Source organism: Pyrus communis, chromosome 14 (genome assembly GCF_963583255.1).
Source record: "Pyrus communis chromosome 14, drPyrComm1.1, whole genome shotgun sequence".
NCBI classification, from domain to species: domain Eukaryota; kingdom Viridiplantae; phylum Streptophyta; class Magnoliopsida; order Rosales; family Rosaceae; genus Pyrus; species Pyrus communis.
In genome coordinates, this window is record NC_084816.1 from 19,187,515 (window position 1) to 19,330,976 (window position 143,462).

The following is a 143,462-nucleotide window of genomic DNA, read 5'->3' on the forward strand; positions in this document are numbered from 1 at the left end:
GCTTCTCCTAGAGTAGGGTGTTTTTGGCATGGAGGAGGTTCCCCACCTCATTCATCTTTCCGACACTAGCAAGTATGTCATTAATCTTTTCCTCATAGGTGGCAAGTTTGGTCCTTTCTTCTCGTCTTCTTCCTCAAGACTGCTGGTCATCTTGCTTGATGGACTACAAACTATTAAGCAAAGATAGTTGGGCAAAAAACACAACCAAATCGCATGTGTTTCCCATAGACATTTAAAACTTTGATTGGGATATCCCCCTTTCAGCTCGTTTATGGGAAAGTGTGTCATCTACCTATGGAGCTAGAGCATAAGGCGTACCGAGCTAGCAAACAACTAAATTTTGCCTATGATTCTGCTGGTGATAAAAGTAAATTACAACTCAATAAGCTAAATGAAATTTGTAATGAGGCATATGAAATTGCGAAGATCTATAAGGAGAAAACCAAGGGGTTGCATGACAATCAAATTTAGAAAAGAGTTTCAACTAGGGCAGAAGGTGTTCTTGTTTAATTCAAGGTTGAAGTTGTTTCCAAGGAAGTTGAAATCTCGCTGGAACAAACAACACTGGGTTACTAAGGTTTATCCTCATGGGGTTGTCGACATTAATAATGAGTATAGTGGCGCAACATATTCAAGGTATTCAAAAGCTGAAACCATACATGGAGTCACCCTACGATGTCACATGCGAGTCAATGACTCTGAAGAAACCAGTGGTTTGAACATCGGACTTCTACTACGTCTAGCTATAGACTAACTAAAGCGTTTTTTAAGAAGTAGCCTAATTTTCTAACACTAGCTTGAAAAAAAAAAAACTAAAAAAATACGTTTCGCTTAGTTTTGTTTTCTTTCAATAATGCTAGTTTAAAATTTTGTATTTTAAAGTATTTTTTTTGTGTGTACAAATTGTTAGCTGTGAAAATTCTTGTTTTTAATAAAATTGTTGTTTGCTGTGTTTTTAATTTGAAAAAACATTTGTTTTGTTGGATAAAATTCTTATCTTTTCAAAGTAAATTTTTGTTTGGAGAAACTTATATAATGAAAAACTGAGTTAATAAAAACAGATTATTGATTGAAAAACTTTGGGCTTTTGCAGGTTGCAATCAAGAATTACAAAGCGGCCCTATTTCATCTAAGACGTGCAAGGCAAATAAAGAAAAAACTGGATCTTGCATCCAGCAGCAGATTCATTCATTGACATCAATCAACCATAGCAGTTCTAAGAGTATCATTTTGCAGAAAATTTAAGCAGTTCAAAGCAATCGAATTTCACTCAGAGGACAGTTAAAGCAGACAAGCAGATATGGGTTCCTAGTCTTTCATTGAATTCCTAGGTCTCTAAAATCATTCCTAATCTTGTTTGTCTAGCAGTTAACTCCTATGCATGTTTCTAAGCACAGTCACAGCAAACAACAGTTATAAAGTGAGTTTTCAGAAACCATACCAGGGCCATTCCGATGAAGCTTATGGATTTGGATATCCAGAAACAACAAATTACAATCAAAGAGAGAAGGAAAGTTAGAAAATAATTGTGAGTGATTAAAACAAAAGGCTCACTTAGCAGCTGAATGGTGATTAGAACTGCAGGGTCCGGAAAGAAATTCTTGGTGAGCTTGACTTCATCAGACGAGGCATTATGCTCTCTCTTCAAATCCTAAAGCATGAGAACAAAAGCAAAAACGTTTAGTGAATTTGTCGAAAGATTCAAAACAGAAAGAATATACAAATGCTTCCAATCACTTTCTGAGCTTTCCTCAAAGCGACGTTAACAAAATACAATGCTAGAACAAAGAATTACCTGAATTTTGGTAGTCAAATCAGTGATCTCCTGGAAAACTGGAAGGACCATCCGACATGGAGAACCTTGTTGAGTTCCGACGTGCTACTCTCACCAATCAAATCAAAATCTCACTCGACGAGTTTGGTGGCAATATCTGGAGTACATTCTGAAAATAATGATATAATCAGAGCATGACTTCAATGACACCCAACCCCCCCACAAAAAAAAAAATTCCATTTTCTTACAACTCAACTACTCAGTTGGAATTCACAATGTAACAGTTTAGTTGAAAAGTTTCCCAATTTCTTTTAGAATATTAAAGATTAAAAAACCAAGAATTGCAGAAATTATCCACCTTCGTCGCTCACGTCACTGTCCAACTGGGTTGTAATAGCTCTAGGGTTTTAGGTTTTGACTCTGCAGAAAAAGAGGGATGAAATTGAATCAGAAAATTCCTCGATTCTACATTTTCTAGTAATAATCGAATCCGAACCTCGAATTCAACATTTTCTTGTAATTCAAAAAATTTAAAATAAAACGAAAACAAGAACCTGCTTCAAAGGTCGAAGAGAGCTTGCAGTCGTGATTTGGAACGAAGTCTTTGCAGTTTTGGGGGAATATTTCCACCGTTTGACACCGCTCGCTCCACGATTTAACAAGAAATCAAATAAAAAACAAGAAATAATTGATGAGTGAGAGAGAGAGAGAGAGAGAGAGAGAGAGAGGGGACACTCAGGAGAGTACCTTCCATTGAATCGAATCACAGCAAGAATGCGAGTTGAGAATTTTAGGCGAAGATCTCAGAGAGCTAGAGAGAGAAGGAGAGAGAGACCGTTTCTATATACCGGAGGGTTTTGTGAGGGTAGTGTTTTGATTGCATTCAAGTTTGAATTGAGTGAATCTGTGCCGTCGGTTTAAATGGAAGGGAGCTCTTTCTTTCTAACGGCTATAAAGAATTTTCTCGGTGGACCACTTCGAAATGGCCCAACAGGCCCCAGTCGGTGAGAAGGCAAAACCACGCTTAGTTTTATGTCGTCCGTTTAATAGGATGCAACATTCACGTCGTTTACCAGTAGGACTAATTGCAAAGGGTAATGTTAAGAAGATCAACTTTTAAATTAAAATTTTGATGTAATTATTGATGATTATGTTATTGCTTAAGTGTTGATTAACGTACTTATTTTTTAATGGTGACACATTATATTATTTGTAAATTTAGTCTAAAAAATTGGTTTACGTAGTATTACTCAATTGCATATACAATTTGAAGTGTGATTCTACTCTCTAATAAGGCAATAAAACATTTTAATTTTCTCACATTAGTATCCTCAAATACAAAACGTAAGCTCCACGCATGCTACATAAACGATTAACGAAAGCCTATGAAATTATAAGCCCTAGTAGTTTGAATGGTTGATATTTTTAACACTTTTTCGATTAATACATAAAAACTGAAAGACCATATCCCTTTACGGAAATTATTTCTAGAACTTCCGGCGAATGTTAGCAACCTTCTCACTTTCTTTCTTATTCAACATTTTCACTTCTACTTATGTCAAGTGTATTCTACTAGCACACAAACTAAAAAGCTAATTATTTTGTTTTATTGAAAAATTAAAATTTTAATTATACTAACAAAGTAAGAAAAATTGTAGAATTTTTTATAGGGTGAACTGCCAATTTAATCCCTGAATTATCACCTCAATGAAAATTAGGTCTCTAAACTATTTTTTGAGAAAAATCAGTCTTTGAATTATAAAAATCTGCCAATTACATTCCTAATATTATATTCAAAACTATTATATTCAATTTTCTGACAATTTAAGTCATGTTACTTGCAAGTGATATCCATTGGAGAGTAAATTGGTAGGCTTTCATAAGAAATAGTGTAAGTTAACTTCGTAGGGTAAATAGACGTTTGATTTGTAATCTATATGAAATGTTAAGGGCTTATAGGCGAGAAAATAGCAGTGTTACACTCTAAAGTGTGTCAAGTGACTTAAGTTGACGAAAAATTAGATAAAATAGCTTTAAATATAATGATAGGGATGAAATTAGCAATTTTTTTTAATGAATTTAGGAACTTATTTTACCAAAAAAATAATTTAGAGACCTAATTTTCATTGAAATTATAGCTTTGGGTGCTAATAGAGCACACGTGACATTAAAAGAAATAAGAGAGTTGAAATGAAAAAATAAATGAGAAGGTTGCTAGCATTTTTCAAACCTCAGTAGTGCATTTTATAATTATTTCTAAAATGTATAAATCGCTTAAGACTCAAGTCAATCACAAAATAAATAAAAATAATATTTATCTATAAAAAATAAAATCTCTGCAACTTTTGCACAAGTAATGGTGGTGTCAGTGGGGAAGAAATCCTCTTCGGATCTCTCCTCCCAAAGCCCGCCAATCAATTAATCGGGGCCCTTGAAATTTGATCCAACAATTAAAATTATTATAACTTTTAAGGGGGCCCCCTGTTTGTAACCATTGGATCCAATTTCAAAGACCTAGATTAATTGACTGGTGGACTTTGGTAGGAGAGATCCAAAGGGGATCTCTTCCCGTGTCAATGGCCGACTTTAATGATGGCATCCTCCATATCTCCGAACTGCTTGTTTCACTTATGCTCCATTTCTTCTTATACTGCATTTTCACTCACCAAGTCTTCTTCTTCTTCAAGAATTCCTGCCAAGTTTGATAAGTTCCAAGGTCAGACTCCCCAGGAAATTCTTGAAGATGCCACACCACCATCTCTAGAAGCCCTTGAAGAAGATAGTGAACAAGAAGAAGATGACAGGTGAATTTTTTTACAAGCGATTTTCTACTTTAAACTAAGATGACAGAAAATTTCAGACCGTACTTCGTCGATCTCCACATTGGCACCCTTCCACATCATTTCTTTCTCGTCCCTGATATCGACAGCGATCTCGTCTGGCTCAACTACTCCACTTACACCTACTGCTCCAATCACAAACCTAAGAAAATGACCTATCTCGTTTTCCTAGTAACTGGGTCGCCTGTTTGGGAACAAATTCTCGTACTACCTCATGGACTACACCTTGTCCCCATCGTTGACAAGTTACCTCCAAATCTAAGGCTGTTTTCCAAGAGCCGTTGTTTCGAATTCGACACTCGGCTTTGATCTTTACTCCAACATGTTGGGGGCGGGTGAGGTCGAGTCTGCCCAGGCTGAGTTTTAAACTCGTTAGGAACTCAATGTTTTAATTCCCTTCGTTTTTATTTTATTTTTTAATTTTTAATATTCACATGAGCCTTTGGTTGACTCGTGGCACCTAGTCATTGTCCATGTGGGTGCCACATCACAAGTTAACTGCTGTTTTAACATGAAGCTTAACATATATATGAAACTATCTAACAATTATCACTTTAGGTAGCAAACTAGGATGAAAAAAACTTGATGTATGAAATGTAGAAAACCAAGAAACTTCAGAGTAGTATAAACTGAGATTTACCTAGTTTTTAATTTTTAATTTTTTTAATGTCCACGTTGCGCCAAAGCGCACATGTGGGCAATCATTATCCATGTGGGCGTCACATCATTAGTTAATGGAGGTTATAACAGAAAACTCAAGAGATGTATGAAAGTGTCACATAATTATGACTTTAGGTGTGGATGCAAATTTCTTCATCCTTGATCTTGGTCAAAATTGCACCTATAAAACAAATAACAGCTTAGGTCAAGGCCAAGAGCCTCACCCGCTCATGATGAATGGGGGAGGCTTTGGCCAAAGAACCTCCGATGCCAAAGTTAGAATTTTAAGGGAAAAATGTTTGGAGAATTTAGAGAATTTAGCAAAAGAATTGGAATTGAGTTTTGGAGAGAATTTAGCAAGAGAATTGGAATTGATTTTTGGAATTGGCCAAAAGCCTCCACTACTTGGGCTGCTCAGCTTGGCTAGAGCCAATGGCAGCTTGTGCGGCTGGGGCTACGGATTATGGCGCTGGGGCACAGTGCTAGGCAAGTCGCATGGCTCATGTCCTTTGGGCTCTTAAACCTGACGCGGGCCAGGTCGGCGATTGAGAAAAATGAGAAGGTCGCAAGCCTCATGGGTTGCTAGAATGCTGGGCATGCAAGCTTCCTGCTTCCTAGTCCGAGAGAAAAAAATGAGGGAAAAGCCAGTATGAGTTGAGCTCCCCTACTGAGTGCTGTGAATGGTGTTAGCTGCTTAGTTATCTTCGTCGAGAGAAAGGTGGGTTGCTCCTAAGAAATAAGGTAAAGAGGATCAAGGCGGATGCCTTGGCTCGTCTGATCGTTATCGTGGAGCCTACTGTAAATGAAGGTGGAAAGAATAGATCTTTCCCGCCTGCTCAAGAGATGTTAGTTGAGAAAAAACTGTAGACTTCCTCTGCCGCTCATAAGGGTCCGCTTGCTGCTGAGAGACTTGTGATTGACATGACGTTTTCCAATGGGAAAAAAAATGAGGCTGCTAGATCTGAGCATGTGGCGTCTACCATGTCGAGAATGGCTAGTATGATTGCTGATAAGATTGCTCAGTGTAAAGGTCTTGTTATATCCTTAATGCCGAAATTTGTACCAAGATGTCTGTTGGGAGCTAAGTTCGGTTCACGTTTGGATAGACTTGCTATTTGAAGAGTGATAAGGTGGACTCTATTGCTAAAATGGCGTCACCCACTCCCTTTGCTGATGTGACTGATTTGCCTACTGGGAAAGAGAAGACTGCTCATTTGGGCAGTTATGAGAAATCCACTAAGCTTGCTTCTGGGGAGGCTACTGAGATTTGTACGTTTTTGAAACCAAATCTGTTTGAAGACATAAATGCTTGAGCCAAGTTTGTCGATGGCATTAAAGAGATTGTTTGCCCAAGTTCCTTTGCGAAGCATACGGCCGAGTATAGGAAAATTGCTCTATTTGCAATGATGCATAAGACGACTATTCTGATAGTCGAGTCTATGCTCATTGACCAAGAGGATACCAAAATTGCCAAGGAGGTGGCAAAGGTTATGGCAGCTGAAGCTTATTATTCTGTCGAGAAGATCGAAAGGTTAGAATCTGAGCTCGTTGTTTTGAAGGGGTTTAATATTTCTGCCTCCATTTCTCTGCAACTTGAGAATGCTCACTAAAAGATTGTTGACTTGAATACTAGGCTTGACGCAATCCAAGTTAAGTATGAAAGTGCAAAGAAGGAGATTGGATGTTACATACCTCAGATTCAAGATCTTAAGTTTGCAGTTTCTTTGCTTCATTTTGCTGCTTATACAAAGGATAAAGAGTTTATTGCTGCTTATAATCAAGTAATCTACTTCAAAAGAATCGTTGATAGGCTTGAACCTCAAGTGTTGGAACTTCAAGGTGTACTAAAGATCAAAGAAAGTCTGAAGAAGAAAGTGGATGAGCTGCATCGTATCCATGTTTGTTTACTCAATGAGAACGAGCAGCTGAAGGATGAGAAGGCTGGGCTCGAGGTTTCGAGACCTTCTCTTTCCAGAAGACTTGCTTGCTTTTAATTTTGAGGCTTCCATTGGTGAACTAGTTGGAAAAGTTGGTGCTCAGGCAGGGGCAGCTGGGGGTGAAGCGTTGGATGATGCTGCTGCTAAGAGTGTCGCGGCTGTTGAAGGTGTGGTGACCGAGTAGTCGTGGGATGTCCAAGCTGCTGAAATGTAGTCTTCTAGGTAGCCTTTAGGATTTTCTTTGTTTTCCTTGTAGCTTTTGTTTTGCTTGAACTCATTCGACCTTTGCTAGTCGTTTATAAAAATGCTTCCTTCGTTTTTCTTCATTTTCGCTTCTTTTGTTTATACCCTAACCTTTAGACTTTATAAACCAGTGGCAGACGTGCTACTTTTCACGCAGTAGGAGATGCTCAACTGTCGGTATTGGGTCACTATAGAGTTAAATTATGGAGCAAGGGTCGGCTGGGGTCGTGTGACACGTAGCAGGAGGTAGTGTTTAACTGCCGGTACATGTTGCTCCTATGTAGAATCTTTTGGGGCGATGATGACAAAACTTGTTTCCGAGTGTGTCCTTCTGGTGTTTGTCTACCCTTAGTGAGCCTTTTGGGTCAAGTTTTTGCTTTCGTCAGAAAACTTTGCATCCACCAATATCTACGCCTTTATTGTCATGTGTTTGGATTGGGCGGAATAGTGCATCTGCATGGTGAAACTTGAGCTTCCAGGTTGCAACAATTATCGCCAAAGTTAGCTTTTGAATTTCCGGTAGCTGGTTTCCGCATTAAGGAAAGCTTTTGAACTGTGGAATACAAGTAGTTGGGCCCCCAGCTCTTCTCGTATGAGGGTAGAGCTTATTGCTGCTTCAGATACGGTTGCTCGTCCAGTCAGACCTTGAATCTCCTTCAGAGTAGTGGGGGACTTCATATTCAAGATCGCTCAGATTTACATTGAATTAGCATCAGCGAACTTTGTCCCGAAGTGCATGTTTTTTTACCAGAGCGAAAAAGTCTGCCAGAGTTAGATATTCTTTCATGATCAATTCTTCGAATAACGGGTGGTCTGTTGTGAGTCCTTTTTGGAAGACTGTTCTAGATATCGAGTCGTTGCATCCGACTAGCCTTCTTTACTTTGAACCTTTTCACATAGTCGTGAAGTGATTCATTTAGGATCTTCTTAACGTTGAACAAATGATAGGACTTTTTCTTGATCGAGCGACATGATGAATATTCTTTGGTGAAAATCAAAGAAAATTCGTTGAAACTCTAGATGGATTATGGCGGTAGGTTGCAGAACCAATCTTGCGCAGTGCCTTGTAGAGTGGTGGCGAATATCTTGCACATGAGGCTATGCCTGCTCGATCTCGTCCGTGAAGGATGACCTACTTATGTTGGTCATGTCTCATCGTAGTGCCTCGTTAGTGACCTTGTTGCGCTGGAACGTGCAATCGCTCGGTCAAGAATCTTTCTATTTCTTCTTGAATTTACCTTTGTTGGGGGTAATGGAGCTCTCGGCTGCCTCCAATCAAAACCTATTGGTCTAGGCTGCTCTTCTACGTGCTCGGCTCGTTTATGCCACGGCTGCAGTGCATGTGGTTCTTTCCTAGGAGGCAAGGGAATTCTTAGCAGGCTGCTAGTTGAACTTGAGCCGGACTAAGTGATTGCTTCTCTCCGTCCTTCATGCTGCCTATTCCGATTTGAGGTGGAAGATGCTTTTTGCGGGCCTAGTCGCGAATGAATGCTTCAATTGGAAGGCTGCTCATCTTGATTATCGAAGTGTGGCCCCAACCGTGAGTGTATGCTCATCCGTGGGCCTAGTCGAGAATGCACGCTCCTCCGCATGCTAAGATGCGAATATACATTATCTCGGGGGCTCAATCAAGAATGTACACTGCCCAAATGCTTGGTTCATAGCTGGTCGAGTGGCTGCTTACTGAGACGATGTTGGAAAGGTTCTTCGTCTACCCTTGTCCTACTTCGAAACACCTCATCTAGGGCACGTTGCATATTGGTGTGCTGCAAGAGTTGGTTCAACAAGGTCATCTGCCGTGCGAGGGCGCTCGTCAACTCTATGACTTGTCGAGACAAGTGTTGTTCTCCATTTGGGTTGAAAGAGTTTGGAAGAAATGCGTCTCCTTGAGCAGTGGAAGTGTGGTAGACTCCGAGCACGAGATTTAAGTTGGGAACTGTCAAATCCTTGGATAAATGTGGTGAAAATGCCCCCGGTTCGATCGTAAGCCTAGAAATTTGAAGCCGGGACTGTTGAACTAATCTTGGATTGATTTAAGCTGCTTAGAAGGCTATAGAAGCAGGCTGGGCCGCAAGAGCAGGTTGGGCCGCGGAACCAGGCTGAGCCACTAGAGTAAGCTGCTCGGTGTGTGGTGTATACAGGTGCGAGGCCTGGGCTCGGCTTGGCAATGCATTGGGCTCGTGTTGGGTTTGGGCGGCACGGGCTGGCTCGGCTAGGGCTTGGGCCCTTGAAGGTTAAGGTGGCACGGCTCGGGCCGTGGTTGTGGCACCATGAGCCTTTCTGTGGGTGGTTGCCATGGTGGTTGCCAATGTGGGGCTTTGTGGGGGTGCCGCTCCACTCATCGCTATGTTAAGCCTTGTAGATCGCTGCGGTCCTACTCTTTGAACGTTGGAATTTCTGTTCGCAAAGGTTTCTGAATCTCTTACTATTGTACTTTTCTTTTACGTTTTATCAAATGATTTTTAGAAATAAAAATTCTTAGGACAAGAATGTACAAAAAATTACAAATAAGCAAGGAAACGAAAAACCTTAGATGCAAGAGTCTTCTACAAGTGTGTGACTCTGCTCTCAATGAAAGCACCAATTTGTGGATGCAAATTTCTTCCTCTTTGATCTTGGACAAAATTGCACCTACAAAACAAATAACACCTTAGGTCAAGGCCAAGATCCTCACGTGCCCATGATGAATTTGGGGGGGGGGGGCTTTGGTCGAAGAACCTTCGATGCCAAAGTTAGAATTTTGAGGGAAAAATGTTTGGAGAATTTAGAGAATTTAGTAAGAGAATTGGAATTGAGTTTTGGAGAGAATGTTGGGGTTTACATAGGGGTGTGGCCGGCCCCCTTAGGAGAGGAAAGACTGGTCACTTGGATGGTTTTGTGGATTAGGTTCTTGATTTGTGGTTAAGTAGCTAATTAATGGAATAATTGATTAATTAATTAATTAATTAGCTAATTGATATAATAAAAGAGGAATGATTTAGAGGTTACCTTGTGGAGAAGATATGATGAGGAATGGATGAAATAGGTTAGAAATAAATACCTATTTGGGCACTTTTGACTTGATTGAGGGCTAATTGTCCACTGCTCGCGAGTAGGGATTTCAATGTGCCTTGAGGGTAATTTTGTTATTTTCACCTAAAAATCCACGTGTCGCCTTTTGATTATTTTTGGCTCCACGTTAGGTATCAGACTGGGACGAAAAAAACTTGATGTATGAAATGTTGAAAACTAATAAACTTTAAGGTAGTAAACTAAGATTAACCATTTCTTCTATGTACCAAAAAATGTGAGGTTTTTTCATATTTTTTTTTTCTTTGTTTGAGAAAAGATCGATGGATTCATTGCCAACAGAATGGAGAGACACAACCAAAAGCAATTACAACAAAGCTTTGATAACGATTGACAAATTGATAGAAGAGTTGTGAAGTGTAGCAACAAGCTGGAGTTTTTAACCTGAAAAAATAGGAACAAGGGATTAGACGATGCTGATCCAAATCGACAAAAAGTTTTTGTTGAAATGTGTATTTCAATGAGTTCCAACATAAAATCATTTAGTTATCAGTAGAGTAAGGGCTGGTTTGGTATTTATGTGCTTTGAAAAAAAGTTGTTTCTGATGTGCTGTGAGAATAAGCAGCTGTGAAATAAAGCAGCAGAGTGTTTGGTAAACTTTTTTGTAAAAGTGCTTTTAAAAAAAAAGCAGTATTATAGTGTTTGGTAAACTTTTATGTAAACAGATGTGAAAAAAAGCCGATTTTTCAAAGCTGGGTTTTGCAGCTTCTTGTTTTTAGCTTTTTTTCACCCAAAACTGTGAAAAAAAAGCTGAAGCTGAATGTTTACCAAACACAAAAATAGCTCTCAATTTTTTTTTATACCAGTTTTTTTCAAAATCATATCAATACCAAACCAGGCCTAAGTAACGATTTTTAAGCACTGCAAGGCTTTCATCTTCAATGTGCAAAACTCTTAACACTCCTTCACTTGTGAAGTCTACTAAATTTTAACACGTTAACATTTTATTATGTAAAATGGGAGCATGTAATTCTTAAGTACAACAGATGGATAATCGTCACTATTTATTTTGTAACGTGAAAGCACGTGGTTGTTTACTTGTTCCAACATTATATGATAATATATATACCAAACACTAAAATAATGAAAACCCAAACTTGGCTAACTCTATTGGATTGGATTTCCAAATCAAATGGATTTCGACCATAGTTATGAAGTTAAAATTCGATTATAATTAGACCAGATGAAACATACACTAAATGGAATTCAATTCCTATGGAAGACCTTATCACTTCCTAACTAGTTAGTTGCTTAAATTGTTATGCTGATAAATCAAGGGATCAAAACGTGGAAGAAAGAACAAAATTAGGAGTACCAGTACTAGCAGCAGTCAAATCTCACCCACTACGGCGTGGAGCGCTCCGTCCAATACGAATGTCTATTCCCACTTCTGTTCGAGATCAAGATATCTTATATGAATTTAAGTTAATCAGCTAGATCAATAGTCGCACTCATTTTAAACTGATCTAATTCGATTGTTTTCGATGCCATATGTTGACAATGGAACGTAAGATTGCGTTGAAGCTTACGTTTTTTGTTCAACTAATACCAAGTTGACAAATAATTAGACTTAATCAACAAGATGTGCATATGTCGCCACTCAAACATTTTGATTAATTCAACACACACACACACACACGTATAAATAAAGCAATCCCCAATTTGTTTCATAATGTATGATTTATTCAGCTTAATTATGCAGGGGAACACTCCAAGTAATCCAAAATTTATGGGACACCGAACAACGCACAAATGTCTCGTTTGGCAGCTTGGACTGTAGATAAGATAATCTATCATTAGATAATATTGACTATTTAGTCACGCGTGTTGACTATTTAGTCACGCGTGTTGACTATTTAGTCAGGAGTTTGGTGCAAAATCGAATTAAATACCAATTTTTTTTATAAAAAAATAAAAATAAAAATATTATCTATACTTTTTAAGTGTATAAACAAATTAAAGAGTATTGATTAGATTTGTTCTCAGTTGAAAAATAAAAATAAAAACTCAGTTCATCTTAGACTTGTTTTTGTTTGCATTTCTTCCTTAATAAAAGTTGTCGCTAAACAAAGAATATCATGTTGATCTACTTCCTCAAAAGAGATTGAAGAATATTTAATGGCAATGAGTTTCCAATTTAAAATCAAATTTGGTATTAGAGCCCGTCGATTTGATGGACAAAACACTAGAAACCACCACCTTTAATCCAGAAGCAGACGATGCTGCCATGAATATTTGCCACGAGTATCTGTAAATGCATGTCAACGGCCTATTCATCGATTAGCCCCAATTCCAATTTATTCCACCACCCAATCCCCATCCCTAACAACCATACACAGCCGCACCCCCAAACTCCAGTTCCTTTTCGTCGAGAGAGAAAAGATGGAATATTAGTTGAGAAGATGGATCGGGATGGTGCTAAGTAATCTACGAGAAAGGGATGGAAAAAGAGCCATCGTGATTTTATTTCCAACAATCTGACTAATAATACCAAGGATTTGGAGTGTATAAATTATCCGGGGTGCGCCATATAAAATAAATGGGACCGCATAAAAATTCGATGTTAATTTAATACGGAACGGCACCAACTACCAAATAATATTAAATAGTACTATTCGATATCTAATACGATATTGCTAAACGAGGCCTTGAGGACCATGATTGGTAAACAAGTTTTCTGGTCAATCGGTTCATTAGAATATGCAGCCGCCCAAGCATTTAGAACCCTTTTTTTTTAATTTCTTTTAATGCTTGGATAATTGGATTAGGGTTCGAGTTGGTATTTAGAGAAGAATAAACACTTGCCAACGATAAGAGACAAATATTAGTACTTTTAGTTATATGAAATTCCAGCCCGTGATTCGCTAACTTTGGCGTCGTTTATTATTGACAAGAAGCTAAATAGCCGTCCGAATAAATATGAAAAAGGCAAAAATAATGGAGATGCGGGGTATCGATCCCCGTACCTCTCGCATGCTAAGCGAGCGCTCTACCATCTGAGCTACATCCCCCTTTTTTTGTTATTTTTCCTTTTTTAATCATTATATTTCCGTACTTAAGCTCAGCGGGGAACCGGGGTACGTTGGACCGAGACGTCAGAATGACCGTGAACTTGTTTCATGTACGTCATTTTTTACAATAGGCATGGAAAAACTCTGTTGTATAAAAGTACGTCATCACATCACACAAATTTATGTCACAAGTATGTCAAAATTTAACAAGTCACAAATAGTATGTTATTGGGTTTTATTTGAAATTAATCTGCATCATTATCTTTTGCATTAGCCTCATAATCCAAGGGTTTGTTGTTGATCTTGTGAATTTTGAGTTCCAAAAGTAGGTCATTAGTGAGAGAAGCCTCTATCCTTTTGGAATCTGCATCTTGTGGGAGCTCAAGCCTCCGAACATAACCATGTTCCCACCAATTCCCACTTCTCCAATCCTTTGCGCTCTTCGAGGAGTTGGACTCTCCTCCTTGCTGCTGCTGCTTCCACTGCCCACAAATTTCCACCACCTTCCCATTTTCAGCATACACCTGAATATTATTTTTCCCTTCTCCTGTTTCACCAAATCATTAGTGTTGAGTACGTTTTCGATTTTTCTTTTCTGATACAAACGATTTCGGGTACATGAAAATAAATTTAAAAGCGTGGATGCAGAGTAAAATGCTTTTAACCATTTTAAATAAAAGTCATGTGCATCAAGTTATAGTCTCACTAGTCTCATCAATTTAGTTTCTAGTTAAAACCACTTTGGACTCTAGGCCTTATCCCTCGCTCTTCATTTATAAAACCTATGTAATACACAAGGGTGATAATCCTCTTGGGCAAGTAAGTTAGAGCAAGTTCACCAGTTTTAGGTGCGTAAGGCAGTGGAATTGCCCTTACTATCCAATTTAAACATTAATTGTCTTTGTGCAAGTTAATCTGTTATGGAAAAATAAGGCGATTACCATTCACAAATATATATATTGTCCAACACGTGTCATTATCGTCCTAAGTGTATCTAAGGAGATTAGTAGTAAAAATAAATATTGAGTTGTGGTGAGGAGAATGAAGAAGATGGTTATCTATTTCTAGAATTAAATAAAAGGTTTTTTTTTTTGGATTTTTTTCACCGTTGGATTAATCATGGCGGTTGATTTTCAAATCTTTTAAAATTAGACGCATCAGAATGTTCCACGGCAGAACCTATAATTTAAAAAACAAAAGTACCGACGAAAATCCAACAGTCCATATGAGAAGACTGTTTCAAAAGCAATGGTTGAGGCCAAGGCAGACTTCTTGGGTTTGTAGATGCAGTCTCCTTAGTTCATGAAATTTAAATCATAATTAGGAAATTAAGAAGTCTAATTTCTGAAAACAAATAAATTAAAGGTAGTTGAAAAACCTTACCTGGTAGCTCTACTTTAAGGACATAGTCTTGATCTGTTTGAAACCAATCAATAGTGTTTTGACCAGCACTTCTGAGACCAGACAGAAAGATATCTGACTCAAACTCCCACAGTGGGAAGGCATCAGAAGGATCAAAAAATTTCCCAAACAACAAAGGACTGAAAAAAGATGCACCACCAAAGACCTTCTGGATTGTTGGATTTGGACTGCCCTGAGACATGAATCTTCTGAACACGTCTTCTCTCAATAAAACACACCATTTCTGCGGAGTTTTATCGTCTCTTACGACTTCAAGCTGCTTCCGAGTAGTAGAAGTAGTAGCCATTGGAGAAGATGGGAGGAGCTTGAGAGAGCAACTTTTGAGTGGACGGTGGAGAGAGGTTAGCGTTGTTTGGTGTTTATAGTGAAGGGGAAGCACTATGGAGAAAGCTAGAGCACCAATTCCTTGGTGAGAATATTTGGAGGGCTGTAAAGCAATTTGGAATATTTTCTTTTTCTAGATTTTTGCTCATGGGTGTGAAGAAAATCAAGCTAATTAAATTTTCTATCAAGCTAGCTAGTATTTCACTTGTCTCTAACGACACAAGGTTGGTTTTTGTTTCTTTTGTATACAAGACGAGTTATGATCCATCTCTATGACAATTTTGTAACTTTAGGTGAGTGCCGATGGTTCGAAGGGAGTTAAAACGAGTATCCAACTTAAAATCAATTAATAATGTAGAGGTATGAGATTTTTCACGTGAAGTATCTTTAACATATTTTTTCTTGTGTAGCATTTCCTGTGCATAACATGTGTTTAATTTATATAAATGACGTGAAAGCGCGTGTGGCTACGACACTTAATAAATTTATAAGTTATAAACTCTAAACCCTAAACCCTAAATCCCAAAGCTAAACCTAAACACGAATTTGTTACATCAAATACATACGTCACGCAGTTCTCCATTCAAACTATACCTTATCTAAAGTGTATTTAAAGTTCCAATAAATGAGTACCTTTGCTTGTTAGATAGAAATATACCAATTAATTTGCACTCATAAAGGTTGTGGGAAAGGAATATTTGTAAAGTAAATGTGAATGTAAATGCATGCACCTCCTCTCATAAATAAATAAAAGCTTTTGCGGAGAGCAGCTTTTTACAAAAGCAGGATTAGTATCTGCTTGATTGATGCTGAATTTCAGAGTCCACAGGGAAACTCTGCAGCAACTTTGGATAGTGGGGCACAGCCACAAAGATTGGTGCAGCTTATCATGAAAGGTAAGGACTAATCATCTGCTGCAGATGCTACAATGGTTGACCCTATAGTTTGATTCATCATCTTCATCCTGACGTAGTATGCTGGAAGCGGCTAGGATATGGCAATTATTTATTTATTTATTTTTCTTTTTGGAAACTAATAAGGCAATTATTTCCAATGCTGGATAATGCAAATATATATAGTCACAAAAGGGTAGAGAATTTTATTTTTTAAAAATGGAAATTAGTTATAAACTCGCTCCATATCAAACTTCAATGATCAGAATCGTCTATTTTGTAAGTCTCAATTCATATATTATCCTTGCAAAGATTCAATTTAATCCGAAATTATTTGTCTATTTAATTATCACGATAAAATTTTATTGTTTCTTATAAAACAAAGTGTTCGTCAATTTCTTTAAACTCTCTCAAATATTTTCGATTTGACTAATATGAGGAATGAGGATCCTCTCCGTATCCTCTTTGTGAGGATCCCGGGAATCCTCTAATCGTGTCTATTCATCATACATCGTGCGATTATAAAATCATTTTATATTTTATATTTAAAATTGAATACAAATAGTATCTAACAAAAACTGGCCTACGATTTACGACAAACAGGCACAATTAAAGGATCCGAAAAGGATCCTCACCAAGAGGATCCTCCTCATTCATCTATGATGTGCAACTTGAAAAAATAGACACTTCAGCACATAAAATTCAACATTTGGATTAAAGTAATCTGTTTGTAAATTATTTTTCTTTTTGTTATTCCTCTTGCAATTGTTCTATAAAGTGAGCGGAAAATATGATAAGTGCATAGACATATCAGCACTCTTGTTAAAATCGAAGATAATAGAGGATATTGACTTACTGCCCAATTGTGAGAGCTCCTAATGAAATTAGGGAGAGGTGTTACCGTATAACATTTCCTCGCTGGCGATCTTACAAAACCGCTAGTAACAAAGAAGAAAAAACCAAGTTTCGAAACCGAAATAGCACTTGTCAATTAAAAACAATCCACCTGGTCACCACGCTCTGAGCTTCATTTCCCATCATTTGTTTGCACAAATATTATATCGATCGAGTTAGGATTGGGAGACAACTATTTTTTGACATTTATTTTAAGAAACTTTAACGAAAAGCTCCTATTACTGTTCATTTTAATGAAAAATCATATTTTTACAATAAAAAGTCAATCTTAGTACTATTCACTTTACCTTTTATTTTGTTCTTGTCGTTAAAACTTAAAGTTTTCAAACCATTTTCATTAGTTTTTCTTTTATTTTAGAGGCCTCCACTTCGTAGCTTTTTTTAAGGATTCGCATTGGTGGAATTATATCTTCTCTGGATCTCTTAATTGGGGATTCTGAAGATCAATTAATAACAAATGTTCATCTAACATCGTGCAATCACAGTTTTTTTATTTTATTTATTTATATTTTTCATACAAAATAAGGCTGTTTACTGTTGAAAATATAAAAAGAATTCAATTATGGCCGCACGATCTTTGATAAACAGTTGGTATATTGATCTCTGGGATCGCCAGTGAGGAGATCCGAAGAGGATCTAATTCCTGCATTGGTTATGTTTCAATTCATTATTTATACATCATTCTTACAAACAATTAAATAACTCCTAAACAATTAAGACATTTACTTTTAGTGAAAAAAAAATAGACGAGTATAGTTTTGTATATAAACAGTGAAATTACTATCATTTAATCTAATAATCATAAGGTTTCAAATTTTTAATAAACTTGATCTTTAAGAGAATACCTAAAAGATGAATAGTTTAAATTGTTAAAATACATTACAAAGTAATTCTATAAAACATGTGTCTCCGAACCCAATCCTTTTTTTTTTTTTTTTTTTTATAACTAAATAATGATTTCACCTATGTATAATTTCCTGTTTTGTTTTTTCGAGGCCATTCGAGTTTGGGGCCCTGTGCGTGGAGTCCAACTGCTCACTGAGTAACACAGATAGATTATTACTCATGGTAAACATGCCGACAAGATTTTGACCAATACGAACACGATTTTGACGAACCCAAACACGTCCATTGCTAGAATTTCAATAGACAATGTAGGGTTGGAATTTGTGATGAAAATTTGTCGACCAAAAACCTGAGGAAGGACATCTTTATAAGTGAGTCTATCTCAAGCCGCGCATCAAGCGCATAAACTTGTGAGGGAAATTTGTCGTACCAATCAAGCTGTGCAGAGACCTGCTCGGTTTGGTCTTATTCATGAACGTATTTGGGATGTTAACGCCTTTCGAGGATTTTACTGTCTCTTCCGTGAGCGAACTTTGTAATGACTTTTCCTAATATATACCATCCATCGTTTCCTTAAAAAAAATTAAAAAATAAAAGTGAGTCCATCTCACTTGTTAAATAAGAAATAAGAACTGATAAGACTGTTTACTGGAAACAGTTGTAACCCTTTTGAAAGGATAAGATTGAATTCAAACAGTCATAACTGTTGGTTTAAGCCATTACAAACTATGGCTCTAGTATTAGTAACATAATGATCAATTTTCAATGTTATCTTCCTATTTTTTCACTGAGATATACACATCAATTCGCTGAGAATCCAAGTTTAAGTGCAGGAACTTGAATTAGAAGTAAATGTCTAAGAACTACCACACATCAATTCGTCGCCAAGAATCCAAGTCTAAGTGCAAGAACTTGGATTAGAAGTAAATGTCCAAGAACTACCACACATGTGTGGGAACGTTTGATATAAGCCATTATAAATATAGTTGTAGTATCAGAAATGTAATCATCAATTTCCAATGTTCCCTTCCTATTCTTTCATTGAGAAACACACATCAATTCGCCAAGAATCCAAGTTCTAATGCAAGAACTTGGATTAGATAGTTGAATCCAAGAACTTGGATTAGATAGTTGAATCCAAGAACTTGGATTAGATAGTTGAATCCAAAAACTTGGATTAGACAATTTTAGCCTACACGATAGACGTCCAAGAACTGTCATATATGTGTAGGGATGTATTTCTGCATTAGGAGATTGTTGGTGCAAGCCTTTATCTTTGGAAAACCAGGTTAGTAATATTATTGTGACTCTAGTTACAACTTATGTTTAATTTTCATATTTGTGATTAAGTTATATATAGTTCAATTTGATTTCTATATAAAGTGTGTAATTGTTATACACACACACACACATATATATAAAATATCATATATATTTGGTTGGTTTTAACACTATTTCGTAATATTTTCAAATAGGATTATCTTGTGTGTCAAGAATTAACACCCCTAAATTGCAGGTCTAACTTAGAAAAGTACTTTAATTATTTTTGGATCAATCACTTGGAGAAGTATTAGAATGAAAAAAATAATAGTAGAAATGCTTTTACGAGTCTTTTCGACTCCCGTAAATTGCCATAACGAATGTATTTTAGTAACTACCAAAGAAAATGTCTTTTATATTTCATAAAATTAGGGGTGTAATTACTAATTAGTGGATAAGACAATGATAATGCACATCTCACATTTGATCTGTTGCAAATATTCCAATTAGGACACAAACACATGCATGTGGTAAAAGAATGGGAGTTTTCTACACAAAATTAAATAAAAAAAGAAAACAATTTTTCTTTTTCTTTTTTTATTTAAATTTTAAAAGGAGAAGGAAAGAGACAGGAAACATAGTCGTTCGACTCGTTCCCTTGACAGCTTTGAGACGAAACGTTGTGAAGAAAAAGAAAACTTAACCTGTTCGACATCTTCCGGTCAATACCGCCAATGCATTTTATACAAATATATAACAGCTGACATACGTTCCTTAAGCTCCTCTGGGTGGATCTGGTCAGAATCGAACACGCATTTATAAGGTTTTCACACGAGGAGCCTTTGAATTTTTGCATTCCCGGCTGCCATTTGGAAGCCATTTGGAAATTTCTTCAATTTCAGGCTTTTTCTTCAAGTGAAATCAAGGTGAATATTGAATTCTTACAGCTCCATATGAGCTATTTCTGGTCTGTTTCTTTCTGGGTTTTAAATTTTATTTGATTTGGTTCAATATTTTGGCAGCTTCGGGGAAGAAAAATTCTGGGTTTTCTATTGAATATCTTCCTATACTATTCAGAGTTCAAATTCTGATGAGAAGATATTTGGTGGGTAGGTGAAAATTTGCTTGCATTTGCTGGAAGTTGGGATATCATAGGTGTTCTCTTGAGGAAAATCGACTTGGGCCGGTGCCAAATCGCGGAAGTTTGAAACTTCGTGTGAGTTTTGCGTGATGAATGTGTTCTAGGGTTTTGGTTATTAGAGGTTTACGGATTGATGAAATGAGAAAGATATTAAACGTTTTCGGCAACAAATAGGTCTTATGAAGACAGGCTGTTTCATTGCTTTGGTTATTCTGCTATGTGCTTCAGCATCAACGAGCTCAGAGGAGAGCAGGACCACAGAGGAAGTTTTTCTCAGTCAACTGGTTGATCCAGCAACTGGAAAGATTGATGGGGACATGGTAACACACTATATAACTTGTTTTTTGTTTGTTTCAGCTTGATAACTTATCCTATGAGTGTGTTGTTTCTAGTTTCACATAGATTAATCCTATATATGATAAATTTGTTCATATGAGTGATTCCGTCATTCGATTTAAATTTTCTATAGAACGTCTTATGTATGGATTACTCTAGTAGGGGCATCATATCATATTTGGGGATCGAAAAGTAGATTTGAAAGTTACTTAAAAAGTCTAAGCTTTTGAGTACGTGGAAGTACGTTTGGAGCTTATGAAATGTTTAAGGCACAAAGCTAATTTTACTAAAATATATCTTGATTATGTTAAGTGAAGAATGTTTGGGCATAACTTATTTCGAAACCAGAAGTACTATTTGACATAACCAGTGTCTTGGTAATTTTAACGAACTTTTATATTTATTGCAGATAAACAAGGCCTTAACAGAAAACAACTTTTATTAAAAAGATACTTTGATGTGTTTGAGCTTCACTTTCACCAAGGCCTTCACCAGTGAAATTTTTATTCTTCATTAACTCTCTAATATGCTCATTTTTTTGAAAGTTGACATTAAAACTTATGAAATTCTGTGGCCTGCAGGCACAGCTATTATGGATAAGTTGCAAGGTTGATTTGTTCCGTTTGACGGAAGCTTTTGAACATCTTGACTTGTGGTTAACAGAGGAAATATATAGTGGCACAGATGAAATTATTTCAAAAACACGGTTATTGGGAAAAGAAAAGTTTCAAAAACTTATTAATGTCCTGCATCCTGAGGTGAAACGAACTCTATCAGATTGTTTAAGAAAGCATAATCTCCTATTCAGTGTCTCTGGAGAAGAGGGTGACTCTAAGATTTGGTCTGTCAAGTATATCAAGTCCCTGTTTCCCATACCTTATGTTCCAAGAAGAAATTTGGCTGATGTACCTTCTCCAGCCCCTGCACCAAGATCTTCTCCTGGTGTAGCACCTTCCACTTCTCAAATTCCTAGTCCTACGCCTGCACGCCGTTCTCCACAAGGATCATTTTTTCCTTCCATTCCCAGAAATTCGGGTCCTCAAGCTTCAGGGCCAGCTTCTGGCTCAAATATACAGGAACATAAAGGACAAGATGAACGTAAAAAAATTGTTACTGCTGTTGTTATAACTGCATCAGTGACATTTATTGTTGCAGCAGTGCTCTTTTTATGCTGTACTAAAATATGTAGAAATGGGAAAAAGGATAGACAAAATGATGACAGGCCCCTTCTTAGCCTGAGTCTAACTGATTCTGCTGGTATAATTCTGAAATATCTTGTTTTTGTTATCTGCAGTTGTTTGGAGCCCTTACATTTTGACATTTCTTTGAAATTTGTTTATGTTTCAGGTTCTTCATACAATTCTTATGCTATGGGAAGTTCAATGAAAGAAGAGAAGCTTGACCATCAATCATTAGGTAATAACTCAAGTCATCTCAGGAAGGCTTAATCTTTAATAGCATTTTTGCATTGATTCTCATGTTCTAAATGCTTCACCAAATGAAACTGCAGAATTAGGATCCCCTGGAGGTGCTTCCAAGTTTGACATATCCAACAATATCAATGGACTAGTACCACCTCCTCCTGGAATGTCTCTTCTGAAGCCTCCGCCTGGCAGAGCAAATCCTCTCCCACCTGAACCACCTTCTTCATTTAAGCCACCTCCCAGCAGGGCTAGTCCTCCTCCACCGCCTGTCCCACCTCCCGCTTTAAACCCCCCAGGGAGTGCAGGCCCTCGGCCCCCACCTCCTCCAGCCCCTCCTGGCCCTCGGCCCCCACCGCCTCCAACACCTCCTGGCCCTCGCCCCCCACCACCTCCAAAGAGCGGCGTTCCTCCTCCTCGGCCACCTCCAGCAATGGCTATTGGTTCAAAGGTAGCTCGACCTCCACCTCTTGCACCAAAACATCCATCGGATGCTGGATCGAAGGTTGATGGTGATGCTCCTAAAACGAAGCTGAAGCCCTTTTTTTGGGATAAGGTTCTAGCAAACCCTGATCATTCAATGGTTTGGCATCAGATTAAGTCAGGATCATTCCAGTAAGTCGCAATTGTTTTACCTTTTTTTCTTTGTGACCCATGAGTCATTAGATATTATAAGCCTCTGAAAACAATATGTGATTCTTAAACAGATTTGATGAAAATATGATTGAAACTCTCTTTGGGTACAACGCTGCTGATAAAAACAAAAATGAACGCAAGAAAGAGTCTTCGTTGCAAGATCCTATGCCACAGTTTATTCAAATTATTAATCCCAAAAAGGCACAAAATCTATCAATTCTTTTGCGGGCATTGAATGTGACCATAGAAGAAGTCTGTGATGCAATTCGTGAAGGTAACTTTTCTCCTTTCTTTCCATGGCATTAAATAATATGCAAGTATTGTCCTTTCCTCATTTTCCAGTATGTCGAGATGAAATGTACTAGAAGGGATATATGATTTTCCTAGAGGGAAGCCTGCAAATTAGCCATTTTATAAGGTTTGACTTATGTCAGTTCAAGTGGCAGATGCACTTAGGGATATTGTTACTCTGCAAATTCTTGGTGAAACATTTTCTTTGAGGAGTTACTTGTCCACTTATCTGCAGAGTTTTTTATTTGAGACAAAATTTCTTATTTTAATAGAAGAATAATTTGTACAGAAAACTAAAACAAAAGATGATAATGAACACAATGTTTGTGGAGGGGCAAGTGCGTTTGTTATTTTTCTGGATAGGGTGGTTAGAATGATATAAGAGAAGTTTTGAAGATTAAGGGAAGCGAAGGGCTTGTGGGAAAATGTTTGTTATTAGGATTTGATATGTTTTGATTTTCTTGATATACCTTTCTTCCACATTTACGCAGCTTGGAAGGCAGCAATCTTTAATGTAGGTGTGATTTATTGTTTTGCTGTTGTATTATCTTCAAAATTTTCTGGTGGATTTTAGCAGCCGGTAGACTAGAGATTCTGCACATCTTGATGTGTAGATAGTTTTTTCACTCTGCTTCTTATTGTTAAGCTTTTTATAACCATTTCTCCCTGAACTGTTTCCCTGCAATCAAATTGGTCACAGAAATGCATCAATATTCCTTCCAAACTCGGGGGTTATGCATCAATGTACCCCATGACGTCTGATCATTAGTTTTTCTGTTAAAAATTGTCGTGCAGCAAGCACATGATGTAATTTCAGGGGTAGAAATAGAATGATAGACCCTCAATTGAAGATTTACAAAAGAACTATCTGCCTCTTTTTCACCCTCCTCTGTATCACCCTTTCTCGCCTCTTGCTCCTCCCCCTCACACACAGTCAATGTACTCTAACGTGCTAAACAAACATTACAAAACAACCTATTTGAACTAATTAACCAGGTAATCAAATACTGTAGACTAAGAATAACATAAACTACCCAAAATGCTTACCTGCTATAGGACTTCAAATTATTGTTTTTGAAAACCATAAGTGAAAATGCCCTCAATATTTGGTAATAGAATAACATATAAAGAATTCTTACTAAAGACTGTTTCTATAATGACCCATTAACATGCGTTTACTTTTCTTAATTGGATCAGGCAATGAGCTTCCCTCAGAATTCTTACAAACTCTGTTGAAGATGGCACCAACACAAGAAGAAGAACTAAAGCTTAGAATGTTCAATGGTCCACTTTCTCAACTTGGGCCTGCTGAGCGGTTCCTAAAAGCGTTGATTGACGTCCCATTTGCTTTTAAGCGATTGGAAGCACTACTTTTTATGTGCACTCTTCAGGAGGAGGCCACCCACCTTAAAGAGTCTTTCGCGACCTTGGAGGTACTGTATATCTGAATTGCATCACTTATATGATTTTGCGTGTCATAGCTCACCTACCCATGCTTTAGTTTTCTTACATTAACTTCTATTGTTCAGAAAGTGTTAAAAAGAAAGAACTAATATAGCTACCTAAACTATGTTTATACAACCATAATAAACATAGAACACAGTGCAGATCTATGTTAAGCTAGCATCCTATGTTCTCTACCCTACACAAAGACATATCGTTGATTAAGGAGAAAACACACCCCTAGTTTGCAAACCTGAACCAATAAAGAGCCAAATGCCAATGGCAAAAGAAAAATGTACAGTTGAAATAGCATGAAATGGTCTGATGTAACCAGGGGACAAATGATGCCATGATTGCAAAGTACGCACGGGATTGGTTGCTACTATGCACATATGTTGAGAACTTAGTAGTGGCAGACCTGTGGTCGCTTTTATTTCTGGTGGGGTTTGGACCCCAACTCTTGCGTATTACTTCATCTAGAAGCCTTCAATTATACATGTCCCATGACTGCTCTTTCTCCTTAATGAGATTGCTGAAGAGATTGGAAAATGTTGGCAGATATTTTGTACATTATGCTTATGGTTTTCAAAGTTCACATCATTTCTGTGATGACTAGTTTATTCAGAATTCAATTTTATATTGCTAATGATATTCACATGTTGAAGCAGAGGACAATAGCATATCAAAACTATGTGTTAGATAGCTTTTTTAAGGCGAAACGATAGCATATCTATTAGATAGCTTCATCTTAGTCATGTCAGCAAAGCTGAAGGCTCAAATGGCCCAGACTATACTGTCCTTCGGAGTTGGACATTAGATATGTGATCTATCTGCATCTAGAGGAGATTCCTGAAGATAATCTGGCATGAGGATTTGTACAAATGTACTTGTACGACATTTATAAAAATGTCTATCAGTTCCTATTAAAACGGGGCACAGTTTTTTGTTGTTGTAACCTATCATTTTTTGTTTCCCTACCAGTATTTTTCGGTCCATATATCGAAACATTGCACTAAAAATATCTAAATTATATGGCACCTCATTTCTACGGCAGGTTGCTTGTAAGGAACTAAGAAGCAGCCGGCTTTTCCTCAAGCTTTTGGAAGCTGTTCTTAAAACTGGCAATCGCATGAATGACGGAACATTTCGTGGTGGAGCACAAGCTTTCAAACTTGACACACTCTTGAAATTGTTAGATGTAAAAGGAATAGATGGCAAGACAACGCTTTTGCACTTTGTTGTTCAGGAAATAATCCGCTCTGAGGGTGTCAGAGCTGCTCGTACAGCAAAAGAGAGCAGGAGTTTCTCTAGCATCAAAACAGATGATCTCCTTGAGGACACTTCCAATGAAACAGAAGAACATTATCGCAGTCTTGGTCTTGAGAAAGTTTCAGGTTTAAGCAATGAACTTGAAAATGTCAAAAAAGCATCTGTTTTAGATGCTGAAAGCTTAACAGGAACTGTTGCCAAACTTGGTCATGCACTGATAAAAACCCGGGACTTCCTGAACACGAACATGAAAGATTCAGGGGAAGATAGTGAATTCCATGAAACACTGAAGAGTTTCGTGCAGAATGCTGAGGTTGATATCGTGGGTCTTGTTGAAGAAGAAAAGAGAATCATGGCTCTGGTGAAGAGCACTGGTGACTACTTCCATGGGAATTCAGGGAAAGATGAGGGCTTACGATTGTTTGTTATTGTGCGAGATTTTTTAATAATCGTAGATAAGGTTTGCAGAGAGGTAAAATTGGCACCAAAAAAGTCAACAAAAGTTCAGAAAAAGGAGACACCTTCCTCTGATCCCCACCAGCCTTCTACAACATCATCTGCCTCTGATCTTCGGCTGCCTCCTCCGCCTGATCTCCATAAGCGGCTTTTCCCGGCAATCCAAGATCGACGAATGGATAACTCTAGCTCAGATGATGAAAGTTAATTGATTTTACTTGGAGAAGGTATGTTCTAACCTAGTTGAAGAAAGATAATCTCTCGTATATTTTATAGAAGTTCAATCCATGTGTGTGCGTGCGTAATTTAATTAGAAAAAAAGCAAGTCAAGGATATTTATCTTGAGTACCAAATAAGAAATTATTTTCTTGGCGTGTACTCAGGTGAACATCTCTGTAGAATCTCAACAACGACATGCCCTTTTGGTTCGTCTGAAGATGTTATCCGTAGGCAGTGATCACATAAGGATTCGTGAAAAGGGAGATAAGAGTTGAGCCTGTGGCATATACTCTTCTCTTCAAGGTGGAATTTCACTGGATTGAATCTATGCTCGCTTTCGAAGGTACCTCGGGTGATGTTTAACCCCAACTTATGGCTGGCCGTGTACATCAATGACTCACCACTGATCAGGCGGACGACAAGACTAGCGTCGCACAACGCCAGTACTATACCGAACCGGCTGAACTGTGGCTGCTCATCCTCCTTTCGAAGTGCTAACAATTTCTTGATTGACTAGCTATTGGACCTAACATCGCAATAGTAGAGTGACCTTCCTTGTAATTTGGTGTCCTGTGGAGAATGAACTTATGACAAAACAATGTTATTGTCCTCAGACAGCCGGATGTCCGCAGCAGCGATTTAGACTCGGTGATTTTTTTTCCTATTTCTTTGTTCTTCTCACCTATGATTATTTGTTTATTACTTTTGTTCATAATTTTGACCTTTTGGGAGTGAAAAAGGTGTAGCAAGGTAGTTTTGTGTTCAATAGAATTGTTTTTACTTTTTTTTTTTTTTTTCTTCCAAATATAATTGTTTTAGCTTGCTGTCGGGAGTTTCTTGAACCAAGAACAATGTTACGGGCATGAGAGGCTTCTGTGGCGAGAAAGAAGTTAAAAAAAAGTGCTGCTGGGCTTTTCTCATTTTCTTATTTTTCTCATTCTCATTTAAAAAAAAAAATGAGACAATTGTAGCAATGATTTTTTTAATTTTGATTTAATTGGAGCAATAGTCCATCAATTAAAAATTCATGATCATTGATTCTTTAACTCATTATAACGTGCAATTATGATCATTTTCGTTAACTCTATTAGAATTTTGTCAAAAGACTCATGTTGGAATGACCATTTCTACAATTAGGTTAAAGTTGAGAAACCATTGCTCCAATTGGGTTAAAGTTGAGGGATCATTGCTATAATTTTTTTTTTCATTTGATTTTCTATATTTGCCCCTTGATCAGCCTCATATACACATGTGACTCATTTTGGCTGATGTAACAAAGTTGAAGAAAATGACCATAACTACATGTTTTGAAGAGTTAAGGGACGAATGATCATGAATTTTTAGTTGAGTGGTTATTACTCCAGTTGAGTTAATGTTGATGAACCATTACTGCAATTTTCTTTTAAAAAATTAAAAAAAAAAAAAAAAAAAAAACATCCCTGCTATTTTGTCACCCACTTTGTCTCTAAAATACCCTCAACATGACAGTGTTATCCAGTGGCCCCAACCTGACCTCTCTGAATTCCAGAATCCGGTCCGATTACCACTTCCCTGCCCCCTTCTCCAGACCCCAAAGTAAAAGCATTCCCATTCCTCCTCCCTTTTTCCAATTCTTTTTTGCCTTCCTTTCCTGGATCCCACATCGAAATCAGCTCCTCCTCGAGAGATTTTTCAGTGTTCCCGTCACACGAGATGGTACACCACATGTCTCAATATAAATGGTGGGTCATATGTGTTAAAATATTAATAACTTAAAAATTAAAATTTTTCACCACTTGCATTGAGACACGTGGTGTACCATCCGTGTTCCCGTCACACCTAAAAATTTTCCCTCCTCCTCCAATTCGTTTTTCAATTTAAAGAAAAAAATAATAATAATTTCACTATTACAAAAGTTTTAAATGATTATATATAAGGAAAAATAATAAAAAAAGGTTTGAAAACTTTAGATTTTAACGATAAAGACAAAATAAAAGGTAAAGTGAATAGTACCATAATTGACTTTTTAGTATAAAAATGTGGTTTTTCATTAAAGTGAACAGTACCTGGATTTTTCATTAAAGTTCCTTATATATATGAATAAACTAGAAGAATTAAATGAACAGAAAATGAAGAAAAGATTAATCTAGGAGAGTAAATTTGTTACTAAATATTTTATTAAAATGTGGACGAATAATAAAAAACATATTGAGTGAAAAGTGAAACCTCAATTTTGTCCATTACTATTGAGAGGAAAAATAAATAAATAAATAAATAACAAGAAAAACACATCTGAACACACCCAGTAGCCGTAGGCGCCCCCCCCCCCCCCCCCAAAAAAAACCACCGCTCACTCCTCCTTAGTTGTAATCACTAATTCTTAAACCCTAGGGTTTTAGTCTGAGTGTTCCAAAGTCCAGTTCTCCATTTATGGCGTGTTTACGAAACGGGAATGAGGTAAGTGGAATCAGAATTGCATTCCTTCAAATGCATTCATGTTGTATATAGGAAATGAAAACAAAGATGGGGTCCACTCAAAATGGGAATTCAATTCCGGATTTGTCCGGAATCCGGTTACCAAGATATATGTGATAATTGAATCCGGAAGAAAGTTCCATCAGTAATCAAACTTTATTTCTTAAAGTACCCTTGTACTTCTTTTTATATCCCAATACACCTCTGCGGCTCCAACACTCTTGCTCCTTTCTTAGTGGACTCCTTGCAACTTATCCAATTTCTCTTCGTTCTTTATCCAATTTCTCTTCGTTCTGCGACTTGGGACTGGAGCTTTCAAAGTCCATCTTCCTCCTTGCCTTCAGTCATCTGTTGTTTATCCCAAACCCGATTCATGTCCCTATTCTTATATATTCTCATTTCGATTCTTCGATCTGCCGACTCCATGGTTAAAAACTCATTCACTGCCTCAACTAGGAAACTCAAAATTGGGGTAAAAAAATTAAGGTTGGGACATGGAGGGAGGGAGCATGAAAGGTTCTTCGCAAACGTGGGATGGGTTGGCAGCAAAGAAAGATATTTTAGAAAGGGGTAGGTCGGGAAAGACGGGGAAGAGAGGGAGAGACGGGGGGTCACAAAAAAAATTAGAAAAATGAAAGAATGAGAAGAAGAGTTTCTGGAAAATTGAAGTTGCAGAGTTTCTAAAAGGTTTTTGAAAGCGTGAATGAGAAGAAGAAATACTAAAAAATAAAAAAAATGAAAGATAAAAATTTAAAAATAATTAGCATAGAAAATAGATTAGTTAAACTAGGGATATTTTAATAATCACATCAGTTTTCATTCCGATTCAAATGAATTAGTAGTTTATATATATCAATACATTCTTACTCTGATTCTAGATGCTTTTAGTAAATAACTTTAACAGTAATCTAATTCTGATTCCATTTCATTTCAATTCCATCTCAATTCAATTTAATAACGTGCCCCTTGGGATTTTGATTCCATTCGGCGGAACAGTAAGGAGAGCTTTGGAATTCCATTCGGCTGCTCAGGAATCCGAACTTTTCATCGTCAAAGGTTTTGCTCGCTTTTAATTTTTATTAATGTTATTCATCTTTCCAATTGTTCAACGTTCACTTGCTAATTGCTACTCAGATTTTAGGGTTTCAATTCAATTATTGTAGGATTAGACGTGTAAAGATTTGAGCTTTTGGGACTTACCCAAGAATTAATTTCCCTAATTGTTCGACATTTTGATTTATCAAATTTGTTCGAGATGGTTATGTATATTTGGTGTATCCGCAATTCCGCAGGTTTTTTTTTGTGATACCTTCGCAGTTAATTTGTGGCGGTTGCTTTGAATTATTCAGCATGTCGTCCTTAAGGAATGCTGTTAGCCGACGGGCTCACAAGGAACGAGCTCAACCGTGAGTGACCACATTCCGTTCGCTGGTAGACTTTCGGATAATGTTGTTTTGCATCAGATGATGGGATTAATGTTTTTGTGTTTTGGGTCCAAATTTTTTATAGGGAATCGAGGAAAAAATTTGGGCTTCTTGAAAGCGTGCGGAGGAGACTTTACGGGTAAATTTATGATGGCTATGTTGCTTGTCTCCTTGGATTTCATTATCTACTAATAGCCTGGTAGTTTAACTTCCGGATATGGTATACGTCTCTCATCTGTCTTTTCACCCAACAGAGACTCAAGGAGAAAGCATTCTTCAGAAACCCAGATGAGTTCAACTTCAAGATGACCAAGACACGAACTGTTAATGGAGTCCATAAATTAGAGTAATTTAAAACTCTACTTTACTCTTCTATATCGTTTTCCTTTTTCACACTTGCTACTCAAATGGTATAGCTCACTACAGGAGTCGGGCAAACAAGTACACTCCAGAAGAGCTCCTGCTTATGAAGACCCAAGATATTGGATACATATTTCAGAAAGTGCAGAGTGAGAAAAAGGTTATAAATAAGTACATCATGAAGCTATGGGCTACCGAGTGGTTTTTCTATTATCCCCAGAGGTTGCGTGTTTCCATTGTTCTAATTGATTTTGTTATGTGTATTTTCTTACATTCATTGAATTTGTTTTGTCATCAGTAGGCACAAGTATGTAGAGTGATTTGTTAACCCCTTTTTCGAAGCAAACACACAACACAAACACGAACATATATATGGTGTACATGAACCCCAACGTTCATATGCACATATACACTACACACATTGAAAAGGAACTGTAACAAATGGGAAGATGTATACATAAAACTTGTGTGTTTCTCCTGATCCTGTTTTGGACTTATATGGAATGCTTTTCATCCTGTTTACTTGAGTATATTTACAAAAAAAATTATGGCCCCGAAAAAGGGGACATAGAAATACCATGATACTACAAGTGTGTTATTACAAATCTGCAAACTGCTTCCTTTCAGGCCCATGTACTTATAGTAATTCTGATTCTGTTGAAAGTAGATCCTCATGGCTTCGACTGGGGACACTAGGCTAATTTCTTAGTGTTGTTAATTGTTTCTTGGGAAGACATTATTATTCAATTCTTCACATGGGGTATGATCTATAATGTTATTAAATTCATGTGAGACCACTCCGTGTGAAAGAGTAGGGAAGAAAAGTAGTTTCTTAACTTCTCATCATTTATGTTCCCATTTGCCAACTATTTTATCTTGTTTTGCACATTTTTAGAAATAAGTTTTATCGTGTTAATTATTTTTTTGGCAGGAAGGAGGCTAGAGAAATTCAATCACATCCAAAAAGTGGAAAAATGCCTGTTTCTGAGGACATTCCTGATCATATAAAAAGGTACAAACAAAAGTTTCAGTGATAGGGGACATACTGAGGAGTTGGGTTTATACTGGAAGTTTTATTTAATTTTTTTTATTTTCATCAATATTAGTATCAATTATGCATTTCTATGCATCGCATTATCGTAGAAACAAATTCCCATTGATTTTGCTCATAAGATCTTGGTATGTTTTGCTATCTAAGAATAATTGTGCTGTTTGCACTTTTGCATAGTTGCATTCTAAAAGAAATAAGATTACTTTGTGATACAAATTGTCACATCCCGGCCCAGGGCGGATCACTTCCCGGGCCCGCTCCACCACCGTAGCACGATATTGTCCGCTTTGGGCTTACCATTCCCTCACGGTTTTGTTTTTGGGAACTCACGAGCAACTTCCCAGTGGGTCACCCATCATGGGATTGCTCTAGCCCTCTTCTCGCTTAACTTCGGAGTTCCTACGGAACCCGAAGCCAGTGAGCTCCCAAAAGGCCTCGTGCTAGGTAGGGATGAGAATATACATTTAAGGATCACTCCCCTGGGCGATGTGGGATGTCACAATCCACCCCCCTTAGGGGCCCGACGTCCTCGTCGGCACACTCACGACCAGGGTGAGGCTCTGATACCAAATTTGTCACATCCCGGCCTGGGCCCCCTTCTCGCTTAACTTCGGAGTTCCTACGGAACCCGAAGCCAGTGAGTTCCCAAAAGGCCTCGTGCTAGGTAAGGATGTGAATATACATTTAAGGATCACTCTCCTGGGCGATGTGGGATGTCACACAAATCCATCAACCATGAAGTGAATAGGACTGGATTGTTTCGTAATAGAGGAAAGGTTTTAAGCAAAACTAGTCTCTCAAGACCAAAGGCTGCGATTTGGCTTTTATACTGTAATGTGATTGTGATTTGTGAATATGTCAACTGACCTAAAAGAGCATAAACAAATCTTAATGGTTACAAGTATATGGCAAAAATAAAAAATCACAATAAATAAAAAATTATCTTGTAAAAGTTGTTCTGTATGCTAAATTATTAACCTGTTTGATAAACAGCTCTTTGCTGCCATGCGAACCAATGCTTGCATCTTCCTTCTTGTCTCTATTGTCAGCAAGGATTCTTGTAGCCCGATATTGTTGTTTTGTTTGTCTTGTATTGTTGTATTCAATGTGCAGGAAAACAGCTGGTTCCTACAGAGAGCTTGAAGGAAGGAGGAAGAGAGTCAATGAGTTGGAGAAAATCTATATGGACATGGCAATGCAGAAGGAATTACAGGTAGTGACATCTACATTTGTTTGGTTAGTTCTGGGTTTTTTGTTGTCCATGGAAAGTTTTGAAAACAATTCCATCTAAATTAACAGAAAAGGGGTAAAAACCGCAAAGTATGTGAAGATGAGATTGTCTCCCCAACATCCAACGCTGTATGCAAGTGGCGGGCAGAGCGGAAGCGTTAAAAGGTATGTGTTGATCCATTATTAATTTATTAGCCTTGTTTATCAGTTAAAACATTGCGTACTCCTCTGTGCAATGGAAATCACGCACTTAACTCGACATGTTTCTGTGATTTTGCAAGGAATGAGGCTGCTATAGATACCTAGGACCCTGGAAAAAAGTCTGGACCTGACGTACCATGACTTTCCATGTAACGGAAGTTTTGATCTGCATATGAACATGTCACAAGTGATATAGTCAGATATATATTTGCTCGCTTTTAGGGAAGAAGCAACTGCGTTTTTTTTTTTCTCTGGTAGTCCGACCCTAGCGGGATTTATAACAAACTGACATTCTTGTCGTTTATTAATATCATCAGTAAGTATTAAGCTCTTCAATGCGTGCAACTTGGTAGACAACTCTGGTTTTACTTTTTGTTAGGTTATGTGGTGGTGCAATTCGACTGCCCCATCTCCGACCAAATACTTTTCAAGAGTATATATGTGATGTGTGTACCTGATTTGGTATTGCTGTGTTTTGAAAAAAAAAAAACTGATTTTGATGTGTTGTGAGAATAAGCTCATTTTTGCTGCTTCACGTTTTCAGCTATTTTTCACCAAAAACTGTGAAAATAAGTTGTTTTTAAGTGTTTGCCAAATATCTTTTTTAGTTTAGCTTTTTTTTTTATACCCGTTTTTTATAAAAGCACCTCAGTACCAAACCAGTACTGCACAAACAAGGATGCAACAATTTGGAGGAAGAAAAGAGAAATATATTGTTTGCTAAAAAGCAATAATATTCATCCGATACGATTCAGAAGAGAGATTAATTTGTCGGAAAGATTAATGGGGACGAAGAAGTCGCCGGCAGCAGCTAAGAAGCGACCGACGGAGAAGCAGCTCAAAACTGTTTTCTGTTGCCCCTTCTGCTACCAAGGCAGCTGCGTTGAGTGCTTCATTGACATGAACAACTCAATTGGTGTGGTGGTTCTGTTCCGTTTGCCTTGCAAGTTACGACACAACCACCACATCGTTGACTAAACCCATCGACGTTTACAAGGAGTGCCTTGACAAACACGGCCGCACTCTTGATCAATGATATTGCTCATTGCTCACTGCTTGATGCTCTTAGCCTCAGGAAGCTGATCAATAGAATTCTTCATGTCCAAGTCTTTCTCCTTCTTGACTTGTAATTTCTGACTTTCAATAGTTTGTTTATGGATACATTAGGGTTTATATTTGGAATAATCCATCTTAGAATTCTTCCTTCTCCCTATTGTTTAATTTCTCGTTCATGTTGCATGCTCGTCATGCACGTTCATAAAACGGTCAACCTGAACACGACCCATTATAAATGAGTGAGCAGCCTCTTGACGCGCTCACAAAACACAAACTGCCATTTGTGTCCATCGCCATAACTTTTTAAAAATATGTTTACAACGGTTTCACTATCATGGAAAGTGCAACCAATTTCCGGTAAACAAATTTCAGCTTCATAATTGCTAGCAAATATTGACTATTAGATTTGATTCAACGGTCTTCAATCACTCAATTCAATTCAAACTGGTAAATCAAATTCAACGGTCAAATGTGCCACCAAGTGCTTGTAAGCGTTAACAAAAATGGTGTGAACAGAAGAGTGAAAGTTGTGAAACCATACAGCACAAGAACCATATGATTTAAAGCACTGTCATTAAGTATGTAAACCCACAAAGAACACATCCAAAAAGAGAGAAGCAAAAGAAGTTCCCACAATATCTTCTATCTGTTAAGGAGCTAGAAGAAGACAATTATATACACAAACATTACTAACCTACAACCCTAACTTTAAAACCTGACTCGATTTCCAGACACGAGAGAACCAATTACCTAATTTAACCTAACAGACAGCTAAATCTGAGATGGAACACATTAATCCCGCAACGATTGTCATTTCAGTCATCATCACCACCGACGTTCTTGGATGAGGCACCGGTCTTCTTTGGGAGCAGAAGGTTGTGAATGTTGGGCATCACACCACCATTTGCAATTGTCACATCACCAAGAAGCTTGCTGAGCTCCTCGTCATTGCGCACAGCGAGCTGAATGTGGCGAGGTACAATGCGAGTCTTCTTGTTGTCTCTTGCAGCATTACCAGCCAATTCCAGAACCTGTAAAATTGACCAAATTAAAACAACATTAGAATCAAAACCCTAATTTGAAAAAAGAAAATCAACTCAGTACCATAACTTCAGCAAAGAAAAGATCACAATTTTGAAAGTCAGACAAACACTAACTTAATTAACAACTAAATTGGAAGGGAGAGCACATTGAGGGAACAAATTCTAATTCAAATCCCCACGATAATCCACCAATCTATTTAGATCACAGTAATCCGATAACCGTATCCTCACGAAAAATTAATAAAATAAATAACCAACAAAAAGAACCCTAATTTTTAAAAATTGAACAATGCCTCAACAATATCGACCTCCGGATCATAATTCAAAGATTAACAGATGACAATTCGATTAACTTAAGCTGAAAGCCCCCTACTTTCATACGAAAAATGAAATAAAACCAAATTAATTCAGCCACCAATAAAATTATTATGAAAAATATATTAATTAATTCAAGAAAAGAAAAAACATGGATCCAGGATCCTAACATTGGTTCATCAGAAGCAGATGAAGAACAAATCATCAAAATTTCACATTTTCTCATGTTCTATATGTAATTCCTGCACAGAAAAGCTAAATCGAAACAAAATATTTCCCAATTCGAAACCCTAACCCTAGATTCACAAAAAGGGAAGAAGAAACACACACGCAGATGCAAATAAAGAGGAATAACAAGATCGAGAAAGAGAGGTTATACCTCAGCGGCAAGGTATTCAAGGACAGCGGCGAGGTAGACCGGAGCTCCGGCACCGACACGTTCGGCGTATTTTCCTGCTTTCAGGAAACGAGCAATACGACCGACAGGGAATTGCAAACCGGCCTTGCTGGACCGCGATGTGGCCTTCTTAGCGGCTCCGGATCCCAAAGCTTTGCCACGACCCGCCATTGATGGACCTCCAAGAACAATTTGAGAGAGAGAGAGAGAGAGAGAGAGAGAGAGAGAGAGAGAGGGGAGAGGACAAATAGAAGAGACGCGATCGAGAGAAACAGAGAGTTTGGTGGTACGGAGGAGGACTGCCGACGGTTTTCAGGTATTTATAGGGGTTGGGATTTGAATATGAGCCAATAGGTTGAAGTTTGCGGATCGTGAACGAAAGCCGTCGATTAGATAGCTATTGCACGGAGAGGATTCGTTGAGTGAGAGGTTTCAAACATTCTGTTCTGGTTACATTTGCTGAAGTGACGAAACTAGCCTTGTCTTCAACAATATAAAGGAAAGAGCCAACTCTCATAATTGTTTAATACCTAGAGTGTTCTTTGGAATTGACCTTGAACATTTAATTGACCTTGAACAATTCACTAGCATATTGTGCCCATAAAGGATTGTCAATTTAAAATGTACAAAATTTCGTCATGCTCAGTATTTGTAGTTCTACGAGCATATGCTATTATGCTCTATCACGAATCAACTATCTATAATTACAATCCCACCACAGGACCTCAAATACCCAAAATCTTAGTTTTGATTTATTTAAGTAATATCCAATATTGCCACTTAATACTATCGTTTTGTAGTATTCATCTTCACTTGTAAGTGAGATGTCTTAGGTTCAATTCTCGTCAAAGGCGAATTTGAACCACATTATTGTTGGCCCATTGTGAGGCTAAACCCACCTCCTCTCCCTTAGTGTAAATAATATCATTTGTAAAAAAAAAAAAAAAAAAGTAATATCCAATATTAACATAATTAAAGGTTTAGATGGTTCAAAGCCCACTACTGTGTAATTATGAAATGGACACTCTCACTACCGTATAACGTGAGTTAGATTTAATGTGTTATGGTACTAGCTTTATGAATTGGTCGTTAGGTAAATACTAATGAGCCCTAAAACTCGATTTTCAAAAGTTTTTTTATACTAGCATTCATGTTTACTTAAAAAGTTGATAAAAATGTGTTATTGTTGTCAATTTTTTTTTGTTTATGTCCAGACTTGTCCGCCACACTTAGTAATAGGTATTTTTTGTTATATATTTTAGGTGATTTGTGTAATTTTAGCAATTTATTCATCTCATGAAATTAAAATGTAGATTATTCAAATCTCCTTCCAATTCCTACCTCAACAGAAGCTAATGTGAGGTATTTATGGAGACATAATTTAACCACATCTAGTACGAATAGACCACGCATACTAGAATCTCAAGATGACGGTTTTATTTTTGAACTCGTGAGCAAACCATCTTCTCCACCTCGATGGGTCTAGCATAAATGTCCATCATGATGTATTTCCAACACATGAGTCTCTTTCTCACCTCTCTGCCAATTGGGCTCAAGCAGGTTGGGCATAGATCTTCGGAGGTCCCTTGGGTGTTTCCTCTGCTACAGCAGGCCAATTGCCAATGGGGAGAGTGAATGTGGAGTACAAGGGGTGGTACACCCCTAATAAGGCAGAAAACTAAAAAGGGATGACTGGGTACACCTCTTGTCGATATGACTGGGTACCCTTCATCAGTTTTAGTTTGCTTGGGTTTGTCATATTTGTGTTAAGATATTTAGTCGTTTGTTTTTCAATAAATTCCTATTTGTTAGGAAGCCTGTTGCTTTTACCTATTCCTTAGGAGAATCCCTGATTATTAGGAGTTGGTAGTCGTGGGATTAAATGTTGCTTTATTTTCTAGCTTTCAGTTATTTGCATTTGTACCTAATTAGACTTCAAGTCAATGAATCGGTATCGCATTCCCTTTCACTCATTCTGCAGCAAACTCAATTTTTAGTTTTACAATAATTGGTATCAGAACTCCCTGCTGAGGTCAGATTTGAAAAAACAGCAACTTTCATTCTTGCCGCAGCAAGATATTCAATGGCTTTTGAAAACAACTTTTGTGCAACCTGTGATTCCACGCTTTGATGGTCACTATGATCATTTGAGTATGTTGATGGAAAATTTTCTGCGATCCAAGAAGTACTGGACTCTCGTGGAAACCGGCATCGCTGAGCCTGCTAGTGAGACTGTTTTGACGGAAGCATAAAGAAAGACGTTGGAGGATTAGAGATTGAAGGATTTGAAGACAAAGAATTATTTGTTTCAAGCAATAGATCGTGCCATTCTTGAAACCATCCTCAATAAGGACAATACTAAAGACATCTAGGATTCGATGAAGAAGAAGTACCAAGGCACTGCACGGGTGAAACATGCACAACTCCAAGCTATTCGCAAAGAGTTTGAAATTCTTCACATGAAGGAAGGAGAGTTAGTTAATGATTTTTGCAAGAACACTGTTGATTGCGAACAAGATGCGCATTCATGGCAAAAATTTGGAAGATATTGCAGTCATTGAGAAAATCCTTCGCTCAATGACACACAAATTTGACTATGTGGTGTGCTCCATTAAAGGATTGAATGACATTGATAGTCTTTGGATTGATGTGTTGCAAAGCTCATTGTTAGTTCATGAGTAGATGATGACTATGTTTGTGGAGGAGCAAGCCTTGAAGGTCACTACTCATGAAGGAACTACTTCTCCAGGAAGAGGTAGAGGAAGTGAGGGATTTTGAGGAAGAGGCAGAGGTAGAGGACGCCAACTTTCTTACAATCAATGAGCACAATTTGACAATGAGAGTGTGGAATGTTATCACTGTCATAAGCTTGGCCACTATCAGTATGAATACCCTGACAAATAGAAGGAAACCAAGGTAAATTTCGCTGAGACTGAAGGAGAAATGCTCTTGATGGCTTACATCAACAAGAAGGAGAATTCATCAGGTGATACTTGGTATTTAGATTCGGGTTGCAGCAATCACATGTGCGGAAACAAGTCTTTGTTCTCTAATTTGGATGAAACATTCAAAGAAACTGTGAAGCTTGGGAACAACTCCTGCATTTCTGTCATGGGGAAAGGGGATATCAAATTCCATATGAAAAACAACATTGTGCAAACAATTTCTAGTGTGTTTTATATCCCAGAATTGAAAAGCAATCTCATCAGTATGGCCCAACTGCAAGAGAGGGGTTATATCATCATCATTCAACAAAACCGATGTCAAATTCATCATCTATAGAATGCCTAATAGCAGAAACAAAAATGACAGCCAATCGTATGTTCCCTTTGCACATTCAATATGATGCTCACAAGTGTGTCTCAACAAGAGTGAAAGATCCAACATGGATGTGGCATCTTCGTTATGGTCATTTTCAAAGGCTTGAAAACCCTACATGAGAAGAACATGGTGGAAGGACTGCCTAAGATTAATTGTCCCACAGAAATCTGTGAAGATTGTATTGTTAGTAAACAACATTGTGATCCTTTCCAGCAAGGAAAAGCATGGAGAGCTGAGCAAATCCTACAGTTAGTTCATTCAGACATTTGTGGACCAATCAATCCAACATCGAATGGAAACAAAAGGTATTTCATTACCTTCATTGATGATTATAGTCGAAAAACATGGGTTTATTAATTTCTTGCAAGAGAAATTTGAAACTTTTATTGTTTTTAAAAGCTTTAAGGCTCGAGTTGAAAAAGAATCTGGCAAGTGTATTCAGACCCTTCGTACATATCGTGGTGGTGAATTTAACTCACATAACTTTGCAAGTTTTTGTGAATTGCATGGAATACGGAGGCAACTTACTGCTGCATACATACCACAGCACAACGGCGTGGCAAAAAGAAAGAATCAGATGATTATGAACATGGTGCAAAGCATATTGGTAAAAAAAAAGTATTCCGAAGGCTTCCTGGCCAGAAGCAGTCAATTGGAGAGTTCAAGTACTCAACCGAAGCCGCACCCTTGCTGTAAAAAACATAACACCACAAGAAGCTTGGAGTGAAGCCAGGCCATCAGTTGACTACTTCAAAATATTCGAGTGTATAACGTATGCACATGTTCTAGACGAAAAGAGAACAAAGATTGACAATAAAAATGTGTGAAGTGTGTCTTTATTGGGGTTAGTGAGGAATCCAAGGTGTACAGGTTATATAATCCCATTACCAAGAAAATAATCATTAGTTGAGATGTTTTGTTTGATGAAGAAAGTACATGGGATTGGAGCACCAACGAACAACAACAAATTTCAATTGATTTTGAGGAAGTTGGTGGGGAAATTGAACAGCCACTGCAACCTCCTCTTGAAAGTCAGGGGCCTGAATCACAATTGCAGCTTCCTGGTCGTTCTCTTGGAGAAGTTCCACCAAGTTCCTCAGCAAGTGTTTCAATTCCAAATGAAGATCAAGCATCTAACTCAGAACCACAACGACAAAGGAAAAGACCATCTTGGATGATATATTATGTGAATGGAGATGAATTATCTGATGAGGATACTACTGCTCATTTCGCTTTATTTGCAGGCTCCGATCCTATATCATTTGCAGAAGCAATGAAAAAAGAAAAGTGGAAAAAGCCATAGATGCAGAGATTCAAGCTATGAAGAAGAATGAAACTTGGGAGCTAACCAATCTTCCTGAAGGGCAGAAAACCGTTAGTGTAAAGTGGGTTTATAGGATGAAGCTGAATCAAAAGGGAGAAATTGAAAAGTTCAAAGCAAGGCTGGTTGTGAAAGGCTACAATCAAGAGCATGGAGTTGATTATCAAGAGGTGTTTGCTCCTATTGCAAGACAGGATACAATTTGGCTGGTGGTTTCATTAATAGCACAAAACTCATGGCCCGTTTTCCAAATTAATGTGAAATCGGCCTTCCTTGATGGTGAACTACTTGAGCAAGTCTACATTAAGCAGCCTCCTGGTTATGTGATAAAAGGTGACGAACATAAGGTTTATAGACTGAAGAAGGCTTTATATGGACTGAAACAGGCACCTCGAGCTAGTTACAATTGTATAGAAGCATACTTTGAAGAGGCAGGTTTCAATAAATGTCCATATGAGCACACTCTATTCATCTAGTCTGGAGAATGAGGTAAAATTCTGATAGTTTGCTTATATGTTGATGATCTTATTTTCACGGGCAATGATGAGGCTATGTTCGTTGATTTTAAGAATTCTATGATGGCTGAATTTGACATGATTGATCTGGGAAAGATGAAATATTTTCTTGGTATAGAAGTAATACAAATAGCTACTAGATTTTTTTATTGGGCAAAATAAATATGCTCAGGAGGTTTCTGTGAGGTTTCATATGGAGAATTGTAATGCAATTAGGACTCCAATTGAATCGGGGTTGAAGCGCAGAAGTGATCTTGATGGAGAGTGAGTGTTAATATTACTTACTTCAAACAAATTGTTGGAAGTTTAATGTACTTGACAGCCACTCGGCCTGATATTATGTATGTAGTGTGTTTGATTAGCAGGTATATGGAAAGACCAACGAAGCTACATCTCAGAGCTGCTAAAGAGCATTTTGTTACTTGAAGGGAACAACAGATTTCAGTATTTTCTACAAGAAAAATGGAGGATCTATTTTGACTGGTTTCACTGACAGCGATTATGCTAGTGATTTGGATGATAGGCGAAGTACATCTGGCCATGTGTTTATGTTGGGTTCAGGTGCCATATCATGGGCATCAAAGAAGCAATAGGTTGTTACTTTGTCCACAACTAAAGCAGAGTTCATAGCTGCAACAATTTCTGCATGTCAAGCAACTTGGTTGAGAAGGATTCTTGAAGTGTTACATTTTTATCAACATGGGCTTACAATGATTCATTGTGATAATAGTTCAATTATCAAACTCTCCAGGAATCCAGTTTTACATGCAAGAAGAAGTAAACATATAGATGTGATGTATCATTTTCTTTGTGATCTTACAACTGAAAAAACCATTGATTTGGTTTATTGTCGAAGTGAAGACCAAGCTGTAGATATCCTGACCAAACCTCTAAAGCTGGAAGCATTTGAGAAACTGCGTGGATTACTTGGAGTTTGTTCAAGTTCTTTTTTAAACTGATTGCGTAGATGGCATTCAGTTTAAGAGAGGGTGTTAAGATATTTAGTCGTTTGTCTTTCAATAAATTCCTATTTGTTAGGAAGTCTGTTGCTTTTACCTATTCCTTAGGAGAATCCCAGATTATTAGCAGTTGTTAGTTTCCGTTATTTGCATTTGTATTTAATTAGACTTCAAGTCAATGAATCAGTATTGCATTCCCTTTTACTCATTCTGCAGCAAACTCAGTTTTTAGTTTTACAACAATTTGTTCATTCTGAAAGTGTAAACAATCAATGGAATGTGATCGTTGTGGTACTTCTCCACACCGTAATTTTCAAACACCATTCTTGTCACAGTTCGATCTAGTTCTGCCAGCACTTTTGCATAAAGGCCAGCACTCTCACTGGCCAGCCAACAAAGAACAAACTGTATATTAGGAGTGTAAATTGAAGTAAATGATCAATATATGTTTGTGTGTGTGTGTATATGTTGGGGAAATGCAGCAGAAATTATTATATCTTATACATACCGAAATTGATCGTTTCCATTGGGCCAAAAAAGACGTGTGAATTATTGAATATTTTGAGGGTTTGTGCCGTTAAAAATCCCCGTAGGATTATTGGCCAGAACTGGAACATGCAGCATAAAAAGGCTTTTCAGGAAAATAGTTAGAGGAATCAAACAAGGCGCCAAATGTAGAGAAGAAGGTGTTGGCAAGTTCCTTTGGAACTTTGTTGGGTAGGATTGCCTCGAAACAGCCGAGCTCTTGGGTAGGATTGCTCCAACGTATAATTTATATAGAACAAAAACTTCAAATTTTCTTTTATGATACCTATCAGCGAGTGATTAGGAATAAAATATTACTAATGAGAAACTTGCATTCGAAGACCTTGGTATTTAACTAATTAATACATCGTACAGCTGTGCAAGTTATTAATTAACAATTTGTCCCACCTCCATCTTGTGAAGAAATTTTTCATTGCAACACATGAGGTACACTACGTGTTATTATATAAGTGGAGGAAAACTTTATTTTTTAAGTTGTTAATTTTTTTAACACAAATATCTTATCAAATGCTTATGTTTTCTTATGATTTTTCTTATTTGGATACTGCAATCTTGTTCTAGGATTAGGGTTTTTTGGTTTGGGGTTTATCAGGATTTGAAACCCTAATTGCTGAATATAAAAGGTGTGGTTTTCTGGTTTGGGATTTGTTGTTTGAATAGTACTGCATATAGAATTATGAATATATATGCGTGCAGTTTTCTGGTTTCGAATCTGTTGTTTGAATGCACATATAGGATTATGAATAGGCGTGTGGTTTTTTGTCTTTTAATCTTGTGATATTTCCAAAGCAACTCGTTGGAGAGTTGTTGTGGTCGTTGTGAAATTTGGATTCCAAACCTATTTTCCCATCTTCTGGAGAGTTGTATTACTTCTTACATCTTCTGCAGAGTTGTTTTGGTAGTGAGACATTGGATGGATTGAGGGTGTAACTTGGGAGTGAAACATTCATTGTTTGTTATCTAACGAAGGGAAGGCAGTCGGTGCATGTCACGTCAGGAGCTATGATTTTCGGCCATTTCGATTGTAGTCCCATGTGCATTTGCTCAGTTTAATGATTTTTGTAATTGTTATCTCTAGGTTGTTTTTCTTTTTATTTCATTATTGTTTGACCGGTCTTTTATTCAATTTGTTTGTTTTGAAATTTTATGCGTGTAGGAAATGTATGACTAATAAAAGAATTATAATGTATTAGTAAGATTATAAATAGGAGATTCACAACAAGAAAAGGGAAAAGGAAACTATAATCAGTAGTTCGTGGAAGAGAGCAATATGCTATTACAACTACTTGTTGAAGCTGTAAAAAATGGATAGTGACATGCTACTATCAGCAAGTGATTAGGAATAAAATATTACTAATAAGAAACTTGCATTCGAAGACTAGTATTTAATTAATTAATACATCATACAGCTGTGCAAGTTCTGAATTGACAATTCGTCCCACCTCCACCTTGTGGAGAAATTTTTCATTGCTACACATGAGGTATACCATGTGTTATTATATAAATGGAGGAAAGCTTTATTTTTTAACACAAAAATCTCACCAAATGCTTATGTTTTGTTATGATTTTTCTTATTTGGATACTGCAATCTTGTTCTAGGATTAGGGCTTTTTGGTTTGGGGTTTATCAGGATTTGAAACCCTAATTGCTGAATATAAAAGCGTGTGGTTTTCTGGTTTGGGATTTGTTGTTTGAATAGTACTGCATATAGAATTATGAATATATATGCTTGTAGTTTTCTGGTTTCGAATCTGTTGTTTGAATGCACATATAGGATTATGAATAGGCGTGTGGTTTTTTGTCTTCTAATTTTGTGATTTTTCCAAAGCAACTCGTTGGAGAGTTGTTGTGGTTGTTGTGAAATTTGGATTCCAAACCTATTTTCCCGTCTTCTGGAGACTTGTATTACTTCTTACATCTTCTGGAGAGTTGTTTTGGTAGTGAGACATTGGGTGGATTGAGGGTGTAACATGGGAGTGAAACATTCATTGTTTGGTATCTAACGAAGGGAAGGCAGTCGGTGCATGTCACGTCAGGAGCTATGATTTTCAGCCATTTCGATTGTAGTCCCATGTGCATTTGCTCAGTTTAATGATTTTTGTAATTGTTATCTCTATGTACATTGCTTTTTATTTGATTATTGTTTGGCTGATTAATAAAAGAATTATAATATAATGTATTAGTAAGATTATAAATGGGAGATTCACAAAAAGGAAACTATAATTAGTAGTCCATGGAAGAGAACAACATGCTATTACAACTACTTGTTGAGGCCGTAAAAAATGGATGGCAACATGCTAGCGGCATAATAAGCAAGCAAACTATAGAAGCCAAAATTGTTCCCGTCCTCAATGAAAAACTTGGGTGTCAAACAAGTCAAGATCACGTTAAGAATCGTGTGAAAACAGTGAGTGTTTAGAGTTTTTTGTATATATAGCGAAAAGTTTACCAAAATTTGATGAAGATGAAGGTATTTAGAGAAGGAGGTGGCTGACCATAGTGTTAGGGAGTAGCCCTACACATGGCGACATCTTATTGACCAAGGTATGTCATTCGCTGGATGAATGAGGAAATGAAGCACCTATATTAAAACGCCCTTTTGTTTATAGTATAGCTAATATGATGTTGTTACCCTATTTATATCTTGCTAATGCAGAATAATAGTTTGATATCGATATATTCTTTTTTGGGGTAAAGGTAAAATATATCACAAACAAAACAAACTTACAAGAAAGAGTTCCAAAAAAACAATATGCAAACAAAAGAGAAATGGACCCCTACAGAACAGTGAAAAAGCACAACAGAAATTGATATATTCTTGGATCGGAACGCTATGGCCACCTCAGCCGTCCAACCCTCCTCAAAAGAAAAAAGAACCCCTCGTACCCCACATTCTCTCCCCCTTGAGATTTCTGCCTTATTATAGGAGTGCCCATGCACAAGAATATCTCCTTAAATATTTCAATTCAACATGTACCCATAACTCGTAAGCAGCATGCTTATTAATTTGGAGAAACAAAAAGTAAAAGAAGAAAATAGATGAAAGGAAAAAGAAAGAGAAACCGAAGAGGGATTTGGACCAAAGGATACCAAATGGGACAATATGCCTTTGCGGCATACTCAGTTGCACCTGCACCAGCATTTCTCGGCGCTCTAAGGAAGTCGAAATGGTTTAAAGGCTTGTACAGTAAAGGGCGGTCTTTGTCCACGAGCTCATTTGGTACGTGTATCACCCCTTTATTCAATGCGAAGACATCATACATATATCTTACATCATTTTCCTTCAAGATCACTTTATGTATACAAGGTCATATTCTGTTGTTGCTCCAAATCTAGCTAAAAAAAAACACGCACATATCCTAGTTGAGATACAATAATGTTAACTAATACGAAATATGAGCCAGTTAATTAAACTCCATGAGAAATACAAAGATATATTCAAAAGTAGAGTACATAAGTATTATGCGATAATATACTTAAAATGCGTCAGTTGCTAAGAATATGACCGACGAAGGTGGAGGATAAAAAAGTACCCAGTCATCACCCTTTGTATTTATTTCCAGACCGCTAACATGGTTTTGATGGAGTATGGTGGAAAATGTCCTGTCGGTATGACTGGGTAGCCCTACATCAGTTTCAGTTTTCTTGGGTTCGTCTTATTTGACCATTCTGAAAGAGTAAACAGTCGATTGAATGAGATCCTCGTGGTACTTCTTCACACCGTAATTTTCAAACACCATTCTTGTCACAATTTGATCTAGTTCTGCCAGCACTTTTGCATAAAGGTCAGCACTCTCACTGCCCAGCCAATGAAGAACAAACTATTAGCAGTGTAAATTGAAGTAAATGATCAATATATCTTTGTGTGTGTGTATATGTTAGGAAATGCAGCAGAATTTATTATATCTTATATATACCGAAATAGACCGTTTCCATTGGGCCAAAAAAGACGTGTGAATTGTTGAACATTTTGAGGGTCTGTGCCGTTCAAAATCTCGTAGGATTTATGCCCATAACTGGAATATGCAGTACAAAAAGGCTTTTCGGGAATATCATTTGAGGGATCAAACAAGTCACCAAATGTAGAGAAGAAGGTGTTGGCCAGTTCCCTTGGAACTTTGTTGGGTAGGATTGCCGTGAAACAGCCGAGCTCTTGGAGTGCATGGCAAACGTCATTGCGTGCCGAGATCCAACAACTTGTTCCTGGCTTCAAGCAGTCCTCTTTCGAGAAATCTACCACTGGAATTTTCGCCATTGTTTGCTATTAATTAGCTAGGCAGCTGTGAGATACAAATTCTCAGAATGGCAACGCTAACTTTGCTCCAAGGTATAACTTATATATAGATAAAACTGCGAATTTTCTTGAGTAATGCTACTCATACCATGTTTTTGTACCACATTTTCATACCACCTTAGGTGGCATTTGATGTGAACATGCACATCATTTGAATTAATTAGATTTTTAAATTTAGTTCATTATTTATTCTTGTTCTATTATTGTTCTTGTTCTATCTGCTCATTATTCTTTTCCATTCTCGATGATATCAAATGAACATCATGAACGTATTAAACTTAAAGTTGCCTGGAATTAACGCATTAAACTTGATTAGTTGACTTTGAGAATGAACGTCATGCCCATGAGTTAGCAATATTATATTGTATATTTTTCATTGAATAAGATTTATTTTTTAATTAGTTTTAATTTTCTTGATTATTGGGTTGTTGTTTTATTCTTGTTCTATCTGCTCATTATTCTTTTCCATTTTGGGTTGTGATTTTTTTGGGTTTCTTTTTCACTCTTAATCACTATTTGCAGCGTAGGTTGCATTAGTATTCGAATCCATCTAAGGGCAATTTTAGATCTGACCTACAAAGCATCTGGTAATATCAATGTTTAAACTATTCATGAAATTGTCGATATTTTTGTTGAAATATCCAAAAAATCAAGGATCGATATAGAAACAGTGAGTGAAATGCAAACTTCACCCTATATCGGCAAGATATAGGAAAATCAATGAATATCGATGATATTTACCGATCAACTACAGAAATTTGTCGGAACTCATTGCAGATTTTGAACTTTTAAATTTATTTTGAAAAAAATTTCTCTCATTTTGATTAACCCTGAATTAGTTGATATACTCATCCTATTGCAAATTCCTGTAATTCTTGTGTAAAGCAATTGACATCGATATATTCATCGATATTTCAATAAGTTTGCATATTGATATTTACACCTGTATCAATATCTTACACACTGATAATATAGATTAAGTATTGTATTCAATCCCTTCAAGTTGATGCAATTGTAAATTTGCCGATCAAAAATAAAAATAAGAGAAAATGATCCCAAAAAATAAAAAGCAAGATAATGTTTGAAGAAAGAAAAAGAAGAACCGATTGAATCGATGTACACAAAACAAACAAATAAATGGACTACAAATATTACTGGAAAAAAAAATACAAAATTATTAAGAATGTTACATAACTCAAAGATACTACGTCTGACTAGACTTGTATCAACTGAGTTACAATACACGCTATTTATAAAGAACTAATCATAATCTTAATAGGCAAGAATCCAACCCTTATTCTATAGTAAAATTCTAAAGCATGAAATACAAAAATTGCATTTTCCTAGCATTTTAGTTAAGAACATTGTTTACTTTTGAATATTTTTAAAAATAATATTAAAATTGGTGAAGGGGTAATAGCCCACTTATTTGTGTGTACCGCACAATGTGATGCTGAATTTTTTTTTTTTTTTTTTTAAGAAGAACATGTGATGCTGAAATTTGGCCCAATAAAATGTCGAGGATATGTCGATGTTCAAGTTGTTTGGTTCTCCAAGTTGCTATAAATAGGCTTCTAAAGGACTGGGCTACTAAATTGGTTGAAGCCCTTCCCCAACACAAGTGTGAATTGTAGAGAATAGAGATTTACAAATAGGGTGATACTATCTACACACTCCTTTTAATTATCAGCCATCAGATTGAATGCATTAAAGAAGGTTAATGGACAAAAATTAGCAAAAGTGTGTGAGAATATTTGGGTAACTGGACTTGTTCTTAGTATTTCAAAAGAATTACGTTATAATTTAAATTCATACAAATGTGAGATAAAAGTCATATAAAAACAAGCGCATGAGGAGTGTCAATAATAACAGTCTTAAGTAAAATGTAAATCATAATTGATCGTTTAGGTCAGTGACCCTTTGTACTTAATTTGTTAATTTGTTGAAGGAGATTCTATGCCAAATTCTAAGAAAAAGGGTTATTTTTTTATTGAAAAGGATAAATTTAAATGACCTTTCTTGCTGCAACAAAGGGAAAAATTGGGCTAAAGATTAGCATCCAAAACAACTTGTAAGTTTGTGCTCATGGTCTCATTTTGCCGAGAACAATTTACATAGCAAGAATACATTGTCGCATGAAGTTCTGTGTAAATAAAATAAGGACACAGAAATTTACATATACTATTATTTTGTTGACATAAAACGTCAATACCATCGTATCCGTTCCATGTAAGTCTCACTACAAAAAAAATGAGCACTGCACACAAAAAATTATATGTGCCTTTTGAGGCCAAAAAGCACCAACATTTGTGCTCATAGACCAATAGCAACAGTGCAGCAACTAAGTTTGTATCTGTGCCCTCTATGGGCGTCACCATTGCTAAAAGGGCACAATAATATATGTTGTGCTGAAAAGTGTGAGCACCAATAAAGGTCCTTTTGTGCCTAGTTCTGACAAAATTGTCAGATGGCTGCAGGCGCCCATGTTAACACATTATTGTTATTGTGCCCAATATGTCAACTATTTAAAAAAAGAAAATTTAAAACCGAAATCACCTACAAATTGAGATTGAGGCTAAACAAAAAATTATTTTTTCATAAAATTAAAACATCCCACAACCACAAGCATCTATAATATTACAATTTACAAAGATATTCACAACCATTATATATAAAAACAACTAGAATTTTACATGTTCTATCCCCAACTAAAATAAAATTAAAATTATAAAGGTTTGAAGTGAATATCGGTTCTCTTAGGAATAAGAACATCAAATATTAAGGTTTTAAGTGAACCCGCACAGTTCTTTTCTAATGTTCGAGTCGGCAACCTGGTCAGGGTGGCTTTGGTGGTTGATGGGTTTCGATGTGGCCATCGCGTATAGAGAACGGAAAAAAATGATTGCCTGATTGCCTGCTTCTGAACAACTGGGTTGTTTTGAATGGCCCCGCCAAGTACCCCAAGCATCCATTTTTCTTGTACCTGCATCACCATGATCAAGCTCTCCTATAACCGCAGCAACTCCCCCATTCAAATTTGACCCTAAATCATAAAAAAATAAATAAATAAAATTCAACATAAAAAGAAATGGTCATTACGTATGATTCCAGTTCACACTGCTCAGGGTCACCGACGCTGTTAAGTTTATCCATCATTGCTCGATCACTCTTGTTAATTTTCTTTTTCGTTTCGTTTTGTTTCAGCTTTTCTTTAACAGTGTAGGCAGTCAAAACCAATCAAATTCATTCACCTACGTAAGCCACAAAAGCATGAATATTTTGTTTCAAATTTCAATCCCAAAAAACAGAACCAATCAAATTCATTCACCAATTGATGCACACAGCACACAACTTTGTAACTCAATCCCTATTATTGCACATAAATTCTTGACTTTTAACACAAAGCCCAACTCCAATTCCACATAGCAAAAGCTGGGCAATCAATAATTTCAATCCTAACTAAAACTTTAACACAATTATAACCGAAACAACTCTAATCACTTTACCAAAAAAAAAAAAAAAAAAACGAAAAACAAGATGGATAGAAAGTGGATGTACCTGTAATACGAAACTGGCTGAAGTGAAGAACACAAAGATTTGTGCTTTGCTGCTCAAATTTGTTGAGTGAGAGAAGTACCCAGAACCAAAATCATATTAAGGTTGAGAAATTGGAATTTATTAGAATTAGGGATTCATTAATACAACTATGCCTCAGCCCAATTCTATTTTTTTTCATTTGGCCTAAAATAGAAAGAACCAAAAACTTCAAGTTAAAAAATTAGAGAAATAAATCTGAAATTTTAGAGAGACAAAGTGAGGAGAGAGAAATAGGCGGAGGACCTTGGGCGAGGAGTCCATTGACGGCTTCGTTGGGGAGGACCTGAGCGCAGTTTTTCACAATCTCCTTTAAGCTTTGCACCAAAAATTAAAAGCAACATATCATGATTGAAGAACACAGCAGCTGAAGAGCACTGCCGCAATTCCATCAAGTAACACGACCAGTACAGCAAAGCAAGAGGGAAATATGGAGTCCTCAACTCAGGCTCGTGTGAAGAAACAGAGATGGAGGACGCCGCCGCAGTTCGAGGTGGAGGTGGACGGGTTCAACTGCTCTAAGACTCTCGTGTCTCGTTTAGTACAGCAAGTTAAGGTAGGTGGAAAAAGGATAAGAATGGCGACGAAGGCGAGAGAAGGGAGTCGGCAGCGAGATGAGGATAGGACGGAGGCGAGACCGTTTGTGTCGTGTGTCACCGAGAGAAACGATCGGCTTCATCACCAGCTCGGGCCTCATCACCCATCGACGCCACTGCTACTTCTCTCTTCGCCGTCCCGCACGCCGCTCTCATACCTGCAAAACACACAAAACCCGAACAAAATCATATGTTTCTTAGATCTGAAATTGAAGAAACTTGGCTATGAATTTGTAGAAACTAACTTGAGGATCGGAAAGATGATGGGAAGAGGATTATGAAGGTATAATTTGACGGTCTGTGGTGACAAGTGGAAGGCGGCGCTGTTGCCTGAAATATATGGACAGGAAGGATACGGGAAGGAGAGTGAAGGGGAAGGAAGAGACAGGATGAAGGGATGAGAGAGAAGACTAATAACCTTTTTTCATCTTCAAGTTTTTCATATTTTTTTCATTGTTATTTTGCACAATTATTTTTATACGTGCCGTTTGAAATCTAAAAAGTATATAGGGCAAATAATTCGAAATGTACATTTGAGGGTGGTATTCTTATTTTATTTAAAACAAAGGGCACGAAAATATTATTGTGTCAATTTGAAATTAATAAACAATCTTATTATTGTGGAATAGGAAAAAGTAAATATGTAGAGGGCACAAAAATCATACTTTTTATTTAAATATATTAAATTAGAGGGCACGAAAACTGCTATCGTGTCTTTGTAAATTGATATTAAATTTTCATTTCTGATATTAAAAGGACACATGAAAATTGGATGGACATTTGGGCACAAAAGTCTCGATTTTCGTGCCCAATAATGTGTTTGTGTCAACTTTTTTTACATTTGGGCACAATACTTGGTGCCCTTTATAAAATGTGCACTGTTCCACCCTTTTAGTGTTCAAGGGGACACAAACTCCTCATCCGTGTCCTCAATTTTGTATCCATAGCCCATTTTTCTTGTAGTGTCTTTCACTTCACCTCCTTTTAGATTAGTGGTCAAGGCTAATCAGGATCATTGTCTTTGCGAAACCCCAAGTTGTTTTTGAGGTACTTTCGCCAAGAAAAACACTTCGTTTGTTGTTTGTATTCTTTTATTTTTAAGTCTGGTTTCACTAATCGAAGTATCAAGTTTAGGTTCCAATTTATCCAGAAAAATAAAAAATGAAAAGAAAAAGGGTTTGGATGCATTTGGCCGATTATTTCTTTCAGCATCAGCACCACAACGCACCAATTCGGTAGCCTTCATTTGTCTCTTCTCTTTGTGCTGTTTGTTTCTGTGAATTCCCGCAGGAAAACATTGGTTTCTTCTGTGTAAATATAGAGAATGAGAATGCTGATTCTCTTTACACCATATATATAGACACACACTAGCCTCCATGCACGTGCTCACGCGTGTGCATAAGGCATTTTTTGAATCACGATGTGCTATACGTGACTTACACATTTTAAATGTATATATATGTGTGTAAATTGACAAAAGGAAAGTCAAATATTTGAAGTAAATGAATAATCTTAGATGATGCTAGAAGAAACCCCTCATAAACCAATTCAAGCAGTTGAATTCACATAATAAAACCGGTCTCTATAGAATTTACATAAAGAATAGAGAAAATAATATTTACTAAACAATTGATTGAATCACATTATTGCTAACTCATTATGAGGCTAAGCCTACCCCCTTCCCCTTAGTGTAGATAATATCGTTTGTTAAAAAAATAATAATAATCATTTAACAACTAATTTAATCATATTATTATCCGCGTGCCAAAGACTTTTTTTATAACCGGCATTACACGCCTCTTAAGATGTTTTGAACGTGTTTAAAATAGAGAAAATAATATTTAATAAACAACTGATTGAATCACATTATTGTTAGCCCATTGTAAGACTAAACCTATCTCCCTCCCCCTTAGTATAGATAATATCGTTTGTGACAAAAAAAAAACCAATCATTTGACAACTAATTTAATCACGTTATTATCTGCATGTAAATGATCTTTTTTATAACCGGCATTACACATCTCTTAAGATGTTTTGAACGTGTTTAGAAATAGATAAATTGAATCAAATTATTGCCAGCCTATTATGAGGTACTAATTAAAAAAAACAAAAAAAAACCACCAAATAATTTAATTATTAAAAAAATACTATTAAAATAACGAAAATACCCCTACCTTATTTGATGCATTATTTTGGAATGCCTTTGAAGTTTTTTGTTTTGGGGGCATTTTTGTCCAATTCTTTTTGTTGAAACTTGGTGACACCAAAACACTATTTACATTTTCTTCTCGCTTTATATATAATAGATATGAGGATTGTTACGAGCCTATTTGATAATAATTTCAAATTTTCAGTTTTCATGTAAAATAAAATAGTTATTCAACTGCTTTTTAATTTTGTTCTTCGAATATTCATGCTTACATGCAAATGAAAGTAACATTTTATTCATTTTCATTTGTAAGTAATCATTATATATAATTTAGTGAACTACGTCAACGCCTAGACATTAACGCCGAAACTATTCAAAACTCAAAACCACATTGTTTTAGACATGAACACGATATAATCACCAAAACAGAAGTAGATAATCATATATTATGTGACAATCACAACTTAGTGTTCAAACATTAGTGCATCCCATATATTAGTTTGTGATATAAAATCATTGTTCTACCCATTTAGTGCCGCCTAGGCCCCCCTAAGCCCTAGACGGCTAGTTAAGCCCCGATTAATGCCTAGGCTTTTGAAAATTAAGAAATGACGCCTAGACCTGCCTAGGCACCCGCTTAAATCACGACTTACTTAGACAGAAAATACATAACTTTCATTTTGCATTTTTTGTTTTTTTGTTTTTAATAAATTATAAAAGACTTATTGCATACTTAAATGAATGCACATTATATGTTTGTTCTTCATGTTTTCATTATGTTCTAGTACTTTATAATATATATATGTCATTCTATTTTGTAGTTTATGATGAAATTATATATATTTTAAGTATAAACAAACACTTATTTAAATATAATATAATATATTTATTTAAATTAGCCTGATCCGCCTAGGAGATAGGCTTCAATCCGTCGCCCGATTAGCATCTATCGTCTTTTATAACCTCGTTAAAATACCAATTCTTTTTAGCAATAATCTAACTTTACCAATTATCATCCTTTTTAGTTTTGCAAATATATTCAAAACTCACCATTTTTACGAAAGTGCAAGGATCCATAGGAAAGTACGAAAATGTACTGAATCGTTGAATGAGACTCCTCACTAGTCACTATTCACATAGGTCTTCAATTTTACCGCGCGAATGGGCAAACGCGGGGACAGAAATTGGACTTTGAGCTTTGGACTCCATGGTTCAAAACTTTTAAGAGAAATTAATGAAAAATGTTTGAAAATTTTGAGTTTTAACGATAATAATAAAATAAAAGGTAAAGTGAATAGTATCATAATTGACTTTTTAGTGTAAAAATGTGGTTTTTCGTTAAAGTAAACAGTACGGCGAACTTTTCGTTAAAACTTCCAAATTTTTTCCTTCTAATTTTGTGTGGTGGTACAACAATGAAAATGGTTTAGCCATGTAGTACTACGGTCTAGTAGTATTTCTTTTATTTGTAAGTGATAGGTTTCAATTCTCGTCAAAGATGAATTTGAACCATATTATAGTTAACTTATTGTAAAACTTAGCCTACCATCGTTTCATTAATGTAAATACTAAATAATATCATTTGTTAAAAATAAATAAGCAATACAAATGGTTTCAGATTCGGACCAAGTATTCGAGAGAGACTGAGAGAGTAAGGTTAAATTTAATAAAAAAACAAAGATATGAAACCAGATTCATAAGAATCCATGTAATTAATGCCAATTCAGATTTCGGGTTTAGTGTCTCTTTCTTTCATGTGTGCCCTCCTCAGTAACGATGCCCCATTTATTACTGTTACTGACTTAGGTTTTGGTGAATTAATAGCTCCAAGATTTGTTTGAATTTTTGTGAATAACTGTTTCATGCACATGTTTACTGTGAGCGACGTCTTAATTGAATATAAAGTATTGCTATGTGAAAAAAAAAAAAAAAAAATTTGCATATAAGACATAGCAATACATAATTAACGTTATATGACAGTAAATAAATGTCAATAAGTTCTTCTCGATTTTGAGACCACATGTCTATTTTGGAAAAACTTCCAAGATGCTTCATTTGAAAGAGAGCCTATAAAAAAAAACATTACCTACAATATTTTGAGTGTTTATATATTCAATTTTAAATAATATCTGTGGGTGTTTCATGAAAGTTTTGGGTTAGCTTTTTGAACATTCTTGGACTGATGGCTGGTTTGGAAATGGGAAAGAGTTAAAGTTTGAGTGAAAGGGAGTCGTGTGCCCAAATAGAAGTTGCAGTCCAAGAGAAGGTGATTGGCATCCCAGCTTGCATTTTCCAGCTTTTAATGGCAGTGGAGAGTGATGACTTGCTTTTCAAAACAATGGAGAAAACTTGAAGAAAAAAGTGGAAAGGTTTGAAAAGTGCTTTTGGAGGAAGCAGAAAAAGGGGTATTATCAAATTAATCCAAAAATGCCAACAGTGTGGTTTTCTCTGAAGAAATCTCTTCACTGCAAATCGGAGCCATCAGATGTTCATGATCCAAGGGGCAGGAAGCAACTGAGCACAATCTCGACTAGAAAAGCAGGAGGAGGAAGATCAGGGTGCTCAAGATCCATAGCAAATCTCAAGGATGTGATTCACGGGAGCAAGAGGCATATGGAAAGGCCACCAAGTAATTGCAGCCCAAGATCCATTGGAAGCAGTGAGTTTCTCAACCCGATAACACATGAAGTAATTTTGAGCAACTCAAGGTGTGAGCTGAAAATCACCACCAGCCTTGGTGGCTTCCAGGACGGAGTTGGGGGTGGAAATGCCAACAATGGCAGCGGTGGTGGCAGTGTCGGTGGTGGTTCAACTTTTGTGGATACCCTAAAGCCAGGCACACCTGGTCCTGGTGGGCACCCTACAATGCACTACTTCAATCCATCTTTTAGGCCTTCCTCAACTCCTCCAAGAAAAAGCCATTTTCTGGCTTCTGCAGAGAGTACAGAAGGGTCTGCTGGCTTTAAGGGTTCTGCTATTTCTGGAAGTGCTGGTGGAATTAGACAAAGCAATAGGATTTCATTTGACACAGAAAATTCTAACGGCTCTTCTGCAATTACTTGCCACAAATGTGGAGAGCGTTTTACCAAATGGGATGCTGCTGAAGCTCACCATCTCTCTAAACATGCTGGTAAGAAATTACCCTTTTGCTGAAACTGAATGAAATTTATCATTTTTCGGGCAAAGTTTTTTGAAAATTAATATTTTTTGTAATTTATTCCAACCCTTTCTTTTTGTTGTTCTTGAGTGTTTTCTACTTCGTCTGTTTCAACTTTCCTTATCCTCTTAGGACCTATGTCTAAATTCTTCTGACCACAGAAATAGTAACATTTCCGTTTAAAGATTCTAAATATTTGCCAATGCATTTTTCTTCTGACCAAAATATTATTTTTCCTTTTCTTAGGACCAAAGTATATTTTTTATGACCACAAAAATATAGGCACTTTTTTTTCGGACTGAGGGAAGAGGACCTTTGCAAAGATTTATCCCTTGTTTATTTTTTTTATTTTTTCGAACAAACCTTTGTTTAATTAATCCAGCAGAAAAGACTGAACTTGTTTAATTAATATATCCTTACCACATATTTTAAGTTTGAAAATTAGAGCAGACAGTGTTTAATGAATCTAGCAGAAACTGGATTTTGGATTCAAGTGCATCTTTTGGTTTGGTATACCATGGGGATTGTTTTCATTTCCAAAATGGTTAATGATTCTTTATAAACTAATCTTTTGATTCATCAATTGCTTGCTTAAGTGCTTTTCACTTCAGATTTTAGGGTAGATTTCCCACTCACACTATCCCTATATATATTTGGCAGTTACTGAGCTCGTGGAAGGTGACTCATCTCGAAAAATCGTGGAGATAATATGCCGGACAAGTTGGTTAAAATCCGAGAACCACTGCGGCCGCATTGAGAGAGTGCTCAAAGTCCACAACATGCAAAGGACCCTAGCGCGATTTGAAGAGTATCGAGAGATGGTGAAGACCAAAGCCAGCAAGCTGCCCAAGAAACACCCTAGGTGCATTGCTGATGGGAATGAGCTCTTGAGGTTTTATGGCACCACTGTGGCCTGCTGTCTCGGCATAAATGGATCCTCGAGCCTTTGCGCGTTGGAGAAATGCAGCGTTTGTAGGATCATACGTAACGGGTTCTCTGCGAAAAAGGAACTCAAGGAAGGTGTTGGTGTTTTTACAACATCTACAAGTGGAAGAGCTTTTGAAGCAATTCAAATATTGGAGGAAGATGCAACTCTAAGGAAGGCTTTGATAGTGTGCAGAGTAATTGCTGGGAGAGTGCATAAGCCATTGGAAAATATTCAGGAAATTGCTGGGCAAACAGGGTTTGATTCATTGGCTGGAAAAATGGGGCTTTATTCTAACATTGAAGAGCTTTATCTGCTAAATCCTAGAGCTCTCCTTCCCTGCTTTCTGGTCATCTGCAAACCTTGAAGATTCTTTTCATCTTTTTTTCTTTTGGAGGAAGAGGAAAAAATAGCTCAGTAAATCTGTTCTCTTCAGTTGGTGTTTGGAAAGTTGGAGCATGTAAAAAAATGTGCTTTTGAGTGAAAAATTATTCCTTAGTTAATCTGTTGTTTTTTTATTCAAGCAATATTCTAATTCAATCTGAATTCTAAACTATTGGGTAGGAAAATTGAATTTAGATGCAGAAACGAGAACACATTATTCTAATCAACTTGACTATGTTCAGCCAAAAATATGAGCGTAATTTGTAGTCTTAAAAAAAACAAAAGGTTCATCATAGTCATTGAATTATTGAATAGTGTGCTTGCTCTTGCCTGCATCAAAGTTAATAACATCCAAATGAGTGATAATCTCTAACCCCAAAGTGTGAACAAATAGTTCTTGGGAATGCAGAATATGACAAAAATAATCCTGAAATAATAGACCTAGCACTATTGGTACAGTAATTAATGAAAAATTAACTAACAGATTAAAAATTAATGAAAACTTCGATTCCATCTAATTGTTAAATGGGAGGGACCATATGAGAAGGGCATCAAGTGGTCCTTGTTGGAAAGTTTATGTCAAGGTTAGTCCAAAACCAGAGGACAAAAATAAAGAAGGATTGCATTGCATGACATAAATTCACTGTCCAGCCCAAATTTGTTTTTTGTCTTTTCTATCCCTCACTCTTTGGTTGGTGCTTACTCTTGTGCATTAAGCAGCTAACATTCAAGATAAGGTCAGGGACTCGTTTCTCTCTCTCTCTCTCACCCTCTCCGTGCATATTATTGTTTGTGTCCATAATACTGTCATGTAATATTAGCGTGTAAAAGTATTCATGTTTTAGGTGAACTAGTAGCACCGTTTGGCAACATTATGATCATAACTCACACCAAAAGTCAAATTCTCTCTCTTCAATCACATCGGGTTACTAATTCATTAAAATTACAACACGTGCTAATAAAGCGTTTATGCTTTAGGTTGAACTGTCTGTCGGTGTTAACGATGTGTTTAGATGAGTTTATGCTTTAGCATCACTGAGTGAAATCTTTATGATCACGACTGACAATAAAAGTTGAATCTTCCTTCTTTAACCGCATTGTGTTACTAATTTATCAAAATTACAATTTGCTAATGAAAATGAAGCGTTTATGCTTTAGGTTGAAACTGGTAAAACTACATGTTGATGTTAACGGCCACACAAAAATTTACTCCTCCCTCTTCAATCTTCAATCACATAATGTTACAAATTTATCGTAATTACAACATACATATATACTCATGACGCATTTATACTTTAAAATGAATTGATAAAATTACGTGACGATCTTACGCCACACAAAACTATGCTCCTTTCCTTCCCCAAAATAGTAATTAGCTGTGAGCTTTAGGAGTGTGCATCTACCTTTCTATTGGGAACACCATACCCTTACTGAAACATCTGTACAGCTTTTGATGGCAATGTGGCACATGCACCTCATAAATGAATCCTTCCTACCCCTCCAGAACACTAGTCTGAAATTATGATGTGAAGAAATTGAATGAGTATCTTATTAAATGTTTTGAAAGAAGGTAGCTTTTGCTTTTGGGGTTGCATTTACATATGAACTCAAATACTTGAAATCTTTTACTGCATGCAGAGGACAATTACTCCTTTGACGGTAACTCTTCAGTTCAGCCTTCATCGAAGGCAGGCTGGGCAGCCAATGACAATGGCTGTAGCAATGCAGAGAGAGATCATGTCAAGCTTCTGAATGTTATTTAATTGGAAGCGGCAGAGAGGTTTCGGTTCTGAAATGTTGTATCATATGCAGGCACCGCTAGGACGGGGAGTTGATGACAATTTATGAGCTCTTTTCAGAAGAAATGATGTTATTTAGTGTAAACAGGTGTTAACGAGAGAGAATTTGCAGTAAGAAAAATAAATCTCACTTATCAAATGTTATATCCGAGGCAATAATAGTTAGGTACAATAACACTCTCTCTCTTTTTTTTTTTTTTTTTTTTCTTTTTTTAACGAAATATGTCATTGATGAAAAGCAACAGATATATAAGATAAAGGACCCCAAATAAATAAATTGGGGAACCCAGCAGCAAGTAAAGACCCCCAAGGAGGCAGTGGACCTAAAGGTGGATAAAGAGGACCAAGAGCGCAGCTCGGGTCACCACCCGAAAGCCATAAACCAAAGAGAGCTTTAGTGGGGGCAAGGAAGGCCATCAATGGACAAGATATGGACCAAAATGGATGATGGCCTGATAATTCAGACTTCCGGTCGCATCCCTCTTTTAAAAAGTCAAAAAATTTCTTCTCTTCAAAATGGAGTTAGAGGAATGATTTGTGGAGAACGCGTTGAAAATTACAAGAATTGCGCATCAGAATTATGAAAAATTATGTCACTTATATTGGGCGGTTCCACTCTTAATTACAATACAATATTTTATGATAAAAACTTATACACCTGTTGTGTTTTGCAAGTAATAAGATGCAAATTAATTAACAATATTAATGTGCTTAATAGTGAACTGCTAACCCGTCTCTATAGCATCTGAACTCTAACCCTGGAGTACTTTTCCAAGCCTTTAGTTAAAACTCAAACATAGGCAAATAAAGGTAAAATTTTTGCTTGTTTCATTAAAGATTCTCTCTCTCTGTCATTCTCCTCCAATTAGCAAATGAATACTTATTTGAATACATATTTGTTTCACAGATGAATCTCCACTTTATGCAGGTGGCAACCAACTTGTCTTCTCACTTGGGCTCTTTGGCCAAAACATTTGACTTGGATATTACATTTAGTTGTGGTGCAGACTAAAGGACGCCAAGCTGGCTTTTAACTTCAATTTGACAGATAGACCATTGCTTTCCGAATATAGGACACGTTTGGTATTATAATAAAAAATATTAAACGTTTTTTAAAATATTTCTTAAAATCATTTCTTTTGAATAATTTTTAATGATTCAAAAATTTGTTTAATATGAAATTCAAAATTATTTTTTAGAGTTGGGCATTTTGTAAGAAAAATCGAATGAACCGTTTGAACCGCATCGACGGTTTGGTTTGGTTTAGTTTGGATTTTTATTTTATTTTAAATTTTCGGTAGTTAAATCGAACCGCACCCACTTTAATCGGTTTGACAATCCGTTCTCAAAATTCTTCGGATGCGGTTAACCAAACCGACCTGCATATATTTATTTTTTATTTTTTTAACCATAGTTAATACTAGTATAAATGGTTAGTTATTTACGAGTTACCATGTTTTTACCACATGAAAAAAAAACTTAATTAGTCTAAGAGTCTCTTTGGAGAAGAACAGGGGGACCATTTGGAGAACGCAGTAATTGCTGCTTTGGTGCTCTCATTGGGCTCCTTCATTTGTGCTTTCCGTTGAACAATCACTCATATTGGTGCCACGTTTTATAGCTTTTGGAGTGAAATTTGTTACGTATTTTCGTCTTCACACAAACTGAGAACCAACCCAAACCAACTTGCCACCATCGGTTAACTGACTTGATCGATTTTAGACCTAACTTGGTCAGTTTCGGTTTGCAATTTTGACCCGACCAACTAGGTCAGTTTGGTTTTGGTTTTGGCCTAAAACTAACCCAAACCAACCCACACCCACCCCGATTATTTTTAAATCTAAACAATTAAAGAAATAATCCACGCCCACCCCTATTATTTTTAAATCTTAACAATTAAAGAAATAAGAAAGGAAGAGAGAATAGAGAAGATAGAATGAAAAGGAGAGAGAATCTAGAGAGAGAGACAAAGAAAGTTGAGGGACATGATTGAAGAAGGAGATGAGAGAAAGGAAGATGAGAGATGATAGAGAAAAATCATAATAGATTGGAAGAGAGAGGAGATAATGAAATGATCGGATGAGAGAGATGGGAGATAAAAAGTGGAAAGAAGGGAGAAAGATCATAACATATAACACAACGGAAGTGAGATGATAGAAGGAGAAGAGGAGAGAGAAATAGGTTTAAAAATTGACTTAAGCTAATTTTTCAAGTTAGTTTTGAGTTGACTTTTTAAAAATAGTTCTACCAAACAAGAATTATTGATTGGAGACTCAAAACCTATTTTTGAGTTAAAAAAATTAGATTCAAAATACCAAACAGGCTCTCAACATTTCAGCAATTCCTGAAAGGCTTTTTAGCCAAAATGGTCCCTAAGATTTGCATAACACATCACTTTAGTCCCTAAGATTGAAAATCAATAGAAATGGTCCCTGAGATTGTCCACTATCCATTATTTTGTTCATTTAAGTGTCCCGGAGCTATTGACTGGAAGTTTGGACAATTTTCAAAATTTCGTAACTCAATCGTTTCTTAACCAAATTCGACCCATAATATATCAAAATGAAGATAGGAAAGTGTAGAATACGACCCAATGGTTGCTGGAGATGGCCAGAAAATAGCCTGAAAAGTGATTGGTCCGCAGTGAAACTGAAAAACTCGCCTGAAACTGGGTAAGCTTTAAACGTTCATAACTTCTTCAATACTCAACGAAATAGAGTGATTCAAAAACAAAAATCATACTTCTCAACGAGAAAAAGATAATGGTACCTTTCTTGATGGATAATTCGCTATGATTTGGCCGAAAAACAGCTCGAAAGTGGCTAACTGGAGACCAAGACAGCGACTTTCGAGCTATTTTCTGGCCAAACCACAGCGATTTAGCCGGCGAGAAAGGTACCATTCTCTTTGTCTCGTCGAGAAGTATGATTTTCGTTGTAAATCACTTGATTTCGTTGAGTATTAAAGAATTTATGAACGTTTAAAGTTTACCCAGTTTCCCGCAAGTTTCCAGTTTTCCCGAGGACCAATCACCGTTCAGGCTATTTTCTGGCCATCTCTGGCAACCATTGGGCTTTCAAATAGGTATAATCTTGTTCTACACTTTCCTATCTTCATTTTGATATATTATGGGTCGAATTTGGTTAAGAAACGATTGAGTTACAAAGCTTTGAAAATTGCCCAAACTTTTGCCCAAGAGCTCCAGAACATTTAACGGAGTTTTTAACGGAATGACCAAAATAATGGATGATAGACAATCTCAGGGACCATTTATATTGATTTTCAATCTCAGGAACCAAAATGATGTGTTATGCAAATCTCATGGACCATTTTGGCTAGAAAGCCTTCATGAAATGAACCTTAAAAATGCTTCACAAAAACACTACTAGCAAAAGTACTTCTGAGGAAACGACTTCATGTAGATGCGTTCTGATACCTACAACAACTCACATGCAGTAAAATTTCCAAGCTTGTGGAGTACTAAATGGTCCTCTCTGACTTATCGATCCGCGGTTCTTGCCGGATCATACTGTAGCGTTTGAAGATGTTATTTTTTCTATGTATTGTTGTGGTTGGACAATGACCGCTTTATTTGCCCCATCGGAGTGGCTTGAAAATACAGAGGGTTGACAATGTCTGTTTTCCAACAGGCCCACATCTTTGATCGATGATAAAGAATTTAGTTTAATAAAACTTCAAACAATCTTTTTGAGTTGCGGGTAAGTGCACTTGAAGATAAAATTATCTAGATGTACCAATAATCATGACATGACCATATATTGACAACTGTAAGTTCATCATATCAACAATATGAACAACATCGACAACATGTCCTCATTTAAGAAAAATTGTAGTTAACCGCAATGTAGAAAAACTCTAAACTCTAAATGGGAGGTAGAAAGCCACAACCTAAACAACAAGAAACTGTCTGATGAAAAATATCTTCAATGCCATGCTTGTAAGTGAATCCCAAATCAGTTAGCTTCTTTGAAGAGATCTCAGAAGGTACTACATCATTTTCTTCCTCGAGAACTCTGTACCTACAAAATATGTGCAGAATAGTAAGGTTAAATATTGAAGGGGAAATATCGGAGACGCATGTAATTAGTAGTAAATCATTTGAGTTTCAACCCCGAACTGAGAAAATATATATTGAGTAGAAATAAGGTGCTAAATCCACTGAGACCAGCTCCCAAAACAAATTTAGACTTTTGGCTTTAGTTATTCGGCCAGAAACTATGTTTTTGCTCCAATTGTATGGTCTACATTTTGGGCTAAAAAGTTGTTAAATTTCGTTTTAGCCTACTATTTTTGTTTCTGATAACTTTTTGAAAAATGATATTTGTTTAGATTAACTTAGTTTAATTTTGTGAACATTTAAACCTAAAACTATATAAATTTCAAGAAAGCATGAAAAATCACACAATAGACACGTTGAAACCAGAGTTCCACATTGATTGTGTGGATGCATGAACAAATGGATGAATATTTAGGGTGATATTTGAGTCAAATTTTTTTCTCAAATTATTCAAACCATTGGATAATTTTTTACTGTTAAATTTGGTCTCATTTTATCGCAGTCATTGAATTATAAGCGAAAGTAAATAATATAAATATAAATGTTTGAAATGTAATCATTGGATCAATCAACAATCATTTGATTTCAGCCTCATGATCTGCAAAGCTGTTGATGATGACCTACTCGTAACCATTTAAATAGGAGGGAAAAAAATGAAAGAAAGATTAAAAGAGGAGAAAGTCTTTCTCCATCTTCAGAATCAGGCGCATCACTCGTCTCGCACGTCGTTATGCCGGTATTTGGTATTCATCGCGAAATCCCAGAGAGAGATAAGTCCCACTTATTTTGGTCAGGCCGAAATCTTGCTTTTTCAATTTTTCTTTTGATTGGGCCACTCTTTCGGGCACCACTGGAAGCCCAGCCAAAAGGCAAATGCCTAAAATTATAGGCCTTTAGCCAGAGTTGAAGTTGGTCTAATCAACTCTATTTTCATACTATTAGTCATTCATTTGCTCTTTTGAGAAAATGGTTATTGAAGATTTTTTTTTTTTTTTAATAAATAATATTATCTATAAGAGTTAAGTACAAAAAACTACCTCAATTATTGGCGTAATGACACTTTCATACCTCATCTTTTAAAATTGACAATGTCATACCTCATCTTTATAATTTGGTCCAATGTTATACCTCCGTTAGCTTGTCCGTGAATTGGTCTGTTAAATGCTGACATGGCATGATCCGAGGCCCAGTTCCTTGCCTAGATGGATTCCACGTGGCACCACACCCAATGTTTTCCCTCCAAATGTCATCCAGCTAGATTCCTAACACACGTGGCTTTCTCACAGGACGACACGTGGATATTCCATTAAAATTAAAATTAAAATTTTAAAAATTTTAAAAAAGTAAGGGAACGTTGTAAATTGTGCCTATTGAATTGGTTTCCTCCCCCCGATACCCAAATCTTGTCGATCTAATTCCCCATTCCCATTTCCAGATATCAAGAACCCTAACCCTAGTTCTCGCGGCTCCAAATCTCGAATAGAAATTCAACGAAAAACCCAAATCATCTTGTCGACTCGCTTCCCTGACTTCGTTGGTGTTTGAAGGGGCTTTCATCTGGGTTCCATTGGCTTCGAAGGAAAATCGAAGGATTCGCCATGGGGTGGTACGTGAGTGAAGATCCCGACGAAACGACTCATACCTATTGTAAGTTTTTTGTGCTTTTGATGATTCCCAATGTATAGTGGACTTATTTTTTGTTTATTCTTGTTTGAAAAGGTGGATTTATGCTTTGTTAATTCGAAATGGTTCCTACGGTGTGTTGGAATGGGTTGAATGTGGGTATTGTTTATTCTTCTAGCATTGTTTATTCTTGTTTGAAAATGTGGATTTATGCTTTGTTAATTCGAAATGGTTCCTATGGTGTGTTGGAATGGGTTGAATGTGGGTTTTGTTTATTCTTTTAGCATTGTTTATTCTTGTTTGAAAAGGTGGTTTATGCTTTCTTAATTCGAAATGGTTACTGAGTTGTTGGATAATGGGTTGGTTGCTTTGTTTATTGTTGTGAAGATAAGGTGGTTGGATAGTGGGTTTGTTGCTTTGTTTATTCTTGTGAAGATAAGGTGGTTTGTTGCTTGGTTTGTTGTTGTTGAGAAATGGTTAATGTGCATTGCCTGTTTGCATATAGTTGTGGTTTGTTGCAATTGCATATAGTTGCATATAAAATGTTGTGCATTGATTTCTGTTGTTGGCTTTTAAAATGCAATTAGTTGCATGTAGAATGTTGTGCATTAGTTGCATATAGAATGATTTGTTAGGTTAAAATGCAATTGCTTATGTTTGTTGTTGGCTTTTAATTAGGGTTTGTTGTTGTGAATTTCAGTTTTTCCAGAACTATTCTCTATTGAATTGCATCATGGTGGGGAGATAAGTTATGACATGTACGTTGGGGGAAAAGTGACATATATAGATAACTGTGATAAAGACCTCATGTCACTGCCGGTGATAGATGATATGGTGGAGGCAGTTGGATACATTGAGCGGTTCACGAACTATTATTTCAAGATTCCCAACATGGACCTTTCCAATGGTTTGAAGCAAATTCAAAGTGATTCCGATGTTCAGTCCATGTGCAATTTTGTTCCAAAAGATAAAGTAATTGGGATGTATATCGAATAATTGACGACAGAAGAAGCCGTAACCCAAGAGCAACAGTTTCTGAAGTCCATGGAAGTGACAGGTCCAAGTAAAGTGGTTATTGAAGAGATAAGTAGTTCAGAAGAGGATGTTGGGCCAATAACACTTAAACCAATAAGATACAAGGGCTTGCTAGCTATTGAAGGGCCAGAAGTGGATGATTGTTGCACATCTCAAGTAGTGCAAACATGTGTGACTGAGGTAGGAGAGATAAATGCTGAAGAAGGGAATGGTTAGAAAGAGAAAAATTGTGAAGGGCTAGAGAAGAGTAAGGGGAAATCTGTGGCTGAGTTAGGCGAGGGGGATGTAGGAGAGGGGGATATAGGCGAGGGGGATACTGAAGTATTCTTTGATATACCTATTAGTTTGGAGGGGAATGTTGAAGAAGAGAATGAAGAAGCTACTGAAGAAGATGATTGTGACTTTGAAGAGAGTGAATATGGGAGTGATACTGATAACCCAGTGTTTTCCAAGTTTGATGAAAAGGATTCTGAGCAAAGAAGTGCAAGGCAATCTGAGCAACGCCGGGAAACAGAAGAAGAGCAAAGGGAAGAAGAAATTGATACTGCAAATGTGGAACAAAATGTGGTTGATGATCCAGATTATAACTCTGATGCTCTTGAGAGTGTACACTCTTCAGATGATGAAGGAGGCAAAAAATATGAGCGATTTCCAGAGTTCAATGAGAAAACTAATATGAGGAATCCTATTCTTACACTCGGGCTTGTTTTCAGGGATCATGACCAATTCAAGCGAGCTGTCATCATGTACTCCCTAGTGAATGGATATGGAGAAATCCATTTTCCTAGGAATGAGAAATTGAAAGTTGTAGCAAAGTGTGCAAAGGGGTGCCCTTGGAAGTGTTGTGCTGGAAAAATGTATGGTTCGAACACCATACAAATCAAGACCATACTTGATGAAAACACATGTGGGAGAACTTGGGCAAACAAGAACATGAAGTCCCCTTTGCTGACTGATTTGTACATGGACAGGATAAAACTGAATCCCACATGGCCTGTGGATTCCTTTTTGGCAACTGTCCAATCAGAGTGAAATCACGGTTGTACAAAGAGGAAGGCTTACAGGGCTTTAGATAGGGCTTTAAAGATCATTGAGGGAAAACATGCAGAGCAGTACACAAAGTTGTGGGACTTTGCTGAGGAAGTGAAGAAGACTAACCCTGGAAGCACAGTGAAGGTGAAGTTGGATAGGGGGATGTTCCAAAGGATATATTGTGCTTGGGGGCTTGTAAAGAGGGGTTTAAGTCAAGGTGTAGACCATTGATAGGATTAGATGGGTGTCATTTAAAGAGTGTATATGGAGGTCAGCTACTTTGTGCTGTTGGCATTGACCCAAATGATGAAACATGGGTTATAGCATATGCAGTTGTAGAAATGGAGAATAAGTCCAGTTGGATTTGGTTCTTAGAGTTATTAGCCGTTGATGTTGGGATTGTCAATCAAAGGGGATGGACATTTATCAGTGATCAGCAAAAAGGGTTAATTCTGGCCCTTAAAAAAGTCATCCCTAATTCCCACCACAGATTTTGTATGAGACATCTATATACCAACTTCAGAAATCTGTTCAAATGGAAAACATTGAAGGATGCTTTGTGGTCAGTAGCCAGAACAACAACAGTTCCCTACTTCAAAAAAGCAATGGAGGATTTGAAGAAGCTCGATGAAAAGGCCTACGATTGGTTGGTGAAGTTGCCTGCACATCATTGGAGCAAGTCCCATTTTGAAACACATCCGAAGTGTGACATGTTGCTGAACAATCTCTTTGAAAGTTTCAATGTTGTCATACTTATACCGAGGCAAAAACCTATTGTCACCATGTTGCTCCTTATTCATACACTCTTGATGAAGAGAATTCAGATGAGAAGGGATATAATGGCGAACAAAGTTAGAGATCTCTTTCCTAAAATCAAGAAAAGGTTGGAGTAAGCCAAAATTCAGAGTGGCAGGTGCATTGCACAATGATCAGGGGACTCTAAATTTCAAGTTGATGCTGGATGGGGGGAGCAATATGTGGTTGACTTGGTTGAGAAGACCTGTTCTTGCAGAAAGTATGCATTGACAGGAATCTCATGCAACCATGCAATATCGCCCATAAATTTCAAGAGGGAAAAACCGGAGGACTATGTCAATGCTTATTATTCGAGGGCGCGGTACTTGGAGCTGTATTCTCAGTTAGTAATGCCGATGAATGAGATGTCTATGTGGGAGGAAACTGATAAACCACCAATATTGCCTCTTACATATACAAGGCAACCTGGAAGGCCGAGGAAGAAGAGGAACAAGGAAGCTGCTGAGAGGGACAATGAGGGTGAACAAACTCCCACAAACCCAACCAATAATCCTCAAGGTCCTCCTTAACCACTTAAGCTAGGAAGGAAAGGCCAAGGCACTTTAAAATGTACCGTATGCAAAAAGGAAGGTCATAATGCAAGAACCCATCATAGACATCTTCCTCCAAGGGACAAACAGGTAACATTTTCTACTTTATATGATTTTTTAAATCCCTTAACATCATATTACACTCTTAATCCTTTAACATCATTTTCTACTTTGTAGGCATCCACATCTGCTCAAGGACAAACTGCACCTAAAAAGAGGACAAGGAAAACAAAGGTAAAAACTTAACCATTTCCTTAGTTGTAAAACATTTGGATTTAGTTAAAAAGCTTGCTTGGTCTCTAAATGAACTTTGGATTTAGGCATTACAATCAGTAGTTGAAACACCTAGAAGCACCAAGCAGATAAATACCAAGCAATCCACTAACTGAATCATCCAAGGGCACCAAGCACAGAAATACCAACCAACCCAGCCACAGCCACGTTTTTTGCACAGATGGTTGTTTTTTGTAAAGGAATTGTAAAGTTTGAACAGGTTTTATGCTTAATTTGGTCTATTTCATATTTTTCTTGCAAATGATGAGTAGTTTGTGCTTGAATACACTTGTTTTGCTGTTGTTGTGGTTATATCCATTATTTTTGGGTGAGATTTTTTAAATTTCAGGTCAAGGATGATATAATATGTGCTTAAGGATGATAATCTGTGCTTAAAATGGTATATATCATAGGGTTTTTTTTTGGCGGGAAAATTCAAATTCAAGTTACCAAAAAAAAAAAAAACCAAATATATTTTCTGACGTGGATGACATTTGGCGGGAAACCATTGGGTGTGGTGCCACGTGGAATCCATCTAGGCAAGGAACTGGGCCTCAGATCATGCCATGTCAGCATTCAACAGACCAATTCACGGACAAGCTAACAGAGGTATAACATTGGACCAAATTATAAAGATGAGGTATGACATTGTCAATTTTAAAAGATGAGATATGAAAGTGTCATTATGCCAATAGTTGAGGTAGTTTTTTGTACTTAACCCTATCTATAATAAAGGGGAAAATGGTGGGTTTAACTTCACAATGTTTATATAGAGCGATCTGATGAGGATCTAAGTTGAGAACTTAACTCGAGGAGGAACATATTGTTTGTCTAAATACTTCAACTTGAAAGCCACCCATCGTCTAATATGATAGACCACCTAGTTTTTCAATCAATTTGGATGGCGAAGGTTGAACTCAAGATTTCATCCAATATTAAGAAGAGAAGTACCATTGAACATAATATGTGACTTAAAACGGCTATAACAGAAGAAGTATACATGTTTGAATTTGAGCAAGAATATGCCTGAGCTAGATAATTAAGCAACTTGGATATTGGATAACTTTGGACAACGCATACTTAACGACCTTCAGCTTTTGCATGTATCTTCAATGTGAACTAACGCAATTGATCCCATCCTTGCATTTACAGCAGATAATATGCCACAGAGTTCAGAGTCACCTGCATAGAAGATCATATCCACAGCTTCAATTGTCTTTACGATATCCCTACTTTCTATTTGTGGAAATTCTATAATAGCACGTTGCATTCAATGCAACATAAAATGGGTAAAATTTAAAGAAATAGATTATGTACTTTCATCTACCCCCGTGCACTTAAGGCCACATGGTATTGTAACCGCACCCCTTATTTTATTTACAAATAAAAATAAGTTTAAACTATATTATATTGAAAAAGTTAGCATAGTTTATTTGTATATTTCAAGAGAAAACTAATAAAAATGATTTGAAAATTTTGAATTTTAACAAAAATGACAAAATAAAAGGTAAAGTGAATAGTATTAGAATTGACTTTTTAGTGTAAAAATGTAGTTTTTCGTTAAAATGAACAGTACCAGAAACTTTTCAAGCATTTTAAGAAGGGAAGAAGAAGATAGATACAGCATAACCACCTGATACTGGAGAAAGAAGAACTTGAATGCTTGATGGAACTTTGGAAGTGAGAAAAGGCCCCCCAACAGTACTTGTTATGACTGATACAAGATTAATCCCTCTCTCACTTGCAAATCTGAATGCTGCTTCCTCCGTGAGAATATTCAGAAGTACATAAACCTGTCAATTAAAGAACAAATGTTTTTCATGCACAATGAAGCCTCGTTTGTTACATCAAATTATACTGACCATTTCAACTGGATAGACTCGGACCACTGACTATCTCGGACCACTAACTATTTTCTAATTGTAAGAATAAAGCAAGAGAGAGAGAAGAGGAAACATTTACCCATCCACTTGCTTTTGCAGTTAGAACTTGATCAACTGGAGTTTGGCAAGACTCATTAACAACTCTTGCATTTCCGTTGCCGTCTTTGGCAGTGATAGTACTAATAGAAGAGGTGAGTACAACCCTTTTCACCGTTCCGGAATTCACACAGGATTTGAGGAGGTCTAAGGTTCCTTTGATTGCAGGCTCAATGATATTTGATCGAACATAATTCTCTAGAGATCAAAATTTTAGATAGGAACTCATAAGGGTTTTATGTACTAATAGTGCATATGTGCAATTTTTGTCTAGTGAAAATGTAACATGCTGCATTAACAATGTTTTCTTTGACAGTAACACTCAATTCCATGGATGCTGCTACGTGACATACGCCGTCACAGCCCTTCACAGCCTCGTCGAAGCTTCATTCTTCTCCCAAATCCGCTCGGAGCAATCTCAACCGGTCAGTGTTTGTCCACAATGAAATAGGTGCAAACACTTGGAAACTCATCACCCTTACTGAAACATTCATAGAAGAGATAAATTATCATGCCTATGAGTTAAAAAGGATATCTGAAGAAACTCATCACCCTTTTGAAACAATATGACTAGTCCAGTTTTTTCGGCTGATTTGGCCTTAATTCAAAGAAAACCCAGATGTGCAAAGCAATTTTTAACTTGGGCTAGTCGTGGCTTTGGTAAAGGCGGTAGCCTCCAGATTATTTAATTATTATTATCTGGCAGCAAATAGGCTGCAGCCCTACAATTGAAGTGACAAGGAACATATGGCAGCCAGGCTTTAGCTGAAAAGCACTTTCTCATAGCAGAAATGGGTAAATAACGAAAATCAAAGAGGAGACTCACTCTTTACCGAAGGCAATCATTTGGAGAGAAGTGTACTAGAAAGGGAAAATTTGGACACTCGAGTTAAAAGTTTATAAAAGCAGCAAGAAAGGCAAGCAAAAATGACTCTCAACACTGTGAACTCAACAGCAAGAACCCTAGACAGCCTTGTTATTTTCTGTTATTTCCTTTGTATTTTCCCACTAAAAACTTTCTTTTGTCATTTTTAGAAGCTCTGCTACATGTACTTTTGTAGTATCGATTTCCTTTTGTGAAACTTTTAGTGCTATTCCATTAAAGAAACTGCTTGTTTTGTAAAACACAAGAAGAGGTGCTCAGCGAGGAGACAAACCTTTTCTGCCAAGGTTGAAACCTTGCCCAAACCTCCTTTATTTACATTTCTGTGAAGTAGATCTAGCTTTTATGTATTTTCCTTAATCTTTATCTTGATCTCCAATGCTTATTTCAAAGTTTTGACATGCTCAATCATGTTGAACTAATTGTTTTTACTTACCTTGTTGCTAATCAAAGTTGGATCTCAAGAAAGTTAGCAACTTGAATGAAAATAAACATTCCTATACCTTGATATATGATGTACAATCAAAAGTCCTTGCTTACTAGGGATGCAACTTGGGTGGGTTGGAAGGTCAACCCAATCTTAACCTAACTTTACAATTCGGGCTCGGGTTCGGATTGGGTTTCATTCGGGTTCATTTGGGCTAAGGTTTAATTGGGTTCGGATTTACTTGGGTTGGGTTCGGGTTACCCAACTCTTTCAAGTTTAATCTTGTAACAACTTAGTTTCCAAGAATTCCTAAAAAAAATTAAGCCAAGTAGCATCAAAGCTAGCTAACTTTAATTTCATAAATCAATCTACTATAAAGCTTAGGATTTAGAGACTATGAATATGGGCTGACTAATCAAAACCTCTTATTCCCTAAATGCTTAAGTAATTATTAAGGGTAATTTATTAAAAAAATATTAGAAAGGGCGTTGGTTTTTGGACTTAGCTCACTTGGGTGTAGTATGAGCATTAATTGATATGGTTTACAATCTGGTTAGATTGGGTTTGGTTAGTTGGGTTGGGTTGGGTTGAGGATGGACGGGCAAATGATCAACCCAACTCAACCTAATCAATTAACGGGTTGAAATAGGGTTGGGTTCAGACAGGTTATAACTAAAAAAAACCACTTGTTTGGGTTTAAATTCGGGTTGGACATGGATGGATTCATATTGGTCCAACTCGAGTTGCACCCCTATTGTTTACAAGGCAGAGAAAAAAACTTTTTGCGGACTTAACCAATTTGTAAACAATCCTTTTTGAACTAAGGAGTCTAAGTAACTTGTGGCGCAAGTAATCGGCTTATTTGAAACTAAAAACTCAATCTGTTTCCATGGAGCACGTGTAACATGAGGAGTATTCCAATACTTATAAGCACATGTAATGTCCCTCCTCCTATCAATGTGGGATTCATTCTCAACACACCCTTCACACGTGAAGAATTTTGAAGCCTAACACGTGAACAACATAAATGAGGTGACATGAAGTACGTGCGGGCCTTGAGCTTCACATGTGAGACAACCTCTCTGACACCAAGAAGAAGTTGAGGTTTTCCAAATAAAACTAATTGACCATATAAGAAATAACTTAAATACTTATAAGCACATATAAGGTCTTTTCTATCCCCATTGTGGGGTTCATACTCCTAACGATATCTCAACCAGAAACTAGACCTATAAATTGGGCCGGGCCAGCGGAAACTTACATTCGTAGTGTACCAATCAAAATGCCATACTTGGTTTATTCTCTAACTCTTTTTTAGAAGGGTTAATTATAGTTATAGTATGGTGCAGAAATTCCATTCATACACGCATATGTATTTTATATATATTGACATTGGGATATAATTTAAAATGCATGTAATTATTATCTAACCTTGGCAGTCACATGACTTCTAAGGCAGGCCTATTGATGATTTTTCTAGCTAAAACAAACTTTGACTAAAAAAAACTTTACCAATATCAGAATCTCAATTTTTTTTTTTAATAATACGGAAAATGACAGTCATGATTGAATTGGAAAAAAAAAATACTATTTTTGTATACTTATCAATCTAATAGATATAAAACTCAAATATTAAGTAATTCATACTATTAAAAACTTATCCCAAAAGCTAATGCCAACTCAAATATGATCCTTCTTTCAGCTACTATGCAAGTATTGATGCTTTGACCTAAAAATTATGCACATTTTAGAAAGTTAATGGTACTCATGTGAAGGACTTGAATCCAACAGGTTAATTGTCACCATGAGTTGACCATTAATATAAGATTTATGTGTAAGACTCTCCCAACATGACATTATATTAGTTGGTTAGGCTTCCCGCTGGTGGTGAAACCAGAAATTCTCTCTCCTAATTCAGAGTTCTTCTGCCATCTCTCTTTCTCCCTTTCTAGTTCAAAGATCAACCATAAAAAAGTCACAAAAACAAAAATCTAAACAAAGAAAGTTATGTTGTTCTACTTGGATGAAAATAGAAACTTGAAAAATAAAACCAGAAAACATTAATAGCTTAGTTAAAGAAATGCACAGACCACGATCACGGACTGTGGCATGAACCATGTGGCCTTCCAGGAGGCTCTTCACCAACCAAGACCCTATAAAACCAGTGGCTCCGGTAACACAGTAAGTTGCCATAGCTCCCCCTTCCTATATATATATATATATATATATATAAACACACACAGAGATATGCATATATAATCAATAGTGTTGGCTGTTGTAATCATGTAGCATATATAATATTCATATCCGAAAAATAGTATAATAAGAAACCAATAGGCGATCAACGAAGCATGTGAGGCGATAGTAATAAATCCTTTTTTTTTTTTTTTTTTTTTTAAATTTGGAAAGCAAAAATATTTCCATTTCTGGTCTACCATGTATGGAAGTTACATTAATCACAAATGTACTATTTTGGAGATATAAGATAATGAGAGTGTGTGTTGTCAATGCATGCATGTTTGCCAAATGTTAAATCATCCATTTGATTTGAGTTGTTCACGCTCTCCACATTCATACAATTGGGATAACATATTTACCCAAAAAGGCAAAAAAAAAAAACAAAAGAAAAAAAAAAGAAAAAAGTATTTACTATTGTTAAGAGGAATTTTTTACAGTGGGACTTTTTCAATAGATTATATACCACCTTATACTTTCTACACAATGTTATGTAGTATTGACGCGAAAATTAACGTTAAACTGTGAAGTGACAGAGAGTTCATGAAAGGTCCTATTTTTTAGAAAGTCCTCTTAGCATTTCTATTTCATATTAATTTGTCCATCATGTATGATGCAGAAGTGTTTGATTTACAGTATTCGAACTTGAGACTTGACATATCACTAAATTAAGAACTAGATAAATAAATATGTAATAATAATGCAAATATTAAGGGAAAAAAAAGTTTAAGGGAAACTACACCACTTTGCTTGCTAAAAAATGACTAGAGTTGTAAACGAGTGGAGGGAAAACCGAGTATCACTATGTGCTATCAAAACACACTGCGAAAAGAAAAGATCAATAACATCAGCATCTCTCTCTCCCTCTTTTATCTATCAACCTTTTTGTGTTACCAACAAAGGTTATCTCTCTAACTTTTGCCTATTTATAACATGTGAGAAAAAAAATTTATTTTTGTTTTTGAAATAGAAGGAGAGAGGAAGGAAGTGATAGAGAACGTAGGAGCGGGAAGTTTTTTTATTTTTTATTTTATAATTAGATATATGTTATGATTACATGTAGGTAACACTTTGAAGAAAAAGAAAAAAAAACAAAATTTGGTTGTGTGAAATTACATTTCTACCTCATACTTCTTATTCGTGTTTTGTTTTAATTAGATGATTAAAATGATAATTTCATAAGATTTTAGTTGACAGTAAATGTTTTATTAATTAGTAGAGATATAACACAATTTCATACATATATAGTACTTTGAGACAATCACATAAACGTCTTTTTCATTTTAGATGACTGAAATTCGGTAGGAGGCTAGATTGTCACGCAAGTAGTTTAGAAACCAAAGAAGATGGGACAGTATAATATCAATCTCCATCTGAGAAATAAAAAGTCCAAATGAAGATAGTCAATCTAAACTTAAAACAAAAGTAAACATAATCCAAACTCGCAAACATGATTTTTCATTCCAAACAAACTTCTTGAATAGTATGCAGTTCAAATTGTCTCATTACGAGCTGCCGAAGAGTTGTCCGAGCCAAATATACAAATGTTCAAGCTCGGTGTCTTTTTGAGCCGAACTTAGGCTTGGTTTGTTCCGCTCAGTAGCCAAATATGAGCTGAACTCGATGCGAGTTCGAGTTGCTTGAAGCCACTTACAACCTTAAAATTGGTGTAATCTCATTTTTCATAACTTTCTCATTTTTAGGTTTTTTGGGTGATTCGAAATCCCAAGCTGAATCAATTTTTGTGTACATGAAGATAGTAAAATTGGTTTTGCATATCACCACGAAAATCACATTATTTGAAAGTTGTGTGTTTTCAGTTCACATATTTCAACTAGTTCTTCAAATTGATTCAATCTTAGGCGAACAAGTATATGGAATAATTCTCATGCACTTTTGAGTGTCATGGAGTGGTGAGGGGAGCTTGAAATTTGAAACTAGAACTTATGAAATATTCTTGAAACTGAATAATCTAACGGTAGCTAGATATTTTAGCTTAAACATTCCATGTTACACTTTTTTTTATTTTTGAATAAACGATACAATAAGTTAATAATAACGTGATTCAAATTCATTGAGAATCGAACCTAAAACCTCTCACTTACAAATGAGGAAGAATATCACTAGGTCATAGTATTAAGTAACCCGCTCCATGTTACACTTAAATAAAATATTAATTGATAAAATAAAATACAAAAGTAATACTAAGAAGACTAAATTTGCAGACTAAATGATGTGTCACTAATAAGAATGAGCACGTTTATCAACGTCTAAATAATAAATCAAGTATCAACTACCATATCCTTTAGTTGCCAAAATTTTATCTACAAATTTAATCTCTCTAATATTACTCAAAAAATAAATAAAATAAAAACAGAGAAGAGGGTTTCACGTATCCACTCCTGCAAAACCACTAGTCCTCATCATTACATCTCAAAAAAAATCAACTTGAATGAAACAATGCAAAGAAAACCCAAAAAATCCAATTACATTAAAAACCCTAATAACTTTGCGCAACCAATTCCATTCTTTTTATTTATTTATTTATTTTTATTTATTTATCTAAATCCAGCCAATCCAGTTCTACAAATTTAATAATTTTCAATAGGCAAAAAAGTAAAATTTGACATGGAGAAAAGATTGCTGACTGGAAGGGATTCGATTACGTGCAATATGGTGATAAAAAAAATATCGTTGAGTTTCTTGCCATATTTTTTCTTACCAAAACCGGCGGCACTGCGCGGACAATTTTTCTATTTCTTATCTAGACAGCAAATAAACGAGTTGATCAAATGCAAAATCCACCGTTGATCCGAATGACCTGACCATTGACCCACTCGCCTGCATCCGCCGCTAAAAACCCCACAATCCCAGACACATCCTTGGGCTCGCCCAATCGACCCAGAGGGCAAGCATCCTCAAGCCTCTTAACCGTCTCCTCACTCTTCCCGGCAAAGAACAACTCCGTCGCCACCGGCCCCGGCGCAACGCAATTCGCAGTTATTCCGGTGCCCTTGAGCTCCTTGGCCAAAATCTTTACCATCGTCTCCACCGCCGCCTTGGAGGCCGCATAGGCTGCGTACCCAGGCGTAAGCCCCCCGACGACCGACGACGTTATCATAATAATTCTCCCGCCGCCGCCGCGCTTGACTCTATTCGCCGCTTCCCTAGAAACCAAAAACGCCCCCTTGGTGTTGACATTGAATGTGTTGTCCCAGTCCTCCACCGCCGTATTGGCCACGCTGGGATATTTGGGATCCAAAACCCCCGCGCTGTTCACGACGATGTCGAGTTGGGTCCCGAATTCTTGCTCGGCTTTGTCGAAGAGCTGCTTCACCTGATCCGGGTCCGAGACGTCTGCTCGGACCGCAATCGCTTGCGATTTTGGGGTTGTCTGGTTGAGCTCTGAGACTAATTGATCTGCTTGCGCCGAGTTTGATGAAGCGTAATTGACAACGACCTTTGCGCCAAGGGAGTGGAGGTGAGCTGCAATGGCACGGCCGATGCCTCGCGAACCGCCGGTTACGATGGCTACGCGGCCGTTGAGGGGCAGGGAAGAGGAAGAGCAGTGCTCAGCTTCGCTGGTAGTAGTTTGCGCAGCCATGACTTATGGATCTGAGATGGTGATTATGGAGATAATATACTACTATTTGGTATGCAAATCGTTGGATTTTTTAAAGGGATGATGCGTCAGCACTTACATAAGCGTCACCAAAACAAATTTTTCTGTACGCTCGAACCCCGAAACACTAAAGTTACACGTATCAAATGTTGATTTGTTTATCCACGTGACAGTGACAGAGGCGGATCACATTGGGCGGTTACGTCTTGTGCTAATTATTTAAGAATGTATAATATTAGATAGAGTGATTATCAAATTAAATTTGTAAATTTAATGATGTCAATAATAAGAAACAAGCACATTAATTAATATTTAAATAATAATATAATTATTAACAACGATATCATTTGATCTCTTTAACATCATCCTTTAAGAATATGTTAAAATTTTATTTCACGCAATACATTTTTATAATAACTCTTCATATGGTATGTCAGGTGAAATGTTGCGAATAATCATAAAATGAGATTTAGTTCACAAATTTCTACACAAAAATAGTTAGTGATCAATTCGTGAAAACTCTTAATTATGATTCCACCAGTGGCAGATTTAGAAAAAATTATTTTGAAGGTCACGTATAAAATTTGCAAATATTTCCTTAACAAATAAATAGCCTTGGAAATTAAATCATAACTCCAAAATCCATAAAATAACATTACAAATTGTAATTGTTTATCGTTGTTTCATATTTGAAATTGTATTATAACTTCATTATTAATAAAGGGGAATTGAAATTTTAAAGATCGGTGATTGATAGAAATTATGATTAAAGACATGGGTTTATCTATGTCTAGAATAGAAGGTTAAGTAAGTTTGTATTTTTTTTAAGGGGTCAAGTCTTATTGTTAAGAGAATATATAAAATGGCATGGTTTTGCTGCAGATCAGCAGTCTCAGCAGCAAAGAGACTTTGTATCAACAGCAAAGGCATTTCATTGAGCAGTTGAAAGGCATACCTCAAGGACAATTCTAAGCTTAAAAGAGGCAGCACTTAGATCTTCCATAGAGATTTGCCAAAGTTGGGAGGGTCAGCTGACCCATCCCGCCCCTTAGTAGGTCCGTCAATGCTAATTGGTAACATTATAAGGAGTGTTAACGAAATACTTCTGATATTGTTCACTTTTAACGTTAAGGATATTTTTATTCTAAAAAATCACTCTTGGTACTATTCACTTACAACACCTTTTTGTCCTTTTGGTTAAAACTCAAAGTTTTCAAACCATTTTCATTAGTTTTCCTAATATGTGTAAAGAATTAATAAAAGTTGAGATCATGTAATCAACATATAAGCCGTATTGAAAATATTATGAGAGTGAAACCCAAAATCATTTTCTCTAAAAACGCTTTCAATTGTTTAAAAGCACTAACCAAACGAGCTCTTAGATGAATGAAACTTAAATCTCCCAATCTCAATCCATCTGCTACCTTCAACTTTGCCATATTTGGAAATTACCTCCAGTTCTTTCTACAATATTGAATCTACCGAGTTATCTCCAATCCTATATAATCCTGGGCACCAAACGTGTACGGCGCATGAAGAACAATCCCTCGTGACAAATCTGCGTTCCAAATGACCAAGTCCGGCATGCTCACTCTCAATGCATTCAAAAGATAACTTGCACGTTTTGGAGGACGAGCAACATTCTAATTTCGCATTCAACCAACACAGAAACAAATTTATATCACTCAGCTGCAGTGCATCATTCAAGAGAAACCAAAATGATATTAATACATCCGGAGTTTCTAATCTACAGCCGCGTTCAGGCAAGAATTGGATCCTTACGCAGCAGTGACGGCTTCTTCAGTTTTCTTTTTCTCTTCCTTCAATTTTTTCCAGTTCTCGGCGTTATCTATTATTTCACCAGTTTTGATGAGGTAGCGAACTCGTTGTCCATTTTCCAGAATTTTATGACCCACCCTACTTGCTACATTCTTTTCTTTCGAGAAAAGCATCACGTTCGAGCTGTGTATAGCTCCTTCTACCTGGAATATGAAATTTAAAATGTTTTTTGTAATTAAATGAAACTAGTAAGCAAGGAAACAAAAGTTGACGGTTCCAAAGTTCAAGAAAGAAAAAGAACCTTAAGAATCTGTCCTGGTTCTCCCTCTTCCCTGCTCTTCATATGCTTCGTCTTCAAGTTTATTTCCTTCACTATCACGGTACTATTGTGCTTAAAAATCTTTGTTACCTCTCCAGTTTTACCCTTTTCATGTCCCGATATGACTTTCACTGTATCCCCAACCTTAACATGCATTTTGTGCAAAACTGGAAGGCTGTTTGGCTTGCATTCCTTCCGCTCCCATCTTTTGAGCTGCCAGACGACGAAAAAAGCAATACTTCAGGAGATGAACAGCCCTAATATGCTACATCATATCCCATTTACCAAAAATAGCTTTTTAAAAAGAAAAAGATACCAAATTATGCAAACCAGAAATTGAAATAACGTTTTCTTGGTTTAGCCAGCAAATCAAGATAAAAGACTCTCCACCCCAATCGTGAAATAGTTGCAATGAAATGCCTTCTTTGTGATTACTGTAAGAATATCACACTTAGTGGTGCGTGTCAGCAGATATTACAAGTCAATTTACATGCTTCAAGATTGCTTTCTTATTATCCAGCTACAAACAAGCAGAAGCATCAATTTCTAGAAGCTAGTAAGTTTGCAATTCCACTATACATGCATCAGATTCTGATTGTATAGGCAGGGAAAATAGATAGGACTCGTGATAATAACCTTCACAACGATGAGGCAAGGCTTTGCTGTTAACTTGGCCTGCGCACAAAACAAGCAGATAAATTGTTACGAATGTTTCTCTTTTTTCCACCCAGTGATCAGAGGAATTCAAACTTAAACTACAATGTGAATTGCATAAAACCAATTCCCATCACCTTGACGGCATCAAAAATTCGAAATCTTATACACAAAATCGTGTTCTTGATTTCTTATATCCATCACAAATTCGAAATATTCTACCGGAAACCTTCGTTTACCACTAAAACTGTTCAACCAATTCCTTCATCTGTTTTTATTCACTTCCAACTTAATAATTCAAGTTTGTAATAACTTGGAAAATTTTTGAACAGAGAGTCCAACAATGTCAGAACCATAATCAAAGGAGGTGCGGTTTCTTCAAACAGTACACAAACACAGTAAAATTTATCAATCTCCTTTTCACTTCACCTATTTGTAGAAATCCCCACTTTTGCATATTAATAGAGGAATTCAATTCCACAAAGAAAAGTAAAATCACATCAATTTGCAGAAACCACTGTGACAAAGAGTGTTCAGTTTAAGCAAAACCCACTTCCCTGTTACAAGCAAAGAACTTAAATGCAGCAAAATACATGTATATATAGAGGTATATATAGATATTTTATATTTGATACAATAATTGGGGGAGAAAGTCAAGCGTACCGGGACAGGGTAAAGAGTTGGGGGGAAGAAGCTTTGGCCGAGGAAGGAGTTAGGGGAGAGAGAAAGAGAGGTCATGGAGCTCTGCAGTGCAGCCATGGCTGCCATTTTCGTTGCTTGGCTATGAATGTGACTGAGAAACGGATAATACAGAGACGAGAGAGAGAGTGTAAATTTACAATAGGATTGGATTGGGATCAAACGACGGCGTAGCTGGTCTTTTGGTGGGTTTTGTGGCAAGCTGACATATGCATGGAGGGTAAAGCCCAGCCCAAATTTTAGTGGGCTGGCCGGAATAACGACTGTGACTGGATTCATAAATCTCTTTCGGCGCTTAAGATTAGATTTGAATAATTATTAATGAGGTTTCAAAAATGTACTTAAATACTTCAAAATTTTAATACTTAGAAAGAAAAATACTCTAATATGAGAAGTGTACACTTATATCTTAGAGTGTTAATAATAATTTATTTTAAAAGTAATGTGAATGATTATTTATTTTGACAAAGTCCAGCGTACCAAACTAGAGTGATTTTGTGGACACAGAGCTGTCTTCGGACACCCAAAACTTAACCATGTATATTAGAATGGGAATAATTTCCGCATTCTTTTTTCTCTATCTGATGATTTGTAGGAAAAAGAAACTATAATAAAAAAAAAGAAGTGCAGTATTATTTTGCTATTATAGCACAATCATCAGTGATGTTCCCAACTTTTTTATTTATTTTTTGGTTGGTGGAAGGTTTGCTTCCAATAAGACACAAAAATTGTAAGGGGAAATTTTATTTGAACATGTATAACCTTTTTTTACACCTAACTTACTCTTCACACCCATATTATTTTTAATTAAACTATTAATATCTTTTTAAACACAATTTTATTACCTAAACTACCCTCATAAACCTAATTCAATATGTAAATGTATCTTTACACCCATACTACTAACTTGTTGAATTTGTCTTCTTTCCTGTGAATTTGTGATAACATTTATCACATCCCGGCCTGGGGCGGATCACTTCCCGGGCCCGCTCCACCACCTTAGCACGATATTGTCCGCTTTGGGCTTACCATTCCCTCACGGTTTTGTTTTTGGGAACTCACAAGCAACTTCCCAGTGGGTCACCCATCATGGGATTGCTCTAGCCCCCTTCTCGCTTAACTTCGGAGTTCCTATGGAACCCGAAGCCAGTGAGCTCCCAAAAGGCCTCGTGCTAGGTAGAGATGTGAATATACATTTAAGGATCACTCCCCTGGGCGATGTGGGATGTTACACTTTTTCTCTTACAGAATAACCAAATCAATATGATTTAGATTCTGATTTATGCATTCTCTAATTTTGGTTTTTACTGAGTTTGATTTCGAGACTTAAAGGTCAGAGGCTACTTGCAGTTTTTCTTTATTCTTGTTATATTTTGCATTTGTTAGAGAAACATCAGTTGCAATTTTGTTTGACAGGTTTATATATACAAGTTTAGGTATGGGATTGATGTCTGCCCCAGCACCCTTTGCGGTCATATTGTTGCCAATTCCATCAGCAATTTCTCTCTTCATTGTGTCCTTTTGGGTGATTACAGCTTTTATATTGACATTCGGCTTCAAATCTTTGTTACAATGTTAAAAAAAAAAAACTTGGCCGGTGGTGATTCACACTCGATTGAATCTCTTGCACTCTCCCTTTGAGTGCAAAACACTTAAAGATGATTGTCAAAATTGCTGTTCAAAAGTTTCTGTCTTTTTTTTTTTTTTTTTTTTTTTCTTCCTTTAACTTTTTACCACCTTTTAGCAATAACCCATAATTTTTCTATAGGTGCCTATGCTCTTTTGCCATTTGAACTTAGTTTTATGAATATTGACATAAATATCATCAATCTGGTTTGTGCTTGACTAATTTTGACTAGTACATAATCTACATCTTCTGTCTCCTTTGGCTTGACGACGGAGTGATTGCCTCAATTTTCTATAGGATGGACTGGGAAGTCATATGCCTTCATGGACTAGTGATTTTTCTGTGCCCCACATTCAGTCACGAATCTTATTTTTTTCCTCACTTTCTAAGTTTCGTAGAAGAAAGATTAGATTGGTGATAGTAAGAATTTGATTATTAGATATGGGTTTATTGATAAAATTTAGTTTTATTGTTAATTACATCTCGTACTTTATAGTAATTATGTAATATGTAAAAAAGGACACTTCAAAATTAAAATTTAAGTTGGGTGTAGAAAGAATTTATATGGATTCAAATAAAATTTCTCAATTGTAAATTATGCAGACACTGAAAATAATGGGAAATAAGTTCAAAAGGGTATCAACTTTTCCTTCATTTCCATTGCAAAGTATGGTACATAAATCTAGAAATCTGTCATCTGAGCAAAACAGGGAGGAAGAAAGAGAAATGGATATGTTACAGGGTCGAATGTTGAACCGAAAACCTGTGTCACTCGACCAGAAATCTTAACTACTCGAAATCCACTAGTTCTAGCCCAAAGACTGCACATGTATCAAAAAAAGCAAACCCGAGAAACCAAGAAATAAGAAAGAAAAAAAATGAAAAAATGGGGAAGCCAGCGTCTATACTTCATAGGTATCGGCTAGGCTGTCCACAGACTCCTCTCTGTGGTGTTCGGCCATTTGGATTCTGGTTTCTGGTTGGTTCACGTCAGTTGTGCCTTCATCTGTTACAGATGACAAGGATTTCACATGATTCCTGTTGTGCCTCATTTTGAGCATCCGCGATAGCACTTGTACAATGTCTCTCATGGAAGGCCTTTTTTTGGGGGCACGACTAACACATTTATATGCCAGAGCTGCCATTTCGTTGAGCTCTTGCACATGGAAACTCCCATTAAGACGCGAATCCACAATTTCTTCCCACCCAAGTTTCCCCTCTGTATTCATCGCAGCCTATTTTTCATACAGAAATATCATTACATGTGCAAAGTAAACAGCATTATTGGATCCAAGTGGACAAGTACATCTGCTAAAAAAAAAAGGGAAATGATAGTCTACTATGATATTAGGTTATCCATATTGTCAAAGTACTTCAATCTCAGAACCTGTCAAAGGGAAATGATAGTCTACTATGATATTAGGTTATCCATACGTGCGCATGTGCAGTGCGTGAGAGAGAGAGAGAGAGAGAGAGAGATCTTACAAGTTCAACATATTCCATTAAACCCTGTTGAGGATTTCTTGCAGCTATGAGCTCAAAGAGCAAAACTCCGTAGCTGTAAACGTCACTTTTCTTGGTGAAATTCCTTGTAGATATATATTCAGGATCAAGATAACCAAAAGTTCCCCTAATATTAGCTGCATGTTTATCCACCATTTCTTCTCTTGAAAGTCCAAAATCAGCAACCTGCTTAATCCAACTTAACCCTATATAATATCTCAATTGGCAGCCTAACTCTTTATTGTTTTAAATACATATATTATGCAAAAATCCAAAATGCAAGAAATTTTTCGATATTTGGAAAGGAAGTAAATCAAATATTTCCTCTTCACACCACACGATATTATTTCGGAATCTGCAGTTGGTAATAATTATAGAAAAGTTGGAAGACATACCCTAGCTCTCATGGATTGGTCCAACAGAATATTGGATGATTTAATATCACGGTGTATTACAGGAGGAACTGCCTGAAGTAAAAAAGTGCAAAATAGACGAGTAAACACCTTTGGCATGAATAAAATCATGTGCAGGCACGCCCAGGCAGAGATGAAATTCGCTGTGTCACACAATACGATTTACTTACTCCATCATGAAGATACTCCAAGCCCCTAGCTACGTCTAGAGCTATTAGAACTCTCAAATCCCAGCTCAATGGCTCATGCTTTTCACCTACATAAAGAAAACCATGCTATTCTTAGGTAACGAACTTATATATGCATATCGAGTGGAGTTCATACTGCGTGATAAATCTAAAACATTACATTAAAACGAACATATTTGAAGTTGACAGCCATCTTACTGTATAAATGAGAGGCCAAACTGCCTTTACTCATGTAGACATATATAAGCATATGTTGGCCTTTTTCTGCACAATATCCAATTAAGTTCACGAGGTTTCGGTGATGCAACCTTCCCAATAGCTTAACCTGAAGGGGAAAGAACAGAATCAACATGAGGGACTACAACAGACAAGGTGGATAAACTTAAAAAGGAAAACTACAACATGACATTAAGCATGTTTATGATTTTTCCAAGTCTCCAAAAACAAATCTCCTGAAAATATCTGTAAGTGGATTAACTTTCTTATATTTCACCAAGCTCCCAAACATTTAAACACATTTCCGATAAATTTATACCATTAATCAATAACTGGTAATCGGGGCATAAAACTAGTAATTATCAACCATCAAATAACCACTACCTCTGTCTGGAATTCGTTCTCCCCTTGCTTAGAATCAGTTGCAAGCACTTTAACAGCGACAGTCTCACCCGTTGACATCTGAGCTTTGTACACAGGACCAAATGCACCTTGCCCTATCAATGTTGTAAAGTTATATGTTGCTTTCTGCAGATCCCTGTATGAACCCCATTAACAAAAAATTAATAAACCAAATGGGAAAGAAGATCGAGAACTTAAGTGTGCAAAATAAGCTGCATCTCGTTTAAAAAGAGTAATATATTAAGTCATTGTGAATTTCACCAAAAAAATAAAACAGGGAGTACTAAGCAGTTAAGACTTGGGAAGAAAGACACCAAAAATTTCATGATGAAGCAGGCGGATTATTTACCACTGTGTATCATCTTACGAGAATCCAATATGGTGTGGACCTATCTAGTAAATTTTGCAATTATAGATGTATGGCATTTGGTATCTCACAGAACAATTGAAGCAAATCACAGTAAATATGTAGGCATATAAAGCTTTTGTGATTGTGTCTGTGTTTTCCGTGAATATCAGATTACCATTCCTCTGATAAGAACTCAAGCTAGCCACCCTATTCACATAGATTGATCGTCTGGCGTTCAAATGTTTACAGTAAGCATGCAGACTCATTATTTAGCGATTATCGGTTACTTTATTCATATTATCACTAACATTCTAAAGATAGAATCTCGCATATTTCCCATAAACATGATCGATACATTTCCAGATCAGTCAAGAAACGGTGCTTGCCTTCAAAAGTGCCAATTCTAGGTAATTTAGGATTCGTACATGCAGAGTTCTGAATAAATCATACTGAACATTCTCGTCACATGTAAAGATAAAGAATATGATAAAAAGATAATCGTTTAAGATAAAATCAAAAAGTAAGGTAAACAAGAGGAATAGGTTTTCTGGAAACATTACTTGTAAGAATACTCGGGAATTCCAGACATTGAGACCACATTGCTCTTCTTAAATCCTTCATGCCAGAAGGATCTACCATTTTGTCCAGATCTTACAGGCGAATCCGGACCAAGTGTCGAGTCTGACAATATAGTACAAGAGTCAGCACCATTAGCACGAATAGGAATAGTTGCTGCCCTCCGAGAACTGCTATTCCCTATCTGCAAGCGCCTCCTATGGTACCTAATGCAGAAGAATCCAGAAATTGCCAAAAGCACTCCAATCACTACCCCTATAGATAATCCAACAATAAGCACAGCTGGCTCGGCCTTCATCTCCTCAACTATACTTTACTGCCTGTTCAATTATCCATCCCAGTAAAAGACCTGAAAAACGCCAATCTGATATCAAGACTAAGGAAAAACAAAAGAAGGCGCCACTCGTTTGTAGCCTACTAAAATATCAACGTCATGATCTTCAAAGTTGCGAGGTCGATTCCCAAAAATTTATTGAAATTCAAGGCCATCAAAATAATCAAATACAAACTCCAAACTGTTCAAAAAAGAACATTCCGGTATACTAGTCTAGCTTCCATTTCCAATTTAGACAGGAAACTAACATTGAATAAGCATTAACTAATTCTACTATTTATGAATTTAAAACCCTTGTAACAGTAATAAGAGAAAAATAACAGTTGGAATTAATCTTTTATCTGAATTTTTTATCTGGGGCAGGATGGAATAAAAACCCAACAGTTTTTATTCCAAATAAACGCTTAATTAAAGTGGGAAAAAGCAAAATTCAGCAGTCTATGTTTAGCAAACTATAGTGAAAAACAATTACTTGATCTGCCTACCATTTAACCAAATCAAATTAAACTGAGATCCTATATAATACCAATAGATACTACCAATAAAAATTTCCAGATAATCGACAATCTAAGAAATTGGGTCAGTCACAAACGCAATAATGCTCTGTTTGGTTGCTCAGAAAATAAGCAAAAGAAAGTACATACTTTTAGAAGAAAAAAACACCCGCAAAGCCAAATGCAAGTATATGGGACCAAGTTAGAGTTTTTCCACTTTTCTTTCCTTTTATTCAACTCAAACTAATTTTCTCAGCAACCAAACAGAGATTCAAGAGAAACCCACCAACAGATCATGACCAGGAAACCAAAAACAACAGAATTAAACATTAAAAAATCAAAACAAAAACAAAAAGAAGAAATCAAACCATAGTGTTCGACGTACAGCTTTGGGTATTACCTGTATATGCAGAGAAACCGTTACATGTTCTGCAGGAGTATGGAAAACAAGTGAAAGTGAAACCAAATGGTTTGAGATTTGAGAGAGATTCAAAGGGTGATGTGCGATGATGAAAAAATAGTTGAAGAAAAACAAGTTGGCGTGTGAAAGAAATGGAAGCAAACACAGAAAGAAGGAAAGAGTGAATAATAGTAAATGGTCTGTTTTGTTTGCTTTTTAAATTCCGTGAGTCGCCGCTGGCAATAAGGTAAAAGAAACGCGTCTCCCTACTCCCTGTAAATGTACTTCTTGGGATTTGGGGTTTTCTACAAAACAAAATAGGTAAAATATAACATTTTTTTTTTAGAGAATTGTTATTAACACGGTAAAAATTTCATTTAATACTTCAAATTTTCTATAATTAGAAGAAGAAAAAAATACAATTATGAGGAATGTATAATGAGATTTTTAGAGCGTTAATAAAAGTTCACTTCTTTAAATGAGAAGGCATTTTATTAAATAATTAAAAATGCCCCAAATACAAATAGTAAAAAGAAAGATACACCAACCCATATCACCCTTTTAATGAGAATGCATTTTATTAAGACCAAAACAAAGAAGTTTGCAAGTGGCAGTTTACTACAATGGTGGAAAGGAGCGTTGTTGTTGCACCACGACGTGTGTTTGAATCTCTTCGGCTCCCTAATCTAACAAATATATTGTTTGGAAAAATAAAAAAAAATAAAAAAATAAAAAGTAGAAGCTCAAAATACATCAAACCCTACAAGCGGTCCTTTACTATAGTGGTAGAAATGTGTTGAGCTTTTGCATGACAGCGTGGGTTCAAACCTCATCGGTTGCTAATCTAACATCTAATCTAACAAAATGTATTGTTTGACAAAAAATAAAATATATCTGTTCAGGGAAAAGGTGGATGGCCCCTTGCACAGCTTCCCTGGGAGGTTGATGGCATTTTGGGTGAATGTGTTGGTATCGACTAACTTCTTGCTGCTTGGTATGCTACAAAAAGAATATAAAGTTAGATTGAAATGTGCCTTTGTAAGGCTGAAATGTGCCTTTGTAAGGCCTTAGGTTTAGGCCTTGAGGCTCGCAATCAAAACTAACAAAGTGCTTAGGCGTGCCACTGTTATCTCAATTATAACAGATGTAGAACATATTTGGTTTAAGTCGATTACTTGTGCCCCAAGTTATTCAAACTTCTTGTTATCAAATGATTCTCAAAGAAGGGTTAAGTTTGTATTAAGTTCTTTTTCTTGCCTTGTAGACAAGGACTTTTAGTTCATAATCTTGTAAGTTCGAATGAAGGGAGTCAAGAGCCCTTTTAAACCATTTCCTCCATTCCAGGGTGTTCTTAATGAAAGTAGATCTATTAAGTTAACCAGATCCAGATGAAAATGAGACTCTTAAGTAGAAAACATATGGAAGTAACTTGAATACATGCTAAAAAGTACCTTGTCGGGCAAGGTTGAACCTCTTGCAGCCACTTCTCATTGTGTTTACAGAGGTTGTATGCCAAAATGGATGAATGGTAAATAGGTTTTACACGAGGGAGTCGATATTACAACATTAGGGAAGGTAGCAAAGCTTTTACACTAGACAAAAGATAGCTTTTTCTAAGGGAACTACCGTTAAAATGACTAAACCTAGGTTGATTTCAGCTTTCTAGATGCAAATCTGGCTTGAGAGCAGAGTTTGTATGTTGTTTGTTTGATTGGTTGAGTGTCCTTGTCTTTATTGTTCCTCATGGCTTTTATAGGCGCTTTGGCCCAACTGCTTTGGCTTCATTCTTGGCCAAGGGCTTTTGGAGGGTAGTGAGTCATCAGCTTTTTACCTGTAATGCCACTAGAAAGTGTTTTTTGGCTGATAGTTGGTTGGTCTCCATCACTTGTCACTTCAGTCATAAACATGTGACTTATGTCTTGGCTTATAAGGCTTTTAATCAGCATCAGGCTTCAAGGTTGGGCTTCGGGCAAATGCGACATGTTTTAGCGCCTTTGGGCTTTCTTTATACTAAGCCCAATATTCAAATATTAACCCAAACAGTCTTAAACCTTACATCCAAACAACTGTCGTAGTCGCAGCGACTGCAAAAAACGTTGCCATCGTTAAAACAAGTATGAAAACAAGGAAAAAAACAATCATGCCAAAATGAAGATATATTCACTCACATAATATGTTGACAAATAAGATACAATATGATCTTGGGATCCAAAATCTATTGAGGCATGATTCGACAACCCACCAAGGTGTGGTTGAGAGAGCTGAAGAAAATGAGGTACGTGGTAGAGACTAAAGATATTTGTAGCAAAGAAAAATTTTGGCATACTGGAGAGTCATTGAGCATGTGATTTGGGGCAAGGAGGAACCCTTGTACGTACTAGGGCCGGCCATAGTGTTAGGGCTTTACCTTACACATGACGACATCCTATTGGGCAAGGTTTATGGAGAAATATTCTCAAGATATTAAATAGGAAATAATATCTTGAGATAATGGAGTAATTATCCCTAATTGATTTAAATTGGGATTACTTATTTGATTGGAATCAATCTTCAATTGGGAATGTATTAAAGATAAGATTTAGGTAATTAATCTTTATCTTTAATGCTTTGACTTTTTCTTGCCAATGGCAGGTGAACTGTGGGCAGTCGTATTCAGATGCTGGGACCTTCAGGGGTGTAAGCTGTGCATGGGACTATGTGAAGAGTCTGCCCATTTATTGAGGGTAATCTTGTCTTTCTTGAGCAAAAGTACACATGTCACCTCTAGAATTTTTGGAATTATTTTTGGCTTCACAGACGGCATGGAGAATTATCTCCAATATCGTCCCTACGGTTGAAAACCTCTGTCTTCGGAGAGTCCACATTGATCCGTTGTGTGTGCTCTGTGAATCAGCCTCGGAATCGACTTATCATCTTATGCTTGAGTGCCCGTTTGTAGTTGGTATTTAGCAAGCCTCACCCTTAACATTTCGCATTTCTCACTGGAATAGATGCTCCTTAAAGGAATGGGCTTTACTTATGGTGCAGAATTTAGATTGTATCTTTATGCTATTTTGGGCGATTTGGACGGTCAGAAATAGTAAACTGTGGGGTGAGGTTCCTAATCCAGATCCTATAGCGGTAATGGGTCGAGCTATAGATTGGTGGCATGATTTCCTGCGTGTGACCTGCTCTTTTTCCCAACCGATTAGTCATGGTGTCTTTCCTCGATGGTCATGTCCTCCAACTGGCAGACTGAAACTTAATGTTGATTGGGTCTGGGATAAGGAACATTGAATAGGGGGAGTGGGGAAACTTTGTGGGTGCGGCTACCTATGTGTTCATGGAAGTGTTTTCCCCTATCCAGGTGGAAGCACTGGCCATGAGAGTTGGTCTTGAACTGGTGGTTGAAAGGGGTTTAATTAAGATTAATATTGAGAGTGATGCACTTTAGATTGTTTTGGCAGTGATGAAGTCCTCGATGAACTCGTCTCCCATGAGACCTATCATTGAAGATACCAAATTCTTGCTGGCTCTAGTTGCTGAAGCTTCGGTTACCCATATCCATCGTCAAGCAAACTCGGTAGCCCATCATCTGGCTTGTTTTGCGTCCACTCTAGAGGGAATTGTACTTGGTTCGATGAACCTCCTTTTATTATTAGTGATCTTCTTGTGGGGGATGTGTCTTTACCTTATACCAATTAGCCTTACTGGTTTTATGAAATATATGCCGTTCTTTAAAATAAAAAAAATAAAAAATAAAAAGAAAAAAAAGAGAGTAAGCGTTATTCTAATAAGACTGAAGAAAGGGAGAATGTATTGAGTAGGGCCACCTCACGTGCAACTACTTACAAAGAGTAAGCCTGAGTGGGAATCATATGTAGTAATCCTACTCAATTTTGTAACTGTATTGTTGCATGAAGCGACTCTACTCAAAATTTTCTCCACACGGGGTGGATTTTGAACATTTGGTTGGTGCAAGGTACAAGGAGTACTAATTTCATATGAAAATTGGGATCACTTTCCCCACTAAAGCATTAAAATTCCTACCCATATTATTCTCATGGAATGCAGGAATGGTCCCAAATGTAGCACATAAATTTGGGGGTCTGACCTTGTCACCTTGATTAAGGAATATGGGGGGTTTGTAGGTCTGCATTTGATCGCCTAATCAAGGGCTTATTTAAAGGGATTTAGGGATGGGATTAATTGAGGTTATGGTCAGGTGACATTGAATTTGTAGAATTTATTTCATGTATATTGGTCTTGGACTTGGTATGAATTCAAATTCTCCTCAAACCCTTTGATGTCAATTTTTAGGAAGTTGGTTTATACGGCATCAAAATTCAAGGTTTAATTGTCATTAGGCATGTAAATCATGGGTCAATTTTTGAATAATAGAAGAAGAATTGCAAGATTTTTTGCTAATGACTAGGTATAAGGGAAAGTCAAAGATCAACTTTCAGCTGCGAAGGCTACAGCTTCTCAAGAAAATGTTTTGGTGCAGCATAGAGAATTTTTTTTTCTTTTTTAATAGATACGATATCATGTACTGGAAGGAGGCTCTCTTCAGATTGTGATGGCTCTAAGTGATCCCTCTACTAACCTATCAACAATTGGGCAACTAGTTGAAGACACGAAGAGCATTCTCGCCGCAATCACTAAAGACTTATGCACCCATGTCCGCCGTCATGCCAACACAGTTGTTGACAGATTAGCTAGATTTGGTTTGAATGTTGGCTGCCAATGTGAATGGTTTGCTCATCTTCCTAGCTTTATCATTGACCTCTTTGTTGAGGACTCTATGTAATTGAACTCTGTATTTTGGCTGAGACTATTTTGGTCTCATTCCTAAATGACATCTTTATCATTTGTACTAAAAAAAGAAGAGATAAAGGAGTGGGTTAAACCTCACAATGGGCTCGCCATAATAATTTGGTTTGAAATGCTTTGATGAAAATCGAATGCAAGACCTCTCACATAAGTGAACAAGAATACTACTGAACTGTAATACTAAGTGACATTTTTCTTAGATTGTTTAAGTTTTTTTGAACAAACGATATTATCTACACTAAGGGGATGGGGGAGTGAGCTAAGCCTCAGAATGAGCTAGCAATAATGTGGTTCAACTTCACCTTTGGTGAGAATCGAACCTAAGACCTCTCATTTACAAGTGAAGAGGAATATCACTAAACTGTAGTACTAAGTGACAGATTATTTAAGTTTTTTGTCACAATCATATTTTCTTTTTATAACAAATCACTTCGAAAGAGAGTAACACAATATTCAAAGAAGTTTGTATATACGCAAATGAGAAATTTTTTATGCTACTTCTGAGTCCAGGATCCTCTAGACATTTTAATAATTATGTTTTTTAATTAAAAAAACACAAAAACTAAAATCGAACGATTTAAAATCCGACACCATGGAATTTTTGCCCAAATAATAGGGTGCAACTGTAATATCTCAAACTAATCTACAAATGTCATTTGACAAGGGGTTGTAATTTAAGTAGTTAACTTGCTCCCAAGATCCTAGATTCAATTTTCCCATGTACATTATCACTTGTACCAAAAAAACAAGAAAAAAAAATACAAACCTCATATAAAAAGTGATTTTCAAATAGCATTAATATGATATTAACATGAAACGTTACAGTAGACACATTTATTTCAAATTAGTCACTCCCTTTCAAAACTAGTTTATAAACCACATGATGAGTTTTGATTTGACAGTTCAAGTTTGTTTAAAAACATTAAAAAATAATAATAATAAAATTAATCAATATCTAATATTAAACATATCATTTTAGCTAAAATGAAATTAGCACATTTAATCGCATATTGTCTCCTTTGTTTTTAGACCAATATTTTAATTGAATAAAGTAATAAAGAAATATTCACAATTTCTATGTGAGATTCGTCTAAACGAGAATGTTATTTACAGAGCATAGAATCCATAGATGTGTTGCAGGGAGCTTGTAGCTCAACATTTTACGTCTGCACCCAAAGTCCCTTCTACCAAACCTATCACTTGTATATATATATATATATAGATAGATAGATAGATACAACAATTTTAGAAAACCGTACATTTATTTGATAAATTAGAAAGAATAAACTCATCGTATTCTAATTATAAAAATAAACAATAAACTTGAAATTTATCAAGGATTTACTACATCAATTTGATTAATCAATATAATAGATACAATAATTTTAGAAAACCGTACATTTATTTGATAAATTAGAAAGAATAAACTCATCGTATTCTAATTATAAAAATAAACAATAAACTTGAAATTTATCAGGGATTTACTACGTCAATTTGATTAATCAATATAATCAATGTAATTGGAGTTTGGATTACATGTTTACCAATACTGAATAAAGGGCGACTTTTAACCAACATGGCTTCCCACTTTGCAAACAAAGGAGCAACTTTTTGTTGCGGTAAGACTTGTCCTCATGTTTACCAATACTGAATGAAGAGTAAATATGTAGTAGAGTAATGAGTGGTGGTCTCAGCTGTTTCTGTTGATGTGTTTAGAGTATATGGAGTGGTTGTTGATCCTATAGCAGTTGGGGGTCGTGAAATATAGAGATTGGTAACTTGGCAGTAAGCAACTGTCAACCAAACACACCTAATAGAATATGAAATTGAAGGGAATAAATTAATAATAGACAGATGACCTCAATGAAAATGACTTCAGATAATCATCAGGTTTGAGATTAAGTCATGTCATGATGAAATTAAAATACAGTAATTATAATGTCTTAGACTGTCCTATTTGGTTTGCAAAACCCACCTCATGCATCTATATATATATATATATATATATACACGTGTGTATGTATGTATAAAACCAAACAGTCTTGTTTGAGCATTGAGTGTATATATAGTTTGACTTTTGAATGGCATGATGTGCTGATTACTTAAATTACATAATACGATGGTTGACGATTATGTTTCAATTTTAATGATTTAAAAAGTGAATTCAACCGTTAATCGTTACATTATATGATTTGTAAAATATAGTCTAAAATGATGATCTTTTTAACATCATTGATTATTAATATATCTCTTATGGCGATGCTAAAAAGGTCATCTACTTTTTATGTGATTTGTAAAATATAGTCTAAAATGATGGTCTTTTTAACATCATTGATTATTAACATATCTCTTATGGTGATGCTAAAAAGATCATCTACTCTTTTTTCTTGAGTACATCGATATTTTTAAACTAAGGAGAGGGAGAGTTCAGCTAAGTCACACAATGGGCAACCTAATTTGGTATCAAATTCGTCATCCATGAGATTCGAACCTAAGATCTCTCACTACTAAAGAGATCATCTACTTAAACCACATTTTCTATAACACATGATGTGGCAATTAAGGGTTAAATTTTTTCTTTAAATCACTAAATAAGGAAATTAATTATCAACCCGCCACATTACGTGGTAAAATATGGTCTCCAACATTTTTCATCTCTTAATATTGTCAACTTTTCTCAATACAATAAAATATTAAGATATTTTTTTGGTTAGTTAAACTAATATTAAGATTGACGTTGCCCTGGATGAGTAGTGTCTATAAGATTTTTAATTCCTTTTGTGATCTTGATTTTTAGGATAAAATAATCAGATAATCTCATCATGATTTTAAGGATAAAATAATTAATCAGATAATCTCATGATAGAAACTAGGGTTTTGGAGGTACTTCTAGCTGTATTTGAATGAGCTTAACCTCACAATAGGCTAGCAATAATGTAAATCAAATTCGCATTTGGTGAGAATCGAATCTAAGACCTCTCGCTTACAAATGAAGAGGAATATCATTAGATCGTAATACTAAGTGGCACTTCTAACTGTATTATCTTTGAATATTAACTAATATCTAGTAATGAAAATCTAATTGTAAAGTAAGTTAAATTTGAATATTGAGGCAAAATGAATACCATATGCTTCTATGTTACGTGCTCATGTTACGTTTATAATAAATAAAACAACATGCAGGAAGTTGATGTTCTTTGACAATATAAGAAATAGTTTACTCTTTCCAAGGACATGCAATGTCTCTTAATTTTCTAAAGTGATTCACATCCTTAAAGCATCTCCAACAATTCCTAATTACCCTTGCAATTGAGTTGAACTGCCTTGTTGCCCAAAGAAAATCGCTCCACTGGTGGAAAAAAGGAGGGCAATTGGGTGAAAGGCAGCAGCCCTTGCGGCTGCCCTGCCAACCGAAGTCGGAGCTTGCGCCCGCATGGAGATGACGACGTCTACAGCAGACAAAGCCCCCTCTCCGTGAAGCCCAACAAAGCCAAACGGCTCAAATTTGATCCATTTACAGTCGTTGGATATTTAGCGGTTTGTTGATCAGGACCGTTAGAAATCCAACAGTTAAAAATTTGAAAATGTTGTTGCTACGCTAGTGGCACTTTGTAGACCCTCTGGTTTAAAAAAAAAAAACATGAAATTTTCAACGGCCAGGATTTATCAAATTCTAAAAAATTCAAAAAAAATCATTAAAATTACTAAAAATATTACCAAATAAAAATAAAAAAAACTTACAAAGTTCCCACTTAAAAAATCTTACAAAGTTCAACACACTTGCAAATTAACATTGAAAATTAAACAAAAACCTATGGCAATACTGATATATGGAGGATAAGATGAAGAAAATATTACAAAATAAAAAATATATTTGTGAATAGTAATCGTCATTACTCTTACCCTTCCTCCTTCCAAACAGGTGAACTTGCACAAGGCAATTACTGTTTGAAGTGAATAGTAAGGGTAATTACATTGCCCTTGCCTTCTATTAACGGGTGGAGATGCTCTTAGAGTTATAATATCAAACACAAGAAAGGTACCCCAAATTGAAGACATATATATAAACACTGATCGGTCTAATCATGTAGATAATAGAAGTGTTTACAGACAATCACACAGCTAGTCTATCATGTTTATTGATCACTTTTCTTGTAGGGATGAAATTCAATTGCACATATAAGGGAGCTACATTTCGAGACTTATGAGTATACAATAAGCATAGACATACGATAGACGTTGCCTCGTACAATTTGAAAACGTGGATAAAATCATACCAACTGCTAGGCCATGCTTATTTATACGTCCAAATCACATAGAGTGCGCCTTGGTGTGGAGGTCACGACGGTGCTTAATGTGATCGAAATAAATACAACCAACAACGAATAAAACAATGCTAACTTGTACGTATTTATATACTAGAGGATACGGTATATAATGTCTGAGACAAATAGAGCTGATTTAGTAAATTGATATATTATGAAAATGATCTGTTTGTTGATATCGAAGGAATGCTTTAAAAGGAGATGCAGGTTTTGACACAAGTTTTTAATGGGCTCACTTTGTAATATATTTCAATAATCCAAAACGTTTATCATTTAGGTATTTCCTCAAAGATCATGCTTGCCAAAAATCACTCAAATCTGAAACCCTATGACGTTGAATTAAGGGTTTAGGATTTTGTAGAACCTTATTCGTTTATTTTCTTCACTACAAATGAACGTCTTTATGGTTTTGGATGTGTCTAAGTTTTTTGCATGGATGTTCTAAGAATGATGTTCTAAAAGCTAAATGGTTTGGATCATTAAAATATATTATGGTGTGGACCTTACAAAAACTTATGTCAGAAGTTGCGTAAAAAAAATAATGCCACGAATTTGTCCCCATATATATTGTCTGAGACGGTAAGTCTGATTTAGTAAATTGATATATTATGAAAGTGATCAATATAAGAATGTTCGTTGATATCGAAGGAATGCGTCAAAAAGAGACGCAGATGCTCAAAACTATGACTTTTTTGGGTTAAAGGAAAGAAAAGGGTGATATGATTAAGAGCTGAGGGGCCGAACAATGTTTATGCAATGATGGTTTCGTAGAAATAAGCAGATATTCGATCACCATAATCACTTTTATTAACTGTCAAATTATGATAGTAATCCAAGATGGGAAGTTAATTATTACCTAGACGGTCAAATAAGCTCAAACAAAGCTCAAAAAGGGAGGTAGTGCTTGTCGCTAGACCCAGTCACTGGAAAAATTTCAAAGGAGAATTTTCTGTGACTGAGAGATTTTGCACTTTTTTTTAAACTAATGCAAACTCTTGTTGATTCTGTTTGTTGATTTTTTTATTTTATTTGTTTAACTTAATTTGTAGGCAAATCATATTCTTTCCATGACGACGGTTTGGTTAAGTTGAATTATTGCTAGATGTGATTTGAGGATGATCTTACCAATTGACATTGTTTAGTTTTTAATATGAGATTGCATTAGATGATATACTAAATTCAATATTCGTTATAAATGATTGTTCTGAATTTTGTCCAAGATGAAAGTAGAAACGCAACTTATCTAAATTAATTAGTAATGAATTAAACTTATCGAACTCAACACAATTATAATTATATAACATTTTCTAGTCATGTATGTAAGTCAAATCTTATAAATGAAGAAAAATACTAATAAATTGCAGGACTAGTTAGTGTGTGCTCCCACCATATTTAACTTGGAGTTAAAGATATATGAGTTGTCCTCTTAATTCTCGCATAAGGTTGAAGCAAGCAAGCAAATGTCCTCTAGGTCGGGGTCCATGGGGCATGTGAGAAGCACATGTGATTTTGTTCTCTTCACGTTCTCCACACACACACACACACACACACACACACACACACACACATATATATATATATGTAATCTCATTCGTATAAATGATTATCTACCTCCAAACTAAGTGACTGCATGTGATTTTGTTCTCTTCACGTTCTCCACACACACACACACACACACACACACACACATACACACATATATGTAATCTCATTCGTATAAATGATTATCTAGCTCCAAACTAAGTGAGCTTACCACACAACAAATTCGTATAAACGGTCTAACTTATTCCATATGATCAAAAGCACTTTAAATACAAAAAAGCAAAAGAGTTTGTGTAAAAACTTGATTTGAGAAAAAACTCTAAACTTTCAAAATTGAAATAATGTTAGCAAATTCTTTTGGGTGTTGGATGTAATAATTGAATTTATGAGAGAATGACAAACCGAACCTGTTGGCCATGTATTCTTAGTTGAAAATCAAAAACTTTAAAAATTGTAAAGAATAGTGAGAGTCGAATTCTTAGTTTAAGTTGGAAGTGCATACTATTAAATTAGAAAAATCGGCTATGTTGAAATACGTAAGATCAGTTTTCCTCCAACAAAAGAGGGCTAATATTAGGACAAATGCTATTGAATTTTTTTTTTTTTTTGTTCTGTTTGGACAAAGAATTTTCAAGTACCGAGGAATCTAGACTATATTAGGCAATATATTAGTAAAAAGAAATGTTCAATTTATTAGAAGCAAGGATTTCAAATGACTAGATGCAACGCACATAAATGGCGGCTAGATGCATGCCCGCAAATGACTACTTAAAAATGTAAGCACCTAATCTAAAATTAATTGATAATTAAAGGTATAGATTCAGCACAATTTAAGCGATTACACAAGACTTTAATTTCCTAACATGAAATTCACATTCTCAACAAAACGAATTGTCCTTAATAGCATCAATGCCATCACCAAATTGTGCACATGAGTTATAATTTTGGTCAACGTTATTGTTTGTCTCAGTTTTCTGTAGTGCACATTTAAGTTATATATCTGAACAAAAATTGTTAAATCTCGTTAGGCTAAATAATCTAACAACTCTCATTCAGATGCATATCTTAAATATGCACATTTGATCTGCACCATAGAAAGCCTCATTGTTTGCCTTATGTTTTTAAATGCGGGCTTCGGATATGGGTTGGTAACGTGGTTGGCCATTTTGTCCAGTTAGAATATTGTACATCTTCTAATTAATTATGGGCCGAACGGATAAATTCCATACAATAACCCAACAAGAGCTCCCGTTTTCTTTTGCCCATCCCATAATCCTGATTTGAAAGAATCCGTCTCAACAATTGCGGAGTCAAAAATTTCTCGCGCGTGTGCCAATTAACTTTTACTTTTTATTAAATTATATTTTTTAGGCTGTTAATTTTAAAAATCTGATTTATTATTTTAATTATAAACCGTTCAGAAAAAGAAAAAGAAAAATGAAGCCAATGGACCATGGGTTTTCCTTTTTTAATTTTTCGTTCAACATGTATTTAATTACTAGTTAGAGAGAGGCATTTTTTGGTATTGTGAATGTTGTATATAATTAATATAGGCTTTATGTGAGGGATATTCAAATTTTTGCTAAGAGGGGTGGGCTAATTTCTATAGGATTGGTTTAAAACTAGACGTAGTGAGTTAAAGAGAAAGACCCTAACCATCAAGGCAATCCACCACTTGCACCAATATATATAATTTAGATGGTAGTTTCTTGTTTACAAGCAATATTAATAGAGAAAAGAGTCGAATTTATGGCCTCAACTGCATAAGTGAATGCTTGTAATGACTTGAGCAGCGAGGCCCTCACTACAAATGTACCACGGAAATATAAACATCTTATTTGTTAGAAGTGAATGAGGTTTAATGTATGTTTTGGATATGAACAAGTATAACATTGACACATTAGTTGGGATCCAAATTTTGGAATTGGACTACATTGTAGACCATCACAATGTTACTATTAACATGTTAATTACTTACTCCAATCATTCATTTTTCTTTTTTGCCAAGAAAGTTATTAGAAGTCTGTTAAACTTATCTCTTACTATTTGATACCTAGTTAAGCTTCAAGTAATGATAAACACACACCATGACGAAAATAAAAAAGAAATGTGAAAATCAAAACTTACATGAGAAAGTTATTCAAGATGATTGAAAATAAAAAAGAAATGTGAAAGTCAGCTTCCTTAAACTTACATGAGAAAGTTATTCAAAACGACTGAAAATAAAAAGAAAATGTTAAAAGTTAGATGTTTGAAAATTAGTTTCCCTAAACTTACATGAGAACATTATTCAAGACGACTGAAAATAAAAGTGAAAAGTTAAAAAGACATGTGAAAATCAACTTCCCTAAACTTATATGGGAAGGTTATTCAAGACATGGCTTTTTAGCCAAAAATCGTTCATGAGATTAACCTAACTCCTTACTAATGATATCCAAAAGAAATTACTGGATAGCTGCCTAAAATTGATATGACTGTTATGGATGGGCCGATATTGAATAAACGAGTATCCCCTAAGATTTAAAATAGATACAAATGATCTATGAGATAATCCACCATCAATTATTTTGATCATTTTGTGAAAAAATCTTCATTTAAATTGAAGAAACCACGACTTTAAGAGAAGGGTTGATCTGACAAAAATGTTCTTAATTTAATAGAGATTTTTCATGGAATGACCTAAATGATTAACGGTAAACAATCTCATAGATCACTCCTATCAATTTTAAATTTGAAAAACTAAAATGACGAATTATATCTCATAAACCAGTTTAGATATAAAAAACCCTCAAGACATTATCCAATAAAAAAATGCCGTTCGTGGCACGCATGAAAGATCAGCCGCTGAAACGTCCTTGTTCAACAAAAGCTGATACTTGAGGATATGGCCAAGTTTGAAAAGTGAAGGAAATTCCAGCACAATCCAGGTGGGAAACCAAAACTAAACATAAACAAATAAACACATAATCTCTAATTAACAGCCGCCTAATTCATGGATTAACTCAAAACCTCAGGAATCTTTTATTTTAGCATTTAATCTTTTTTTATAGTGTAATTTGTGGTCCAATTTGCTGGATATAGAAGTCAACAACATGATGTTCTTCCAAATCCTGGTCAAACCTCCATAAATGTGCGTTCCCGCAGGGAATGAGAAGCGCAGGTTTGACCTTTGACCTACGCCTGTCGCACTCCTGGTATTACAGGATATCCAATTCTCCAATCAATGGAGGCCACACATCACATCAGCTTTGACACACTGTTGACGTGGCATGCAAGCAGAATTACAGATAGATTTGGCACTGAATCAAGTGCGGCTTTAAGCCATTATCCTATGGGTGAGAAATGGGAACGCACCCTCCTGTTCTATAATTTCGTCTGCCTTTTCCGACTGTTTCTTTCCCGTGTGACCAACAGAATAATTGAGAAATTCTCAAGGTTGATCAAATGTGTAGTGTATATATATATTTAAAAAAAAAAATAATATTATTTATACTAAGGAGAAGAGGGGTATGCTTAACTTTATAATAGGTTAACAATAGTCTGATTCAAATTTATTTTTAGCGATAATCGAACTAAAAATCTCTCACTTACAATTAAAGATAATTATGACTAGACCGTAATATTAAGTGATAAATGTACGTTATATATAAATATATATTTATTTTTTAAATTTATGTGGAAAATGGAAAATACAATTTAAATGTGCCGACTTACACTTATAAACAGGCGGGAAGCATGTGAAAATTGGTCAGATTATCCAAAGACCAAAGTGGGGAAGGAAGAGATAAAGTGACTGGTGTCTTGGGGTGATTGAATATCTATGTCATGCAGAACCGCAGATCGATGGCCCACTAGTGGATACAAGGACAAAGGAAATTGAAGGAAATTGGAATAGGGGTTGGGACTTGGGGAAACAACAATGACTATGTTGTGCACTTGTGCTAATCAATTATTGTAGTTCATTTTCAATTTGTCACTATTTCAGTATTTCTTGTTTACTTCGGGGAGTTCCACTAAGTAAACTCAGTGTTTGAAATTTATTTGATACGGTTGATATTTTCGTGAAATATTTGAAAAATCAGAGAAAAATATGAAGGGGGTTGTGAAGTCTAATCTTCACTCTAAATCGGAGAAAATCTTAAATTTTGGCTAAAATCGATAGATTTTATCGATATTTCTGACGTATCGGTTAAAATCGAAGAAACTCTTATATTTCGTCTGAACCAGTATTTGACATTTCCTAAATTTCATTTTAAATTTTCCTTTTTTCCATCAAAAGCAACCAATATCAATGTTGAAATTGATATATCCATGGATATTTCTATACTTATCAATATTTCCACCGATACTGATATTTTAAACACTGAGTAAACCCTAATCCTAGATCTTAAACCCTAAATTCTGGTCTGTAAAATAGTTTTCGATTAGTCTATCTTAGCCATGGTTTATGATCATTCTTACTAATTAAGAGCATTATGAATTTTACACCATTAGTTGTACATAAGACATAATGGATTTGATTCGACAACTTTTGACCGCTATAGTAATTAGATAGGGATAAAATAATTTCTCGTGTCACGTTCCACAACTAACATGCTTCTTTTATAAATGAAATTTTTTTAATGTCGGCATCACGACATAATGTTATGTTACAGTTCATTTATATAATAACACGTGTTTTATTTAACAATACTTATCAACTTGGGTTTGTATCTTGAATGTGCATATATAAACTCATCGGTCACTCATATATAACACATAAAATTGTAATACCTTATTCTAATAATTTATGAATAGTTAATTCATGTCAATGACATGATATTAAATTGTAAACGTTATCAGAACTAGCCTTCATGTACGCGCATGACATTTTTTGAATCACGACGTGCTACGCACAACTTACACGTTTTAAATGTGTATTTATATGCATAAATTGACAAAAGGAAAATTAAATATTTGAAGTAAATGAATAATCTTAGATCATGCTAGAAGAAACCCCTTATAAATTAATTAAAGCAACTGAATACACATAATAAAATATGTCTCTATTGAATTTATATTAATAATAGAGAAAATAATATTTAATAAAGAATTGATTGAATTACATTATTACTAGCTCATTGTGAAGCTAAGCCAACCATCTTTTCCCCCTTAGTGTAGATAATATCATTTAAAAAAAAAATCATTTGACAACTAATTTAATCACATTATTATCTACGTGCGAAAGACATTTTTATAACCGGCATTATACGCCTCTTAAGATGTTTTGAACGTGTTTAAAAATAGAGAAGATAATATTTAATGAACAACTAATTGAATTACATTATTGCTAGCCTATTGTGAGGTACTAATTAAAAGAAAAAAAATTGTACAAAAAAAATTAATTATTAAAAAAACATTGTTAAAATGATGAAAATACCCCTGCCATATTTGATACATTATTTTCACTTGTTTTTGAAGTTTTTTGTTTGAGGGGCATTTTTGTGCAATTTTTTTTTAATGAAGCTTGTGACGCTAAAAAACACTGTTCATTGCCCTTTATCTTTATATATGAAGATGATAGATATGGTTGTGACACTTAATTATTTTAACATCCCTTAAAAGTAACTTAGATATTGAAGTGTGAATGAGGATAGTGCATGAAAATGTGAGGAAGTTGATGATCATGATTGTCCAGTCATAAGCAAAAGCAAGCACTTGAGAATTAATGCTTAATATCTATCCCTTTCTGTACTGAAAGACTAAAAGTGCTTTTGTTAACGTTCGCGAATATTCTTTAATTAGCATAAGCATGCTTTTAATTAGTCCTTAATTATAATCAACCTTATCCTTTATGACGCAAAAAGGAAAGTGCTGTAAAGTTCTGGTTCCTCATTAGTTCATGGATGTTTACAGAAAAACAGAGATGAGATCAAAAGAAAGTGAAAATAACGTGAGAGTAGAGTTTAATTTTGTCGACGATCATGCTAAAAAGGGTGGGAGTGTACGTGCTATTTGGCTATATGAGAGCGTGACAGAATCCTGACGTGATTTGTAGGTTTGGTTGAACAGAAACATGTCTGCTATTTTGGCCAAAATATGATTGAAGATTTGAAGGATAAAGACTTGGATATATATGGATGCTAGAACAGAAACATGTCTACCATAACAATATATGGATGCTAGAACATTCATTCAAATTAGTTTTTGTAAACTATATGACGTGATTGTTGATGATTGAATAATTACTGAAGTGTTGATTAACGTGTTTATCTTATATTGGTGACACATCATATTATTTACAAATTTGGTCTAAAAAATTGATATATCTAACATTATTCTAATCTGATTATTGATTAAACATGTTTCTCGTACTCCATCCGAGTTTCACATTTTCACTTTTACATATGATTTCATAAGGGAATTACGATGCAAATTACAACCGAACATCATAACATGTCATGTTAAATAATCTTAACTGCTAATTATCAACAAATAATTTTAAAAGCACCAACTTGAGAGAATTAGAAACCAAATACAAACATCTGATTTAATATATTCACAATTTGCTGGAGCATCGGCAACAAAAATTGCTGCTGAATAAATACGTTGAACTCCATGAACATTAAAATCTCTAAGAAGGGAGCACGTTGCACTCAAGTAAAGGAGTTTGTATACGAAATTGGAAGCCAAAAGAAAGTTATCAATGGACTAATAGGATAATGGCGCCAAACTCAGCCGCAATCTTTACCTACGACGAGAAAAGATTGAACTCAGTTTGTAATAAGTTAAAAATAAAATATCTATTTATTAGAAAAATCCAACCGTTTGCTTTCATGACACACACTTCGATATTATTATTTTAAGATATCTATATACATATACAAGGTCGGTCTATGACGTTTTTATCTTCTCTGCGTTAAATATGTATTGTTTACTGTTTGTGTTTGTAGTAGTTGTTGCTGATAGTTATGTAGAAGTTTATCTGATGAATTAGTTATGTAAATTCTCTCTAGATCAAAGGATTGGTTCCTAAAATATATGTACCTAATTTGGCACGTTCTTTTATTTTTTTTGTTCTTATCAATTAAATCACTCTATGGTTGCTCTTAAAAGAAAATAAAAGAAGAAGAAAGGTCTAATACTAATGTACTTAACAACTTGCAAGCAAATAGAACATAGTTGTTGTTAATTAGATTATTAATGAGTGTCAATGAATGTACATACTTTTTCTTGATAACACGTCACATAATTCATAAATTTAATCTAAAAAAGTTTGTATATCACTCGTTACCCTTATTCAAAATATAATTAGGTAAGAAAACAAATGGCGGAATGCGGGATAAAAGTAAGGACACCTTCTTGAAGTGCATGCTAAGTCATGTAAAAGAGTCAAAAGGAATAAGATTCAAATTTCCATGTGCAATGTGTGCGCTTCATTAGTGTCACTGCCAACGGGGTGGTCTTTATTCGTCGCGTTTCAGTCCACGTACCGTTGGGTTGTGTGTCGTTTATTCGAATTTTACGGTTGCAGGCTTGCAGCTGTCACCACTCACCTCACCCTAAATCCAAAATTGGATAGGAGTAAATAAATATTAATCAACGGTTTAGATTTGAGTAACATACTAATCCACGGTTCAGAATGAGCCTACAAAGGGTTATATGCCTATCGGCACATAAATATATGAAGATAAGAAAGAAAATGAATCTATTTACGAATGATTAATCCAGACAAAACAATGAAACTAAAAATAGACATTCAGACGCAAGATGTAAATCTTTTTATTAAGGGTTATTTTTTTGTATAGATTGTATTCGCCTTTGATTTTTTGTTTAATATTTTGGCGCAAGAAGTAAAAATTTTTATTCGTTTATAATAAATTATATCTTTGGGAAAAAAACAAGAAAGACATTTGGGAGGAGCAATGAGATGAATATAATTAGTTCAGCAGAAAAAGGATTTATGAAAAACAAAGTTATAAATAATTAAGTGTTTAAGTGAGAAACATGATTTATCTATCTATAATTATTATTCATTAGATGACTTAATGATTTTTACATAAATGATATTTAAAAGGTGATCTAAAAAGTAGACAGTTCAATCATAACATAGGAGAATTAGAAAGAAAGTCAAAGAAAGTTACTAGCTTTCCTCTTCTCGGTAATTAGCCACATCGATTATCAAGCAAATGTGGAAGTTTATTGAAAGTGTCGACTTTAAACAATCTGATTTAATCCTTTATATACTAATTGATGACTCCTTATTGAGGTGATATGATCAATTTACCACTTTGAATTGCAAAAATGATAAACACTATAAAAAAAAGTCATCATGCACCTCAAATTGGAAGTCAATAGGTAAATTTCCTCTAAAAAAGTCGACTAGGTCTGGATCAAACATTAAATCAAATTTAAACCTTTTTTTTCAACACACATTGAAAGTTAATAGGTAAATTTCTTCAACGGTACGTAGCACTAAGTGATACGAAAAATAACTGATATTAAAAATAAAAGATTCAACAGTTGTGCAAATCAAATTTAACAGCTAAAATACCGTAGCACCAAATGCTAGTAGCATTACAGCCACACCGGACAATAAGATCTTTCTTCTCCAAACTAATTTAAGCCACTTGGTTCCATAGCACTTCTGGATTTCCTCCTCCAATCCAGACAAGATTTTCTTTTTTTTTTTTTTTTTTTCTGGAAAAGCAACTCCAGGATCCCGGTTTATATCCTAAAATGGTGATCAATTGACTTATAATCACCTAAAAGAGACCAAAGTTATAACCTTAATTAATTTTGAAATAATTAAGCTAAATCAATAAGGTTCTATTTTTTAAATTTGTTACGAGAAGAAAAGTCTGCAAGTTTGACAAACTTTTCTCGAGTCAAACTCATGTCCACTCGTTTTTTTTTTTTTTTTTTTTGACAAAAAAGGGACCACTCGGTAGTCTTTCTGCTATAGTTCACTTTTTCAAAGGTCAGGAAGACTAACATAGAGAGACGTTTCAGCCTCTTTTTGGTTACCATTGTGCAACCCATTAACGTTAGGAATCGAACCCATAACGTATTGTATGGAATACGAACCTGAAATTCATCATCAACCATGCAGCAATCCCGTGGTGATTAAACTCATGTCCACTCGTCAACGAACTTTGGTTTCCAACCCACGATTCAAGCTAGAAAAAACAATAATTTTCCATTTGGACATGTTTTATCGCTAATCCTCATTCAAATTAAAAATACCCAATTTATCTTTTCAACATATTCATACTCTTAGATTGAACTGGAACGGTTAGGATGTGGAGATCCCTAGGATTCCTACAACAAAGTGGAGGATTATCTTCCTATGCGGTGTGACACAACTACAAATCCAATTAAAGGGATACAATAGTTTTTTATTTTCCAAAAGTTCACCAAAATTTTAGGGTACTATTATTTATACACTTATTTTACTTGTCATACATCATTCTTAATTTTTGACTGTCGAATCAAATGAATTAAAAAAGATCAACAACATAAAATTAACAAGATATGTAGAGATAAAAAGTTAGCACTATCCAAGTTTTACATCTCTCCCATGCGGTTTCTACCAATCAAAGTAGAAGAGATGTCACCAAGATCTGTACATTTGGCAACAATCCACTATATTAAAGTTATTTTGAAAGAAGAAATGAATGCCAACTTTTTAATTTTGTTCAAGTTGAACAAAAAATAATCTTACTAATTTTCACAAATATGATAAGATTAAATGAACAATTTTTCTTCGTGAATAATCTTTAAACTGGACATAATAAAAAAGTTTTCATCTATTACTTCTTTTAAAACATGTTTAATATAACGGATAATCATAGCCAAACAATTTCTCTCCATCAAATAAAACCTTTATACATGCGAGATTCTCTCGCTTTAATAATATGCATCAAATAAATGAGAATTTCAATACGCGGCCAGCCATTATTCCATAACATCTGCTAGCTGCGACATGAATTTGAATCGATAGTCTTTTTAATGTTCCGAATTTTCAATCATATCATTATCTCCCTTTTACCAACATGTCCATAGTTTCTCACTTGCCGAGAAGAAGCGCGTATTGGCATCTCCCCCGTGACTTTCGACGAACTAGGAATGTTGTGTTGTTCAAACAGTGGAACGTATGGTCGGCGCCAACACCTCACCATCTCTTTCTGCTATATATACCTTGGAAGCCTAGCATCTGCTTCTTTCGAGAACTCAGCGAATTCAGAGCTCCCACGACTTGACGAACAGGTTCTTGGACCAAACCAGAACTTACCCACTACCAAAACTTGCTGTCTAAGCCGAAGACCAAGAAGACCCAGAAGAGAAAATACAGGTATTTGTTCATAGATTTGTATATCTTTGAATTATTGGTTTTAATATCATTTGTTTGGTTGCTGAGAAAGTTGAGGTGAAAACAAAGTTGGGTGGAATCTGATTTCTTTTCAGTCTTTGTGTAGTTTGTTGATTCGGGGTTTTGGGGAAAAGGGGAAATCTAAGCTTGTGGCTCGTATTGGGCTTCATTGATTGGAGGGTGTAGGTTGATTCGTGGCGTATAGGGTGAGGAAATCTTGGGTTTTTCTTATTTTGATCTGTTTTCTTTTACTTTCTTGAGAACAAACAGATGGTGAGTGGATTTGGAGCGTTTTGTGATTTGAAGTGTTGGGTTTTGTAGAATCAGTTCAACTGGTTATGGTTTTGATGGCTTTTGAGTATTGATTTTTGATCCCAAAATGGAAAATTACTCCAAATTTATTCACATGGAAGTTAAATTTTATAAATTGTGCACCTTGACATAGTTTGTCAATCCTGAAACCATGATCTCCTGATGTCAGGTCACTGGATCTTCTATTTTTCGATTGATGAGGCCCGTTAGTCTCGCCCTGTTTGATTCAATCTCCATTTGGTTATCCTTTGTTTGGTATCTGCTCTGTGACTAACCCATTGATAGACAAACTAGTGATGCTTTAGGAAATTAGAGGCCTTTGCATTTTTTCGGGATTCTATTTGTCAAAGGGTAAGTGGTCGTGTTAGGAAAAAGTGTCCAGGATTAGGACGACTTGGAATTCTTAGTTGAGATATCACTCGCTGAAGCAATATTCTATTACATCGGTTGAATAGAGCGGCCCATATCGTTGCTTCCTATGCTTTGAAAGGGTAGCTCAAGTACTCTGTCTGTGGGATGCAGATCCTCCTGAGTCCTGAGTGGTTGCTTCCTGCTCTCTATTCTGACTAATATCCGTTTAAGATTTAAAACTTTTCTCTGTGTTTATTGATTCGATAATACATTCAGGCAAGACGGATTGTGGTTTGGTTATAATTTCTGCTTTTCAAGGTAGTATGTGCAATTTTCCCTCAGAATCTCCAGTTAATTGGCCTTTTTCTGTATCAATATTGCAGGTTTATTTTGTTATCTTGAAACTTCACAAAGGTTGCCAAGAGTGTTTTTTGGGGGAAAGCACAAAGCTTGATCCTATTCTGGTTGATAAGTTATACAATCGGATTTGTTGTCACATGGAATAGCTGATGCCAATCTCATAGCATGGACCAGCATTTTAGATTTCGTGCGACTGGTGCAGGATTGTCATATACAGCTCCGCTTCCCACTGTTCAGTCTTTACCTAAAAGGTTACTTGGGTCGTTGAAATTTGATATTAAGAACTCATCAAATACACCCTTTTCGACTCACTTTGATTCTGATACTCTTACGACACTGAGCGACAGTCAGGAGCAGCACAGCTCCCCGGAGAATCTCTCAGGAGCCACGCCCTCCGGTACATCTTCATTTGAAACAAACAGTTACGTTAATCGGTTAAGCTTAAGCCCTTCGGTGGACTGTAGTAGAGACAGTCTACAGGTCTATTCTGGTAGGACTTCTTCCTTAAAGGATGCAAATAGTAGCCAGAATATAAAACAAACTTTGCAGGAATTGGAGAGTGCTTTAATGGGGCCTGACGATGAGGAAGAAGAAGTCACCACAGCAAACACTTCTAGTGGAGAAAGTAGCAGGCGGCAGACCCAGAGGTCCATGTCATGGATCCAGGAGCACCAGGGTTCAAACCCTGTTCAACGGCAGACATCCTTTGTTTCTCGGCAAAGGCAGTTGGGTGAAGCTCAGTTTGAGAAACGTCATAAAGTGATAGATGAAGCATCTCTTAAGGGTTTGCCAGCAAGTAATCTGAAGGAATTGCTGATTGCATGTGCTGGAGCTCTCTCCAACAACTACATGGATAGTTTCGAAAAATTGATTGAAAAGGCTAGAGGAGCTGTGTCTATCGGTGGAGAACCAATCCAGCGACTTGGAGCTTACTTGGTAGAAGGGCTGGTGGCCAGGAAGGAGGCATCAGGTGCCAATATTTACCACGCCCTTAGGTGTAGAGAGCCTGAAAGCAACGACTTGTTGTCCTACATGCAGATTCTGTATGAGATCTGCCCATACTTAAAGTTTGGTTACATGGCAGCCAACGGGGCCATTGCTGAGGCATGCAGAAATGAGGACCGCATCCACATTATAGACTTCCAGATTGCTCAGGGAACCCAGTGGGTTACTCTCCTTCAAGCACTTGCAGCAAGACCCAGTGGGGCTCCCCATGTACGAATTACAGGTATCGATGATCCTGTTTCTAAGCATGCCCGTGGTGATGGGTTGGAGGCAGTAGGGAGACGGTTGAAAGCCATCTCAGACAAATTTAACATCCCAGTTGAATTTCATGGAGTCCCAGTTTTCGCACCTGATGTCACACGGGACATGCTTGATGTCAGGCCCGGAGAGGCTCTTGCTGTGAACTTCCCTCTGCAGCTTCATCACACACCAGATGAAAGCGTTGATGAGAACAATCCGAGGGATGGGCTGCTGAGAACAGTGAGGTCTCTAAATCCAAAGGTAACCACTTTGGTGGAACAAGAATCAAACACGAACACAACCCCCTTTTTCAATAGGTTCGTGGAAACTCTTGAGTACTACTTGGCGATGTTCGAGTCTATTGACGTGACCCTGCCAAGGAACAGCAAGGAAAGAATCAATGTGGAGCAGCATTGCTTGGCAAGAGATATTGTGAATGTCATTGCTTGCGAGGGGAAGGAAAGGGTGGAACGTCACGAGCTCTTTGGCAAGTGGAAATCCAGGTTGACAATGGCAGGGTTTCAGCAGTACCCGTTGAGCTCATATGTAAACTCTGTCATTGGGAGTCTGCTGAGGTGTTACTCGGAGCATTATACACTGGTTGAGAAGGACGGTGCTATGCTCTTGGGATGGAAGGACAGGAACTTAATATCAGCTTCTGCCTGGCATTGAGTATAGGAAATAAAGATACAGAGGTAGCAGTATAATTTACCAGTTTGTATTTTTCTTTTAATGCAATACACAAAGCCCCATAGTTTCTTTCTACGACGCTGTTCACTTTTGTACTTAGGATGGCCGGCATTTGTATGCCGCTGCAGAATGTGGTTCCCTACCACCGAACGTGTTACCGCTGTGTATACAAGATTCTGTTTATCTCTTCTTTGATAGAGTTATATGTAATTATAATGCAGGGTTTGTTTTACTTTTACAAAGTCTTTTACTAATAACTAAGACTAATCCGGCTCGCTTCTTCATTCCCGCCCCTCCTCAATCTCTTTTCACCCGAGTATTTCCATGAAGCAATGACGGAAAACCGTCTTGTATTTCGCCATTGTTTCATGTAACAAACTAACAATCAATACAGTACCAGAAGCGACATGCCTTCTCTCTTTCTCAAACTGCGCAAGTAGAATCCGACATTGCACAACATTACAACATTAATTGCACATATATCAAATTGGAAGATAATGTTAATGCAATAATGCTTTTTATACTTCATGTACTCACCACTTACTGCCCAACTCTCTAATACCTATGGCTCGTTAATGTATGTAGGATTCACCTCTATTTGAAGAATGACGTATTTAGCTTAAACTGGTAATGGATTTGAGGGGATCGGGGGTCAGTTTATCGGGGAGTTAGGCCTTTTTAATTGCTTGAAAAACGAAGTAGCCTACTTATGTAGTTGATGACTAAATCCCAAGTTCTTGGCTCTTTTTAAACCCCTTAAGGGTGTTAGAGAGTAAGGTGCTACTTAGTAGTCTGATGGTCAAGCCTTATGAGTAGTCTGACTCGCCTAAATAATCAACTTATGATGCACCGGTTGGCTAGCTATGGGAGGGATTGCTTGCAAGGCTCAAACCACCAATGTAATCTAAGATGTTTTATTTGAGTATAGTTTGTTAGTATAATTGTAAAGTGAGTCTCTTTTTTCTTAAACTGGGTTGAAAGCCCAAACAATTTGAGGGAAAAGTTAGAATTTGAGGGAAAAGTGTTTAGAGAAATTTGGAGAACTTTAGAAGAGAATTGGACTTAGATTTTTGGAGAAATGAAGGTGTTTATATGGGGGTGTGGCCAGCCCTCTTTGGAGAGAAAGGGTCCAGCCACTTATGGTGGTTTTTGGCTCTAATTGCAAGATATTATGTGAAAATAATATCTTTCAATCAATTGGGAATTTAATTAGAAAATTAATTAATCAATTAATTAAGGTAATTAATCCTAATTTGAATGAATAATTGAGGGTTACCTTGTGGGGAGGATTTGATGAGGATCGATGAAATAGGTTTTGAATAAATACCTATTTTGATCATTTTTGACCTTGATTGAGTCGTGATTGTCAGCTGCTTGCGCGTGGGAGTTCCGGTGTGTCTCTAGGGTAATTTTACCCAAAAATTCACGTGTCGCCTCCATATTTTTCTTGATTATTTTTGGCTCCACAAATGTCTCCACACATGTTGAGCTGCTCACAGGAAAGGGCAGCAGGTGTAGAGATATTCTTGCTTTAGGAAACATAGGATTGTTTCCTGTTTTGATGTATAATCCCTCTTTAATTGGAAATTAGATCCTTATAGGAAAGGGAAATAAATTACTTCTAAAGTCTATTTAAGTCTACCTTAAATAGATTATTAAATCAACTTTAAAGAGTAATTTATTCTACCCTACAAGAAAGAGAGCTAGAGGATATTTGTTCCCCCTCCCTTAGTAATCTTCTACACTTGCCCATGCAAAAGACCGTCTTTCGTTGCTTTCTTCGTTTTCACGCAGCTCCAAGGTAGAAAAAATTAATTTTTCCTTGACTTCGTAATTTTTGGGGGCTTCGGGGCCTGAAATTTGGCTTAACGGGGGTCGAGAAGGCATGAAAAGGTGGTTGGGAAGCCACAGTTGGGCTTAGGTTCAGGCGTTGGGGCGCCATGGTCTAGGCCATTGTGCCTAGGCTTGCACTTGGACTCTTGGGCTTGGGCCCATGTAGGAGAGGTGAGAGGAAGCGCGGGGCCGCCGACCCCCTTTTGATTGGATTAGGCCGCGAGGCCTTTGGGCTGAAAGGGAGAGAAGGGAGCTAACATGGATTGGGCTCCCTGGGTTGCTGACCTTGGGCCATGGAGCCTCATGCCTTTCCTTTTTATTTATTTATTTATTTTTTTTTGCATTTGGCTTACTTGAATGGGCTGAGAGGAGGAATATGGTCCAGGTCGTGGGGCCTAGTGCTGCTTGATGGGTCCTGCGGTCTTGGGTAAAGTGAAGAAGCAAGAAGAAGAGTGATGAACCGAGAGTTAAGCCACAAAATATTTGATGCTCGAGGGTATGCTGGAACTACATAAAAACTGACAACAAGGTGTACATAGGGAATAATCCACACCTAAAGTGCAAGTATTGCAATGCTACAGGGCATATGGAGGAAATGTGTTGGGAACTACATCCAGAATTGAAACCTAAGTTCAATAAGAACATTAGGTTGATCACTTCCAAAACATCATAGATGACTCCCTACAAAGCACAACACACTACGAATCATGTATCGAGCTCACTCAACCATGGCGTACTAGACTTCACTACAAACCCTTTGTCCCTTATCAATGAATTTGCAGCTTATCTACAAAGCAAAGGACATGGAGAAGCTGCATCAACTCCAAAGGTTGAAAGTGAGAACTACACTGCACTTCTTGGCCAGTTTGTTGGGTTCCTTACTGACCATGACCATGTTCCTCTTGATGAAGCTTCAACTATCCTTAATGTTTTCTCCACTGCATTCCAAACTAGTGTTGAACTTGATTGTTGGATAATTGACTCAGGTGCCACTAATCACATGACAAATAAAGTCTCAAACTTGCATGATTTCATCCTTTTTCAAAACCCTCTCAAGTGTCACTTGCAAATGGAAAAAGTGTCTCGGTGATGGGTAGATGTCAAATAACATTAAGTCTAGTGTTCTATATGTTCAATATTTCCCCTTTAAATTACTTTCCATAGGGCAGCTCACGCTTACTTTAAAATGCATTGCCATTTACTCACCAACTAATGTGATATTTCAGGATTGTATCACCAAGAAGATGATTGGTGAAGATTTCTTTCTAAATGGCCTGTATTATTTTTGCAAGAAGTCCCATCTACCTAAAGCTCTTCAAGCAAATTCAAGTAAACCCCAGGATCAACAAATTTGGCATAAAAAACTAGCTCATCCATCCAAATTTGTTTTGTCAAAACTATTTCCCATGTTTTGTCACCCATCTTTTATATGTGATACCTGTCAGTTTTCCAAATTTGCTAGACTACCTTTTGGCTTTTCAATGTCTAAGTCTAGCACACCATTTGAAATGGTACACAATATGTATGGGGTCCAACTTTTGAATCAATAGAGGGTTACAAGTATTTTGTCATATTTGTGGATGATTACACTCGAGTTACTTTTCTTTATCTCATGAAATCTAAAGGTGAAGTCCTAACTATTTTTCTAAAGATTTTCATAAGTTGGTTGTAACACAATTTCACTCAACTATTAAAACATTGAGATCAGACAATGGCACTGAGTTCTTGTCCAATATCATGACTCAATAATTAAGTTCATAAGGAATTATTCATCAAACAAGTTGTGTGGGAACCCCACAACAGAATGGGATAGCTGAGAGGAAGAATAGAGATCTACTTAAGAAGACTTGTGAACTCATGTTATATATGAATATACCTAAAAAGTTTTGGTATTGACACCTGTCTTACTAACTATAAGCCTTTGGAATATGTATATAGAGTATATTCCTTATGTTTACAACTTTCTCAAAGCAGGCCAACTAAAAACAGGTTTGTCTTCCTTTATTCAACAACCAGTTTGGGTTCATGTCCTACTAAATGAGGTTGTTTACCGCTTGATTTTAGTAAGGGGTGCATGGTGTAGGTATGGTTGGTTAGGTGCTTTAACGCTCGCAAACATTGAACTCAAAGATAAACACGAATCATGAAACCTTCGGTGCATAAGGAAAAGGCTTGAATGAAGGACCATACCGAAAAGGTCAACAATGCGACAACATTGAAGGGACTTAGGAGGGAAAACAGACATCCATACGGCAGGAGAACGAAGGAATAGGGGGAACGGATTTGCCTTTTCTCCAATAGAGTACTTATGCAAGGCATGACTCTATCGACATACTCGATCATAAGCAGGGGTCTTTTAATCGATCTATCTACATAAGGATAGCTCATTCAATCTCCCCCAATTTATTAGGGCATGTCTTTGGGTGAGGAAAGATCTATCTTTATTGATAGGGCTATACATGAAAGCTTAAGATCAACTCCGTCCACCGGATCAAGGATTTTAGCCATGCCCCCTAGCTCATGTGGAAAGCCCGGGCTTTATGATAAAATAGAGGATCTAGGAAACAAGCTAGGTTACCCGCTGGATCAGGGTTTCCATTAGAACTAGTGCCTTAAGCAGGAAGGAAGTTTCATTTAGTGGTATTGTATATAAGATCACGGCTGCTTTTAGGAGTGATCTTGCCCTCTTTCTTAAAGAAAGAGGTGCGAAGCATAGAGGCAATCTTTATCTTGTCCCATCGGCGAGAGTTTCACATCGAGAAGGAAGGAACACTTTCATTGAGCACAACGCTACGCCCCATTTAGTAGGGCTAACCCTTAAATCAAGACAAAAAGTCAGTATATGCTTAACACATCTCATTGGAGGTGAGATAAAGCTAATTCTGGGATCGAATGTCTCTCATTGTGGTTTCGATTTTAAGCTCGTACAGTGTACGATTCTCGGCATTCATCTTTAGCTGTAACTTTCGGGTATTCAGATATTCACCAAAAGAAAGAGCTTTTTCTTGAACAAGATACACCCGGCTAACTATCAATTGAAATAAGAAAGAAAGGATTGTAGGCTAGATTCAAGGTATGCCACTTGATTGATTCTACTCCACTTGCCTGATGGGGTTAGTGTTAAATCTATAATGACTCTCTCTTAGACTTATATAATCTAAGATAAAGTCACTCGATTCTCCTGTAACTCGATAAATCATAAGAGAAGAAAGCGGTTAATGTAGGTCGGCATTGATAAATGCTATCCGACTTGAATGATCGAGTTGATTCCATTTGAATGGAGATTGGCTTGGCATTCAGTGAAGGGGTGTAGGTTTCAGATCACTATATGAAACCCTTAAAGACAAACCTATAAACCTGTCACACTTGAAAGTATTCAGTTGCATTTGTTTTGTACATGTGCAAACTCAACATTGTGACAAATTGGATGCTAAGGCTGTGAAATGTGTGTTCGTGGGATACTCCTCTACTCCAAAGGGATATAAATATTTTAATCCTGTCACTAACAAGTGTGTTGTATCCAGAGACGTTCACTTTAAGGAAAAGATTAAGGAAGAGACTTTATTTTCCAAAAAAAATGGGTCCTACTTCATGTGAGGGGGGAGCTTCTGTGAGATTTGTTTCCATTGCCTATGTGCACTGAGCCTTTAACTGATGATGATTCTCTACAAGGCAGTAACAATCAAAAACAATAAGTCATGTTGGAAACCACAATCTTAACGGTCTATCAACCCAACTCATCAGCCTTTTCAAGAAGTTAGGAGGAACCCAACTTGAGAAAAGAAGGCATCTACCAAGTTTGTAGATTATGTTACTTATGCTTCTAGATATCCCATCTCTAAAGCAATAAGTAATCATAGTTTTTCAAATTCACATGTTGCATTCCTTACTGAGGTCTCAAATCTTGTAGAACCTACTACCCTTCAAGAAGTCAACCTTATCCTTTACTGGAGGAAAGCCATGTCTGAAGAACTTCAAGCTTTGGAGGAGAATTTCACTTAAATTGTTGTTCAATTACCTCTAGGAAAGAAGGTAGTTTGGAGTCGTTGGATTTACAAAACTAAGCTCAAAACTGATGGCTAAAAAAAAAAGACACAAAGCTAGGCTTATTGCTCGTGGGTTCACTCAAACCTTTAGGGTTGAGTACAAAGAAACTTTTGCCCTAGTGGCAAAAATGAACACAGTGCATGTGTTACTCTCTGTTGTTGTCAATTATGGTTGATCGTTATACCAGATGGATGTTAAAAATGTTTTCCTTCATGGAGAGCTTCAGGAGGAAGTATACATGCAAATTCCCCCAGGTTACTCTCAAGCAAAAGATGGCATGGTGTGCAAACTACACAAGGCAATCTATGGTTTGAAATAATCACCAAGAGCTTGGCCAAACTTAGTTTAGTGTTGGAAAATGAGGGTTTTCTCAGAAGCAATGCTAACTCTTCCTTATTTGTACGAAATGGATCCAATGGGAAGTTGGTTATCCTTATTTATGTATATGATCTAATCATCACAGGTGGCAATGCATCTGAAATGACGCCTTGAAAGCCTCCTTACATTAAACCTTTGCCATCAAGGACCTTGGGAAGTTGAAGTATTTCCTTGGCATTGAAATGGCAACCTCACAACGGGGTTTACTTTTAAACCAACGAAAATATGTCATGGATCTCATCAAGGAAGCTGAGTTCACTGATTGCAAGCCAGTCGTCACCCCAATTGACAGTAAACTCAAGCTCACCATAGATGGCGAAGCACTCAAGAATGTCACATATTATCAAAGATTGGTTGGTTAGCTAATCTATCTTACCATTACTCTTCCAAACATTACTTTTGCTGTCAGCTTGGTCAGTCAATTCATGCATGCACCCACAATACAACATCTCAATATTGTTAAAAAGATCCTATGTTATCTCAAAGGGTCCATAACTAAGGGCATCCTCATGCATAACAACCAATCCACTGAGATTCATGCATACACTGATGCTGACTCGGTAGCCAGTGCCCTTGACAGAAAATCCACCACTAGTTATTGCACATTTGTTGGAGGCAACATTGTCACTTAGAAGAGCAAGAAACAACAAGTTGCTCGCTTTAGTGCTGAAGATGAGTATCGAGCAATGGCTGCCACTGCATATGAATTAATTTGGCTCAAAGGTCTCTTGTCTGATCTAGGGTTCTCGAGTATAGCTCCCATGTCTCTTATGCATGATAATCAGGCAGCCATGCACATTGCTGCCAACCCAGTTTTTCATGAAATGACCAAGCATATTGAAGTTGACTGCCACTTCATCAGGGCTCAAGTTCAGTCACTACTCATTCAAACGATCTTCACTCACAGTCATGATCAATTGGCAGACGTGTTTACTAAGGCTCTATCGTCTGCACAATTTCAGCATCTCCTAGTCAAGGTTAGCTCGACTATTCTCCTCGATCCAGTTTGAGGGGGAGTATTGGAATTACAAATCCTAGACATATATGAAGTCAGAAATCATGACACCCTTTGTCAACTTTGGCTGCTCGGTACTTTTTGTGTCAACATCATGGCACCTTTTTGTCAACTTTGGCTGCTGACCAGTAATGTGTAGATCAATTCTTAGAATTGTTTGATGTCATCCATTAAATTAAAGGAAAATTAATGAAAATGGTTTAAAAACTTTGAGTTTTAATGATAAGGACAAAATAAAGGGTAAAGTGAATAGTACTAGGATTGACTTTTTGGTGTAAAAATATTGTTTTTCATTAAAGTAAACAGTAACATGAGTTTTTCATGAAAATTCCCAATTAATTAAGGAGTCCTTATTAGTGTAGAGCTTTATCCGGCCTCTAGGGTTTAGTCTAAGGATGGTTGGTTGTAACCTGTCCTCTTTTCCTTTATATGTGTTAATGTACATTCACACAAGACATGAAATATACCAGAAACTTAAACCAAATTTCTAGCAAATTGTTAAATAAAATATGAAATATTCCAGTACAGATGATTGTGTTGGTTTCTCCAATACTACATTAGCCCGAATATGGAATAGCAACGACTTTAAGAGGATATACTCTACGAACGCTTGCTCCAGTGGACTCAGTCATGTCTAAGTCCTCCCCTCTTGCAGCATTAGGCAGTGCCCAATCAAACTTGTGCATTAAATTTGCCAAAGCAATCTCTTGGACAGCCATGGCAAACTGGATTCCTGGGCAGCCCCGTCTGCCAGCTCCAAATGGAATGTAGTGGAAGTCATTTCCTTTATAATCTAGTGTACTATTCAAGAACCTTTCTGGTTCGTACTCTTCCGGGTTGTTGTATGACTTTGGATCTCTTCCAATCTGCCAGGCATTCACAATAACATGTGTGTTGGCTTTAATGCTGTAACCGTTTATCGTTGCATCTTGAGACGACATCCTGGGAAGTAGTAATGGTACTGGAGGATGCAGGCGAAGAGTTTCCTTGATCACGGCTTTCAAGTAGTGCATCCCAACCAAATCACCCTCTGTAATTATGTCCGTTTTGTTGCCGACAATTCCCCTTACCTCATTCTGCAGTTTTTCCATGATCTTTGGATGTCTTAAAAGCTCAGACATCGTCCATTCTATGAGTGTGAATGAGGTATCAGTGCCACCCGCAAACATGTCCTACAAGAATGTTAATGAACAAAATTTGATTAAATTAACATTTGAGCACCTAGCTACTTATGTGATTCAACAGTACTACATCTTTTCTCGAGTAAAATGTTTATATATATAGTTTCATTCAAAATATCCAATTAAGTATTTATACAAAGAGGACAATCTTTCCTCTTAGATACGAAAGGATGAAGCAATAAAACTATGTTTGTCATATTTTCATACCACATCTATAGGGTGAAACTTATGATTTTGGCAGTGGTTAAGACTTTATATGATATTTGATGAAAATTAATATATAGCTGAGTTTGAATTATCAGCTTTGTGGTATATTTCATGAAAATTGTCATTATCACTTCAAAAAGATTACTTTGCATTCCTCCGTTCTTATTTTTTACACTCTTTCCTAAATTACTAGTATTCCAAAAGAGTTATCTTACATTAGAAATGAGTGCAAGATACTCTAAAAGAGTGGAACGTGAATAAAGTGGAAATGGCATCTCCCTATTCTATTTGTTCATATTAATATACCCAAAACTTATTAACTTCTAGCAAATAAGGGAATATCAAAATTGCCACATTAGACATAAAACGATATAAAAAAAATAATAGTAAACTCTCTTCAACAGAGCCTTCAATTGCTTACGTGGAGTTGAGTCAAATTTGACAGCTGCTATCAAATTAATTCAATAATTTTGTAATAGGTGTGATGCAATTCATAATAAATGGTGTTATGTATTCTAAATATTTGATTGGTTATCTTAATAGTTGGACCCCACAAAGAGATGAAAAAAATACTTATAGAATAACATTTTTATTTAACAATTGGGTGGAGCAAAAAATTGGTCAAAATATCAAATTGTCACATAAACCATCAAATATCATTTTTGATGTTTCACATTTGACATCTCCATAGAGATACTCAAAGATATGACCACATGGCAAATTTACTATTGCATCAGCCCTTTAAAACATTGTCATTCTAGTAAAATAGATAACAATACTCTAAAAGCATCTCCAATCATGCTCTCTATTTTTTATTTAAATTTTAGCTAAAAATTTGAAAAGCTATTTTAGTAGCTCCGTATAAAATTCTACTTCATTTTACTCTTTACTTTAGAGAGTCATAATATTATGATCAATTAAAAAAATAGTAATTAATGGTAGGAGCCCTTATGAGCTCCTAGAAATTTCACTATTCTAGGAACATGTTGGTAAGTGTGATTGATAATGAAATTCTCTAAACCCCTCTTAGCTAAATTTTAGTTAGGAACTCATTTAGGGAGACAACTATGTACGCATGTAACAAAAGATTGAGAGAGTGAGAAATAATTACCAAGATAATAGCCTTTATGCTAACTCCATCAATAAGAGAATCATCCCCTCTTTCTTTCTGCAAGCAAAGCAAAATGTCCACAAGATCCTTTTGGTCCTCGTTCTTGATAAGAGCATCACCTATATGCTCTTGAACGACCATTTCAAGAAATTCATCGAACCGTTTAGCCAGATTGTCGAACTTGGCGTCCAAACCATTGAGACGGCTGACCCAAGCAAGCCATGGAATATAGTCTCCAATATGAATACGTGACATCAAGATTGACAACTCCGAAGAAAGTTCCTTAAACACCTTTCCACGTTCGCCGCGATCACTGTATTTCGCCCCCAGTGCCACTCTACACACCACATCATTAGTAAGCGTCTCAAGCATTTCGCTTAAATTCACAACTGATGATGTTGATGTTGACGACTGCCTTATCTTGGTGATCAAAGATTCGGTTTCTTCTTCTCTCACAATACGAAAAGAGCGAACCCTTTTGTTACTTAAGAGATTTAAAACACATATACTTTTTACCTGCCTCCAATACTCCCCATAAGGTGCCGTGGCCACGTCTTTGAAATTGTAGCAAACCTTCTTAAAGAACATGTTCTTGGGTCTGTTGGCGAATGTGATATCATGGGTTTTCATGATCTCGCAGGCAGCATCATCCGAAGAGACCACAAGGACCGGCACGCTTCCAAAATGGAGCAGCATGAGAGGTCCATGACGTTGAGCTAAGGAGTTCAGTGAGCGATGAATGTGCGGGCCTAGTTGGTGGAGGTTTCCAATGACAGGGAGCTTTGGTGGAGAAGGTGGTGATGAGTTTGTGGATCTGGAGAACCATCTGTATATCAGTATAAGGAAAATAGCCAAAAATACTAAATACTTGAAGGAAAAATCTTCCAACAAGCTTGACAAGGTTTTACTCAGGAGATTTAACATTTTTTTCTTCTTCTTCGTTATGCAATGTATATGACTGTTTGTTTGTGTTGTTCTGGGAAACTCCATATATGTAAGATCAGCCCGGGCCCAGGGTTTAGTGGAATTAATGATTCTATTTATTTTTTGCAGTATAGAGCTTTTATAAATTATTAAGAACTTAGGTTGTCGTTCCTAATTTTTATATGTCATTGATTGAAATCTAATTGTTTTTTTTTTTTTTTTTTATTATTATTATTATTATTATTATTATTATTATCAAAGTCTCCTTTTGATTTTGTCCACATCCTTATTTTAGATTTAAAAATTTACATATGTAAACAATTTGCTAGCCTATATTTTTTTAAATTTTTGGTTAAAGTATTTGCTTAATTTTTTTTGTAATTAATATTAATTTCTTTGTCTAGATTTTAATTGATAATTGAAATCTCATCTCTTATTAAATTTAAGGTAAATAAGCAACCAAGCAAAAACAATGAGGATTTAAAAAAGAGTCGGTGTTTAGTTTAAAAAATGATGATGGTATCAATGTTCAGTTTAAGACATAGTTATAGTATCCGTGTTTAGTTCTAGAAATAATCAGTGTCAGTTAAAGAAATTCAGTGTTCAGATTAAAAAATAGTCAGTGTTAAAGTTTACGAAATAGTGATAGTACTAGTATTCACTTTAAGAAATAGTGATAGTACCCATATTCATTTTAAGAAATAGTCAGTGTTCAATTTAAAAAATAGTGATAGTACTAGTGTTCAGTTTAAGAAATAGTCATTGTTCAGTTTTAAAAATAATCAGTGTTCAATCTAAAAATAATCAATGTTTAGTTCTAAAAATAATCAATGAACATATGACATGACATAAACTTAAAAATTTATTCAAACTAAAATTAAAATCACTATTTCAAAATTAAAATAAACACTGTTTTTAAATATAAAAAAATGAAAATCTTCTTCATTTTTGGTATTGTAATATTATTATAGCTTGTGTCACATCCCGGCTCGGGCGGCACCACTTCCCGGGCCCGCTCCACCACCATAGCACGATATTGTCTGCTTTGGGCCCCGACTACGCCCTCACGGTTTTGTATTTGGGAACTCACGAGCAACTTCCCAGTGGGTCACCCATCATGGGATTGCTCTAGCCCTTTTCTCGCTTAACTTCGGAGTTCCTACTGAACTCGAAGCCAGTGAGCTCCCAAAAGGCTTCGTGCTAGGTAAGGATTGGAATATACATTTAAGGATCACTCCCCTGGGCGGCCCGGGTGGCACCACTTCCCGGGCCCGCTCCACCACCATAGCACGATATTGTCCGCTTTGGGCCCCGACTACGCCCTCACGGTTTTGTATTTGGGAACTCACGAGCAACTTCCCAGTGGGTCACCCATCATGGGATTGCTCTAGCCCATTTCTCGCTTAACTTCGGAGTTCCTACAGAACCCGAAGCCAGTGAGCTCCCAAAAGGCCTCGTGCTAGGTAAGGATTGGAATATACATTTAAGGATCACTCCCCTGAGCGATGTGGGATGTCACAATCCACCCCCCTTAGGGGCCCGACGTCCTCGTCGGCACACCACAACCAAGGTTAGGCTCTGATACCAAATTGTCACATCCCGACCCAGGCGGCACCACTTCCCGGGCCCGCTCCACCACCATAGCACGATATTGTCCGCTTTGGGCCCCGACCACGCCCTCACGGTTTTGTTTTTGGGAACTCACGAGCAACTTCCCAGTGGGTCACCCATCATGGGATTGCTCTAGCCCCTTTCTCGCTTAACTTCGGAGTTCCTACAGAACCCAAAGCCAGTGAGCTCCCAAAAGGCCTCGTGCTAGGTAAGGATTGAAATATACATTTAAGGATCACTCCCCTGGGCGATGTGGGATGTCACAGTTTGTTCTAAGAAAGTCATGAATCAATGGTCAAATAAATTAACAAACAATAAAACAAAAAATAAAATAAAATAATATTGTTTATGGAGTGAAGGTAAAGTGATATGCGAGAAGAAATGTGAGAGGAGAGATGAGAGAGAAAGTTGATTTGGATGAGTGAGGAGAGAGGAAAGTACAGAGAGAAAATTGATGGGAATAGGTGAAAGATGAGAGAGAGAGAGAGAGAGAGAGAGAGAGAGAGAGAGAGAATGAGAGTTAAGAATTGGAAAGAAGGGAACGGGTGGAGTGAAGAAGGGAACGCGTGAGATCTGTGGGTCTGTTTTTGTATTATGTTAAATTTTTGTCATTTTCGTTAAAGTTTAAAGTTTAAATTCTTTTCATTAAAGTTTAAACTCTTTTCATAAATACAATTATTAGATAGTTTATAGTTAATAAAAGGTTTGGAGAAGTCATTTTCATTAAAGCTCTCATATATTTATGCAGTCAACTTTTTTTCTTTTGCTTATTATTGAATATTAATCTTGATTGTTCAATGTATGGTGGGTTACACTTTTATGTTTCATGGGTACAATTTTATTGTACATGTTACTTCATTCAAATATATCTGTTGGTACAATATGTTTTGTGACTACAATTTCATTATACATATTGATATAGGCACAACGTCTTTTGGAGAAAATTAGGTAAAATGATTTCGGTTGTTGAATTTTTATGTGTTCATAAGAATGCTTATAAAACAATGTGGTACATTCTTTGTATTGAGTTTTTACAGGTACCCATGAGTTTGTTCTCTTATATTTATTTTTTATGTGGGTACAATGTTAATTATAAATTTCTTGTAAATTCAGTATATGTACTCATTGGTATTTATGGATTTTGGGTACATACATTTTTTTATGTTCATTGGTACCTTTTCTGTCAAGTTCTTAGGTATATTGTTTTCGTATGTACCCATAATAAATTTAATGAGGTACATTATTTGCTTAACACTACTCGATTAAATTTGCAGAAATATGTGCCCAATTTTTATTGTAGACATTTTTTAAAATCTCATAATCCGTGAGATTTGTAAATCTATAATCCCATTAATTTTCTGATTTTTATAATTTCATAATTTTTTTAGATTTTTTTTTCAAACGATAGATTTTGTTAGATTAGATGTTAAATTAGCCATCGACGGGGTTTGAACTCAATCGTTGTGTAAGGGCTCACCATATTTCCACCATTGTGGTAAAAGGCCACTTGCATGTATAATTTTTTTTAGAAGTGACGATAGACTGAATTTCATTAGAATTTCAAATTACAATAGTTCTTGGATTTAGGGTCCCTTGAATGTTGTTAATTAGAGCAATTTTGAATTGAAAAACACAAGAAGGCAGATTTTTTTTAAGTGTTGACTTTAATCCACAATTTTAAATTTAAAAATAAAAAAATAACATAGAAATGTAATAAATACTAGGAAAAATTATACACGGAGTATACTTTTAATACTTAATTATATATTGAGACAATACTTTTTAAATATTTCAAATAGAGACAAAAGTTAATACATGTGTAAGATGACATCATTAATGTATTTTTTTACTAGAGTGTAGGTTACAAAAATACCCTTATATTTGAAAAGGTGAAGGCGCATAAACCCTAGCTAGGTGAGTGAGTGAAGGAGGGGCAAACTCAGAGAAGAGAGAGAGAAAAGACGATCCAATTCGAGAAGAGCTGCAAGAAGAGAGGCGTTAGCACCGGTCTACGTATAGGGAAGCACCGCAAAGATCCCGGAGGTCACGGTAACGCTGGAGGCATGTACCACCACCGGATCCGGGGTATTTCAACAAAGTCGGTATTACATATATACTTTAGTTGTTTTATATTTTTGTCTCTCCTTGACATGTTTAAAAACTAGAGGATTTCCTATATAGTGAGTTTTTGTCTCTATATATAATGCTCCCTTGATTTAAATATAGTTCATTGTGGCTCATATTCACAATCTAAAAATTTTACGTAAAACATTTGTTAAACAATACACGTATGACAATAGAACAATACGCTCTTAAAGGTTTTTACAAAAATGCAGACGTTTTTTAGTGTAGGGTTTAGGGTTTATTCATTTAAGTCGTTACTGTCTGAGGACGCCATCTTTGACGTTTGAATATAAAAAAGATAATCATCATGTTCCTCTCATAAAAAATGATAACCAAAGTCCAAAAAGTTGAAATCAATTAAAAATAATTAATTGGGTATTAACCAATCAAAACCAATGTGTGTTTGTATGGAGGTAGGTAGGTAGCATTGAGGTTGCACCATTCGCCCTGTCATTTTTCAGCGTTTCAATTGTTTTAATTTCTTTCAAGTCACGTTGTTTATTTGAGAGAAATGCTAGTATCAACCGTTCATCATATGTGTGGAAGATCAATAAATATATAAATGAAAGAATTGAATCCCACAATTGACAATTCCCAACTACTAACCAATTATATATGAAAAGCAAGAACAAAAGAACCAATCAAAACCAATGTGTGTTTGTATGGAGGGAGGTAGGTAGGTAGCATTGAGGTTGCACCATTCGCTCTGTCATTTTTCAGCGTTTCAATTGTTTTAATTTATTTCAAGTCACGTTGTTTATTTAAGAGAAATACTAGTATTAGTCGTTCATGCATACGTGGAAGATCAATAAATATATAAATGAAAGAATTGAATCCCACAATTGACAATTCCCAACTACTACTAACCAATTGTATATGAAAAGCAAGAACAAAAGAACCAATCAAAACCAATTTGTGTTTGTATGGAGGTAGGTAGGTAGCATTGAGGTTGCACCATTCGCTCTGTCATTTTTCAGCGTTTCAATTGTTTTAGTTTCTTTCAAGTCACATTGTTTATTTGAGAGAAATGCTAACATCAGTCGTTCATGCATATGTGGAAGATCAATAAATATATAAATGAAAGAATTGAATCCCACAATTGACAATTCCCAACTACTACTAACCAATTATATATGAAAAGCAAGAACAAAAGATCAAGATTCAAAACCCTAGTAGAAGAGAAGAGAAGAACAATGTTCTTTCTTTCTTCCCTTGCAACTTTAAAAGTAAAAGCAACAAGTAACAAGATGGATGACCAAAGTTCTGGGGCCGACCCGACCCATGGTGTGAGCCCGGCAAGAAAACAAATCAGATACATCTCACGTGCGGGTGGTGGAGGGGTGGGGAAAGTCGGAGGCTTTCACAAGGGCCCACAACCCATTGTGAGGTGACATGCCCAACTACAACGGCCGACGTTCGGCCGTCGCCATTCTCAGTTGGACGCGACGATGACATTTCACATGAAATTTGGGCCATTTTGCCAGATCTTTTTAATTAAATTAAGTTAAATTAAATGGCCGTTTGCCTCCTTTGGCCAATCATTGTTTTTCGTGTGGTGTTTTGTTGCTACACACTCGTTTTTTTTTTTTTTTTCACGTACTAAATATGATTATTTAATTTTTGTTCAAAATCCTAGATCTGAATTTTTAGTCAGACATGCTTCAATTCAATGGGAGCAAAGCTAGAAGGAGATAAGGAGAGCACCCTAGATTAGGGTTTGCTCTAGCTTAGTGCAAGTTTTCAGGAAGCTTTACCCCACTTAATAGAAATTAACCCTCAATATCAAGAAAAATTAGCTAACTCCATTCTCGTGTCTCTAAGATAATACCAGTCTGTCACTCACACATTAGAATCGTTGAAAAAAAATTCTTAATTTTGTAAAATTTCTAATTCTGTTCTTGAGAGAGTGTGTGATGCCATTGTGAATAGTGGTGGGTGCATATTGGGACCAAGGTGGTCCTCCGAGAAATATAAATGTGACAATCTTCCGAGGGTCCTCCAAATGTTTGTTATGATCCTTTTTATGCACACTAAGTATTTGACAAAATGACTCTCTCAAGTTACTTCGATAATACTCGACAAATTCTCCTAATTGCCCTCATCAAATTTCTTCGGCAGATGTTAATATCTTTTGATATGTGCGTAACTTGGTTCGGTTGATAACAGCAAGACCACCAAGTGTTCGACAAAATGTTTCAGCGAATAAATTGAAAATTTCTTTTACGCACTTTGTGCTCTATTTCTATATTAAAAAAAAAATAGACTTTTAACACTAGAACCCTCCGAAATTCGTATTCTGAATCCGTCACTGATGGTGAGTGAGCTAATTCTTATAAAAATGGCAGAGTGCAGCATGTGGTAGATATGGATGGATGAGTGTTTTGTAGGCATACGTAATATCATTTACCCTAAAAACAAATTTTGCCACTTGAAATTTTTTGATGATTGAATATTGTTATGTGAACAAAAAACTCTTTTCATTTAAATTTGTCTTTAAATGGATCGTCTACGTCAGACACACTTAGGTTTATATTTTCAAAAGAAAACTAATGAAAATGGCTTGAAAACTTTGAGTTTTAACGATAAGGACAAAATAAAGGGTAAAGTGAATAGTACCAGGTTCGAATTTTTAATGTAAAAATCTGATTTTTGGTTTAAGTGAACAATACCGTGAGTTTTACATTAAGACCCCCTATTTTCAATCAATATAGCTAGGTTTATGTTTCATGCCGTGTTGTATTTGCTCGTTTTATTTTACACATTTATATATAATCATGTAAATACAAAAAAAAAAAATATCTAAACAGATAATAAATGTGACAAATTTTATCTTCTCGCATTTTTGATAAATAATCTTATGAGTTAATAAACCGATAATTTAAATTTCTCTCTTATTGACCCTCAATCATCCTTTGGTCCATCATTGTTTGATAAATTGTCGCAAAACAAAAGGCGTGGTCTAATTTCTATATCAATATTTGACTTTCTTCTCTCTCTCATTCATCTCTCTTGTAGTCACCCTCACATGTCGTTGTTCTGTAATTGCTCCGGTACTGTGGCCTTGATCGTCAATACTAATTGATAGTTGGGTGTTCCCCTTCTGCTAGTAATGATGTACGTACTTATGCTTACTCTATTTTTGTTTCAAAAGCCTAGAAATTTCTCAAGTACACGGTTAATGATTTGTGATAAAACCACCTACATAACTCAGGGGATAACATTCGAACTTGTGTGTAAAGAGCAGGCACACTACCTTGAATGCTAACCTAATCGACATATCTTAGAGTTTGGTTTTTCCTTGGATATATTTGAAGAAAATATAAGATTTGTTTTTCTTCAGACAATAGGAGAGTCTCTTTTTTTTTTTTTTTTTTTTTTTTTAAGGAATAGGAGAGTCTTTATTGTTAGGGGCAATTAAAGTAGGCAAAATTGTACTACAAAAATTGACGGGACATGTCTACTCAATTGTATCTCGTGAATTTTTTATTTTTTTTTTGTAATTCCAGGTTAGGCAAATCAAGTGAGTAAATTTATATTTTTATTATTTTTTCCTCTATAATATACATAGTTTTTTTTAATTTTAATTTTAATTTTTTTATAGAAAGATGCGATATGTATTAATATGTTGATAAAATATGTACAAGAGGATAAAACATAAAGAAGTGAATTTTTTGAAAAAAAAAAGAAAAAAAAAAAAAAGAGGTCACTATTACAAAATAAAAGAGAAAATATGTAATCACTTAATACAACTATCCCAAATTAAGATGTCTGCTACTATATCCGATGATTCCTTGAAACAATCCATCTCATGTTGCTCTCCGATTACTACTGTTGCAAGCCTATGTGCTACCTAATTTGTTTCTCGTCTAACATGAGTAAGTTTAGGCCATCTCCAATTGAAGGGTCCAGAGGGCTAGAAGGCCAAAAATAGCTCGAAAACCGTCTCCAACTGAGGGCTAGGCCAGAGGGCTCGTGGGCCCCACAAAATCTGAAAGGGCCAAATGGCCAACCGACTGGCCCAAAGGAGCCAGCCAGCCAGCCCCGGGCTGGGCCAGGAATTTAAGAATTGATGGCGGATATAACCGACAACTTTGTTATTAATCCTGTCGGTTATATCCAACATGAATTCTTAAACAAATTTTTGAATTCAATGGCTAGCTGACGTCAGCTAGCCATTGCTAGCTAACGCCAGTTACCATTGGATTCAATTTATTTATTGTTTTTTTTTTTTTTTTTTGGTTTTTTGGGCCAATTTTTTTTTTTTAATTCTTAAAAGTTCCAATTTTTTTTCCTATAAATACCTAAACCATTCATTCACCATTCCTACACCATTTCAATTCTCATATTTTCTAACCTCTTTCAAAAATATTTCCTTCAATTATTTCAATAATTTTCAAATGGCCTCGTCTGCAATAAAAGGTAGGGCTTGAACCTGAAAAATGATGAAGCTCTTTGCAGGGCTTATAGATGGGTGTCAGAAGATAATGTGAGGGGGAGTTCTCAAACAAGTGAAGGTGTTTGGATTCGTGTATCCAAAAAATACTTAGAGTTCTACGAAGGCATCACTCCACTGAATGTCTGAAACCACGAGAGTTGTTCTTCAAGATGGAAGAAACATCTTCACCCAAGTTTGAACAAATGGCATCAAGCACTGTTAGCAGCCACAAGTAGACATTAAAACGGCGCTAACTACTACGACGAAGTAAGTGTTTTCACAATTTATTTTAAATATTTAATTATATTACATTTAATTTCATGAATTACTTTCCTTTAATTTTTGTAAATAAATTTAATTATATTACATTTAATTTCATAAATTAATTTTCTTTAATTTTTGTAATTTTATTTTCTAGGTACGCCAAACAGAGGAATTGTATATATAGGGCAGCTCGAAACCCTTTCAGTTTCAGAGTTGTTGGGAAATTTGTAAAGGGTGGGTGTTATTTGAAGATCCACCTCAACATAGAGTAGGTCCTACGCTGGTGTTCGAAACTGCATCCTCAGCTGCATATATTGATGAAGATGAATCTCCTACCATTCAACAAATAAGGGTAGAAAATCCGTCTTCGGGTGAAGGTTCCATACCTAGGGCTATGGGACGAAACAAGACACGAAGGTTGAAGGAAAAGGGCAAGACAAATGATGATTACGCTGCTCAACAGGAAGTGGCGGCCTCATTGCAATTAATGGCGGAGCAAACTGCCCTTGAGGCGGAAGAAAGGAACCGTAGGCATGAAGAACGGGCCAAACGAATACAAGAGATGGATGATAAGAATATGGAAAGGAACACTTCAAATTACACTCCACTAAGTAAGGCCTATTTTGATAGGAAAAATGAAATTACACTTCGAATTACACTTCAGTAGCTTGCAACTCCTCTACAAACATGACAACCCTTCTTGCAGCAATCAACTCAACTTGCAATAGCGATACCACATCCTCATATGGAGTATTGAATTGATTATGCAAAAATAGTTGAGAATTGGTTGAGCTTATGACATATATTAATTTTGTTGGACTTGTGAGAGTTGGGTTCTATAAGTCTTAGGGGTATAACTGGTATTTTAAAGCATGGTTTCCATGTTTTTGGGTTGTACTTTAGTTGTTTGTATATTTTTGTCTTTCCCATATTTTTGTCTCTCCTTAACATGTTTAAAAACAAGAGGAGTTTCTTGAAATATAGTGAAAGTTTTTATCTCTATATATAATGTTCCCTAAATACTAAAATGTTGAAGCGTACAAAATAAATAAAAAATAAATAAAAAAAAAACTTTGATCAATTTCAATTTAACAATTGAGTTCACCAGAGACTGCAACTAAAATAACTCTAAAATAAATATAAGCAACCCTATAGAGTTAAAGCATAAGTATGCTGCCTGCCATAATGTGAAGATTATAATATTTAAAGATCCACGGACTGCAATAATTTGTCTTAGTGAGCAGTGACATGTGAAGATTATAATATTTGTCTTAGTGAGCAGTGACATGTGAAGATTATAATATTTAAAGATCGACGGACTGCAATAATTTGTCTTAGTGACAATGCATGTTGGTGCAAAAGTCTTTTGTACACCTCATATGACATGTGCATCTCATCCGACTTCAAGAAAAATAATATTGCCACTCACTTTTATTTTTTGTGATCTTTGTTTATTTTGGTCCATTATATATTAAAAAATGCTATTTTTATTATATTTTATTATGGATAATATTAGAAATGTTAAACTAAGTTTTGTAAACTCAATAATGTAGATGTAGATGATTGAATTATTAAGTGTTGATTAACGTGTTTATTTTCTATTTGTGACACATAATTTGATTTGCAAATTTAGTTTAAAATTTTGGTTTCTCTAATATTATCTTTTTTTTTTTTATATATATATCATATTTATACCAACATTCTAATAGAGTTGTAATCCATATGTGTTGGCAGACTCTACTTTTATTTATAAGAATTTCAAATATATTTAAAATCTCACTTAATAGAAACAAATGCCGTAAAAAATCTTAAGGCAAAATCCTAGACGTAAGAAATGGTGGAGACCATGCATAAAAGAGTGAAGTAATAAGCTGCTAATCGGAACGGCGGGGACTTGTGGAAGTCATCAAGAAGACTCAAATGCCTAGTAGTAACTCAAACGAATTCGTTAAGAACCGACGGAAGAAAAAAAATATAAAAAGCGGAGCAGGGCTTGAGGAAACCGAGATTACCCTCGCTAGGTGCAATGAAGGCTCCTAACCAGAACTCAAGAAATCCATATTGGAGAGGGTTGAGTTGCAAGTGAGCAGGGGCTCCTAACAAGGCTCAGTTGATAGAATGTGTAGTTAACTCATATCATAAGCGTATAAGACTGTCAGATTTTCTTAATTTATCTCGGATAGATGTTTGAAAAATTAGCTGGAATGATGAATTTACAAATATCAAAACTAAGTTTCATCAATATTTTGTAATTTGTATATTTAGAATAGGCCAATTGACGTATAAATTGTGCCTATAGTGAGAAATAAATAATCTATTGAACACTAAACTTAAAATTACTTATTCAAGCAATTGTCTGCAAGCTAATTAAGGACAAACATTTTAACTGTAAATATCAATGAGATTCACTTGGGTAGGAATCAGCTTACGTGTGGGACCCGCACTTAAATTCCTAATTCCCGAATTGAACTCCCGAAATTCGCGGAGTGAGATTCTCTAGATTAAGCTAGTATTTGAGTTTTGGATATTGGAGGCCATCCGGAATACAACTTTTATTCCAAGATTGCCCTCCTATAATTTTGCTTAATACAAAATAATCTTCAACTTCACCACCAGCAGGCAGACACTATATCCGTCTTCTCCAATCCCATCAATTTCTATTGGAGGACTCAGGCCACCAAACCCTGTTCTCCTGGTTGCTTGCAGAACCTATTGATGAAAATAAAAATTGATTGAGGATGATAGGAGGCATCGTGAAGGTTTATGCATTTGGGCAAGTGGGAGGGCTGTTGGAAAAGAAAAACGAGAAAGACAAGTGATTAGGATGAAAGGGGAAGGCGTGGGGTCTATGCATCTGAACAAGTGAGAGAGTAGTTGGGAAAGAAAAGGTTAAGGATGCATCTGGGCAAAGAGGTGGAATGAGGATGATGAAAGATCCGGAAGAAGAATGAGTTTTTTATCAAATAACAAATGGGTGGGAATGGATGAGGATGCATTTGGGCGAAAGGGTGGGATAAGGATGGTCCAATATTTTTATTTTTTATTAAATAACTATACTTTTTATTAACACAAAATCTTACGTGATGAAATTTATTAGTATGATATAAAATTAAATCTCATTAACCAACATGAAAAAAAATTATGCAAGGGTAGTTTAGTAATCAAATTAATTTTAATTCCGATTCAGGTAAACTAGTAAACAAGTTATATGAAATCAATATTATTTTTACTCTGATTCCAGTTAGTATAGTAAACAACTTTAACTGGAATCTAATTCTGTTTCCTTCTCAATTCAATTCATCTTTAATTCAATTCATCTTCAATTCAATTCTCTTTAACCTGATTATGGATTAGTAAACGAGCTATTACAGAATTCTTCAACATAAAACATGCTATTACTTGATAGTGAAAAATATAACAGTTTTATTTTCTCTTGTCGAAAAAGATCCTCTATAGATCTTAGATTGAGTGCGACCTAGGTAATATTAGTCGGTATGTATGCTTTCAATACGTCTCCCAATCACAAAGCATGGATGCATAGTTGATAAGCTGATTCAATTGCAAAACTACACTATCACGTGCCCTCCGTAATTTTTTGGGTAGTGTAGGACGTCGAGAAGCAACACAGAGATGTGTGGTTTTACTTGGATTAACCATCTCCATCTTCGTTGGTCTATATTTGAACAAGGATGACCTCCCGTATCCTCTGTAATTTTTTGAGTAGTGTAGAGGGCGACGCTTGGCACTTGGTGCAACGTCTTTAGCCTTTGTTCCCCTCTTCACTGCTTTCTGTTTGTTTTCTTTGATTGCCTCCTGGTAGGCCTCCCTGTGTTTTTGGCTCCGGCCCTGATTGTGAACTTTTCCAGTTTCTCCAAAAAAAAAAAAAAAAAAAAAAAAAACTGCACTATCACGTGCTTCACGTTTTTTCCCATCTAAAAGCAATCCATGCTTTATTAAACTTCTTCACAAAATTCAATATGATCTCCTCTTGGCTTAATTTTTTTTTTTTTTATTTTTTTTTTTTTTATTTATTTTTTTATTTTTTATTTTGTGGTGAAATAAACGATTCATAAAAACAAAAGGACACCAAGCCAAACAACAAACAGAAAGCTTCCCCACATGCCCAGGGAGCAGAAACCAAGCTAAACAGAACATAATGCGATGCCATCACACAGGACACCAGCGTCGTCCCATCTACCCGTGCAAAAAGACTCCATACCCTTACAATGGAGGACATGAAAGACCGTCTTTGTTCAAAATACCTACAAGCGAAGATGGAGGTCTTACAACTCAGCCGAAACCGCACATCTCCGGTGATATATTCCTCGCGACGAAATCCACCGCCTTATTTGCTACTCGTGCAACCCACGACCAGGAGCATGTACATCTAACAGTTTAAAATAAGTGGACTGATGGTGTACTATTAGGTCAAAACGATCGAAAATTGTGCAGTGTCTTGAATGGGTGCATTTTTGTATTCACCGAATGAGCGTCCTTTTTGTGAGGATCTTAAGGATTCTCAAATTATATTTGTTGATCGTATATTATACAGTTAGTTTTCATCAGATAATATTTATATTTAATTTTAAATAAAAATATTTAAAATAATTTATAACCGTACGATGTACAATGAACAAATACGATTTGAAAGTTTTCAGAATCCTCACAAAGAGGATCCGGAGAGGATCCTCATTCGTATTCACCTACCAAACTATTGGATTCGACAATTGCGCACTGTCTTTAATGGGTCCATTTTGTATTCACCTGCCAATTTTTGGGTTCACTGTCAATAATATCATGGATTATGCTAGAAGAGATTGCGTTGAAGATAGGCTTCCTTTATTTTATTTTTATAAGGAACAGAGAGCCACGATTGCTTCACGTATTAAGATGATTAAATAATCTGATATGACCCACGATTGACCTTGTGTTATAGTGGCACATATTTTTATTTTTAGTAAGGAATGATTTTCACAATTTTTTTTGTTTTTACTATCTCACATTCTTGTTAATATCTCTTTTCTTTCAACTTATTCTGTTTCCGAGAACAAAAATATAATATATCTCAAAGGACTTGGATTGTCTGCCCTTCCTATTCTATGCCCTTTCCATACCTTTTTATTTTTGTGATCACGGTTAAGTCACGTCAACATTTTATATTTCCATTACTTTTGTCTTATTATTTCTATAAAAAAAATCAATATAAAATGTTAACGTGGTTTAACCATGACCACATAATATAGGAGGGCATAGAAAGATCATGGAATGGGAAGGGCAGACAATTCAATTCCTATCTCAAATCTCACTTTTAAGCCAAAATTGAAGAGGAAAATAAATAAGACACATGCTAAGTACATTTTAACTTGTTACTTCGGAATCATATAAGTCCTAAGACATCGTGTCATTCGTATAAAGCTAGATTGAGTGCGATCTAGGTGATATTTGTCGGTATGTGTATTTTTGAAGGAGTTGGATACTATCCCCTCCTATTCTCATCTCCTTTCCTCTCTTCTTTCACACTTTACTTTTTGTCTTATTATCTTTATAAAAAGATTAATATAAGATGTTAACATGGCTTAACCGTAACCATTCAAGTAGGAGGAGAGGAAATGAGAGAGAGATTAGGAGAGGAGATAATCCTCCTCTCCTCTGTGTTTGAATACATATCCAACGCAGAAATTAAGCATGGATGCATAGTTGATAAGCCTTATGATCTGTTCACCTGTCATCTCTAAGGAAGACATAAACACCAAATATATGCTCCAAATCAAATGGCCCCATGAAACGTCAGAAATAGTATAAGGACCATTTCCTTTCCTATATATAGATGAGCCTATAATCAATGATTTTCATATTTGCATAGCAAAGCTCAAATAGATAGATAAGGAAAAAAAAAAGAAGCATATCATGTTTATCCCAATTTGTGCAGGAGTCCTTTCGACAAATGCTAAGCCCGAAATTGTTCGTCCGACGGCAAATTTCCCACCAAGCATTTGGGGAGATCGGTTCATCAACTATGATTCCCAAGACATTGTAATCTCTTGCAGTTATCATGTTTAGATCATATATTCCAGATTTGCATGTTGATAGCTGCTATTAGTACTCTAAAAAAATTATTCTGCATTTTACTTGGTGAGAAAATAAAAGATAGAGCATTATGACTATTTTAAGTTGCTAATAACAATTTTAGTTTGACAAAAAAATCTATTTTCACTTATTTAGTAAATTCTTTTTGCTGTAGACAACTCATGCCCGTAATAAACAAGAAATTGATGAGCTGAAAGAAGAAGTGAGGAGTGAAGTATTCAAAACTATGGCAAGTGATTTTTCACATCAGCTGAAGTTGATCGATGCAATCCAACGCCTTGGCGTGGCGTATCACTTCGCAAGTGAAATCGAAGAAACACTAAAACGTATGCATGGCACATTTAATGACCATGAAGATGTTGGTGGTGATCTTCACATTGTTGCTCTTGGTTTTCGGCTACTAAGACAACACGGATATAATGTTTCATGTGGTAGGTTTGAATATATTCATGTACACTAGTGTAATGTGAGTGAGCTTTGCCAACTAATAATTCATTTTTTATAACAATCAAGCAGATATATTCAACAAGTTCAAAGATGCAAATGGCAAATTCAAGGAATGCTTAACTGCCGACATTCCGGGCATGCTAAGCCTTTATGAAGCAGCACATCTTGGGGTCCGGGGTGAAGATATACTTGATGAGGCTCTTGTTTTCACCACCACTCACCTTGAGCCAGCTTCAACAACAAATGTAAGCTATCAGCTAACAGAACAAATAACTCAAGCCTTAGAGAGACCTTTGCAAAAGGATCTAGAGAGGGTATGTGCCAGGCGTTACATGTCAATCTACCAAGATGAAGCTGCACATAACGAAGCTCTACTGAAACTGGCAAAGTTAGATTTCAATCTGGTTCAATCTTTACACAAAAAGGAGCTTAGTGAGATTACTAGGTAAGTCTTTGAATTAGGAAGCATATATAAAAGAGTTTCCAATTAGAGGTGGAGAATAGAGTCTCGAATATAGCAAACAAATATAGAGTTTATATGTCTGAGTTCACTACAAATATATCACTGAGACCCTTGTGATAAACCTCATAGTTAATAATAGATGGTTAAATTAAAAAAATATTGGTGATCTTGGAGGTGGGTCATGTTGATCCTAAAATGTTTATCAATTAGTACTCCGTGTGTGTGTGTGTGTATTTTTAGTTGGTAACTAATTTTCTTTGATTAGGTGGTGGAAAGATCTAGACTTTGAAAAGAAACTGCCTTTTGCAAGAGATAGGATTGTGGAGTTGTACCTTTGGATAGTGGGAGTATATTTTGAACCCCAATACGTTAGAGCAAGAAAGTTTCTTACAAAAGTGATTGCCCTGGTATCAGTGATGGATGATATCTACGACGCATATGCTACATTCGAAGAACTAGAGATCTTTACCGGGGCAATTGAGAGGTACTAATCTGAAGTAATTCAATGTATTTGCTTTTTAATAATTTAAACGTGACTTCTTGTCGCAGAGGAGTACTCCTAACTATATATATGCTTAAGATTAATGTGGTTTATGAAATTCTCAGGTGGGATATGAATTGCTTAGATGAACTCCCGGACTATATGCAAATATTTTATCTTACACTTTTGAGTGTTATCAATGAAATTGAGGAAGAGATGGTAAAGGAAGGAAGATCATACCGAATTTACTATACAAAGGAATCCGTATGTATACCAACATACACATATATAGCTTTCAACGCTTACTTTTAATTAATGGTCTAAGAAATTTTTTGAAGTGTTTGTGTGTGTGAATATATGATCAGAAATTCTCTATGCACTATGCAGCACGTTCGAAAGGATTTGTATTGACATTAATACGTCATAGGGTTTGTTGACAATGATATCGACACTTTATTAAGAGAATTTTTATTAACACTCGAAAAATCTTGTCCTATACTCTTTACAAGTATATTTTTCTTTCTAATTATAGAAAGTTTGAAGTGTAAAATGAATTTTTTTTTATTGCCAATAACAATTCCCTATATTAATACAATATTCATTGTTCAGTAAAGAACTACGCCGTTTAAGTAGAAATGATATTCACATGTGTAGATTATGTCATGATTATAGTTTTTTATTTTTTTTATTTTTATTTTTTTATGGGGTTAGTTACTATTATTTACTAACTACGTACACATGCCCCGTGTAGTTGAAAGGTATTGCTCGAGCGTACCTTGAAGAGGCTAAATGGTTAAACGAAGGATACACCCCAACTATGGAGGAGTATTTGCCGGCTGCTATTGTGTCCACTGGCTACCCAATGCTTTCAACCGTATCCTTGGTTGGTATGGGAGATATCGTAACCAAGGAGACATTTGAGTGGCTCTTCAATGACGCCAAAATTGTTAGAGCTTCAACAACCCTTTTCAGGTTCATAGATGATATGGTTACGACCAAGGTACACAGCAGCTTCTAGTACCTATTGATTGCATCCACTTTTTGACAAATGCTATGGTACCCTTTAATAACTAAAAAGTATCAGGACTATGTAATTTCAACGTTAGTAGTGTAATAAACTTACGTCCAAGTATGATATTTTGAAAATCTATGTTTTTGCAGTTTGAGAAAGAGAGAGGGCATGTTGCTTCTAGTGTTGATTGCTACATGAAGCAATATGGGGTGTCGGAGCAAGAGACGATCGAGGTTTTTAACAAACAAGTCGTGAATCTGTGGAAGGATATAAACGAGGAGTTCCACAGACCAACTGCAGTGCCAATGCCCGTCCTCATGCGTGTTCTCAATTTAACAAGGGTAGTAGATCTCCTCTACAAAGGTGAAGATGGCTACACTCATGTTGGTAAAGTGGTGAAGGATATTATTGCTGCACTTTTTATTGATCCAGTGCCAATTATATGAGTTGGCAGAATCCTTCTTTTGTTCTTCGCGAAAATAAAATGGCATTTAGGTCCGACGTTGTCCTGTTGTCGTTGGAACAAACGTTTGCTAGGAGTGTTGGATTGGTTTGTTTCAAATGTGTGTAATAGTGTTTCTACCAACAAATTATATTAAAAATAAAACAGAGGTTAATGGAATCAGAGAGCAGAACACGCACCGGAACCCTAGCTGCTATATTACCTCATGACAAACTGATGAACTAGTTGTCAGTTACCTTGCTACTGCACCGTAAAATATGGTTGTCACTTACCAGCCCTCAGGTCAGGGGGGCTAAAATACCTCGGTGGGTCTTCTCGACCTCCAGAAAGGGTGGAAAATCGTGGCTTGCCACCAATTGTCCCTTAAAAAAAAAAAAAAGGAATGAAAAGATCCCCTATATTGGCTGCAAACTTAAATCATGGTATTCGCATCCTCCCACCCAATTTAAATCTCCACATAAATACCACTTGTGACTGATGTACATGTACCTAGGCTGATTATATATAGCCCTATAAATAATATGTGGGGGATTTAACTCAAATTCAGTGAGTTAAAAATGAAGATTATTCGTCGAGATTATTCAGTTTATTTTCTTTTAATCAAATAAATTTTAGTCTATTAGTACTTGTGTTTACAATATTGGAAGATGTTCCATGTTCCATTCACCTTGCCAGTTAATCACAAGTAAAAAGTCAAATAATTATAACCGCAGTTAGTCTCCTAGAGGCTAGGACTTGCGAACAATTATATTGATTCTACTTCCATATATGCGGACCAACAAATGGAGGGCTAACAGTCAGCTCCGTTGGACTAGTTAATCCAAGTTCAACGACTCCAACCACTTTCCCTATCCCTTCACTGCTCAAAAGCCCAGCCCATCCCACCCTTTTGGCACGCTATCAGTGAAGACACATGTCTCTTTATTATAGGTTACTCTACAGTCAGGTCCGTCAAAGTTGTTACAATATTTGTGAGGCTGTTAAGTGATTTATTAGTTGGTTAGTTAATTACATGTAAGCTTGTATTGTATTCAGTATATAAGTATATAAGGAACTGCAACTCGCAAATGTAGTTAGTTAGGCATCTTTTCATAAATACAGAAGCTTCATTTCTCTCTAAACTTTTCTTCAGGTTCTTCATATTTCTTAATTCTTCATTATACTTTTACTTTAGACTTATCTATTGCTATGTTCCTTGGAACTCGATTTCAATCCCACTTTACCCCCTGAAACTCAAAAGTTGTCACTTTACTCCCTGGAACTTGATTTTGATCCCACTTTATCCCCTAGAACTCAAACGTCGCCACTTTTTCTCCCTGTAACTTGATTTTGACCACACTTCACCCCCTGAAACTCAAAAGTCAACACTTTACTCTCTGATACTTAATATTCACTCCACTTTGGGTTGTTTCTATGTATTATATTAAATAACCGTTAAATTTACTTATGTGGTATAATTAGGGCACACTTATGACTGACGTGGCACAAGAATAATGTTCACATATCCAATTAAATTGTGAGACGTAGATTGAAACAAAAGAATAAAAGAAAATTTAGTTTTCAAATATTGTAGAACATATTAAAATAAAGAAAAAGTAAGAAAAATAGAAGAAGAAAAAAAACAATTCATGAGTGTTGGATTTTTCAGGTCGACGGGTCGAGGGCCCCACTTCACCAACACTGATAATATCCCCCACTTAATAATTACTACATGCCCAATCCATCAGGTATGAAGTTTTATCACAAAAGACTTCGGTATTACTTAAAGTGGGACAATCCTATTTAAATTGATTTTTTTTCTTCTTTCCCTCTGGCAGATGTGAGATTCAACAATGAGTTTCATCTCTCTGACCTCTCTCTCCCTCTCTCTAATCATTGCCCATACATTCATCCCCCTCCCTCCATCTCCAGCCACCTTATCATTGGTTTCATTGATTTTGTTATTTGTTATGTTATTAATGGAGATGCATGGTGAAGAGAGAAAATAGTTTGTTTTGTTCTTTTTACTATTTATTTATTTCAGGAGAAATTTGGCATATCATCCATTATAAATTTTGAAGAGATTAACTTATTTAAAAAATAGAAACAAGGCAATGTAAGGCGAATTTTGAGTTTTAAAAAGTAAAGTGGCGAGTTTTGAGTTTTAGAGAGTAAAGTGGGATTAAAATCAAAATCCAGGAAGTAAAGTGGCGAATTTTGAGTTTCAGAAGACAAAGTAAGATCAAAATCAAGTTTCAAAGAGCAAAGTGGCGACTTTTGAGTTTCAAAGAGCAAAGTTGGATTGAAATCGAATTCTAGGGAGTGCAGTTTAAAATAAGCTTTATTTTACTACTAAGTATTTCTTGTCGTAAGTTTGAGCAATTTTATAAAGAGTTTGTGACTCAAATATTTAAAAGCGTTTAACTTATCCATATTCGGCTCCATCAAGATCTCTCCTATAAAATGATTTATGAAATGTCGAATCAAAATATTAAGAGTGGGGAACAAATTGTAGAGGAATCGCAGTGGGAAGCTTAAAGCAAAAACACAAGCTGGAAAAGCCCTTTCTTCTTTTCTTTCTTTCACAAGACTTCAGTGCATTTTAGCTACAGCTTCAAAGTTTCAGCGTTTGGGCTATGAACCTAATGAACCCTTTGTGCAAAAACCCTTTCTTCTTCTTTTCTTTCTTTCACAGGACTTCATTGGATTGTAGCTACAGCTTCACATTTTCAGCATTTGGGCTATGAACCTAGTGAACCCTTTGTGACCCACACCGACCCTTGTCCTTGAGGTATTGATTTTTGAAGAACAAATAAAAGTTATTACTTTCATGAAAAATGGGGTAATGCCATGGAAAGAGATCCCAAGAACATTCTTTAATCTTCACAGTCCGCCTGTAATGTCTCGTGACAAAAATATGACGATATATTTTCATGTGGCATTATATAATTGGTATGAAACGGCGAAATGATAATCTACTCTGCATCATGTAAGTATTTATCCTACAAAACCCATCTGAGTCATAAACCTTGATCCAACAAACCAACTGCTGCAATTCCCTACACGTATCAAACCAAAAGCATCACGCTCCTAGCGACAAGGAAAACACAAGCTTATATGTATAGCAATTTAGCCACCACCTCTTAAACCTTCGACATGAGAAACGCCACCACCGCCACCTCTTCAACAAGAAATTAATGAGGCCAACTTATAACATGCCGGCCAGCTCATCATATTCGTCATCTGATTCGGGAGGCATTCAGGGCCCCGAGCTCCGGTCACCTCTGCTCTCCAATGCGAATAAAGCACTGAAGTGTTTGTTACGACACAGCAAAATCAGTTTTTTTTTTTTTTTTTAAAGAATAGCAGTATCAAACCAGTAAGAAGACAAGTTGTTACAATATTTGTTGGGCTGTTAAGTGATTTGT

The 143,462-nt window shown here is 36.1% G+C and overlaps 11 protein-coding genes, 1 long non-coding RNA gene, 1 other non-coding gene and 2 pseudogenes across 17 annotated transcripts; 5 read left to right on the plus strand and 10 right to left on the minus strand.

The window, feature by feature from the left end:
- Positions 1–13,462: 13,462 nt before the first annotated feature.
- On the minus strand, positions 13,463–13,535 carry TRNAA-AGC (transfer RNA alanine (anticodon AGC)). Its single transcript has one exon. It is a non-coding gene; the product is annotated as a tRNA-Ala (tRNA).
- A 148-nt stretch (positions 13,536–13,683) lies between these two features.
- LOC137716463 (21.7 kDa class VI heat shock protein-like) lies at positions 13,684–15,465 on the minus strand. The gene is made up of 2 exons (XM_068455923.1): positions 14,919–15,465; positions 13,684–14,082 (listed from the first exon to the last, which is right to left on the minus strand). Exons 1-2 carry the CDS (start codon positions 15,241–15,243, stop codon positions 13,781–13,783), a joined length of 627 nt encoding a protein of 208 aa, XP_068312024.1. The 5' UTR covers positions 15,244–15,465; the 3' UTR covers positions 13,684–13,780.
- A 4,423-nt stretch (positions 15,466–19,888) lies between these two features.
- On the plus strand, positions 19,889–27,195 carry LOC137716253 (formin-like protein 5). Its single transcript, XM_068455680.1, has 9 exons — positions 19,889–20,121; positions 20,218–20,656; positions 21,254–21,929; positions 22,020–22,088; positions 22,183–22,708; positions 22,801–23,003; positions 24,218–24,453; positions 25,518–26,415; positions 26,572–27,195. Exons 2-8 carry the CDS (start codon positions 20,516–20,518, stop codon positions 26,394–26,396), a joined length of 2,730 nt encoding a protein of 909 aa, XP_068311781.1. The 5' UTR covers positions 19,889–20,121; positions 20,218–20,515; the 3' UTR covers positions 26,397–26,415; positions 26,572–27,195.
- A 2,585-nt stretch (positions 27,196–29,780) lies between these two features.
- Positions 29,781–33,428, plus strand: LOC137716283 (probable U3 small nucleolar RNA-associated protein 11). 4 transcript variants are annotated; one of them, XM_068455714.1, is made up of 9 exons: positions 29,781–29,917; positions 30,211–30,267; positions 30,371–30,424; positions 30,540–30,631; positions 30,712–30,867; positions 31,577–31,657; positions 32,810–32,909; positions 32,996–33,091; positions 33,208–33,428. In XM_068455714.1, exons 4-8 carry the CDS (start codon positions 30,591–30,593, stop codon positions 33,086–33,088), a joined length of 471 nt encoding a protein of 156 aa, XP_068311815.1. In that variant the 5' UTR covers positions 29,781–29,917; positions 30,211–30,267; positions 30,371–30,424; positions 30,540–30,590; the 3' UTR covers positions 33,089–33,091; positions 33,208–33,428. The 4 variants fall into 4 exon arrangements, with proteins under 4 accessions (XP_068311815.1, XP_068311814.1, XP_068311816.1 ...); XM_068455713.1 differs by having other exon boundaries at positions 29,781–30,267; XM_068455715.1 differs by having other exon boundaries at positions 30,211–30,424.
- Positions 33,429–34,704: 1,276 nt separating this feature from the next.
- On the minus strand, positions 34,705–36,192 carry LOC137715251 (histone H2A.6). Its single transcript, XM_068454506.1, has 2 exons — positions 35,921–36,192; positions 34,705–35,214 (listed from the first exon to the last, which is right to left on the minus strand). Exons 1-2 carry the CDS (start codon positions 36,107–36,109, stop codon positions 34,999–35,001), a joined length of 405 nt encoding a protein of 134 aa, XP_068310607.1. The 5' UTR covers positions 36,110–36,192; the 3' UTR covers positions 34,705–34,998.
- A 9,369-nt stretch (positions 36,193–45,561) lies between these two features.
- On the minus strand, positions 45,562–46,855 carry LOC137714519 (probable 2-oxoglutarate-dependent dioxygenase AOP1; annotated as a pseudogene).
- Positions 46,856–49,807: 2,952 nt separating this feature from the next.
- On the minus strand, positions 49,808–50,872 carry LOC137714838 (uncharacterized). Its single transcript, XR_011065470.1, has 3 exons — positions 50,735–50,872; positions 50,453–50,501; positions 49,808–49,937 (listed from the first exon to the last, which is right to left on the minus strand). It is a non-coding gene; the product is annotated as an uncharacterized lncRNA (long non-coding RNA).
- A 4,355-nt stretch (positions 50,873–55,227) lies between these two features.
- On the plus strand, positions 55,228–57,796 carry LOC137714137 (uncharacterized). The gene is made up of 2 exons (XM_068453419.1): positions 55,228–56,363; positions 57,051–57,796. Exons 1-2 carry the CDS (start codon positions 55,661–55,663, stop codon positions 57,680–57,682), a joined length of 1,335 nt encoding a protein of 444 aa, XP_068309520.1. The 5' UTR covers positions 55,228–55,660; the 3' UTR covers positions 57,683–57,796.
- A 5,585-nt stretch (positions 57,797–63,381) lies between these two features.
- On the minus strand, positions 63,382–74,390 carry LOC137714776 (putative anthocyanidin reductase; annotated as a pseudogene).
- A 2,659-nt stretch (positions 74,391–77,049) lies between these two features.
- Positions 77,050–78,065, minus strand: LOC137715360 (NADPH-dependent aldehyde reductase-like protein, chloroplastic). The gene has a single exon (XM_068454657.1). It carries the CDS (start codon positions 78,011–78,013, stop codon positions 77,198–77,200), a length of 816 nt encoding a protein of 271 aa, XP_068310758.1. The 5' UTR covers positions 78,014–78,065; the 3' UTR covers positions 77,050–77,197.
- A 1,400-nt stretch (positions 78,066–79,465) lies between these two features.
- On the minus strand, positions 79,466–81,621 carry LOC137715709 (large ribosomal subunit protein uL24c-like). Its single transcript, XM_068455049.1, has 4 exons — positions 81,447–81,621; positions 80,766–80,804; positions 80,112–80,342; positions 79,466–80,013 (listed from the first exon to the last, which is right to left on the minus strand). The coding sequence occupies exons 1-4, from the start codon at positions 81,549–81,551 to the stop codon at positions 79,810–79,812; spliced, it is 579 nt and encodes a 192-aa protein (XP_068311150.1). The 5' UTR covers positions 81,552–81,621; the 3' UTR covers positions 79,466–79,809.
- Positions 81,622–83,736: 2,115 nt separating this feature from the next.
- Positions 83,737–88,203, minus strand: LOC137716183 (calcium/calmodulin-regulated receptor-like kinase 1). Its single transcript, XM_068455591.1, has 8 exons — positions 87,985–88,203; positions 86,741–87,105; positions 85,814–85,967; positions 85,412–85,538; positions 85,196–85,281; positions 85,008–85,079; positions 84,595–84,798; positions 83,737–84,344 (listed from the first exon to the last, which is right to left on the minus strand). Exons 2-8 carry the CDS (start codon positions 87,052–87,054, stop codon positions 84,012–84,014), a joined length of 1,290 nt encoding a protein of 429 aa, XP_068311692.1. The 5' UTR covers positions 87,055–87,105; positions 87,985–88,203; the 3' UTR covers positions 83,737–84,011.
- Positions 88,204–108,623: 20,420 nt separating this feature from the next.
- LOC137715447 (chitin-inducible gibberellin-responsive protein 1-like) lies at positions 108,624–112,364 on the plus strand. The gene is made up of 2 exons (XM_068454781.1): positions 108,624–108,996; positions 110,061–112,364. The coding sequence occupies exon 2, from the start codon at positions 110,203–110,205 to the stop codon at positions 111,952–111,954; it is 1,752 nt and encodes a 583-aa protein (XP_068310882.1). The 5' UTR covers positions 108,624–108,996; positions 110,061–110,202; the 3' UTR covers positions 111,955–112,364.
- Positions 112,365–119,778: 7,414 nt separating this feature from the next.
- On the minus strand, positions 119,779–122,683 carry LOC137716578 (cytochrome P450 736A117-like). The gene is made up of 2 exons (XM_068456029.1): positions 121,745–122,683; positions 119,779–120,417 (listed from the first exon to the last, which is right to left on the minus strand). Exons 1-2 carry the CDS (start codon positions 122,666–122,668, stop codon positions 119,803–119,805), a joined length of 1,539 nt encoding a protein of 512 aa, XP_068312130.1. The 5' UTR covers positions 122,669–122,683; the 3' UTR covers positions 119,779–119,802.
- Positions 122,684–136,975: 14,292 nt separating this feature from the next.
- LOC137716102 ((-)-alpha-pinene synthase-like) lies at positions 136,976–140,548 on the plus strand. Of its 2 annotated transcripts, none has more exons than XM_068455497.1 (7): positions 136,976–137,135; positions 137,344–137,620; positions 137,706–138,024; positions 138,365–138,583; positions 138,706–138,844; positions 139,332–139,580; positions 139,742–140,548. In XM_068455497.1, exons 1-7 carry the CDS (start codon positions 137,010–137,012, stop codon positions 140,036–140,038), a joined length of 1,626 nt encoding a protein of 541 aa, XP_068311598.1. In that variant the 5' UTR covers positions 136,976–137,009; the 3' UTR covers positions 140,039–140,548. The 2 variants fall into 2 exon arrangements, with proteins under 2 accessions (XP_068311598.1, XP_068311597.1); XM_068455496.1 differs by having other exon boundaries at positions 137,706–138,081; positions 139,742–140,546.
- Positions 140,549–143,462: the final 2,914 nt, after the last annotated feature.

Coding starts and splice junctions, on each gene's coding strand:
- LOC137716463 (XM_068455923.1), bottom strand. CDS start 15,243: ATGGCTACTACTTCTACTACTCGGAAGCAGCTTGAAGTCGTAAGAGAC. Junction 14,083..14,918: donor CCTTAAAGTAGAGCTACCAG/GTAAGGTTTTTC, acceptor TTGGTGAAACAG/GAGAAGGGAAAAATAATATT.
- LOC137716253 (XM_068455680.1), top strand. CDS start 20,516: ATGAAGACAGGCTGTTTCATTGCTTTGGTTATTCTGCTATGTGCTTCA. Junction 21,930..22,019: donor GAGTCTAACTGATTCTGCTG/GTATAATTCTGA, acceptor TTTATGTTTCAG/GTTCTTCATACAATTCTTAT. Junction 23,004..24,217: donor CTGTGATGCAATTCGTGAAG/GTAACTTTTCTC, acceptor TAATTGGATCAG/GCAATGAGCTTCCCTCAGAA.
- LOC137716283 (XM_068455716.1), top strand. CDS start 30,591: ATGACCAAGACACGAACTGTTAATGGAGTCCATAAATTAGA. Junction 30,868..31,576: donor TTTTTCTATTATCCCCAGAG/GTTGCGTGTTTC, acceptor TTTTTTTGGCAG/GAAGGAGGCTAGAGAAATTC. Junction 32,910..32,995: donor CAATGCAGAAGGAATTACAG/GTAGTGACATCT, acceptor CTAAATTAACAG/AAAAGGGGTAAAAACCGCAA.
- LOC137715251 (XM_068454506.1), bottom strand. CDS start 36,109: ATGGCGGGTCGTGGCAAAGCTTTGGGATCCGGAGCCGCTAAGAAGGCC. Junction 35,215..35,920: donor TTGAATACCTTGCCGCTGAG/GTATAACCTCTC, acceptor TCAATTTTACAG/GTTCTGGAATTGGCTGGTAA.
- LOC137714137 (XM_068453419.1), top strand. CDS start 55,661: ATGCCAACAGTGTGGTTTTCTCTGAAGAAATCTCTTCACTGCAAATCG. Junction 56,364..57,050: donor CCATCTCTCTAAACATGCTG/GTAAGAAATTAC, acceptor TATATTTGGCAG/TTACTGAGCTCGTGGAAGGT.
- LOC137715360 (XM_068454657.1), bottom strand. CDS start 78,013: ATGGCTGCGCAAACTACTACCAGCGAAGCTGAGCACTGCTCTTCCTCT.
- LOC137715709 (XM_068455049.1), bottom strand. CDS start 81,551: ATGGCAGCCATGGCTGCACTGCAGAGCTCCATGACCTCTCTTTCTCTC. Junction 80,805..81,446: donor CAACTCTTTACCCTGTCCCG/GTACGCTTGACT, acceptor TTTTGTGCGCAG/GCCAAGTTAACAGCAAAGCC. Junction 80,014..80,111: donor AACCAGGACAGATTCTTAAG/GTTCTTTTTCTT, acceptor TTCATATTCCAG/GTAGAAGGAGCTATACACAG.
- LOC137716183 (XM_068455591.1), bottom strand. CDS start 87,054: ATGAAGGCCGAGCCAGCTGTGCTTATTGTTGGATTATCTATAGGGGTA. Junction 85,282..85,411: donor TTTGGCCTCTCATTTATACA/GTAAGATGGCTG, acceptor TTCTTTATGTAG/GTGAAAAGCATGAGCCATTG. Junction 84,345..84,594: donor TAATGGAATATGTTGAACTT/GTAAGATCTCTC, acceptor TATGAAAAATAG/GCTGCGATGAATACAGAGGG.
- LOC137715447 (XM_068454781.1), top strand. CDS start 110,203: ATGGACCAGCATTTTAGATTTCGTGCGACTGGTGCAGGATTGTCATAT.
- LOC137716578 (XM_068456029.1), bottom strand. CDS start 122,668: ATGTTAAATCTCCTGAGTAAAACCTTGTCAAGCTTGTTGGAAGATTTT. Junction 120,418..121,744: donor GCATAAAGGCTATTATCTTG/GTAATTATTTCT, acceptor ACATTCTTGTAG/GACATGTTTGCGGGTGGCAC.
- LOC137716102 (XM_068455496.1), top strand. CDS start 137,010: ATGTTTATCCCAATTTGTGCAGGAGTCCTTTCGACAAATGCTAAGCCC. Junction 138,082..138,364: donor GAGCTTAGTGAGATTACTAG/GTAAGTCTTTGA, acceptor TTCTTTGATTAG/GTGGTGGAAAGATCTAGACT. Junction 139,581..139,741: donor ATGATATGGTTACGACCAAG/GTACACAGCAGC, acceptor ATGTTTTTGCAG/TTTGAGAAAGAGAGAGGGCA.